Here is a 144,179-nt window from a genome sequence, read left to right as displayed (position 1 = left end):
GAGTGCACTGAATCTAATGTTAACCAAAGACACACTGGGAGTTTGATGTTCAAGGGGGTACCTCTGGCTACATAAAAAAAGACAGTACAGTTCTGTCTTGTATTTCAGATATTTGTTTTATTTTAATTTAAAAATGATGCATTGCATACTCATAATGAACAGAGTAGAACAGCCTTCCCAACCTGGTGCTCTCCAGATGTTTTGAACTTCAGTTCCCATTAATCCCAGCCAGTCAATGGTCAAGAATGCTGGGAGTTGTAGTCCAAAACATCTGGAGGGCAACTAGAGTTTTGGAGAGGCTGTAGTAATACCTGAAGTGACGTAGCAAAATGTTACAAAATACATAAATAACACAACAATATGAACTCATCATAAAAAAAAATTCTCACAACATTTTATTAAATATCCAGCCAGCAGCTATTTACAAATAACAACAATCTAAAAACAAAATTAGCCAACACCAGCATCAGTCAAAAGATATTAAAATAAAATTATCAGCTGAAGTTATAAACAACCAACCTAGCAACAGCAAGACTAAACACTCTGCAAGATAGCAGTTTAATCGCCCAGAACCACCCTGCTAAATAAATGTTAAAGATGGCATTAATGCCAGTATAACATTGATATAAAATAGTCAAGATCCTATGCACCCCAGGCACCAAATCTGACAACAAAATGACACCATTTTTAGGCTGTGATCTTATGCACACTTTCTTGGGAGTAAGCCCATTGTTAATGACATAATGCAGCAACACTTACAGCCATTCCCTCAGTGATTAAAGCAACACTACCTTCACCAACCAATCACAGCTTTGCATGCTGATATCTCCCCCACTCAGTGCACCAAAGGAAGCAGTCAGGATATGAATCATAGAATCATAGAATAGCAGAGTTGGAAGGGGTCTAAAAGTCCATCGAGTCCAACCCCCTGCTCAATGCAGGAATCCACCCTAAAGCATCCCTGACAGATGCTTGTCCAGCCGCCTCTTGAATGCTTCTAGTGTGGGAGAGCCCACAACCTCCCTAGGTAACTGATTCCATTGTCGTACTGCTCTAACAGTCAGGAAGTTTTTCCTGATGTCCAGCTGGAATCTGGCTTCCTTTAACTTGAGCCCGTTATTCCGTGTCCTGCACTCTGGGAGGATCGAGAAGAGATCCTGGCCCTCCTCTGTGTGACAACCTTTTAAGTATTTGAAGAGTGCTATCATGTCTCCCCTCAATCTTCTCTTCTCCAGGCTAAACATGCCCAGTTCTTTCAGTCTCTCTTCATAGGGCTTTGTTTCCAGACCCCTGATCATCCTGGTCGCCCTCCTCTGAACACGCTCCAGCTTGTCTGCGTCCTTGAATTGTGGAGCCCAGAACTGGACGCAATACTCTAGATGAGGCCTAACCAGGGCCGAATAGAGAGGAACCAGTACCTCACGTGATTTGGAAGCTATACTTCTATTAATACAGACCAAAATAGCATTTGCCTTTCTTGCAGCCATATCGCACTGTTGGCTCATATTCAGCTTGTGATCTAAAATCATTCCAAGATCCTTCTCGTTTGTAGTATTGCTGAGCCAAGTATCCCCCATCTTGTAACTGTGCCTTTGGTTTCTATATCCTAAATGTAGAACCTGGCATTTATCCCTATTAAATTTCATTCTGTTGTTTTCAGCCCAGCACTCCAGCCTATCAAGATCACTTTGAAGTTTGTTTCTGTCTTCCAGGGTATTAGCTATCCCACCCAATTTTGTGTCATCTGCAAATTTGATAAGCATTCCCTGCACCTCCTCGTCCAAATCATTAATAAAAATGTTGAAGAGCACTGGGCCCAGGACTGAGCCCTGCAGCACCCCACTCGTTGCCTCTCCTCAGTTTGAGAAGGTTCCATTGATAAGTACTCTTTGAGTCCGATTCTGTAGCCAACTGTGAATCTACCTAATAGTTGTTCCATCTAGACCACTTTTAGCTAGTTTGTTAATCAGAATATCATGGGGCACTTTGTCGAAAGCTTTGCTGAAGTCAAGATATATGACGTCCACAGCATTCCCACAGTCCACAAGGGACGTTATTATTTATTTATTTATTTATTTATTTAGAATATTTATATACCGCTACCCATTGAAAAATTTCAGAGCGGTGTGCAAGATAAAATGAAAATAAAAACAGAATAACACAGTTAAAACAAAATTTAAAAGAAGCAAAAACAGAAATCCAAGGCTGCATGTTAAAGAAAGGCTTCTTGGAATAAAGATGTTTTCAGGAGGCACTGAAAGGAGTGCAAGGTTGGAGCCTGCCTGACCTCCAGAGGCAGGGAATTCCACAGGAGGGGTGCCACCACGCTGAAGGCTCTTCCCCTGGTGGATTCCAATCGGAGGATGGATCTATGTGGAACCACCAGTAGCAGGCAGGTTGGTAAGGGAGAAGGCGCTCTTTCAGGTATCCTGGTCCCAAGTTGTTTAGGGATTTGTACACAAGTACAAGAACCTTAAACCTGGCCTGGTAGCGAATAGGAAGCCAGTGTAGTTCCCTCAGCAGAGGAGTTACATGCTGGAAAGGAGCAGCTCCAGACAACAGCCGAGCTGCAGCATTCTGCACTAGCTCCAGCTTCCGGAGCAGCCTCAAGGGCAGCCCCACATAGAGCGCGTTGCAGAGATCAAATTAGTCTGACAGGATTTGTTCTTAACAAATCCATGTTGGCTTCTAGTAATCACTGCATTGATTTCAAGGTGTTTACAGATTGACTTCTTTATAATCTGCTCCAGAATTTTCCCAGGGATGGATGTCAGACTGACTTGTCTGTAGTTCCCAGGTTCCTCCTTTTTGCCCTCTTTGAAGATAGGGACAACGTTAGCCCTCCTCCAGTCGTCTGGCACCTCACCTGTCTTCCATGATTTTGCAAAGATAATAGACAAAGGTTCTGAGAGTTCTTCCGCTAGCTCCTTCATTACTCTAGGATGCAGTTCATCGGGCCCTGGAGATTTGAACTCATTTAAGGAAATTAGGTGTTCTTTGACCATTTGTTTATCAATCTGAAACTGCAATCCTGCCTCCTCAACTTCTGCTTCACTTTTGCCAGGGGTGTCGTAGACCTACTTTTGGGAGAAGACTGAGGCAAAGTAGGAATTGAGCACTTCAGCCTTTTCTTTGCTGTCTGTTATCAATTTGCCATCCTCATTAAGCAGTTGAGCCACCATTTCTTTCCTCTGTCTTTTACTACTCACGTATCTGAAGAAAGCCTTTTTATTGCTTTTAGCATCCCTCGCTAATCTCAGCTCATTCACAGCTTTAGCCTTCCTGACGCCATTTCGGCACTTCTGTGCCACCTGTCTGTACTCTTCTTTTGTAGCCTGGCCTTCCTTCCACTTCCTATATGTATCCTTTTTTGTTTTCAGGTCATCTCTAAGCTTTTTGTGGAGCCACATTGGTTTCCCCTGTTGTCTTCTATCTTTTCTCCTTATTGGAATTGTTTGTAACTGTGCCTTTAAAATTTCCTTTTTTAAATACTCCCACCCATCCTGTACTCCTTTTCTCATTAGGCTCACTTGCCACAGGACCTTACTTATCATAGTTCTGAGTTTATTAAAATCAGCTTTCCTAAAATCGAGAGTATGTGTACGGCTACGCTCAACTTTTGTCTCCTTCATAATCAAGAATTCAAGTATGACGTGGTCACTTTCCCCCAGAGTTCCCGTAACTGCCACTTTATCCACTAAGTCATCCCTATTGGTCAATATCAAGTCAAGGATTGATGATCCTCTAGTTTTTTCCTCCACTTTCTGTAGGAGAAAGTTATCACCCATACATGTCAGGAATTTGATAACCAACTTTAGCATTTTTTAAAAAAATTGAAAGGCAGGATATACATATTTTAAATACATCATAAATAAAATGAAATGCCTGGCATACAAAATACTACTGAGTGCAGCCATCCTCAAAATGGTCCTCTCCATTTGTTTTGGACTTCAACTCCCATCAGCCCTAGCCAGCATGGTCAAGGGTCAGGAATGCTTGGAGTTGTCATCCAAAACATCTGGAGGGCACCAGATTGGGGAAGACTGATCTAGCAGATAAAAAACCACCACAGTGTCCAACTCAGTGCACACCCCCATGGCATAGCCTCCAGTAGGAGTCCAAAAGAAGCTGCAATCTTTGGGGGATTTTCACTGACCTCACTGGGAATATTTTAAGTTGTACCAGATCTTTTGCCAGAGTAACATCACGATGTCACTGGAACCAACCTGTGAACGAGCACCGGATTCTGACTGTGTCACACTTGTCTCTTGCCACACTCCCAATGGGTCTCATATTTGGGACTTTCACCAGTGGAGTTTATCAGGGGTTGGTTTATGATGATGTTCCTGTGTTGTTATGCCAGTGTAGGTCCCTGACTGTTGTATCATAGAGATCCACCAGCACAAGGGGCTTAAATAAAGAAAAAAACATTAATTAATTAATTAATTAATTAATTAATTGTGCAACATTTTGATACCACCCCATTTCCAAAAAAGCTACCAAAGTGGTGCACAACAATTTCAAACAAAACTTTTAAACAGTAAAAATCAGAACATTAAAAACTAGGGCTGTGAACAGACCCCCCTGATGCGCTCTGGATCCCAATCCGCAACTTCCGGATCGCGTCTGCTCCATCCCATGTTGATCTGCCTATGCTCCGCTCCGATCTGCTGCGGGGCTCCAGATCCGGATCGGAGCACTGTGTTCCCCACCCCATAGACTTGCATTGAAAATCAAATGCCTATAACTGTTTTACTTTTAACGTTAGAAACCTCAAAATTGGCACCATGAGAGCTTATACATGTATCCACGTTCATGCCCAGTTTGAAGCAAATCCAAGCATCTGGAGGCAGGTAAGGCCCCCCGCCTCCCTCAACACTTACCTGCCCCCGTTGCAGTCCAGCGGCGGCTGAGACTGAGACTGCGACAGAGGCAGGTAAGCCCCCCTCCACCTTGGCCCCTTACCTGGCTCTGCCGCTGTCGCCGCATGGACTGCGGCGGTGCCAGGTAAACACCTCTCCCACCACACTTACCTTTTTTCAGAGCTCCGGATCAAGGCGAAGAATCCACTTTGTCTTAATCCGCAGCTCCCCTGATCCGATCCGTCTCTGCCTTTGTCGAAGGCGAATCAGGCCGCTCTGCTATCGGTTCTAAGAACCAAAGCAAAGCGGAGCACAGCCCTATTAAAAACCGTAAAACATTAGAACATTAAAGGTGAAATCCTATGAATGTTTAGAGAGAAAAGTCCCACAATGCCCAGCATTGGACTTTTGGCTGGGGAATGCTGGGGATTTTATGTCTTTTTTCCTGTTTAAACATGCATAGGATTGTGCCTTAAAACAACTACACAATTTAAAAGGCTAAATTAAAAAGATGTGCCTTCCCACCCTTTCTAAAAGCCAAGAGAGTAGGGACCAATTGTAGTTCTTGAGGGAGCACATTCCACAATTTGGGAGTGACATGGGTGAAAGCCCCTTCATATGTGCCTGAGAAACGGGCTTCTGGGTAATGGTGTCCTCAAAAGTGCCTCTCTTGCAGATCTTAATACGGTCAAACTACATATTGCATTAATTATGTAGCATGTAGCTGAGCCCTCTCTTTCTTTACTCCAGAGTAAGTGATTGTGGCCCCATTTAAGTTCAGGACTACTACACCCAAGAAGGAGGAGATTAAATCTCTCCGCACCTCACCGCTCCCTGAGCTGTTTATTTCTTAAAATCCTCACTGTGCATGGGTTAAAAAAAGAAAAAAACCTAAATTAAAGCAATACAGAGAGTAAAAAGGTTGCGCAGCATTTGAAAGTTGAGAGGCAATTAGGGGCATGTCTAAACACCCTACTTACCTCATGGTGGCTGCGCAGTGGCGCTGCGTCAGTTATACGATGCAGCCACCAATTTGCAGCCATCACAGGGCGTTTTCCCAAAGCTGTGCACTAAAAAAGTCACAGACTTATCATGAATTTCCCATTTGTTGAGAGGTCACCACCATTCTTCCGTGTGTTGGTGATGACCTTGCTTCGAGTTCATGGCCACTGATTGGTCAACAGAAGCGCAGGGAGTCAGGGCAAGAGGCAGGGGGTGGGCTTGGCAAGCTGAATGGCTGCTGGAAAGCCTGTCCTGCCATGGGGATTTCCCACCCCACAGCTGCAATACTGCAGGTTTTCGCCAGGAAGGAGTGACAAAGCAGCACCGTGAAGACACCCCGTAGTTCACCTGAAGTATGGGTACAGAGTTAAGTCCAACATCCCAATCAACATTCGAATAAATGATATCAGATACATCTGTCTGACATAATGAGAAGTCAGGGGGAGATCAAACTCACAAGTTTTAAAAATGTGGCAATCCTGTTTAGAGGTCCCTTTGCACTTACCTTTAACCTCCCTCCAGTGAAGGCGAACTGGGAATGAAGTTCAGGAAGGCCCCTGAGAACAGAATAAAGCCTGGCACTACAATCTGTGTTAAATGACTGAAAGGTGGTTTTAGCATCTCACTGGTTAACTTGAATTATGTTGGGAAAGCTTAGAGGAAATGGTACTCATGGTGATATAAAAAGGGTCACAGAGACAAGCTTCTCACCATGAAAAGTTATTGCTCACAGCAATGTACAGATATGCAGTCATGATTGCTAGGTCATGGCCAGAACTAGCTCCAGCCTTGTAAGCCTTCTGATGAGGTTGTTGAGGCCCTTTGGGCAAGGCGCCCTTAATGGGCTCCTTCCCTCAGTGAGTCTACCTTTTCACTACCATTGTTATTGCTCCTCATCCTCTTTCTTATCGTTGCTACCACTTGCTTGCTTGCTTGACAAACAGAGGGCCAGTAGACAGTGGCATCTACTGATCTTCCTTCTCACCACCACCTTTTTTGAGCCAGAGAGAGAAACAGGTGAACAAGTAGGTTACAGTGGTGTCAGTGGGCCCCTGTCGGGGTGTAGGCCCTCAGCATGTGCCTGACCATGATTACTCTTGACACTGGCTCTGCTTCTGGTTGTCTCCTACCTCCGTAGGCACTCACAGGTTTATGTGGAGGTGGCATCAGCAGGCAGCAACTGTGTTCTGAATCAACACCAGGTGGCTATGAGCTGCTATTTATATTGATATAACAATTCCCAGAGTGATGCTACAGGAGTGCACTTGTCATTCCCTACTCATAGTTGTTAATGGGTTCTTTAGACAACAACCTTTTAATGTTTACATACTTTTAATGTTTACCATTTTTAACTGTTGTAAACCGCCCAGAGAGCTTCGGCTGTGGGGCGATATATAAATGTAACAAATAAATAAAATAATAAATAAACCTGACAACCCACCCCCCCACCCCCCGCCAGTTTCATTATCAGTTAGTTTTTTTAGAGTAGGGGAAATGCAGCATTTAATTGTGAAAGTTAAAAAAATAGCATTTTTCACTTGTGTATTTGTGCAGGCTGAGGTCAGGCCTCATTGTGGCCATGGGGAACTATAAATGCTTATTATTATAGATACTGCATAAGGTATTGATTCATGTATTACAAGATGTTTAGGTTGCTCTAAAAGTAAAGTTGCTATAATATTCCCTTTCTGCTGTAAAGATGTGGAAATACAGCACCATAAGTTGTCCAAACAAAACAGTCAGCTTCTGATGGAATTGGGGGAGTGGGGAAATGACACAAATCAAAGTGAGCTAATAAAATCAGAGAAAATTGTGAAGAAAAGTATTAGACTATTTTAGGCTTTCCATCATACACAAACCTTTAGTGTGATGGGGATGGACCAGAATAACTACTTAGAATAACTAGCCCTAAAAAACTTGGGACCAGGATACGTGAGAGAGCACCTTCTCCCTTACACCTGCCCAGTCACTGAGGTCAATAGAGGACATGCTCCTAGTGGCTCCACATGGACCTATGGCCGGACTGGAGTCCACAAGAAGAAGAGCCTTTAGTGTGGTGGCCCCCTTTCTTTGGAATTCCCTGCCCTAGAGGCATCAACACTGTACTGGTTCTGGCTCCTCCTGAAAACAGCACTTTTCCAGAAAGCATTCCTTAACTGACCAGCCACTGTTCAATTTTGATATACTGTTTTAATCTTATCTTTTTACTGTTTATTTCTTATGTTCACCATTCCGAAATCTATTTCAGATATGGAACAGTATAAAAATATTGTAAATAATAAATAAACTAGTTGATATGTATAAAGACCATCAAGATTAAAGAAAAAAAGACTGCACACACATATACAAAAGACATGTTAACTTACTGTCTGAGGAAAAATGGATGTCAGAATGTTTAAAAAAGAAAACGAAAAACCTGAAATTCATCAGAAACTGCCTTTTCTAATGAAATAGACATTTTCCATTTAGGAAAGAAAAGGGGGGGGGGACATCTGCCAGTTCTAAACATCAGGGCCTCAACCCAGTACAGAACATTCTGAATACCGAGAGCCACTGTGTTAGATTTTCGCCCAAGACTATGTCAAGCACCAAGATACTAAAGGTCATATTTTAGTTAGCTGAATCATGGGACTGGAAGTTGGATTCCTTGTTGCACCGAGATAAATGTCCCACAAACCAGCACAACAGTAAGGAGAAACACCTTGGAATTTCCATGGCTGATTTAAGTCATCGGTTGCAAGGCATTTGTTTCTAATGCAGAATGAGGTTCTACTACTTATTTCCCTTAAGAAACTGAGTTGTTTTGATGTTTTATTTGTTTTTGTGATTTCACATTTCAGGGGAAAATTGCCAACATATTTTGGCTAATTGGACCAATATTAGAGATGGTCTGGATGGAGTTTTCAGTAGTAAGTCAGTGTCACTTTTTGTTTCTTACAAGTGGAATTCTTCAGAGCCAGCCCTGCCATTAGGCAGAATGAGGCAGCTACCTCAGGTGTCTGATGCTAGGTGTAACAAGCAACAATGAGGTGATGGAGGACAGAGCTGTATGTGCCACATGGTCCATCCACCCCCCTAAGCTAGCCTGGTGCCTTCAGATGTGGCGCAGAACACTGTCCTATTGCTAGTCTAGTTGGCTAGTATGTGGAATGGGTGGTGCCATTTTGTTCTTTTACCTCAGGCAGCAAAATGGAGTTCTAGTAACAACAATATTCAATTTTTCAAACAACAACCATAAACAGACAGGGGTACAGGTAGTCAAAAATATCAGAGCCAGCATCAAAAACCTATATAAACTAATGCCTAAACAAAATCATCTTAATGAGATAGAGAAAACCCGCTCAGGGAAGGCTAGCCTATATCTTTAAATACTATGAGGCACTGAGTTAAGACATGGCCATGGACTCTCTCACTTCGGTCTTCCACTGGTTCCTTGCCCCATCCCCCTTGCCAGTTTTGGTGCCAAAGTAGGATCTGGTTGAACAACTTGAAGCCCATTTGCAAGTGTTAATATATCTCACAATGTTAGAAAAGCCAGCATGAAGCAGCACAGCCCATCTCCATCTCCTGTTTTCTTTTGGCAGTGGGGACGGAGGCATCTTGCTCTTTTTAATTCATAAATAAAATGTTTCTAACTACTGGGAGCTTAAACGATGTAACCTTTGTCAAAAATATATATTCAGCAGCGGCATGATCAAGCCTCTTTTATAAAGCATGCAGGGGTTCTTGCTACCTATAAAAAGACAAATTAATTGGAGTGGAGAAAAAAGAGATTGGCGGGTGGGGGGGAGAGAAATTGGCACAATTACAACTGGTTTATTATTGGAGGGTTAAGCTACTCTGAAAAGAGGCATTGTCACTGCAAGTTGCGCCAGTACTAGAAACCCAGATTTGGGGACTGTGAAATCCTGTTTGCACAGCTTCCGCCAAAAGTGCTTTATTAGCAAGTTGCAAAGTCTCTTCAGCTGGAATTTCTGCTGCAAAATGGCATCCAGGCCAAGCTCACAAATCATTAGCCCCACAATCTTGTTTATCCTGTTAGGGATTGGAGTTTGGCCTGTTACAAAATCAGGAGCGACAAGGTTGAATGGTTCCGAGCAAAATAATAAATAAATAAGCTGCTGCTTTGAAGAGTGGAGGGATGCTCACTTTATGCTGACACGATCAAGGCTGAGCATGAGAACAAGCCTTTGGGAAAGGGGAAAATACCAGCAGGCAGCCAGGGCAAGCAGCCAATGCCACAGCCATTCTTGTTCACCTCCTTTGCTGCAGAGGAATTCCAACACTAATTTTTTGAAAAGGGTCAACCAGACACTCACTGTACACTCGCTCGCTATATGAATCACTTTCCAAATGTAGTACAGTGAAAAATATGCCCACTAATAAAAGGACTGCTACCTAAGCAATTCCAGTGTTCTTATTAACTCAGCTGGGTGAGAACAGATTGGTTTCAATGTACATGCCTTTCCTCCAAGGAACTTGGGGTTATTGTACCTTTACAATGATCCTGTGAGGTGCTTTAGGGTGTGAAAAAGTGATTTGCCCAAGGACATGACTGGCATTTCCTTATTTGAACCAGGAGTTCTTATACAGGGTTTAAACAAATTCCTGGAGGAAAAGGCTATCAATGGCTACTAGTGCTGATAGATATGTACTACATGGGTGGGAGGGTGCTGTTGCACCCATGTCCTGCTTGTGGGTCCCTGGTCGACAGCTGGTTGGCCACTGTATGAACAGAATGCTAGACTAGATGAATCCTTGGTCTGATCCAGTATGGCTCTTCTTATGTTCTTAATCCACACCCCAGTGAGGACCAGAGGACCAAGCATCCGTCCATACTGGCTTGGCATCTCATCCGTTCTCACCTGGATTGGCCATCCTCCTATTGATGAAAGGGAAAGACCACAGCCTGTTTGTGCTGGCATGGCTTCATGTCTGTTTTTCTTCATATTGGTGATGGTTGCGAGATCAATCTTCGCCATAGGTGTTATCAAATGGATGCCTTTCACTTCCAGTTCAAAATGTGAAACTCTAATGCATGATCAACAGAATGTAGTAAAGTAGGATGCTGAAGTAAGGCATGCTGTATCTTCTATAACTTGTGGCCCTCCAGATGTTTTGGCCTACAACTCCAATCAGCCCTAGCTGGAGGGCTACAAGTTACCCACTAGAGAATAAGGGTCATTTTGTTGGTTTAAGGGACAACTAGCAATTCTAACCAAGAAGCCAGTGTGGTATAGGAGACAGCATGATGGGCTTTGGCTCATGGGATGTGTGTTCTTCAAATGCCTATGATGTGTGTTCTTCAGATGCCCGTTTGTCCACTAAATTCACCTTGAGCTAGTACCCTATTTCTTTGATTCTAAGATGCACTTTTCCCCCCATATAAACATCTCTAAAAATGGGGTGCGTCTTAGAATCGCAGGTGTGTCTTAGGTGTGTTTTTTTCTTTCTGTTGGTAGTACTGAAATTAGTGTGCGTCTTACAATCGATGGTGTCTTACAATCTAAGAAATATGGTAACTCTTTCTGTTTATTCCTACAAATGTGAGAGAAATAATCCCCTGTTCACAGATCTTAAGCAAGGGATCCTTGTAGTATACTATCCAAAACAGTAAAGAGAACAGATTTATTCTCTCCAAAAGTTTTCAGAGAGCAAATTCCAATTTTAAGAAGAGCTTGGCTTGGGGTAGAGCAGTTCTAAAGTTATAAAAATTGTGATGGCTTGCCTGGGCTCCAGTCGCTTATGGCACCCCATAGATAACAGGTTGTACACATTCAAAATAGTGCATAGGCTGAAAAGTGTTCACATAGCCATTTGACGAAAACTCGTGAGCAACAAATGTATTAATGCAAAGTAATTCAGAAAAAATGGAAGAAAGGCTAAAACCATCTCATGCTAATAATATTACAGGGGGTAGGTGTTTATTTGTTTTCTCTCACACACACACATACACACAGAGGAGAGAGAGAGAACAAGCAAATACCAGTTTTAGGACTGTGCCTCTTTAATGTGTGCTAACTTTGCAAGATCCATGGTATCACCAAGGAGACGCTAAATAGCTTGATTGGCTATGAGGAAACGAGCCATTGCAGCACTGTTCATGTCAGGGCTTTTTAAATGGAAAATTTGGAACTGCACAGTGGTATGAGGTTGTAATTCACATTTATAGCACTTCAACACACCCATGCATTTTCCTTATGTGTGTGCACATGCTTTGTTGCTTAGAGTCAAATTCCATGACATTTAGAAGCTTACACAGAGTGGGAGAAAACCTTCAGAAGTGGGAATTTGACAGCACTAATGCAGAAGGGTGTTATATTCAAGCTTCACATGTTATAGTCACTCAATCCAGACAAGACTGAGATGCTGCTGGTGGGTGGTTCATCTGATCGGATGGGGGGTGTTCAAACGGTTCTGGATGGGGTTGCATTCCCCCTGAAGGAGCAGGTTCGTAGCTTGGGGGTTCTCCTAGAACCATCTTTGTCACTTGAGGCTCAGGTGGCATGGAGTGCTTTCTACCAACTTCGGTTGGTGGCCCAGCTACGCCCATATCTGGACAGGGATAACCTAGCTTCAGTTGTCCATACTTTGGTAACTTCCAAATTAGATTACTGCAAAGCCCTCTACATGGGGCAGCCTTTGAAGACGGTCCGATAGCTGGAGCTTGTGCAAAATGCGGCAGCCAGATTGATAGCTGGAACAGGGAGGTTTGAGCATATAACACTGATTCTGGCCCGCTTGCACTAGCTGCCTATATGTTTCCGAGCCCAATTCAAGGTGCTGGTCTTAACCTATAAAGCCCTACATGGCTTGGGACCACAATACCTGATGGAACGCCTCTCCCGACATGAACCTACCCGTACACTGCGCTCAACATCTAAGGTCCTCCTCCGAGTGCCTACTCCGAGGGAAGCTCGGAGGATGGCAACAAGGGAGAGGGCCTTCTCAGTGGTTGCCCCCCGACTGTGGAATGATCTTCCCGATGAAGCTCACCTGGCGCCAACGTTGTTATTTTTTCGGCGCCAGGTCAAGACCTTTCTCTTCTCCCAGGCATTTTAACAGCATTTAACAACATTAAGTTTGTTTTTAATGGACCCCAGAATTGTTGTTTTTAAATGGATACTGTTGTTTTTATACTGTTTTTATGTTTTTTAAATTTTTGTATACTTTTAATGTTTACTATTTTTAATTGTTGTAAACCGCCCAGAGAGCTTCGGCTGTGGGGCGGTATATAAATGTAAATAAATAAATAAATAAATATTGTGGACCAGACAGGCTGCTGAGTTGTGACAATGCTTTAAGAAACAAACGTTTCATGTAGCCCCAGTAAGATCCCTGTTAAGAATGTCATATTGGATATTTCTGACATCACCACCCTTATCACAACACTGACAACTTCAAATAACTTGTCAGGAAAGGCTTCTCCATATACTAGAATTGCTTCCTTTATCTTTGATACATCGGCGAACTCCCTGTGGAGAGTAGGGGTGGAATGTTTTTGTCAGAGGACAGGGAGAGAAATGGGTATGCTTGATCAGGATCTGGATTTCTCAAGGAATTGAACTACTCATCTTACTTTTCACATTGTTATCAGTCACTTTTCACACCAGCTAACATAATAAAGGCTTGAACTGCACAAATGGTGCTGTTGCTTTGTTGTTTGGAACTGCATGTTTTTTCCTGCTCATTTTGTATGGTAAAGTTTTGAACTACACAAATGGTATTTTTATGGTTTCTTAAATTTTGTTGTTTGGAACTGCACATTTCCCCCACAATTGCTGCTCATTTTGTGTCTGGTGACACATTAAAAACAATCCCCAGTCATGTATAAGCCATTACGCACCCTCTGTAGTTGGTAATCAGTGCCAATCCATATATCAGATGTGGAAAACTTACAGCTTTCCAGATGTTTTGACATAATAAAATAATAATAATAATAATAATAATAATAATAATAATAATAATAATAATGCTATTTCTAACCCGCCTCTCCATCCTGATCAAGGCGGGGAACAACAACTATAAAATACATAAAATATTAATCAAAACACAGTATACATTGTTAAAACTTCCTAAAAACATACCAAAAGCATCCTAAAATTCCACTGGAATTTCCACCTACAATTTCTATCAGTCATAGCCAGCATAGCCAATAGTGAGGGATGATGGGAGCTGAAGGCCAAAACATCTAGAGGGCCACAGGTTGCTCATCTGTGCCATGTAGATTTACAGTTACCAATGAATCATTTAAGACCAGTTTGATCTGCAGCAGGTGGTCCTGTTTAGCTCCATCCTGTGAAAATATTCACCTGCTGCAGATCATAGCCTGGGATGAAGGCTCAAGAGCAATCCAAACTATTTTTTTCTGGCCACTTCCCAACCTTATATATGGTCTCCCATAACTTGTTTCAGTGGTTTTTGTCCATAACCCCCTCCTTTCACAAAAGTGTGCATAGATGTTTCTAACACTAATTAAGTTCAGGCTCTGGGTTCAGAAAGTTGAGACTGTTCCCTTGATTGATGTGAAGCACAATGAGCACTTGTTTAGCTCCATGCCATAAGGAGCTTTACCTCATGACTTCTGCATGTCGAGCTTCTGTTACTGGGAGAGGAGTAGGCCAGTTGGCAATCCAAATGCTAAGCCTCCATTTCTCCATATCCAGGATTACCATGGTGACTCTGAGTGACCAGATACAAAAGAGGGCAAGGCTCCTGCAGCATTAACTGTTTTTGATGAAAAGGGCATTTCCCCAGGTGCTGTATACATACAAATGACACCTGCTGAAATTCTTTTTTCTATACAACTGTTAGATACAGGAGCCCTGTCCTCCTTTCCATATGGTCACCCTATACATGTGAGTGCTGTGTGTGTTTGTGTGCATATTGCACACATGCGTGCCCCTTGAGGCTGAAAGGTTCTGCATCCCTGATCTATGTTTTGCTTCCACAAAATTCTGGGTCCAGGCTAATTTCTGGAGCCCACTTTTCCAAGCATATTACTCCCATTTTCTTCCATCTGCACTGGTCTCTAGTTCATTTCAGGGTGCAATTCTACGTGCTGGTTCTTATATATTAACTCCTAAATAATTAGTGACCAGGACCATATGATTCTGCCTCCTCACTGTTCAACAGCAGAGACTGCTCTGCATTCCGCCCTCTGAGGTACAGATGCTTGAGTAATTCTATTTTTCTGAATTTTGATACAAACTCACCTGATTCACAATGCACAGACTAAAGTGCTGATCAGAACATAATTATCCTTTGAATTTTGCACTTCTCTGGATTTTGAAATACAGTTCTCAACTCAGAAAGCTAACAAAATGTGTTTACAACTGCACATTTTAAGATGAAATGCGTTTAGATAAAATGTGTTTAGAAATGACATTCCAAAAGCTGGAAAGATTTCAAGTTAGCAGGAGAAGATCTGATTTCATTAGCTCCCATTGATGAAACACCATCTGATTTTCCTAGAATATTTGCAAGCCATTTGCAAGACACAGGATGGTCTCCCAACATCTGTAACATTATTATCCTAGACTGCAGTAGTATTTTTTATTATATTGTTATCAGCTCCAAATTTCCGCTTGGGAAAAGAAAACAGAAATAATTTGTTATCAATAAAATGTAAACTAAACATACTCATTATAGTACATAAGAATGGGCCTGCATGTAAAACAAAACATAGCACAAGGATCAGTACTTTATGGAAGGGAAATGAGAACAAACATGTATCAGTATTCCACAATTTGGCCATCAAAGCATATACATTAATTAAAAGCATATACATTAATTAAATATGTACATAGTTTAATCCTTGACAGGCTGATTTATATTTCCTTGCCTGAAAGTCCCACTGATTTCAGTGGGGTTTACTCCCAAGTAAGACTGCATTAGTTTGCAATGATAAACCACAAATAGCTAGTTTTTCTCTGTGTGTGCGTGCAACTGTTAGTTTTTTCCAGACCTTTTAATTATCCTGTGCCAACCTTTGTGGTATCAGAGTTCGATACTGAAGACTAGGGCTTTCTCTGTGACATAGGCCAGCTATTTGACTGCAAAAGCATTGATTTATTTGGGTGTTTTGTAAATGGCTTGAAACTATGATATGATTCTGTCTTAAAGCAAAAAATCTAGCTTCTCCATTTCATCGTCAGAGAGAGAGAGAGCAAAAGATTCCTGCAGAGATTATTGTATTTGTGAGAGATTTTTTCCCCTCCTTCTTTGGCACATGAACAGTCCATGTGAGCCTAAGTACTTTCCATGTGACTTGCTCATTCCCATGCTTGCATTGTAGCAGGGCATTTAAAGCAATAGGCAAGGTCAATGCCTGTTTGTTCATACTATTGTGAGAACAAACATTACAGAAAAGATCAGAATTCAAAAAGAGAAGATTCTATGCCCTCATCCACCCACCAACCCAGGTATGTTCTCCCAAACACATTGGCATCACGAAGGACTTGTATCATCTTCTCCCTAACGCCATCAGGTTGGGATTCCAGAATGGGAATTCCAAGGAACATGTTAACTGAGTCAGAAAGTATTTCTCCTCCTCTGGCTTTCTTGCACAAAGGCAGATTCCAGTACCACAGCCTGTGCTGCTGCTGTCAAAGCAGCCTACTGTCCCTGCAGAATGAAAATCAAATTGCGAGTTCTTCTGCGGTTCCAAATGTTTGCCAGCAGCAACTCGTCTTGCACCCAGTTCTCTGCATCTCCACCAGCTCTTTAATGCTAGCACATTATTCGCACATCACCTTGCAAATAAGCTAACATAGGTTGATTGTTCACTTGCTAACACGACAGCAAGTCAGGCTTTCCATTGTTTGTTCCACCCCTTCCCTCTCCGTCCTCCAGCATGTATCTCAGGTGCCCTTGTGGTGGACTCCTCATTTCCTCTGTCCCTCCCTTGGATTTTGCCACTCTGGCCAGCCATCTCTGTAGCTATTCCCAACAATCCACAATGAAGTCGCCCTGCTGGGTTCGGACAACACAACAAGACACCATGGGCATTAACCTTAAAACAAACCATGAGTTCTCAGGGTGGCTTGTTCATGAAAAATAAGCGACCCTGAAGAAACTGTCGGGTTGGCACAACTCAACAACACGAGAGAGCAAAGAGTAGTGTTATTATTCTGGCAGGTATGTGCTGCTTTTCTGCTACTCAGTGGCCCCCAGAGCAGCTTACAGACAATTCAATATTTTTTAATCAATTTAAAACAATAAAACAAAAACAAAAAGAACAAGTGCAACTACATACTTCAAAAGCCTAAGTTTCAAATATCACAACACTCTAAATCAGTGGTTCCCAAAGTGGGCGGTACTGCCCCTTGGGGGCGGTGGGAATGCATAGGGGGCGTTAAGAGGCAAAGAGGTGGCGGGGGTCGCTCGAGGTGGTCTTCTCTGTACCAGGAGTTTTGGTTACAGAAGGAAATTTCTGATGGCTATCCTGCACTATGGAGAGTGGTTCAGAAGCACCTGGTTGCATTTCCAACACCATATTTGGTGGAATGTGGTTTTAGTGTGGTCTGCCTACTTCTCTCCAAGCAAAGAAATCGACTCCAGATTACTAAACGTGGTGATTTAAGATTCACGTTAAGTAACTTTAAACCAGACATTGGGAAACTGCTATCACTTCATCAAGCCCCTCCATCACATTAAGAATCAGAATAGTGAGGTACTCTACCCTAGTTACTAAATGTCATATCTAATATTCTTGCTAAATGACTATCAGACTTTGAAAAGATGGTATCACTGGATCAAGTTCATCAATTATGTGTAATTGAATAAACTAAAAAATGTAATTGGATTTTGAATATTCAATTAATTGTTACTGTTTTGAATTTTATTGTTATTATCCTCCTAAGTGGGTTGTGGAAAACTGCTATTCTGGATAATGATTTTTATAGTGTATGGTAGGGGGCACTGGGCATGAGTTTGTGGAACCAAGGGGGTGGTGCCTGAAAAAGTTTGGGAACCACTGTTCTAAATGAAAAAAGAAAAAAAGTAATTCAGCTGTGGCAGGCAATTCAAATTTATCTCTATGTGGAAAAAGAAAATTTGGGATATAGCAATAAACAAAAAGCTCACACAGAATTTAAGGACTGGCAAAAATACATAAACTATATGAAAAAAGAATCGAACAGAATAACTTTGGCAAAAGCTTATAGAAATTTGTGGGATTCATGAAAAGATTATATATAAATAAAAGAAATAGAAATAATTAATATACTGCCCTGGAATAGAAAAAGAAAATGAAAGATGGAAGTTTTTTTTTTAAAAAAAATTGACCAACCTTGGGGAGGGAATGGGGAGGGACTCTGAATTAGTATTAATGTGTTTAGTTTTTGCTTTCACTGTATGTTTTTGCTTTCACTATGTTTTTTTGAAAACTCGTCATCAATACCCAATAATTAATCCAGGGTAAAATTCTGTCTGTCCAGATCTGCTACAAAAACATAAAACATTTTCTTTCCAATTTTTAAATTTGTATTTCCCATAAAGTCAATTTAGCATGGGGAAATGGGTCAATCTGAAATGGTGTGACATGCCTCACATCTCTAAGCACTGAAATTGTGGGAGGAGCTCTGTCCACCTTAATATGCCAAGAACCTAATTCCATCCATTTGGAAAGAGGCTCCAGACAGAAAGATTCCAAACTGACCAAGGTGGAAAATCAAATCTAAGTGGAAAAGACCAAAGTTTGGTACAGGTCAGCAGGTAAACCCAATTTGCAAAACAAAACATTGAAACTTTGAAAATATTTGCCAGGTATAAGTAAGGGGATTCTGCATATGACATAAACAATTTGAGGCATAGTATTCATCTTGAGTGTATTAACCTTACCCCATAGACTTAACTTTAAGGATGCCCATCTATCTATATTTTGTGAAATACCATTAATCAACTTATTTAGATTTAATCATTTGAGATATGTTTCTAGGAATAGTTATTCCCAAATAAGTAATGGAATCAGGGCACTGACAAAAGAATCCAAAGATAAAACAAAAAATATAAATTAAAAACTCAATAAATAACATTTCAGAACATCTATCAGAAAACAACCAGATGCTATAAAGCTTAAACACTGAATCATTAAACAAGAGAATATGCATTCTATGTGATAAATTGGCCAGTTGTTTAAATTCACTGCATTCTATAAGAATAAAGTGTTTGTGCCTTTATTAAATAATCTCCTATGTTAACATGGGAAAATTGCCTAGCATTCATAGCATGATATGAGCCCTGTTCAGGCATGTATGCTAAGATGCAAGTAGGGCCACAGTTCATGTATGTTGTGCCTGCCTTCTGTGTTCAAGGGCACAGCAGCCCTGCCTTCTCAGTTCTGATCTTGCCACATGGATCAAGTGGAACACAAGTAGAACTTTCCATGTGATCAAGGAACCTGCTTTATTAAGATAACTGGTCACATGGAGCACTCTACTCACATTCAAGCAGATAGGTGTAGAACTCCTGTTCAGACTATGCCGCTGAATCCTGCAAGCATTGGAACTGGAGGGGGAGGGGGCAGCATACACGGCCCCGTGCCCCTCCACATGCATTGGCATATAGAAACAGCCCATATCTGAATTTCGGCAGTAGGGGAACTTTTATCCACGTTCTTGAGAAAGGGATACTGGAGAAGGCTTTAATATAAATCAAAGCTTAGCCCCAGAACCTGTTCAGCTGCAAAACACGTGAAGCATTAATTTAAAAAGAGTGTTCTTAAGCCATGTGCAGTGTTTATTTCTTCACCACTGCCAACCCCCATATATCCAGGAAATGTGCTGTGCTTCCAAAGGGCTATACCACTTCAGAGTATGTTTGTGAGGGGGAACAACAGGTCTGAATGATTCACCACCTAAAAAACCATTCTGGACGTACAAAATGAGCATGTTAGAGAGCATGACTGAACATAGCCTTCTCCATAAGATTCCACCTTTCTATATGCAGGGAGGAGTTTTGGGGGGTGGGTGGGGAGGATGGATTCAATATGCAACCCCATGTCTGTGGCCTAAAATGTTTCAGTTCAGGAAAAGCATTAGATTCTGCTCAATGTTTTAGGCTATTGGGACTGAAATAGTAACACACAGTTTCCCTCTTTATAATATGATGTGTGTGTGTATGTGTATAAGCATGCACTACTCAAATGTTCTTCACCAAAGACTACTCCTGTGACACAAAGACAGCAATCAGACACCATAGCAACAACTGCCTGGCTTAAGTAGGCAAAAGTTTGGATTGCTTTGTCAGCCTGAAAAGAAAACAGACAGAATCACTAAACTGCAATCCTAATCTTACATACTACAGAGTAAGTGCCATTTAGCTCGAGGGCATTTACATCTGAGTAAACAAGCTTAGGACCACATTACAGATTTTCAACCTGGATTGCAGTCTTGACACTGAAACAAAACAAGCCAATTAAATTATCTTGATTCATTCAACTCTTGCTACATGGCAACTTTGGAATCAAAGGTTAGAGGAACTATCAGGACATGCTGGTTCACTTTTATTGTACTGAAATCCAGTATGATAACACTTATTTCCTGAAACGAGACGGGTGAGGGATTTCATTTGTTGTCACGGAGATAGGGTGTTTGGTTGCTAGGATCACTATTTGGCTAAAGGTAAAAGTTGGATCACATGAACCACGGATAGGATTGTGGGTTCTTTTTTTAAACTGGAAGATACATTTCTTACGAACAGTTTAAGCGAAGATTCAATGATGAATTCAATCACAGTACATGCTCCATCATTTAACCCATCTTGACATATTTGCCGTGGGTTCTCCAGCCACGATCTGGGCCTTTGATGGAGCTCCTACATGACCCATTCACCTTGAGCAACCTGTAGTCTTGGTGGGGAAATAAAACCTGACACATATTTAATGGCCCTGACAATCATTCATCAGGACAAAAATTAGGGCAATCCTACATGCTTATGAAGCAAAGACAGGGCTACCAAGCACATGTTGAAATTTGTAATGCTATTATAAGAGGAAGAAAATGAAGGGTGTAGCCGTGCAAAGAGTTTATTAATATGAAGGTCAGATAGAGCCTATGTATCAATTTCCAGCAGCCTTGCTTGGGAACTCTCCACCACACTGGCTCTTGCTGGGGGAAGCTGAAGTTATTTTACAAGCAAAGAGCAGAACGAATGGCAACGGAATGGCACAGTTTTTGAGGCAAACTAATGATTAAACCGTAATTAGCACAGGGCAGTGGTGGCCTGTTCAAACCCCAGTTCTGCAGGTGGACAAGGTCAGAGAGCAAAAGCAGCAACATAGCCTTTATGTGTAACCCTTTAAGCTACTAACGGTCAGGAGGCATTCATGCACTGAATATGCAAGTGACAGTGTCTACCTCTCATTATGCTGCCGCACATCGCTATGGTGTTGTGTCAAGCCAAACAAGCAGATCCTATCCCAAGTTATAATGTCACACTGAGAGAAATTAGGCGGAGGAGGGGAAAGCAGTAGGGACACAGCAAGAATGCAGTGGGGTATTTGGAAGTTAATTCACACATGCCTCACTTGGTGATTGTAACATTACAGATTGACAAGATGTTATCATGGAGGTAGGTTAACCCATCACAGGTTTAACAACGGTATTTAATTTAATTTAGCATCACCTCACAGACAGGTTCAGGAGAAACAAAGGGAAGTACTACTTTGCATCACACCGCATCACAACTAATGCATAATTTACTGCCTAAAGATGGGTGACGACCACTGGATTAGATTGTTTTTGACACTGAAGACAAATTCATGGCTGATGGCCATTTAAAAACTGATTAGCCATGATAGATAAATGGAACCTCCAGGTTCAGAGGCCAAATGCCTCTGAGCATCAGTTTCTGGGGTGAAGGGGATGTTGTGTTCCTGCCCTGGTTGTGAGCTTCTTGGAGGCTTTTGGCTGGCCACTGTTCGAAATAGCATGCTGGGCAGTGGGACCCTGGGTCTAATCCAGCAGAAGCCCTTCTTATCTTCTTAATACTTTTCAATGGATACAGTTCACATATTTGGCTGCTAGCCATCTAGTGATCTCTGATCAAATGATGAGAAATCAAGAGATGCTCATGCATGTGTGAACCGTCCCATTGGTAAATTCTACCCTTGATACAATTGTCTAAATGCATACATTTACTAGGGGAGTGATTCAGAGGAAGTGGCTTGTATCCTTGCATTTTACTGCCCATGTCCTGAAGCAATGGGTGGGCCAGCAAAGGAATACATGGAGCTCTATGAAATACGTACATAAAAAAGAGCGTGCATAGCATATTACAAGGTATACATCGTAATAATAAAGCAAATGCAGCAAAACAGAACACATCCAGAGAGGAAGGGCTACAAAACTGCATTTCTTCTTACAGCAGAAGCAGCCATAATGCTGATCATAGGATGTCATCAAAACTACAAACCCCATATCCTGTTCTGTCTTCACTCCCTGTAATGAGTCATGGCATCATAAAATCATACATTTCCTCAATCTCAATTTAAAATATAGGGTGCATTGGGTAAGGGGGTACTGGCCACATTTTCTTTATTAAACATTACAGAGAGAGAAGGGGGAATAAAATGCTGGTTTTGCCAGAAACCCCATGTTCAGTGCCACACCTAGCTCTGCCCTTAAAACTATTAACTAAGTCCTCTAATCAGTATTTGCCAGGACATAACAATTGAAATAGTTCTTCCAATTTCTGTGAGGTATGCTTGAAAAGACAGCCATCCAACCCCTGCATCTTCTAGTTGCCTTCCACAAAGCTGAGACTGCTTCTGAGAATTTAGGACATATGAACTAATAACATGAGAGTGCTGAACATATCATATGCAGCCAATGTTAAGGCCATAAAACTATGGAAGCAAATTCCATTCACTTCAATGAGACTTGAGGCCCATTCACACTACTACTATACATCAAGTTTTCTCCTCTCCCCCAGCCCCACACTACTACTGAGTTTGTAGCAACCTTTTGCATGCCATTGTACAGTTCTGTTTATAAAGCTTGGTGGTTTAGAGGAATAAATCAGATTGTCCTCCATGCTTGTGATAAAATTGTTCAGACCACTGGATTGCCAAGACAACAGTTTCCCAACCCACTTCCAAAATCAGCTGACCTCGCACAGTGGCCATGTGAGTTTGCTCTTGCTGTCACACAAATATATTACCAAAGATTAAGGTGAAGGAACATAACCTCTGATTTTCCCTTTCCTCTCTCGTTTCTCAAGCAATCCACCGGTTGGAGGAAACTGTACCATCACCCTGCTTTGAGGCAGGGTCACGGCCTCTAAAAATAAACTGTTTTTATTGATTAACTCTGCTGTACCAGCAGCAGTGAGTCAGCGATAAGAAATGGAACCTAAACAAACTTTCACAGCAATTATGACTGCTAGATTATCCCTGCATTGAATGGAAAATCAGAGATCCTTTGTTCCTGCACACAAATTATTAGTAGATAAACACAGAGCATAAACTTACACATTCAAACATAAATCCCAAACCATCATTTTTCTCCAAGCAAACTAGAATAGTGTGTGTGTTTCTTTTCCCAGCACAGTATTTTTAATCCATTCTCCCATTAATTGTTGATTATTTTCTGACGCAAATTGATCGTACATAAACTTTTCAGAGGATTTTATTGTAATATCCTGTCATTTATTTTGAGGGTCACATAAATGTATATGAAATTATAGAATGCAATTAATTTGTTACCAGGGCAGAAGGCTTCAAAGTCTGTTACTAGTCTTACCCTAAAGAAACACCAGCTATATTTTCAGCGGATCCAACCATATTCGTCACCTTGATATCCATGGAATTACAGAATGGAAATAGTTTGGGCTTTTGTTCCTCTTATTTCCAGGTTTCGCATAGGCTGGTAACAAAGTCCAATTAAATTCCTGAGCCAATAAAAGGTACCCAGTTCTCATTTTCATCAAAGATAATTTCTTTGATGAAATTATCAAAGAAATAATTTCTGTTGTAGCAATAATTTCTTAGTAGCATCTTATCTTAAACGTAATACCTGGGTGAAAAACAGATATGTTCACAAACATTCTTGTGTTACTGTACGAAATCCAATTATAATAAGAGTAGATAGATACCTATAATTATGCCAACCTCATGATGTCTTTTGCTCCCATATCTCAAATAACTAGCAATAAAACTGTAATCAGCATATATAAACAACCCATGAATGTTGATCTCTGTTATTATGACCTCTCTCTTCAAGAGCAATCCCATCTCTCCTCATAAGGGAAGGTAATTGCTATATCAAGTTAGCAATCATGCACTGGGTTGCATATGTCATTAAGGAGTCCCTCCCTATTCCAATTGTCCTGTAAGACTAGCCGAAAATTTCCTAGGCGGAGAAACAAGATTGCAAAGAGTGATGAGGATGGTTGTTCCAATATTTGATTAAGGGAAAATTCTAAGTCTAGTAAGAGTGCCACAAAATAGAAGTTCACTTGTCGGTGACTTGTAAGAGTGCCACATTTTTGCTTTCAAAAAATATGCAATGTGACTTGAGTAGGAAATAGTTTTAATAACAGGCTTAACAGCAAAGTGCATCTTAGCATGTACAGAGTGCCTTTCCTTCCTAAAAGAATTCTTTTTTAAAAAAAACACAAGCAATATAAGACGGAATACCTTTGAAGGAAGGGTTGTAGCTCAATAACAGAGCCTGTTTGCATGCAGAAGGCCCCAGGTTCCTTCCCCAGCATCTCCAAATAGAGATGGAAAAGATCCCTGTCTTAAACCCTGGCGAGCCGCTGCCATCTGTGTACACTAGACAGTATTGAGCTAGATGGATGAATGGTTCTCTTGGCTTGGTAAGGCTGTTTCCTATGTTCCTATGATGATTGCCCATCCTAAAGGATGCTGTGTGGTTTTGTTTTTTATAAGTCACATCTTATGGAAAGGCAAAAGATAGTGACTGCCTGCAGTGGAGGCTGGTAGCTCTGATTTCAGTGCAGCTGTGAATCCACTCTAGGTTTTAGTCTGAACCAGCCAGGACTCCAAAGGAGCTATCCAAGGCGCTGAACCTATTTTGGGGTGGGGGCACCTTGGACAGCTGCTTTAGAGTTCTGGCTGGTTCAGAGTAAAACCTGGAGTGGATTCACAGCCCCACTGAAAACAGAGCCAACAGCCTCCATTGAGGTTCACCAATGTTATTCCCCAGCAGCAAGTCAGTCATGGGAATATTAGCCACCAGCCACAGCATCTTTTGACCTTACAAAGTTGCTATGACTTTTTGCCAACAGCCAAATGCTGTGCATAGTAGCAAATGCAAAGAAGTGCCTTGAGACTGGGCTCTCATGTGGGTACCATGCAGACAGATGGGCATGAGAGTCAGTCCCAGGAGTGGTAAAAACAAACCTGTGTCATTTTCTCCTAGAACGTAAATATTATTGGGAATTTACTTCTATTAGATTGATTCATTCCTTCACAATGAGCAGTACTATCATTACCATACAAAATGCAAAAAAGAGAGTGTTTTCATTGTTCACTAAGAATGGTAAGATAATTAAGGCAGTCGCTACATTTTGCCTTCCTATAAAATGAACAAATCCACAGATTATGTATTAATCATTCTTAATATTGCTTTTATTCAATCAATTTTATCCTGGACTTGTGACTTCTAGTGTTTTAATGCTTATGATTTCAATTTATATGAGGATGCAGAGATCTAGCTTATCTTATTTCATGTGGTGCTGCATTGTCGTTTGGGCAGAAATGATGGTGGAGGGACAAGTTTCACAGAAGCAAAGTGAAAACATGTAATAACTTACTTTACTGAGCACATTAGCTGGTTCTTCATAGGGAGCAATCAACAAACACAGCAGTTGTCTATTCCAGCTCTCAAATTTCCTTAGCAGTCTACTTGTATTATGGTGTGAACCTCTTCTCACATCAGGCTAGCCATCTTACTATTGGAGGCAGCCATGTGCATTATTTCAGGCCTGTTGGACCATTAGCATTGCCATGGTTACAAGTCAGGAGCAGTATTGCACTAATACACATTTGCCATTATAATATCAGAACTACGCTGGTACCATTCCAGAAATTCAGAAGATGGCATTGAGCAGGGGGTTGGACTTGATGGCCTTATAGGCCCCTTCCAACTCTACTATTCTATGATTCTACTGCAGTACTCCTACACATTTAGTCCACTGGCTACTGCCTGCTTCTCTTTTTAGCCACCATTCTTTTCAGCATGGAACATGCCCGTTTCTTTCGGCCAGTTCCATGCTGGGGTCCTCATGTTTGGAGATTCATGCTGGGCCTTAACACAGTAACATGCTCTATTGGAGAAACTACATTGTTTGAATGGCTCAAAGGTGGTCTTCTTCCTCTGCATGTTGTTTCCCAGCATGCTTTGCACAGCTACCTCTTCTATGTTATAATGTGCAACATCGGGATATTACTCCTACACCAAAGGTAGCAGATTTGGTCAACGAGTTTCAGCTACCAAAGAGGCCAAATATGCAGCAGCCTTAGCAGCTAACTCAGCATCTAATCAAGTGACTCAAAGAGCCACTGCCACGCCACTTCTGCCTTGGGGGCTGCTGTTCAGTCTGAGCAACATGTTTCCTATGGGAGGGTTTAGTCAGATTGAATGCCGGATATCTCTCCCGCCGCCCTGCCCCGCCCCCCCTGCTCCCCATGTGCCTCTTGAACCTGTCTGTTTGCCTGCTCAAGGTTGCACTGCTTGCCTCTGAGGGTGGCCATGTGATCTCTTTTACAGAGGATAGTCCTCTGCCTCAGAATTCTCCAACCTGGTGCCCTCCAGATGTTTTGGACTAAAAATCCCAGCATTCCTGACCATTAGTCATGCTGGTTGGGGCTGATGGGTGTTGGGCTCTAAGACTTCTAGAGGGCGCCAAGTTGGTGAAGGCTGCTCTATTGGAAGGTCTGACTGGTCCAAGTCCAGTATAAAGAAGAAAATGCTGGGTCTTGAAGTTGCTCACTAACAGCAGGTTGAACAGGCAGGCACACAGGTCACCTGGTTACAGTCTTCCACATTATGAGATGTATTCCCCCCCCCATTTAACTTAAAATAATGTATTCTAAATTTGCATATATATACACATTAGCATATGCAAATTTTATAGAAATTGGTATCTTCTTTTTTAGTGGTTTACAACTCTAGCTGTTTCTATGATTCCTTTTTTCCAAGCCCCACCTGGTTGATGCCTTTTGACCTTGCTCCCACTTAGACATATGTCACCGCTTCCTATATAGGCAGATAACTGTGCAAAGTATGATAGCATGCCTCTCCCTCTCCTCACCCAATACATTTATAGTGCTTCAAATAGATGTGAAATCGCCCCCCCCCATCACATTCTCTGCTTTTGCAGCTGAAACATGATGGAGGGAGGGCATGTCAGATACTACACAGCTGTCGCTCTGCATAGTGAGGGAGCACAATACAAAGGATTAAAGCTCTTTAGTGAACTGGCAGTAGGCCCCTTCTTGAACAAGTTCTAGATATGTCATGAGCACAGTGTGTCAAAAAACAAACAAACCCTAGAATAGCACATCATATATATATATATATATATATATATATATATATATATATATATAAAAATAATATAAAAATGAAACATATTAAGGAACATGGCCGATAAGGCTGTGGCTTAAATGGACTGCATTCAGTACATTATTAAGTTATAGTGTTTATGGGTGTTACAGGTATAGGTATATGGCTACCAAATATAACTTATAAATCTGAATAGATCTTCCCCCCCCCCACCCCTCTCCCCGGACACACACACTGAGCTGTCAAACCTGAAGCAGGAATCTCCTAATTCTCCCTCTGGTTTTCTCCAGTTTGTTCTGGCCACTTCCATCTTCCCTGATATTCCTGACAATCAACCAGGAGACAAGATGATAGATCACTTTGCAACCATGATCAGGTCCTATTGGCATGTAGCATTGCTGTACCACTGCCACATGTGCTGAATATGTGAAGTGAAAGCATATGCATGGACAGATGTCAATAGGACCACCATGAAAAATAATAATCTGGCAGCACCTTTATGGACTCCATCCTGGTTGTTTACATTCAGTGGAAGTTTTGATTTCTGTCTGTGCATCACATTCACCTTATGTCAAACAAAACAATCATGGCAGTAGTAACATGGCAGTGGACAACAGGGGATCCACGAGTGGGCAGCACCAAAACTGCACCTCCACTTTCAGAACAAAGTCCAGTACTTTGAACTACAAGTCCCATCATCTCTGACCACTGCTGGCTGGGGCTGATGGGAGTTGTGGCTCAAATAATCTGGGGGTGGTATAGGTTGCCTACTCTGCTCTTCAGCTCTGTATATAGAATGTTCTGATTGGGGCCTTACTTTAAATCTCTCTTTTTTCCTGAATAAAGTTCTCATGTGTTCCCCAGGAAAAAGGACCCTGCAAATCTATTTTCAGTCCATAAGCCAGAGGGGTTTTGCCACTGGCCATCATTTCCTAGGGCTTTAACAACAAAAGCTAGTGGTGGTGCAAGGGCTGCTTATTTTTTTTCCTTTATTCTATCCAACTCTTATATTTTCTGGCATATTAATAGAAAATGAAATAGTTCCCAGCCCCCCACACCACCACATTTTACATACATACTCTACTTTGTTCTGAAAATAAAAACAATGTACAATAGTATTTTAGAAAGGTTTGCTTTGTGAAAGCCAATTCCCTCAAATATTTACTGTGGCTGCAACAGATTCCATCAATTACATTTACAGTGAATAGATGGGTACCCGCTATTTGATGTACTAGGTAAAGTGTCCATAATGGTGGGATCCATTCCAGCTTGCTGTTAATTGAGTAAACTGGAAGCATCTCTTAATAGATTGAAATAGGAACAGTCAGCAAAATTGCCTGGCACTTTCTTTGAAAACGGTAGCCTGATTACACAATAAGACAGCCTTGCCCTTCTCAAGGGCCTTTTATTCATAGGCGTCACAACCCTATTAAGGCTAACAATGAATAGGACTTGCTTGTTCCATGGCCCTGATCCATAGATCCTCCCAGAGAAATGGACTATGTGAGTATAGCTGAACCTGAGGGTGTTTCTGTTTTGATCATCTGGGAAGAGAGTTTTGCTGACCACAGAGCCTGAAGTGTCATCTGAACAGGCCCAGTGTGTGATCATAGATTGTGTTTATGGTTCTTCTTAGCCCTGATTCTGTTCCATCATCCTTCTCTCCAAAAAGAGGTGATTTGGCACTTTGACAGCTGACCACAAAAGCTGAATCTTTACCAGATAAGCCCAATTCCCCTTCAACACTTGCTTCCCAAAAGGTGAAATGTCAAATTAAGATCTCTTCCAAAATAAAAAAATTGCACAGCTGAACTTGTGACCTTCAAAGGCCCTTTTCATTGCATGTCTAGCTGAAACCTCAAGATTTTATTTTGGAAGGGGACCACAAGCCTCCATCAGACTAAGCCTTGAAAGGTGTTGCAATTTAGGTCCAGCTGGAAAAACTGAGGAAGCTGAGAAAATTGTTTTGCTTCAGTCTTAAAGGGAGAGTTAGTAATAGAACCACAGTTTTGCTGACCACAGAGCCTGAAGTGTCATCTGAACAGGCCCAATGTGTTATCACAGATTGTGTATATGGCTCTTCTTAGCCCTGAGAGTGTTCCTAGTTTTGGAAATCCTACATATACTCTGAATTGGGGTGGGCAGAAGGTAGATAGATATTTACTTATGTATTTCTCGCTGATTTGCAGTAGATCTGCAAGGGTTTCCTAGGCCATAGCTAGACCTAAGGTTTATCCCTGGATTGTCCAGGGGTCAAACCTGTTCATCTAGGTGACACACAGGGGATCCAGTGCTCAGGCAGGAGCAAACCCTGGATGATCCCAGGATAAACCTTAGGTCTAGCTGTGGCCATAGTAACAAAAAAACCCTCCTCCATCCCCAGATGAGACATCTGAAACTGAGGACACTTGTAGGGAAAACAATGAGTTCCTTTTTATTCAAAAGGACTGTGCGTTCAGTTTTGATACTAAAATAAATCCTTGAACTCAGGCATGTGCTCAGAAGACCCTGTTCCATGATTCTATGTGTATGTTGGGCCTGAACCACACTTTTGCATCTGATTTCAGCTGGTGCTTCTTGCAATACAAGAAGTCTAAAAAACCAAAGTAGATTTCAGAAGACTGATGTCTGCTCACCCGATTTAAATAACTCTTTAAAATTGCCCTGGCCAAGACAAGTTACTTCTCTCTCATGGACTGCTCCACTACTATATTCCAGTTTACTCATGGTATTGCTCCTTTTTTCATGATAGAGGAGAGAACATGAAAATGAGTGGATGCAGTTACCTTCTCTTCTTACTAAGACTGTACCAAATTACAAAGGCCATTTCTCAATCATTTCACCCACCTTGAAATTGGCTGTTTTGTTTTGGCTATAATTTGGGTCTGAGACAAAATTCTTTTGTTGGCAGAAGAGAATCTAAGTGGGAGCCATTTTGTTTTCCCCATTTTGGGGTCCTTTGAATTTTGGGAAATTCAAAATATCTGCCAACATAAAAACAACTGCCTCCTTTGTATCCTGTTCTTGCCATCCCTGCTATGAAATTCAGCTCCCTACCTTTCTAGGAACAATTCTGTAAATCAAGGACTAGGAAGATCAGACTTTGAAGAACTAACAGAGAGCACAGTCAGAAAAACGTTGCTTCAGTAATGACTAGGTTCCAGCTGAGCAGCTTTATAGGGAATACTGACACCCTACCCCTTCCTGGTTTGTCACTGATCCAGAGAATGTATCCTTCTCATGAGTAGGGCTCAAGGAAATATGATGTGCTCCCAGACAGGCATTGTATCTCTGGCTCTGGGCTTTTATCTGGACCCACTGCCACCTCTGTTCCTGACCCTTTTGTTACTGGTCCTGAAGCAAGGGAATGGGACTAATCTGGGTGTTTAGGTTCCTACAATGCCACCGCCTCCACAAGTGGGGTATTGCTCTGGGCGGTGGTCTTGAAAAGGCTATTGGCATCCTTCAACGATCTTCCTCCTCTTCCATTGTCTCCTCAGGTTCCAGGGCTGTCTTGCCAGGAAGATGGTGGAACACTAACACTTTACCACTAACTGCTATTATGGTGGACAGCAGCTGAATGCCTACAGAAAAACACACATGATTACAGAATGGGGAGATCATTTCTCCAGTTCCTCGTTTTATTTAAGGATACAGTATTAAATAGCTCTCCAAAGAAAGGGCAGTAATTGAAGAAAACTCATTAAAAATACAGTTATAGTGTTCTGTTCCATGAAACCCCATTTTTAAGCTTGAAATAATAGGAACTTTTTAACATTCAGATGTAACTATCTATGTTTGTTTCACCAAACAGAAAAAATAAAATAAATAAATGCTTCAACCGAGAGCAGTCGCAATGGATTAAAGGGCACCCCATTTTGGTTTTGGGTGGGGGAGGGGGTGGAATCAGAGGCTGAGGGCACAATCCTATGCATGTTCCTCATACTGGCTGGGGAATGCTGGGACCTCTTTTTCTCTAAACATACATAGGATTCTACCTAATAGTGCAATCCTATGCATTTCTAATCCGAGGTTAAGCCTCATTGAATTCAATGGGACTTATTCGAAGGGATTCATTCATTGAAGATGAATGGGATTCATTCATTTCATTCAATGAAATTATTTGGAGAAACAAAGTTGGGGAGGGGCCATTTCATGAAACCCCTTCTCCTCACATACTGAGTCAGCCCTAGTTTTTACCGTTATAGCAGATGTATATGCACAACGCTGCCTTCGTGCCTCAATAGCATACAGCAATGGAATCACAATTGCAGAATTGTTGTGCTAAAAAATATCAAAGTGCTAGTAGAGAGATTCAACCTCTTTGTCACTGATAATTCTAATCAGGTATATTTTTCTTGATATTCACATAAACCGTTACATAATCAGGCTGGGCCCAATCAAATGTCAGGCCAGCTTCAATATAATAGTTTGGAATTGGGGCATTCACAGCTGCTTAATAGGAAGTATAGGTGTGGAGGGGTGTCAGTAGGGGAGGAATAGGACAAGTTGGTAGGTGTTTATTGTCACAGTTTTGAAAGCACTTGCAATTACAGTCCCATTTAAAAGCATTTGATAAATCGACACATTGCACATTGCTCCAGGTGGATTTATTAAATGAGTTTACTGTACGGATGGATGTTTTCTTTGCAATAATTTAAAATTCTTCACTTTGGGGGGTTGGGGGTGGGGGGGAAAGAATGGCTGCCAAAGGAACAAAACCGTGCCTACAATAAATGGACTCTCAAATGGAGTATGCATTTGTTTACCCACCCTTGTCTTTACATCACACCAGGCTGCTAGAGCGACTGCAGATTTTCCAACCATCTTACTGGGCTATTTGCATTTAAATAGTTTTCTCTGTCATTATGTAAATGCCTCTTAGTACAAAGTGTCCATTTTTCACCAGGAGCGTCACACTCAGATTTCCCTACCCCACAACACCACCTAGAGTTATTAGGTCTCCTGTATTTTCTAGGACATACCATTATGTAGGCTTTGGAGCCATTGTCCTGCTTGATCCCGGCAAGGGAACATGATGTATCACACTACGAGAGAAATTAGGGACAAAGATGCTGCTGCCACTAAATCTATAGACAATGAAATATTTGTTACATTGATAAAATAATGGATGCCACGTGAATTGTTTTTGTTTTTGTCAGATTGGTGGCTCTGTTTGGCAGTCATAGTTTCCTCATCTTAATCATTAGTTGTACCACCTGCCCTACCCCACCCTTGAGTCTTATGAATTAATAATTATTAATATGTTATGTAAATTTTATGGACCTTTTTTAATATTGTGGATCTAGCAACATTGAAAGCAACCCAATGGGCTGGATATAGAACTGTGTAAAGTTCCCTATAAATCTCCTAAAATTCATTTCAAGGATTGTTTTAAAAGTAATCAAAAAGATCCTGTCCCCTGATTCTATGCACAAATGTCATATGTGTGTTCCTTTCAGAAGGGATTTCTCATTTTAGAGTCTTGACTTACAAATACTTTTTTTAGTTTGGTAGCAAATCAGTGTTGGGGAGGGAGGGGGAAGTGTGTGTAGGGGCCTTCACACAAACCCTTTCACACATTCATTAAATGCATAGGAGGGTTTTAGGGGCTATGCAGGCTAGTCCAACAACATTCAGCAGGAGAGGTGGTGCACAGTTCCAGTGTTGGACAGCGCTAGCTCGTGCAGCCCCACAAACCCCTCCACAAGTTCATTGAATACATAAAGGGCTTTGTGTGAAGATTCTTAGCATGTGTGTGTGTGTGTGAGAGAGAAATAGAGACAAAATATAGAGGGCCAGGAGGACACTGGTCCTGTGACATCTACTACTAGCCCAGGACCTGTATTATCACCTTCACTCCTATGTATACATACTTATTTCTGGGTAAAAATTCTTAGTGTCAAACTGAACATAACTGCAGAAATATATGTTTGAATGTCTTTGTGAACATTCTCCAATTTCTAATGCGTAGTTGTAATGTTACTATTATTTTCAGTTACCCTGTACTGGTGGTACATTATTCTATAGTTATTATCACTCCCCCCATCATTTATAAGAACTGCAAATTTCTGCTTTTTCCCATCCTGCTGTAGTTACTGCTTAAAAGTGTATATGGGCTGACTAATTTAAAACCTATTTTTAAAGTTTCCTATTTTTTGTGATGACTAAGAAGTAAGCAGACCTAGCAAATTGCACCAACACTTCTTGTCTGTGGTCTCAAAGAATCCTGAGGCCAATCTATATGGAAATGCATTCAGAAGCATTTCTGTTTTTATCTGGATTTTCATGAAATCAGCAAGTCAAGTATATACTACCTAAAAAAACCACTTTCACAGGTCAAACTGCACTTTAAAACATTCTACTTCAGGGTTGGGATGGGTGGAGTCTCTCCAATTGAATGGAATGCCATCAATCATGTAGATGTTGCTTAGTGAATGAGAGAATCTTGTTGCTCACCCCTGTTCATGCTCTCCTGCTCAGGGAAGTTTACTAAAAGCACTGAATTAAGTTCCTGTAGTTTACCCCACACCTCTTGCCTCTCATTCACTATTGGGATATTATGAAAGGTTAAAAGAATGCTACTGCGGTATTGTGAATGCTTGAAACAGCACCACTGCGATATTATGAATGGGGAAAAGATGCTTGATATGTTTTTTTGTGAACCGCCCAGAGAGCTTCGGCTATTGGGCGGTATAAAAATGTAAATAATAATAATAATAATAATAATAATAATAATAATAATAATAATAATATGAATGGGAGAGCAAGCTACTGCGCTATTGTGGATGCTTGAAACAGTGCTACTACACTATTGTGAATGGGAAAACGAGGCTAGATATTGTGAATGGGAGAACAGATTACTGAGCTATTGTGAATGTTTGTGATTAAAAGTAGTGCCAAGTGGGAATGAAAACATGTATCCAAAAGTGCCCTATTTAGAATGGGGCAAAAGAGGAAATGGGGGAAATGGGATGGCCCCACCCCTTGACGCAGGACTCAGAAACACTCCTAGGCACACCCAGGATTTAATGCGAGGAGATTGGGCACATTGCAGCGGAACCATTTGGGGGGGCTCGTTTAAGGAAAAACAACACACTAAAATGACTCTGCGATAATGCACATTTGGCAATAGCTTCATCTGTCAGGAACAACCCTGATGTACTCTCCCTCCGCATTAAATTGGTTGTGTAGATTGGGCTCCTACATGCATGTTTAGTGAGACAGTTCCATCTAGGACTGGACCACATTTCTTGCTCAACTTCTGGGTCAGCTCTTTCAGCCTTATTTTGAAGGCTGAAAATGAATAAGATATAATCATGGGAACATGTGACTATGGTGTTTCTACAGCAAAAGGCTGGTGAGGATTATCAGATGATCTAAAGCTTGAACCAGGGACCTTACAGTCCAATGCTGCTGGATTGTAGCATAAAAGAAAATCCAAGAGTCTGTGTGTGACTGAGTACTCAGAGCCTTCTTCAGGCACAGATGGATGTTTGTGCATTATTGTCCCATGAGATTGGCAGATTCTATGGCACCCCTGGATTAGCTCCAAAGTGTAAATGCCAGGAGCCTGGCCTTTTGTCCTTACCTGTTCAATAGAACAGTAGCTTTCCAAGGCTACACCCCAGAGTTCCAGCAATTGATTGCCCTGATTCTGGGGCATTCATTCCAGACCTAGTTCTGGGTGTGGCTCCCCTTGGCCTGGACCTGACACATTCAGGTAGCGCCCAAAAAGTCTGACTTTATGCATGCACATCCTTTTGGCCCACAAGAACTATTTTTGGTGTTGTTTTTTCTAGAATGTTGAGGTGTACCATACAGATGGCTAGACACAAATTGGTGGCTTGGAGCTGAGTCAATTGTCTACTGTGCACTGTGAACAATACACTGACATATATACAAATCTACATGCAATTTAGCAGAAAGCCGTGTTTATTACACAAAGCTGGCCAGCAACACTGAAAAGGTTCAATTAGTGCTACCATTTTACATGTGAGGAACACTGAAGCTGGGAGATAAGCATTTAGCTCAAGGCCAGCCATGTCAGAATTCTTTTCCTTTCAAACTCACTTGTTCTCATTAAAGGCATTGAGAGTCAGAAACCTTGGAGAACTGCACTAATTCACCCAGCAATCTACCAGTGGATCCTGTTCCACCTTCTGCCCACCTCTGCTTTATGGACTATAAACATTGACTTACACAGGATAGCAATTTAAGCTCAATGTAATGCTAGACAACAAAGGGAGGGCCAAACCTCTTACTATTCTAAAAAGGAGATGAGTGCTGATAGATCACTTCCTTTGCTGCACCATGCTCGTGCTAGTACAGGATCCCAACTGTATCACACAGCCCATAGTTAAACCCTTGAGCTTTTCTACATGAGGCTGTTAATCTGCTGTTAATCCACTGACTCTGCTTTTAGTTTTGGTGCAGAATTGAGATCCAAGCACTTCACCAGGAGCATTTCCTTTCCTGCTTTTCTGCTACATAACCTCTAGGTGGCACTGTGGCATAGTGGAATAGTGCCAATACACAAAGGGAAATTGTGCTTCCTTTTGCTTTCACAATTAAATGCCACATTTTCCCTGCTCTAAAGACACTCACCTGATTAGACAGGCAGAAGTGAAACTGGAGAATCCTGATGTTTTATCTAAAGAACCCATAAACAACCATGAGTAGGGAAAAACAAGTGCATGATCCATGGCTCTTATAGACAAGGCCCTTGTGCTAACCTTGAGAATTAGATGTTGTGTCCTATGAGCTGCTATATGAAGACTGGAATGTTAGAAAATTTCCCATCCTTTCTTTCCTACTTGCACCCCTAAAAACCTCTCTGGGTGGTGAAGGGGGAGCTTCTGAACAAACGTGGGTAGGGTGCAGGGTGGTTGCTTGGGGAGTCACGCCAAATTGGTCTTGGATCCTGATAAGTTAACTTAAGGATGTTCACACGAAGAAAGTTTCCCATCCCGCCACCCTCGCTCCAGCAGCCAAGGCACTCCCCATCCCACACCATTCAGGAACACCTCCCCACACACTCTGCTGAGAGGCTTTTAGGGGGTAGGAGGCAGGGGGCAGGAAGGGACAGAAAACTTCCCTTCCACAAAGTTCCTTAATTTAACCTGTCATAGGATCGAAGTCAGAATTTATTTCTGTACGAGAAAAAATCCTGAACCTGTTCCTGAAAACCAATGAACACACATTTTTTTATGCAGCAGCAGGACCAGCAGCCGTCTTGTGCTTGAGCAGACTGAATATTTGTATTGTTTCAACCACAAAAAAATGTCCCTGGGTTTGAATCCTTAATGCTTTCTGTTTGCTGTCTGTTATATTCCAGGTTTAATCGAATGAACACATTCAGTTCCTTTCATAAATAAGAAACCCACTTGATTAATTTTTGTCTTTGTCCAGATGAAAACTAATGAAGCCAGAAGACATACAAGGACTATAATCTTCCCTCTCGTGGAGAAGAAAAAAGCGGGGGATGGGAAGAAACACAGTGGAAATCTGGCAGGCAGCAGAGGTAAGCTCTGTGTGTGCATGACTCATGGCTGCCTGCTGATGAGCCTGATTCAGAACAAGGCTGCAAGAACAATAATACTCCACTATACCAACTAACTTTCAAGCCAAGCTGCAGTTACGCACACATCAGAGGAATCATGGGGTATCATGGCTTTCAAGGCTCTCTGTTCTGGTAGGCTTAAACCTAAGATAGCTGAGAACAGGCAAGGCAGGGGAGAGTACTTAGAAACTGCATATCCAGAGGAAACCAAGGGTTGTGTGGAACTTCCCATCCTCAAAGGTCGATCCAGCATGGAGAAACCACTGGAGGCAGCATTCCTCCTATCAGCTTCCTGGGGACTGTCTATGTGGCAGCAGGTTGCTGCCACAATAAGGAAAATCCCACATTTTTGCTGCATTGGGGTGGGGGCAGCTAATCCCGACGCACAGTGAAAGCGCAGGGTTTCTGGCAGCTGGGCCCATCCTCTGCTGGGGCAGACAAAGGCCAATCAGGGATCTCCTTCCACTTGGCCACGCCTCTGCATTGACGATGGAGCGAGCTTAGACAGTGGAAGGGCTGTGTTCACCTCGCTCCATCATGACAAGATGGGGTAACTCCCCGACTTTTAAAATGCATAGCTTCTCTTGATGCAGCACCATTGCGAAGCCACTTTGGTGTTTCCAGAATGTATAGACAGCCCCTTGCTGTTTTTGCTTCTGCTGAAGGAACTAGATGGGGCGGGCAGGCAGGTGGCAACTTGGTAGGCCTAAGGCTTAAGTCTTGCAGCCCAGTCTTACGTGGGTTGACTCAGATGTTCAGACTTTGAAATAAAAGTTTCTGGTATGGATTGGAGGCAGAGCCCATAATAATCTGGGGTGGGAGGGTGCTGTTCCACTAATGCATACTTGTGGACTTCCCACAGACAGCTAGTTGTCCACTGTGTGAACAGAATACTGGCCCCTTGGTCTGATCGAGCATGGCTCTTTTATGTTCTTAACCTGGTGCCTTCTAGATGTTTTGGAGTAAAACTCAGTTCTTGACCATTAGCCATGCTGGCTAGGGCTGATGGGAGTTGAAGTCCAAAATATCTGAAGGACACGAGGTTGCGTGGTCAGAGTTCAGTGGCTTGGGGTGGTCCAGGAGTAGATCCTGGCATATTTATATTTACGTATTTATTTATTATACTTATATACCGCCCCATAGCCAAAACTCTCTGGCCAGTTTACAACAGTTAAAATGGTAAACATTAAAAAGTATACAAAATTTAAAAAACCATCAGAAACATAAAAACAGCAGTATTCATTTAAAAACAACAATTCTGGGGTCCATTAAAAACAAACTTAACATTGTTAAAATGTTGTTAAAATGCCTGGGAGAAGAGAAAAGACTTGACCTGGCGCCGAAAAGATAACAATGTTGGCGCCAGGTGAGCCTCATCAGGGAGATCATATAAGCTATTAGCTTTAAGGCACTGGTTTTCAATGAGTGAGCTGGCGCCACAAGTGGATAACTGGTGAATCTGACCTAAGGGGAGTCGTAGAGGTAGCACCATCACAATATTTGCTTAAAAAGAGAGAGGACTACATACAGAAAGATAGGTTGGAGCAAGAGAAGGATAGAAAGTATGTCTACATTAGAAATCTATACTCTATACTTTCTATATTCTTTTAACTTTCATGGGTTCCCTCAAATCCTAGAAATTGTAATTTGGTGCAAGTACTAAGACCACCTACTACTACTACTACTACTCTTCTTCTTCTTCTTCTTCTTCTTCTTCTTCTTCTTCTTCTTCTTCTTCTTCTTCATCTCTATCTTTTCCCACATCTGCAGTATGTCTGTGTGTGTGTGCACGCAGACACACCCACCCACACACGGATAACTACAATTCCCAGGGTTCCTTAGGGCATAGGAATGAGTGCAAAAAACCGGGCATGTCCACAGTGTAAGTATGCCTTGAGAAAAAGAGAGAAGGGAAGACATAAGTTAAAAACAAACAAACATAAAAGTGGGTTCCACATTTCAGATTAAAGGTGGGTTTCTAGACCTGAAAAGTCTGAAGACTACTGATCCAAGATGTATAACTTGGGTGGGGGGAAGCCATCAACTGATGTGGGGAGGAACGGCCTTGCCTCTTCTGGCAAATGGTCCAAAAGCAAAAAAGTTTGGCCAGGGTTGTTTTTTCCTGGTTGATTATTTATTATTTATTTATTTATTTATTACATTTCTATTCTGCCCAGTAGCTAAAGCTGTCTCAGTGGTTCACAACAGTCTTAGAGTATCATCACACAGGGGAAAATTGTGTTTGCTTCCTGTCACTTCTCTGCTCATGTGTTTGTCCCTCATTACTTCCCCTTTTGAAAGAGGAAGTAAACAAAATGCGCATGGCCCATTCAGAGGGCCGTTTTCCCCGCTGCTTCTCCTGCACACAGCAGGAAACAGCGGCAACTTCCATCTTTAAAAATAAGTCGGACTTACTGGGGTGTTTTCTTGTGGAGCAAAGAAGGCTAGAAGGGGCAGGAGGCGCCCAGGAGGCAGACGACAATGTGAGAGGGACCTGTGAAAATCCATGAGTGCCCAGTAATGAGTATGCAATAAAACACTTGTCTAATGGAGCTCTTAGTTGTCTTTAGAAGTCCTAGTTCAACTGTAAATGTAGGTAAATGTAGATAGGATTGTGGCCTTTGGCACATTCCAGCCTTCAAAAAGTGCCAGCTCCACAGGCTGATTGGTGCTTTGAGCACGTGGAGAAATAATCAGATGATAGCTTCAGCACAGATTGAATTATTCAAAACTTGCCATATGCCGGTAATCCACAGTACACAGTGAAAAAAAGTAGTTGCATAAATCATCCCTTTGTTTGAAATTTCCAAGCTAGATAGAAATGTACACACCGCCTCCCTCTTCTTTACCTAGGCTGCACAGACAACTGTGTGTGTTTTTGTTTTCAACTGAGTGAAGACAGCTTGAAAGAGGGATCCCTGTTCATGGTGCATTATGTACACTCAGTCCACTCTTGCCTCTTGTATACAAGTTTTGCAAGGTGTTTCTTTTCTTTTTCATTGTTTAAAAAGTCTGAAAGGCCTGCTTGACAGGAGGCAACAGTGAAACAGAAGAAATACTATATATAAACCTTCAGAAATGAGACCTCTTTCAAACCAACTCTTTTAAAAACAAGACCCATCTCCAGTCTAGTTATAAAGTGCTGGACCTGGTTTCTCCTTGTGTATTGATTGTTCTAATTCTGGAGAATACAATCCATACACATGCACATGCATACACACAGAGAAAGAGTGTGTGAGAGAGCTCATAGTTTATTTTTTAAAAATATATTTAATAAAATGTATATATAACGTTTCTAAATATAAAGATGTGTACAAATGTAAAGATATGTATTACATTTTGAAGCTAAGGGTCCCCATAATTATCTAACATGGGCATTCCAGATGCAGTTGCACTTTTTATCTATCAAAAATGACTGATGGGTACAATGCGAAACAACTATACTTGAAGCATACAACACTTCTGAAGTGAATATGAAAAGATTGGAATTGAATCCAAAATATATATTTGTGTTGTATTCCGTATGTATGTCTTTGAGTATCTAGGGTCCAAAATCAAAACAATTGAAGGAATTGGAGGAGAAGGTCTGGATGATGGACATTGAGAATAAAACTGCCAGTATCATACTGCCTTTATACAAATCTATGAAGAGATTTGGGAGATTCAGGGCAGATAAAAGGAAGTACTTCTTCACACTACACATAGTTAAACTATGGAATTCACGACCGCAAGCTGTGGTGATGGCCACCAATTTGTACTTCTTCACACAGTGCATAGTTGAACTCTGGAACTCACTACTACAAGATGTGGTGAAGGCCACCAATTTGGATGGCTTTAAAAGGGGGTTGGATAAAGTCCTGGAGGAGAAGGCTATCAATGGCTAGTAGTCGTGATGGCTAAGTATAACCTCCAGTATAAGAGGCAGTAACCCCATATACACCAGTTGCTGGGGAACATGGATGGGAGGGTGCTGTTGCACCATTTGTGGTTCCCTGGTTGACAGCTGATTGGTCACTGTGAACAGAATGCTGGACTAGATGGACCCTTGGTCTGATCCAGCAGGGCTCTTCATATGTTCTTATGACATACAGATATTAATTTTAAAAAGTAAGTCTTCAGGTCCATGTGAAATAACTACTGGGAATGTCTTTATCTATTATTGTTATGAAGATTACTGTATAGAGCAGGGTCCCCCAACCTGGTACCCTCTGATCATATTTAGGGAGCAATCCTATGCCCCCTAGACGGCATTTGGGGGTGGGTAGGATTTTTCAGATTCCTGGAACTGAGGTTGGAGACAGTGCTCCAGCGTTGGAGCCAGGAATCCATGCTTCCTGTTGCTCTGAAGCGCCCCAGCTAGACAGGTGAAAAATGCAGAGTGGGAGGAGCACAGAGGCTTAAGAGCATTGGCATAGAATTGTGCCCTTAAATACAGTATTAAAAACAATTTTAGCAACATTAACAATACAAAGCAATACAAGGAACAGGAAGAAAAAGGCAGAGAAAGCCTTGGCGAATTAGTGCATTTTCAGGAGGCATTTGAAAAATACCACATTTCCTGCCTCTGATATACCAATCTCTACTATAACAACTATCTCACCAAGTACAGATTGTATCAAGTTCCAAACCAAAGAAACCTCCTCTATGTCCCCAACTGCAGTCTCACCTTTGGTTACAGCACAGTCTTGAAAAAGAGAGGCCAAAAGTCTCCTTCCCCTCTCCTCAGTTGAGTCCAATAGTCTAATCCCATGCATGTCTTCACCTAAATCCTGTTACTCTTTTGGTATAACAATAACTTTTTCTGATAGCAGAATGGGCACAGTAAGGGCACTGACTACAAAAGCAGAGACGGAGCATGCTCTTTCACACTACAGCATTTTCCCTTAATAAAAACAGCCAGAGGGCAGATTTACACTACAGCCCTTTTCATGTGCAAAGCATTGCTGTGCCAGTATTTTTTTCAAAATGCACTCATTGCTCTGGGGCCAAGGCTAATGAATACAGTGCAGTGTCTCCTGTGGTTATAACATGACTGAGTAGGGCTGCGTGAATCAGCAAAACCCAAGCTCATGGAGTAGTTCACATTCCAGCTCTAAGCTTGTTCTGATTCAAGTCTGTATCAAATTGTGAGTTTTCGTTATTGTTGTTCACACAAAAATTCATGCACATTTCAGTGCGCCACAAATAGTTCATTTTTTTCTCTCCCATTGATTGAAATGTGTTTCTGTGCATATTTCAAAAGTATGCATTTCTTCATTTGTATTTTTCCTTTGGTCGGCAAATTGCTTGCAAGATTTCGACTGGAAATTGTGTTCTAATCTGTGTACAAGTCGAAGGTGCAAACTGAGTAAATTCTGATCTAAAACTAACTGAAACAAATTTCCCGTGCATCCTTATGATTGAGTGGCACACACAAATGCTTAGTGTTCTCACTGCAAGAGAAGCAATAGGAATTCAAAAGATCGTGTGTGTTCTATCTTTTGTGTTCATAGCATGAGTGCATGACAGAAGCTTCAATATAGTGCTGCAATTGTAGGGGAAGTGGAAGGCCATGCTGCTATTTCAGTCCCCCCCCCCTTTCTCTCTCACGTGCTGACTACATGCACACCTTTGATGGTGCTCAACAATGGAAGCTTAAAAATAAATTGCATGGCAGTTCACAGCTCCATATGTGCACCACCAACATTAGCTACAAAAAATAAATAAATCACAGAGGAGCAGGAGAAAGATGGGAATAAGGTGGAGTGCATGTGTCTGCCCCACTTCACATATAAAATGGGGTGGGGGGAATGAGGGTTATTTTAACAGTAAAAAGAGTGCATGTTCCAGGGGGCTGAACCTTCCCACCTCTTGCACCTTACATCCCTTCAACCAGTTTTCCCAGGCACTATCCTCTGTTTCTGGCATTAGTATTGGAAGAGGAAAAGTGCTTGGAGCAATGGACTGTGGGGAGGTGAGCATTAAGACCTTTCTCCTGCCTGCTCATTTTACTGCACATTTGGCACTGTCAAATCTAGTTTAGGCCCCTTCAGTGCAAGGTGTTGTCTGAAGGAGCAGATGGGAAGCCCCTGCAGGGATTCAAGGAGGAGAGTTACATAGTTTGATTTGAGGAATGGGAGAGATGAAAAAAATCTTCAGTTTTGGGGAGGGGGGGGAAAGGAAGAAAAATTTGCTCAGAGATTACATGAGGGCAATTTTATGAAGTATGTATTTTACACAAGAATCCTTTTGCTAGCAAATAAAACCTTATGAAAGCAGATCGCTGATGGTTTCCCCCCTCACCTGACTCTTTGTTCTGGTACAGCTTTAAATTATGAGCCACGGCCTTCTCATCCGATCCAGATTTTCATCTCAATCCAAACACCGTCAACCAGACTCATTTCTAATAACAATAAAGGGGCCTAGTTTTGTTTTGTTTTGTTGGTTATTTTAAATAAAAAGGAGCTCTGCCTCCAGTACTATTCAAACAGCAGCTCTCAACCCCTTGCCAAATATGCTCTGATAACAAAGAATAAAAGAGAGGCGAGGTTAGGAGGGGATATCTCTGCACAAAGGCCAGAAGCAATGCAGGGCTGCATCCATATTGGAGGTGGGAACAGGACAGGGTTCTCTCGGAAAGTACAGCTGCTTGAATGGAATATCCCATTCTTTGCTGGCTGGGCAATCCCAACCCGCCACAACCCAGGGAATGTGCCAAGCCTACTGAAGTGAGTTGACAACACACCGTGCAGGTTTTTTCACACCAGCAGTTGTAATACAAAAGCGAAGCATCTTCACTATGGACCATTGCTTCCACTGGCATGGTTCAGACAAAGGTGGGCCTAAGATCACAAGGCAAAACTGGTGAGTGGTATGTGGAGCCTAGGAGAAGGCAATATTATCCTGACAGTGCCGTAGTGCTTGTTTATGTGTTATTTTATTATATGTTGTATATTTAACCTGCTTTTCAGCCAAAAAAATGTCTCCCCAAGCAGCTCACAGCAATTAAAAGTCGATATACAATGCTTCTGGCATCAATGAATATATGGAATAGACTATCTAAAAGGGGGGGTGGGCAGTAAGAAGTTCAGGACCTACTGGGATACATCTGAGGCTGATATGCAAGGGTTTCTGATTCCTAATTCTTTAACAATAGAAGCAGCAAAAATATTCTCTCCCCCTGCCCACCCTGAGGCTCCCCAAATTTTGCTGCTGAAATGAAGAACATAGCCCGTTGTGACCAGGAGTGGATTTTCGTGTGGAAGGACTAAACTCTGTTCAGCTCTGATCCCCGAACAAATTCATGGGCTCAGAATCCTGTAATTCAAAATGTATGTCTTTTGTGCTAGGCTCTTGGGATTCTCATAAAAAACAAAGTAGATCCCGCAAACTGATCCCTAGTCTAAAAACAGGTAATACAGAAGAGAAGAGAACACATGGAGGGAAAAGGTGGAGCATGGAGACCAGTTTGACAAGGCCAGAACGAAGTAGTGAGTTATAAATGCACATTCATATTGAGCTGGATCCAGGCTGATCTTCCTTTGCTGGAATTCACACAGCTGTCCTTGGTCCTGTGACTGATGTGAAGGGCAACTGAAAGTATTGGAGAAATTAATCTCCCTTCAACTACTAATTCTCTGGCTGAAGGCTGGGGCAACACTACTATTTGCTGCAGTGATGTTCCTGGGAGGGAGGAGGAGGTGTGAGACCTGAATTTCCTTCCCTTCATCCCTACAGTCACAGAGTAAAGTTGTTCTGGTCACACAAGTTCAATTTGCAAGCCTATCACAGGCCTTTGAGTATACAATATATGTCATAGTTTCTGAACTATCCCAATCAGGTTTGGAATTGGGCTCCGTGGGTGGGGGGGAATTGAACTATTTCTAAAAACTCAGATCCTATTGCAACAGGAACCAATCCCCTCCCCCTCTACCCCACATCCTCTGATGATCCCCTAAATTTCTCTTCCCTCACACTCTCTCTCTTGCCTTTGTTTCTGTTCTGATAGCAACCCTAGGGGGGTAGAGGAAAGGAGGGAGATCTCTCTCTCTTCCTCCCTCCCCTATCTAATGTCTGCCAGGCAATGTGCTAAATGCACACAACACGGGGAAATGCCCTTCTCCGTGAGCCCCTGCCAAAGGAAGTGAGGCAGGTGGCTACTAGGAGGAGGGCTTTCTCCGCTGTGGTACCCCGGCTGTGGAATGAGCTCCCCAGAGAGGTCCGCCTGGTGCCTACACTGTACTCCTTTCGTCGCCAGCTGAATACCTTTTTATTCTCTCAGTATCTTAACACTTAATTTTAACTAAATTTAAATTTTACTGTTCTAATTCTGTATTTTAATCTTATATCAATTTCTGCTGCATGGTTTTATCCTGGTTGTGCTTTTTATACTGTATTTTGTATTTATGTTTTTAGACTGTTGCTTGTTTTATTATGGTTTTAATTTTTGTGAACCGCCCAGAGAGCTTCGTCTATTGGGCGGTATAAAAATGTAATAAATAAATAAATAAATAAATAAAATATTGTCACGTTAGAAATGCTAGAGAAACTATGGCCATAGCTAGACGGAGCGATATCCCAGGGTGATCCTCGGGATCATCCCAGTGCATCCACATGACGCACAGGGGATCATCCTTCCCTTGCCCCTGGATCTTGCCCTACACTTTGAGCCCGTTTTTTCCGCAGTCTCTGGATGATCCCGAGACCACGGAATGTGTGGGCAGGTGTCACAGTTTGTCCCAGCTCCTAGCTGTTACTTGCAAGGAGCCAGGACCTGCGCACAGAGCGCAGACCTCCTCAGGAGCTCTTTGCCCATCTGGGGGGAAGGGGATTTGTAAAAAAGCACAAAACTTACCTTTTCTGCACGAGCGCTTGTGCGCTCCTCTCCCTTAAGAAAAAACAAAACAAAATGATGACCACGATGTCCTCCTCCTCTGAGGTTGTTGTGCGCCGCGTGTAAACAGAGGGGGTAATCTCGCAATAAAAATATTGCAAGATCTTCACCCCTCCATAGATCTAGCTGAGGCCTTTGTTTTCTGAACACTTCATATGCCAGGCATTGAAGTGGGGAACGTAATATAAGAAGAGCCTTGCTGAATTAGAGCAAAGACCCATTGCCCAGGATTTGGTTCACACAGTGGCCCACAAGAAGTCCCAAGCAGGACAAGAGTGCAACAGCACCCTCCCACTCACGTTCCCAGCAATTGTTATACAGAGGCACATTGCCTTTGATACTGGAGGTAATATATAGCCATCATGACTTTAATAATGGTATCCTCCATGAATCTGATTAATCCCTTTTTAAAGTTATCCAAGTTGGTGGCCATCACTACAACTTGTGGTAGCAAATTCCATAGTTCAACTATGCTTGGTGTGAAGAAGGTCTTCCTTTTTATCTGTCCTGTGAGACCTGCATTTCCTAGGCACCAGAGCGGCAACAGGTCCAAAGGATTGGAGGACATGTATGTGGGTGGGAGGAGGAAGGGAAACAGGCTTTCTCCAGCTGATATGGATTTGAGGCTCATCAGATGAGGGGAAATCACATTTCCGTACCGTTGCTTTGTCTCCTGCTTCTGTTCTACAGTAGGGATGAACAGCTTCCTCTTTCTTCACACAGGGTGGAAAGAGGAAGGAAGTAACGACCCCGTGGCCCATTCAGGGGTTGTATTTATCATGCTGCTTCTCCTGCACACAGCAGGAAATGGTGGCAGGTATCGTGATAGTAAAAAAAAGGGAAATTTGGGTCTAATTTTTTGACGGAAGAAGGAGCAGGAGATACGCGGGAGGTGGACGTCGCTGTTAAAAGTACCCGCAAACATCCATGAGTGGCCAGTAACGAGCATGCTATAAAATGCTCATTTGATGACACTTCCAGAAAAGTTCTTTTGGACCCATAATGCTAGCCTCATTTTTGAAGTGAGCATTCAGAGCTGCCCAAATTCTTACTTCCAAGCCAGGAAATATGGATTTCAGGTGCAACGCTAATTTAAATAAACAATTATACAATATTCTGAATAATTAAATATTCTATGGCGTGCTGGAATAATGGATGTTCTGCAAACCTTCCTCTGCCCACAAGGACTATATATGTTTGTTATCTCTCTAAAGCTAGTCAGCTTAGGTAAACTAAGTACAACTCTGAGACAAAGATGGTCTTCTCACTGAAATGAGATGTTTGTCAAGCAAGTTGGATACTTTGTAAGGGGAGACCAAATGGCACACTTTACATGGAAGTAACACATTACATTGAAAGTAATACACTTCCTCGTATTATAGCCATAGATGTCTATTATTATAGTAGAGTGGGTTAAATCCAATACTATACTAGTGGAGGTTTTCTAGTGCAACGGACTTCCTCCTTTTCCTACAGCCTTCTGCAAAATCTAAAAAACTGTTCTGGAGCAGGTTTTGAGGATTGCGCCTTCCCAGTGCTACTGATGGAATGACAGGCTTGATCCAGCCCAAGTGAACCCTGTATCATGCACATGAAACTGGGGTATGTGTCCTGCATACATGTTCTTTCTAGGGTGGCGATCAAGGTAGCAAAGGAGAGTGGGTAGAGTTACTTTAAGGATCAGGAGTTAATTGTAACTTTCATATTGTAGTATTTGTGTTACCCATGTTCTTGTTTAAGATACTTGTATTAGGTTCTATGTGTGGAGTTATAGATGGGGGTTGGATGATGACAGGGAGAAAAGAAGCCATGGGACTTCTTTTCCATTCCCTGAGTATATGAGCTTCATCCCACGTACCTGTTTCCCTCGAATTATCCCCTACAGCGCTAAGCTGGCGTTGTTGTTGCTAAATCACACCCTGGGCAGCAGTGCTCCTAAGTTAATTTGCAAAGGGTTTAAGGGGGAAAATGTAAAAAAATCATTAAAAAATCAACGGATGACCCAATCCGATTCAAATTTGGTATGCTTAAAGCTCTCCTTAATATCTATTACTGTGCCAGTTTTGATGTCTTTAGCTTTAAAGCTTACGCAGATGTAAGCATTTGTTTAAATCCTGCTCCTGCGCCCCAGTGGCCGCTTGGAAAACAACAAATGATTCACTCAAAAACTACTAGCAAAATAGCTCGATTCTTTTCCCTTTATAGCACAATTAAAGCAGGATGCATGGGAGTACTTCACAGTCAAAGCAGATTATAAACTGGAAAACTTCAGAGTACTTCACAATAAAAGCAGATTATAAACTGGAAAACTTTGGAATCCTTTGCACGCAATTCACAGTGATTGCACAGTATAACGCTGGTGTGATAAAGCACTTTCACTCACATGGCCTTTCCCTAATTATCCATAATGCAGGCGCAGATTAGCATGTTATCTGTACCCAGTGAGGTGTGCAGCGGAGATGGCTTTTAAACCACCCCACACCCCATGGCTTTTTGTAGGGGTTGTAGGTTGGATCACACCCTTAATTGGATGAATGTTGCATATCCATAAATACTAGAAAGAAGACAATGAAGTGTAATGGCACTTGAAAAAAAATAGGCATCTTCAGGCAGATGTGAGGAGGATGCAGCTTGGTAACCCTGTGTGTGAAAACTCAAATGTTATTACTTTGCTTGTGATATATATAAAAATAACACCAAGCAATATACTTATTACAGGAGAAAGAAGATTACATTCTAAGCATATGATCAATTAATAGGGCCCTGCTTTGCTTGGTGCCTCATAATATTTTCAAGCCTGCCAGAATTGTCTGGTGGTAAATAATGCAGCTGCAGTATTTAAACACACACACACACACACACACACACACACACACACACACACACACACACACACTCCAAATAGTACTAAAGGTTAAACAGGGCAAATGCCAACAACAGCCTGTCAGACAGAATGGAGGAAAAATCTGAGAAAGGTAAACTACCCTATTGATCTGTCTGTCTGGGTACTGTTCCTCTTTCATCTTTTTTTTAATTTAAGGCCACACTTTTAGAAACATCCTAAAACACTCAGATGGTCTCATTTTTTATAGGTCTGGCAAAATGGTCTTGTGCAGATGCTGCTTTCTGACAACACACACACAATATATGTACGAAGAGAGAGAGAGAGAAGAGCAATAGATTTCCAATAGATGGGGTAGATACTTCCTGCACCGCAACCTGTTTATTTGCAATCTCAATTGCCAGAATAACTCTTGTGGATCAGATGAATTAGTTTAAAGATTGAATGTAGTTGTCAAAGGGAAATTGCTTGAAGCTTCCACTTCTAACAGCCTAATGACGTGCCTGCCAAAATTTTGAAAAATCAAAACAGGGAGATGGATTTGGGTTTGTACTGCTGACCTTGAATTCCCCACCCCATTCTCATTGCATGACCCATTCTGAAAGCAACGCCAAGAAAAGCAGGGTGCCTATATAAATATTTACATTCCTTCACATTGTATTCCGAAATGTGTGTTAAAAGCAAAACCATTGTGTTGCTTCATCCCGACATGCTTTAAGGCAGCATAGTAGACTTAAGCCTTTTGTTTTGTTTGCGTATTCTGAGCTCCACAGCTTCTGTGGTTCCTGCAAGACCGAGATCTGAGCTACCTAGCAACTCAGATGAAGTGGTGTGCTTTTTCTTTTTTTGAAGCTCAGTGCAATCCTATTAAGGTGGCCACTGATGCATCTATAAAGCAGAGAATATGCATTAACTGAAAAAGAGGACAAAAGAGTGTACAGTTATACATAAAATCTACTCATGCTGATTTGTATGTGTAGATGCAAATTAAGAAAGAATTACAATAATTTAAATAAAAATGCAATAATTTTACCATAGTGGAGAAGACTGAGATTTTCTACTCGAGGCTGTTAATCAGCTGTTAATCTGCTGCATCTACTTACAATTTTGAGATCCGAGCACTACACAAGAGGTGTTTCCTTTCCAACTTTCCCACTACATAACCTCTAGGTGGCATTGTGGTATAGTGGAAAAGTGCAAATACCCAAGAGCAAATTGCTCCTTTCGTTTTCACAATTAAATACCACATTTCCCCTGCTCTAAAAAAAACTCACAAAAAGTACTGGTTAGACAGAGAGGTGAAACTGGTGGGTCACAATATCATCTAAAGAACCTGTAAACAACCATGAGTAGGGAATAACGAGCCCATGACAAATCCTTCATGTAGAAAAGCCCTGTGACTAGGTGACCAGTGTGCTATCCAGATGCTAACTGTGGCCATAGCTAGACCTAAGGTTTATCCCTGGATCATCCAGGGGTCAAACCTGTTCATCTAGGTGACACACAGGGGATCCAGTGCTCAGGCAGGGGTGAACCCTGGATGATCCCAGGATAAACCTTAAGTCTAGCTGTGGCCTGTGTGTGGGCAACTTCAAGGCCCCTGCTTGCTCTCTCTTCTTATGGTTCTTTGACTTTAAACTAGACCTGGACTACACAAATAGAGGACATTCTCTGTAAACCTGGCCACCCTAAATCCTATGCATGCTTACATAGTCTCACTATGTTCAGTGAGACTTATTCCCTAGTAAATTGTTGTGTTTAGGACTGCAGCCTTCATTTGCCTTTTGATTAAACCAGAGTTCTGGCTTAAACTCATTCTGTAATGTTTTTATGATCCAAAGTGGAGCTTGCTACATCAAAGCAAACTGTTGGCAAAGTGCATTGCTGCACTACTCAGGTCCTTTGCAACCTAATTATCAAAGTGCTTTACAAACAAAATGTCTGTTTTGCTTTAATGTGAGAAGGTCGGCTCTAGACAGCCATAATGGCCAATAATATTGTTTAGGAAGTAGAGATGCTGCCAAACTTTTTAATCCTCAGACTCGGATTACATATTCTGGCAGCTCCTAATATTTGCCCCAAATGCAAGGCAAGTGGTACAATTCCAGCCTGGAACCTAAACTAGGAAAGAGCTCAATTCCCCACTCCCATTCTTCCAGGCTGCCTGGTCTCTTTTCCCCTTCCTCTTAGTGCCCACCCAGTACTGTTATGACAGCAAGCCAGGTATGCTGGGAAATGTAGTTTTCTTGGACAGATTTGGAGTGCAGCAGGGTATTAATTAACTCAAATGACTCAGGAAAAGCCATCACCTTTGAAGATGAAATAGTTCTGTTTATTCCAAACCAATTTGATGTGAACAGGGAGATCAAACACTGTAATTAGAAAACTTCCGAGGAGATGAAACAGACCAGGAGAATATCAGAAAAGTTGGAGAGTAGAGTTCAAGATAATAATTGAAACTCCTTTATGCCCTGCCTGGAATCCTATGCTCTAATCAGCTGGGTGGCAAGCAGACACTTTGCAGGTACAACTTTTTTCTATCAGGAAAGAAAGGTGGCAAATCTAGACAATACAAAGGAGAGCACCATGTTGTATGTTTCAAAGCCTAAAAATAATCATAGGGAAATATCAAGGGATTTACAAATGATTATTAAGAAATTTAGGGCAACAAGTGGCATGCCACATAGTTACATTCTAGTCCACAGGGTACAATGCCCCATTGTAAGAATAGTACAATGTTCTGCGCTTTCCTTACAATGGGGTGTTGTACAACTTCCAGTGAATACTCAGAATTGTGTGGTTGGTTATCACATGGAGTTACAAACATTCATACATTTTATTTAAATCCGGAGGGCTTTAGCTTGACTGTTTCATAGACAAACATATAAGAATGTATGGACTGGGGATAGTAGCTATCTCCAAGGTCTGGAGCAAAACCCTTTGTCATCCCTGCAATTTGGGGTAATTTTAACTGAAAATGGTAGAGGCTGTGTGAAGCAAATAGTCCAGTGAGCTATCTATGACTCTTCTCTATGTGGGATCTATAAGATATCATTTAATATCAGACTAAAACAAAGCGTCAATTAAAACCCAGAAGACAGCCAAAATAGAAATACTTTCTAACACCATTTTATGGGAACAATAGGGAACACTCCCATTACATTGTGTTTATGGGGATGCATATCCTGCACTCGCTCTCTGCAGTGAATAGCAACTAACACTGACAGCAGCACTACTGAGACATGAAGTATTATGTTTCCTGTATGCGCAGGATAACTATAGCAACCCTTGTTTCAAATATCCCCTTCTCAGTTGCTCTGTTGTTGGACAGTGGCGCATCAGAGTGTGCAAGCCTCTCCCGTTTCTTTGATAGTCCTCCCAGCAGTCAAGGCCACAAGAGACAGAAAGAGCCACAATTCTAATAACCTTACATTGGTTTGGATAACCGGGGTGGGGGTAGGGGGTAGGTCATGTTGCCAAAGTCACATTCATTTCATGTTACGAGTCAGCCCTTTCTGTTGACACAATGGTTAAGCAGCTAGGAGATTAACTGTTTGCTCTGTCCCAAGGAGATGATCTCATCGGAGGTAGATCTTGCTATTGTTCCACTGAGGGATTGACTTCTTTCCAACAGGGAGCTTCAATGCGGCATGTGTGGCAGAGATAGGCAGTACAAAGCAGGCCCCTGGCAGTTCAAACAGAGCTGGGAATGCTCAAGGTTTTTCAGGCACCACACTGTATGTTTTGGCCAGTGGCCAGATGCATGGAGAGTGTGGAGATCCGCTGGAGAGAAGGAAGAGGGGCAGAGTAAAACCATATGCCTGCAAAAACATCCAGAGTGAAATGTGATGATGGTGATTGTGGACGCTTGGATAGGCAGGCCAGATAAGATAAACGGCAAATCTCCTTTTAGTTAAATGACCAAGGCCTGCACCAAGAGCCTATACTTTTTTTTTGCCATACATGAATCTCATGGGAGAAGCTGTAGTGGATGGTTTGCATGCAGAAAGTCCCAGGTTCAATCCCCATCACCTCCAAGGTAGGGATGGAAAGACTCCTGCCTGAACTGCTAGAGAGCCGCTGCCAGTCAGTGTCGACAATACTGCATTAGATGGACCAGTGTCTGAGTTAGGATAAGGAAGCTTCCTTTGATCCTGTGTACTTTACTCAAGCCAGCTCTGAGAAAGGGCGCAGAGCAGCTGGATTCCAAAGCCTTTACAAACAAGCTGTCTGCAGAAGTGGCTGGAACACTGCTGTTCCCAGTGGCTTGGTGCTCTCCTGACTCCTTCCCACCACTGCTGTATTCAGTTGTACGGCAGCCTAGCTGGCGTATTTCATCCACCTGGACTACCAATTGTGGTGGGCTGGGAGAAAGTGATGGGATGAGCATATCTTGGAAACTAAGTCCCCACCCCCACCCCCGAACATGTGGGACCCACTTGCTTGCTTATCAACTCCCAAAGGTAACAACACACTGGACATGTTCTTGTTAATGTTCCCTATCTGAAATGCCTTCACTGCCTGTCCTACTTAGTTGTGCTCCGCTCTGCACACAGCCACAGCACTGAGAAACAAGATGCATTGCAGACAGTGAAAAACCCCTGGCTTGTCTTTCCTTCTCTAAAACTCCTCACGCGCACAGCCGTTACCGAGCAACAGAGGATGTGGCACAGGGTGAGGTGAGAGGAAGAGTCAGTTACTTCATTTATACGTGTGTGTGTGTGTGTGTGTGTGTGTGTGTGTGTGTGTGTGTGTGTGTTTAAAAGATTCTGGTGCCAGCAGGTGGAGCAGGAAAGAGCAATTGAGATACTATCTGATGCCCAGTGTTCCTTAAAGGCATCTTTGGCAGAGCAGGCTGAGGAAAACACATAATGGGGCGCATTCTCTCCTTGATGCTCTGTGTAATGACTGATACTTTGGTGCACTGATCCCTGGCCCCTTTCAGACAGAAGCCCTTTAGTTCAAGGTATTCAAGAGAACACTGTAACTGTTTCATCTGCCATATCTGTGCCAACTAGTATCAAAATCACCCTACTCCCTTTGAGTGAAAATGAGTTTTTTGGGGATTTCACTGTGCTTTTCCTTAGTTGTTGTTGTTAGAGGACAACCATTTAACAATGAGAAACCTTCTGTTTAAGAAAGGCCAGAGAATTTGTACTAATGTACATATATTCTGTCTTCTTTCTTTGTTACTTTCTTTTCTATTTACTTAAAAAAAATACTAATGCAGACAATTGAACATGTGATAGATCTTGTCATAACATTTTGAATCTCCTTGTTATTGTCCAGAGAGTTCTTTTAACATATGTTCCTATTTTTATAACACATATTTCAACCTGTCATATTTTGCAGGTATTTTTGCTTTGAAGTATGGTTATCTTCTGCCTGTTCAAGAACATGTGTTAGTAATATAGTGTCTGAGCATTTACAGATTAATTAAATGTTTTCAGCAAAAGTTCATGTCTGTTGTTTAGCTAATTTAAATGGCTTCATTCCAGAAGTGAAGTTCTTTTCTGATTTTTTTAAATTATTGTTTTTGCTGTGTCAACAACAGTCTCATGGGTGTTTACTCATCAAAATGTCCAAATGCACCAGCAGATGAATTAGCTGAATGAAGTATTTGAACAGCCTGAGCCAAAGTACAAATTCTGATTTGATGGATCCTATCTCATGGCCAAGTCCTGTGATATCATGCTTTGAGTTACTAGGACACAAAGCAAAGAAAAGTAGTGAGGCAAGAAAGAGCAAAGAAAAAAGTCAGAACTCAGAGATTAGTCAGAATCCAAAAACAGGAGTGTAGTTTGCAAATCTGTTTGTTCTAGTTCTACCAAGAATGACTGGATAATATTTTGCTGAAACAAGGGGCTGATCTGCATATGCATGGATGTCACTGAACATCTCATCAACAGTGCCTCTCAGCTGATACTTTGAGGTGATGTGAGGTGATACAAAATCTGTACTTGTAATGTTCATTTGATCTCTGATGATCATTTCCCAAATGAGCCATCATGTGATGTTGCAGTCGTGAACTCAGTCTTAATGATGTGTGGAGGAATCAAGAATAATAATGGTATCATAGAAATGCAGATATATAATGGACTTCAAATGCCTTAAGGATCACTAAAAGAGGCACGTCTGGGCTAACATCACCTAAAATATTCAACTAGTTACCTTATTGCAGAAATAGAGCAGTTGTTCTGGCTCAATTTCATCTTTGCAAGTTCTCCATGCTAGTTCTCAGCAGTGATCCTACTTTCTTTCTTTTTGCAGTTCTTGAAAATCAGTTCCATTCTTGGCTGTGATTCAATAGGCAGGATGTTGGGTTGAAGCTGGTAGGCCTGAGTTTTCAGCCATGAACTCATTAGATAAGTGTTAGGCTCTTATTCTTAGTTTCCAATCAATATATGGGAATATTAATTACCTACCTTATATATTTGGTGGACTTTTTTAATACATACAGCTGCATCATTTTACATGTTACTTACTTTACCGAGGGCCAAACTCCCAGGGGCCATTCCAGTGGAGGGTGAGGCTGAAGGCAAAGGGGTAGGGCCAAAATGCCACACTTCCCACTTCCAGTAACAGCCCCTAAAAGAGGTATTTCAGCATTAGAATGGAAAAAAGAAACCATGTAAAAGCCAGGAAACAGCTAGGGTGACCATATGAAAAGGGGGACAGGGTTCCTGCATCTTTAACAGTTGCATAGAAAAGGGAATTTCAGCAGGTGTCATTTGTATACATGGAGAACCTGGTGAAATTCTCTCTTCATCACAGCAGTTAAAGTGGCGGAGCTATGCTAGAGTGGCCAGATTTAAATGAGAGCAGGGCACCTGCAGCTTTAACTGTTGTGATGAAGAGGAAATTTCACCAGGTTCTTCATATATACAAATGACACCTGCTGAATTTCCCTTTTCAATACAACTGTTAAAGATACAGGAGCCCTGTCCTCCTTTTCATATGGTCACCCTTGGTTTCGGAAACCACAAAATGATTGGTGGTTAGGGAAAGGTGTGTGGCCAGGGCAATGGGGTGTGGCCATCTGTGGAGCCCGGAGGGCTGGGTTTTTTTGAGTATTGTGAACTAACTGTGAGTACTGGCAAGTTCTTGAAAAAGCTCCTTGGCGTGGGAGGGGTACCTTCATTAAGGTGCTTCTGAAGTGAGTAGTAAACCTGGCTGCATTACGAAGCAGTTCCCTTAGGGTTAGATGGTAGAACAAGGCCCCCATCTTCGTACAAGTTGCATAGAAATTTATTGTAGGTCAAATAAATGTTATAAACATTATCCATGGACCTGAACAATGCCGGGCATATCAGCTAGTAGTATATATTAGTGGTATATATAAGAGTCATGCATATTAATCACCACAACAAATGATTTATTTTAAAAGCTTCCTATATAATCATAACTAGCCTTCCTCCCACTTCCTAATGTAAACCTCTACTGTCGAATATTCATAAAGGTGTTCTCCTGAATGGACTTGTGCAGAGGTAGACTGGGTTTTAAGGTTAGATGGTGGCTTTAGTAAGGATGATTTCTCATGTTCAGTTTCAATTATAGCCATCAGATGACAGGACTAAATGCAGCTGGTAACTAGATGCAGTGACACAAGGAAAGGATTCCTGATGATTCATCACAATATAGCAGTTTCACCCACATTCAAATGATAACTACAGTCGTTGTATGACTAATGCAACTAGGGTGACCATATGAAAAGGAGGACAGGGCTCCTGTATCTTTAACAGAAATGTAGAGAAGGGAATTTCAGCAGGTGTCAATTGAAGAGGGTGAAATTTCCTCTTCATCACAACAGTTAAAGCTGCAGAAGCCCTGCCCTCTTTTGTATCTGGCCACTCTACTATAGCTAGTGTAGCTTTAACTGTTCTGATGATTAGGGAATTTCACCCACTTCAATTGACACCTGCTGAAATTCCCTTTCTTACATTACTGTTAAAGATACAGGAGCCCTGTCCTCCTTTTCATATGGTCACCCTAAATGCAACATACAGTCTTAGCAAGGTTTGATATGTGGTTGGATTGGTTTCAGTTTTCAGATGCTCAGGTGACTACCATAATATGAGTTCTAGTTTTTCCACCACCCTTCCTTCATAAAGTCCAAATGCCTATGTCATGTTCTATTTCCTGTATGAGCCGTCAACTTCAGAACTAAACCCTTGAAACATGTGGGGGCCAGCACCATTCAGATCAGCTATTCTGCTTCCCTAAAGGACCACGAGTTTCAGCAATGGGAGCTTCTGTTGCTTGCTTCAGCATGGAGAGCCGAGGTGTGCTCTTCTTGACACTGTGTGGTGCAGGAGGCAAGTATAGGAGTCATAAAATTAAATTGTCATTAAATTACAAACAGACTGCATGTGCAATGAGCTAAAGCCAGAGCCTGAAGATCTGCAGGCCAGATCCCATAGGAAACTAAATACGTCTCAGTATAATTAGCGATTACTGCTTTTTGAATCTTTAATAGATTATGTGGCCATACATGATTTATGCAGCACGGAGAAGGCTTTGTATGCGGCTGTGATGTGACGTCGGTGTCTCTTTATGTGCCTCCATCACAAAAGGCAGGAGCTTAATGAGGAGGTTATTCGTATCCTGGCTGTGCTAGCAAGTCTGCCGTTTTAGGTGTATACATAGCTGCATCCTCATTAATATGCCTTTCAAATGGAACACAAAGCCCTTCAAGTTGGAAGAAGGTCTCCTAGACAAGCAAACCCAAGAAAAGGCACAATATGGGGATCATGAATGAAGGCTGGGAATGATTGCTTCAATGATGGAAGAAGGTCAAGCGGGAGGGAATATTGAAAAATAGAGAGGGGAAAGGAGAAAAAGGTAAAGAATCTGAGCCAATCAACTGGTAGATCAGATGCTGCCAGCAGTAGAGCCTCATTTTTACCTATAAGCTGCCAGTGATTAACCACTGCAGTAGATTCTCAAGTCCTGTTGTCATGTTCCAGCCTATATGTTCATTGAAGGGGTGAGGTGTAGCTGCTGCTCCCATCTGCTAGGGCCCACAGGCCTCACCCTCAGCATCCACTCATTGAGCAGAAAGTGAGCTGGGCCCCTAGTTAGGTTTAACTGATCTCACCTGTGGCCACAGATATGGAAGCTAATGACCACTATCCCACTTCTGTAGATGAGTGTGGGAACAGGGCTACCAGCTTGCTAGCACTTGAGAAATAGAGTGCACATAACTGCACAAATAGGTGGCAATTCTCTCCCCCGCAGAGCCATGTACCACAGACTTCCACTTCCCAGGCCCTGTCACTGCTCCCTTAAGACCAGTTTCTCCATGTTATTTCTCCGACAATCACTAGCTAACTTCCCATACTCCTGCTCCCCTCTCCCCACTACAGTGTTTACTAATGTCTGAAGAGCACATGCCACACCCTGGGCTGATTCACACAGGTCTTTTGACATGGGAGGTCATCATGAAAATGTTGGCCTGAATACTAACGAACCTAAGAATTGCCTTGTGGAATTAGCCAGCCATCTACTTCAGCATCAGCCAAACAACTCAAAGTTCAAAAGATGACAGCATCCACCAACCTCTGTTGTTTATCCACAGGTATATTGTCTCTGTTTATCCCCAAGTATACTGTCTCTTTACATGGAGGCTCCATTTAGCTACCATAGTGGCTAATAGCTGTTGAGAGATATAAGTGGTCCTAATTTATAGCATGTGATCCAGCCACAGGTATCAGTTGCTAAAGCCCATTTCACATTAACAAACTGGCTACTTGTAACACAACTACACAGAGGATGCTCCAAAGCACAGAGATTTGCAGGGGTATAATGGAAAATACCAGATGTCCAAAGCTAGCCACTTTGCACAAACGGTTGGAGGAGTAGCCTCAAGCAGTCATGAATGCTTGAAATGTGCCAGTTTGTGTGAAAGGAGCCCAAGGAATCAAGAGCAGCTACCAGAGCATTGTTCACAATATGGACTGGCCACTTTGTAACTTGGCATTTACCTTCTCCGTAAAATAGGGTGACCATATGAAAAGGAGGACAGGGCTCCTGTATCTTTAACAGTTGCATAGAAAAGGGAATTTTAGCAGCTGTCATTTGTATATATGGAGAACCTGGTGAAATTCCCTCTTCATCACAACAGTTAAAGTGCAGGAGCTATACTAGAGTGACCAGATTTAAAAGAGGGCAGGGCACCTGCAGCTTTAACTGTTGTGATGAAGAGGAAATTTCACCAGGTGCTACATGCGTACAAATGACACCTGCTGAAATTTCCTTTTCAATACAACTGCTGAAGATACAGGAGCCCTGCCCTCCTTTTCATATGGTCACCCTAATTAAAATGCAGACTGTGAGGAAGAACAGATGAGAATAACCAGGGGGAGGAATGGGCACTGACAGTAGCCTGAAGAACTAATCTGAATAGTAGTAGTGCAAAAGATCGTTGCTCCAAAGCGGGTCTTGCTGCATTCGACGTGATGTTGTTATGCACACTGGGTTGGTAAAGCAACCCTGGGAGTGACTCATGTAAGCAAGCCAGAAGCTTTAATTACAAATACCAAATGCTCAGCCTGCCCTTTGCATAGAGGGTGTTTGTTTTAATGTCAGCTGATTGTTGACAGCGCCAGCTTCCCTGGAGCTGGCTCTTCCTCCGCCTCCCACTCTCACATACAGTCACGCACCCTCCAGTGGATCAGCGGTGCAGTGCAGCATTTGTTCCATGAGCTGATTTATTAGCCTCGCCTGATTTGGAAAAGCAAGGACAAGAGGAGGAAGCAGGGGCAGTCTCTCTCGGCTGAAACTGGATTACCTGGGCTGAGTGAAAGCTTTGTATATCCTAAACAATACCAGTGCCCCACTCTGATTTTTCTGTTTTTAATAATAATAATAATAATAATAATAATAATAATAATAATAATGTAATATATTTATTTCTCACCCGCCTCTCCCTTTGGATTGAGGTGGGGAACAACATTAGTGTAGGAATCAACACATCTTTAAAATACTTGATTTTACATTAATCTGGGTAGGCCTGTTTTGTGCCATCTGGGCTGGTGGTACAAATCCAGACCCTGCATCGCCTGCGAAAGTCTGCCCAAGAGACAGAAATTAGATATGCTCCTTAAGCCTTCTTTGTTGCAAACATTCTAATTGCTCGATGCAACTTGGACAAATTGTTCCTCCTCTCACTGGCATTGGTTATTTCTCAGTTGGACTACTGCAACCTTCTTCTCACAGGCCTTCCTTCTTCTCACATCGGTTTGTTGGTTTCTGTTCACCACTCTGCTGCTAAGATCATCTTCTTGGCTCGCCGCTCTGACCATGTTATTCCACTTCTGAAATCTCTCCATTGGCTTCCAATTCACTTCAGAATCCAATATAAACTTCTCTTGTTGACCTTCAAAGCTTTTCACGGTCTAGCTCCGCCCTATCTCTCCTCTCTCATCTCACACTATTGCCCCACTCGTGCTCTTCGCTCCTCTGATGCTATGTTTCTCAGCTGCCCAAGGGTCTCTACTTCCCTTGCTCGGCTTCGTCCATTTTCTTCCGCTGCCCTTTACACCTGGAACGCTCTTCCAGAACATTTGCAAACTACAAGTTCAATCGTAGCTTTTAAAGCTCAGCTAAAAACTTTTCTTTTTTCTAAATCTTTTAAAACTTGATTTTGATCTGACTTTTATACTGTTAGTTTTACTCTACCCTGTGCCTGTTTGGTGCATTCTCTTCCCCTTCTTATTGTTTTATTATGATTTTATTAAAATGTAAGCCTATGCGGCAGGGTTTTGCTATTTTATTGTTTTACTCTGTACAGCACCATGTACATTGATGGTGCTATATAAATAAATAAATAAATAATGGATAATCTATCTCAGCCTTCCCCGACCTGGTGCCCTCCAGATATGTTACACTACAACTCCCATTATTCCAAGCCCCAATCTCCATTTTAATACCACTTCCTGCTAATTGCAGTAAAAACAATGCCTAAGCAATGCTAAAAGGCTCTAGTGTGGAATCGCAATTGACTTTGAGCCAGTGATCACAGAACAATTTGAAACTTTGTGCCTAGCGCAAAGGAAGTCTAACGGTGCTTCTAGAGGAGGCATTTATCATGCCACCAGCCTGCCTCGTTCGCAGAATTTTATGGGGAGATCAGAGGACATTGTCTTCCTATTGTAACCCTTTCATATTCTCCAACCAGATCTTCTGTCTTTTTTCTTAGTGCAGAGAATCTGTTAAGGAAGAAAAAGATAGAATAGCTGCACAGTGCCTTCCAATTAGTACCGATTAGTCACGCTAGAAGCCTCCATCTGGAAGCACCCGTATGCAAGAATAGATTTTTTTCAAGTATATACCCAGTATCTATCTGTTACCACTGAGAACCTCTCTAGAACTCCTCTTCCTGAGATGTTAGCTTTCCAGAGTCGAGGGTGGTGTTTTGCTTTGCTTTTTACATGGAGGATTTCTACACAAGGCGCTTATTGTGCACTCATGATTCCTCACTCACATTAGTTTGTGGGTGCTTTACATGACATCGTCATCCTCCAGGCCTCACCCATACTTTGCAACCATTAAAGTGGATTCCACCCCCCCTAACAAGGAAGTCTGATATTTCTGTGAATGGCGTCATAAACCCTGGTGTATTGGAGCAATTCTGCTATACTACAGTACCACCTAGTGGTTGTGTAATGAAACATATAGAAAGGCAGAGAAAGAAAAACCTCAGAAGAAAACACATGTAAAGGAACCAATTTTAATCCCACAAAGACTGAAAGCAGAAGCCACGATAAAGTGGCGGGTTAAAAGCCTTAAGTAGAAAAGCCCATGGAGGGAGCGTTCAATAACCCCCACCTCCATTTGGAAGTAGTATATCCCCAACAATTCCACCCCAAGTGGTGGTGGTGGTTTTTTTCCTAAATGTATAATTAGCTCTTAGCTGCAACCAACCAGGCACACACAGCAAGGATTGGGGATTTCTAGGTATAAGGCCTGGACTTTTAAGGCAGATTTAACCTCAGAACTCCACCCCCTCTCTCTCGGTAATTAAGCACCACAGGCAGCCAAGGGTGAATCTCACTGGCACATAATGGGTTCTTGATTAAGGAACGTACAATAATTGTAAAATTAGAATTGCTCATTGAAACTGTTTTCCCACGCTCTGGAATTCACTGGTCTTAACAGATTCATAGTTGTCCAATTTGAGGGCATAAAGATGCCACCAGCTTGTTTATTTGTCGAATTCATAGAGTGCTTTTCTTTTAAATAAATTTGGTTTACTGAGGATTAAAAGTCACCAACATAAAATCATTAAAACACAATTAAAATGGCATGCTAAATTGCATTGTATAAAATTGAAATCTTAATTCAAATTGTCTTGCTAAAAGGAAAATGCAGTCAGTGTTACCCATGGAATCGTAATATAAATAAGAGCCATGTTGGATCAGACCAAGACTCTATCTAGTCCAGTATTCTGTTCACAGAGTGGCCAACCAGCTGCCTATGGGAAGCCCACATGCCGGTACAACAGCAGCATCCCGTATGTAATCCCATACTGGTACACAGAGGCATTCTGCCTCTGACTTTGGAGATAATATCATTCTAATCATACATATATACTGGAGGTAAAACATTCTAATCATGTCTAGTAGGAATTCATAGCCTTCTCTGTATCCTACAAGACACTCTAGGCAGGGAGTTCCAAAAGAACAATGAGATGGGAAAGCCCTGCTCGTAATCCTCAGAAGTAGAAACACTTTTGTTGTGGTAATCCAGAGCCAGGCCACTCCAGCAGATTTCGGTGGTCAGCTGTACCCACATTGGGAAAGGAGCTCCCTCAAGTAGCCTGGACCTGGGCTTTTTAGTGTTTAAAAAGTCTCATCCAGCCCTTGGTTTTGCATCTGGAAGCTTACTGATAGCCGTTGTAGCTTCCATGGGATTTGCGTTATGTGACCCATGTGTCTCAACCTGACCAGTATTTGGCCTCTGCATTCTGAACCCTTCAAATGCTTTGTTTTGTTTTTAAAATGCAGTCTCGTGTAAAGTGAATTACTGCAGACAAGCCTGGAGGTTATGAGTGCCTGGGTGTGAAATCCTGGCTCTCCAGATAGGGCCTGCCTTCAGCTAAGGTGAAGTTGGTCAAATACATTTCTGGCCAACCCTACTGTTACCTGGACAACCAAGAGCAAACCAGGGTTCAGAAGTCTGACTGGGCTTCAAACCAGTGATCATGGACACATGCCACCAGTATGGTTTGCTTGATCTTCCTCCGTCTGCGTTTTACTGACCTGTTCCATTGTTCCATATGCTATTTTTTTAATTAATGACACTTTTTGGTTCCAGTATGGTTCAATATTTAGACACTACAAAAGAATGACTAAGCACTGTTTTTATGTGCTTACTGAATAGATGCCCTTTGCACAAGCATGGGCAGCTGACATCAGCAAGAATGCCTATTCATGCAGTAATAATGTGCTTTCACAGTGCTGAATGAAGCACACCCTACCTCCACTGCTGCCTCCCACCTCAAGTGGGGATTCCCATGTCCTCTAGCTCACTCCACAGCAGTGGCTGGTGGTTCTGACTATCAAACTACTTCACCAGCCACTGCTGCTCACACTACAAGCTAAGTGTCTATATCTTGCTACAGTGTTTATTTTACTAAATTGAGTTTGTATTTATATGTGGTATAAATATTTGCTTCTATGAGCTTTTTTACTTGAGGCATTTATTGTACGGTCATCATTCCTTACTCATGGTTGTTTATGGGTTCTTTAGAGCACATTGTGACCCTCCAGTTTTGCTTCTGTTTTTTTTTTAAATAGCACTGCCCCAGTTTATTTTAGAGTAGAAATAATGCTCCTTTATTTTTGAAAGTATTATTTCTAGCCGCGAAAGAAAATGTATTTTCCTACTTCTGTTAACTGTGTTATTCCTCTGTAGCACAGCCCACCTAGAGGTTATGTAGTGGAAAAGCTGGAAAGATAAATCTCTTTGTGTAGAGGCTGGATCTCAATTCTGCTATGAAACTGAAAGTAGATTTGGCATACAGCCTACTGTAGAAAAGTTCTATCTTATAATCATATACTATATCCAGGATCAGGTGAGTTAGACCTGAGTTACACAATTAGAAGAAACACATGGAGCAGCTCTTGCTGAATTCTACCAGGGGTTGGAGGATTTGTAGCTCAGTGGTAGAGCACATCCTTTGCATGTAGAACATCCCAGATTAAATCTCTGGCTTCTCCAGGTAGGGGTGCTAGGAAAGAATCCCAACTGAAACCCAGTGTTGACAGTACTGGGCTAGATGGACCAATCGTATGAAACACCTTTCTATGTTTCTATGTTCAGCTTCAGACAGAAGGTGGATGACTGCATATTTGAATGCTCCCCAATTGAAAAACAAAACAAAAACCCTCCTGCACACAGGAAACTAGTTCATAGGAGAGAAATATGTTAGTTATATACATGCAGAAAGAAATTGAAGGGAGGAGCATTCAAACATGTTGATTTGCAGTGTATTTATAGCAATATAGGGAGTATAGCACTATTATACTCTTTCATTTAAGTGGTATTTCACTATTATTTAAATGCTTTCAAAAAATAGCCTGAAAAATGTTTTAGTGCTACTGCAAAGATTTTTTTAAACAACAACAACACACATACACAATAAAAATGGCATCCACTGCAAAGAATATAGTGAATGTGTGCTGAACTGTGATAGGTTCAGCTAAACAACAAGTCACTACAGATATCAAAACCACACCTCTTCAAGAAGATGGAAGATGAGCACTAAGGGTACTGGTATTGGCAGAACATAGAGGGATATACACACAGAAAAAGCACCATATCCCCATAGAGTATGAAAAGTTGATTGCAATTATGCTTGTAGATTACTTACAGCAGAAGAACAATGATTTATTAGCAATAGGAGCCGTCCATCTGGAAGCACTCATAGCCTGGTGCAGGGGCAGAAAATTCTCAGTCAGAGCCTTAGTCCTACCCCAAAAAAACTACATTTCCAGGTTTGGCCAGACAGAAAGAATGATGATCTCACATGTAGATATGCCCTAACCCTCATGTATAAAAATACTCTTATTAACCCCATGCATATCTATTGTCCCTATGCAGAAATTTGGGTTCACCAAATTTGAGCACCATCAGTGATGAAGGGAAGTTGCTCCCTTCATCATTGACCTTGGGGAGGATGAAATTGTCTGAAACAGAATAAGGGAAATCCATCTTATCGTTTTACCCAAGTTATGCCTGGCTTTTGACGGAAAATACACAAAACAAAATTTTGGGCAGTGTAACAAAGACTGTATTGGTTAATCCTGATCATGTTGTATGCTGAAGGTTCTGTTTATTAGTTCTCACTGTTGTTCAGTCTCACAGTAGTACTTGGTTTTTTTCTTAACGATGCATGTCCCAGCATTATGTGATTTATATGAGAATCTCAGCCAGGGCCCAACTCAAGGCATTTTTGCTCCTAAGGCAGAAAATCCAAATGACATCCCCATCCCCCGAGGTGTGCACCTGGTCCTTTCCAAAACTAACGATGCACAAAGATCCATATGTTGTTGTTGCTGTGACAAAGTGTGTTGTTAAAGTCATTTGTTTATGCTGCATTCCCTCTCCATCATCTTAAACCACAAAATCGGTTTTGTTAGAATCGCTCTTTTATAGGAACGTGCAAGGGCTTAACATGCAAGTGTCATCCTATTTTCTCCAAAGTAAGTCCTACTGAGTTCAATAGAACTTATTCCCTAGAAATTATCTGTGTGCAATGCTATGATTGCAGCCTTAGTTCTTGTGGTTTCAAAATCACGTAGTACAGTTGTCAGTTTTGAAGGCTTAAAAACTGCAATCCAAAATAACTCCAGTGAAACTGAGTGGTTTAGAGTCAAATGTCTTGCCTCTTTAAAATAACCTCTTAATTCCCAGGTGCCAACTAGTGATTTTCAAATATTGAGAAATGACAAAACTGCTAGTGTTTGTGCAAGTCTCACTTTATATACCTCTCATCCTGACCCCCTTCGTGGTGACTTTTTTGTCATGATGATAATGAGGATGAATAATTCTTCTACTTCTTGGTCATTCAAGGGCTAACTCCAGAGGAGATGTGATAGGCTTTTTCTGTTTCTATCCTGGTTGAGTCTGGAAAATGACAGCTTTTTCAGGATAGCAATAATCCAGTGTGGTGTAGTGGCTGAAGTGTCGGACTGGGAGTCGGGAGATCCAGGTTCTAGTTCCCACTCGGCCATGGAAACCCACTGAGTGACTTTGGGCCAGTCACAGACTCCCAGCCCAACCCACCTCACAGGGTTGTTGTTGTGAGGATAAAATGGAGAGGAGGAGGATTATGTACGCCGCCTTGGGTTCCTTGGAGGAAAAAAGGCGGGATATAAATGCAATAATACATACATACATACAATAATCTCCACATTTTGTCTATGTCCAATATTTTATATGTTAGCAATAATTGCACAGGTGTTTCCTGTAGGGTTTGATTCAGGTTAACAATAATACACTGTATACATAGTTCTTCAAAGACTTACATAAATAAAAGAGAAGCCCCTGCCTCAAGGAGGTTTCAGTGTGCACTTGTGTTTGTATTAATACATGCCTGCATTTTCAGGTTGGACCATGCATCCAACTGGGGGGAAAGGAAGCAAATTAGGGCAACAGGACTATAAACATGATGCTGATTTCACTACTCTCTTTCAAATGTTCTCCATGATTTTGACCTCCGTTATTATGCCCTTGCATTGTCACACCTTAGCTGGGTATTTAGTCTTCTGAAGGCAGAAAGGATAGCTTATCAGTCAGCATAGCCGGATAGAATGCCAGAGAGTTGACTTTATCATTATTTTATGTTTGGAATAGACACTAAATGCATATTTTGAAACTAATAATAATAATGGCAGTACACAATTATTCCCCTTTCTGATAACACTCGAGTTGGGAATTATGCTGTCCTCTTCAGAAAAGAAGGGAGATCTGATAACTAAAGTCCTAAATGAATTAGAGCTGTAGGTGGCCCAAAAGCATGGTATTGTTTAACAGAAGGGAAGCCAGCCGCTTTGCCAGCGGATGCCCATGAGCAGAGAACACTGGAGCACAAAATTAACACACTGGCTCATCAGGAAATGTTAATGTGGCTGAAGATGTGGGAATTGCTTCATATGGGCAAACAAGCTGTGCAAAGCGGATAAGCAGAAGAGGAACTTGGTTGGAAGGCTGAGCAGGGTTCCCCCCACCCCCCAGATCTCCCCTCCTCCCACCCTTCAGTCTGATGGATAATGCTGGAAAGCATGAGAAGAAAATAAAAGTGTCTGAACCTGGCACTAAAAAGCAGAGAACAAAAAACAACCCTATGCAAAACAGTCTGCCGAGCCAGATTCTTAAAGGGAAGCTACTGCCATGGCTGTGGAGTTCCTGACAGATTTTGTACAGATACAGGCACTAAAGCAATCACAATGAAGCCTAGTTCACATGCAACAATTTGTGTGTGGGGGCAGTGGTGGGGGAAGCCCATGCAACATGTATAGAGTAGTGGGGACAATCTGGAAACCTCCTCACTGTGTTCAATCCTGGTATATCTTTACTTTTCCAGGGTAAAGCATACCATTTGGCATGTTTACCACAGAAACTGTCTGTGCAAGATGCTGCTTGGCTCCCCTCCCACCAATCCCTGGAATGGTTTGTACTTCTTTCAAAAAGTTTCCTTTGTTTTAATGAACCAGGTGATGAATGGACACATTTATGGTTGTTTGTGCTTAAATATACAGGGTTGGATCCAGATGGAGTCACATGAAAATGGACTGGTGGAAGTGGTCTTCTCTGCCCCCACCTCCTCACAGCAGTCCCTCTTGCCACCCTGAAAATGCTACACACCTGATGAATGGGATGAGTTGTGGTCTGGGGGCCTTGCTAGACTTAAGTGAGAATCCGGGGGAGAGGAGGGGAGATCTCACGTTATGAATAACGCGAGATCTCACCCTTATTCAGATGCCAGATGCGACGAGCTCTGGAGGAGAGCTGTCGCGGCCGCCATTTTTAAATTATTTTTAAAGCGGCAGGAGGCAGGAAAGGTAAGTAGGGTATTTCTTAAAAAAAATCTCCTTCCCCCCCATCTGCAATCTCCCCCCCAGCCCCGTTCTCCTTCCCCCACCCACCCCCTTCCCATGATGTCCAATCCCCCGCCCGCCCCCTCGGCCTCGTTCTCCTTCCTCCCCGCCCGCGATGTCTGATCTCCGCCTGCCCCCCCCGGCCCCGTTCTCCTTCCCCTGCCTGCGATGTCCGATCCCCTGCCCGATGTCCCCCCTGCCCGCAATTCCCCCCCAATGTCCCCTGGGCCGTGATTCCCCCCCCCCGATCTCCCCGGCCTTCATTTCCCGCCCCTCCCCCTCCCCATGTCCCCACCGTAGCTCTGATGGCTGCAGCATTCCTGTGGAGCGCTGCAGCCCATCCGCCGCTTTTCCCGGCTACTCGGGAGTAAATCCAGTAGCCGGGAAAAGCGGCAGACCTGGCTACACGCCCACGGTCCTGGCCTCAGCCCGACCTGAGGCCGGGACTGCAGGAAGAACCACGCTACAAGCGGTTCCCGTTAGTGCAGTGCCAGGGTGGCTCGAGGGCTGGCTGAGGCTGGGATCCCCTGTGCATCATCTGGACACACAGGGACGAGCACGGGCCTCGCACCGCACTAACCCCTGGTCTAGCAAGGCCCTGGGTGAGGGGAGGGAGCATAAAAATCAGGCAGAGCCCCCATCTGTGAGCCGAGCTATTCCATCACCTGAAGGCAGATCCTGGATTCCACACACATTTTTTAAGCAAAGAGCCCTCCTAAAGAAGGTGCATGGGGCAGGTGTATGTGTATTGCTAAGTCAGTATTGTATTCCCTGATTTGCACATCTATCGTTTCACTTGCAAAGCCAGGCTCACTCTGTAGCAGGTGTGGACACGCTGTGAGCTCTTTTTCTATTGAACCTGCCTTCAACCTTCAAGTATAATATAACAATTCTGAAAGCATTTCATTCTGTCCACTGGTATCCCTTTAATGTGCAACTGTCTTTTTGGAGCATGTAGTAACTTTCTTCTACTGCTGAGTTACAACACACTCTATCACTTATCACTTTTCTAAGTTCTCGTTTTCACCTGTCCACTTGTCAGCAAAAATGTGTGAATGCTTATAAGTGTAGCAGCTACAGTGAAGTTCACTCCTAGGGGAAAACTTTAATTAAAAATTTTGAGAAAAAATTGTTTGAGATGGGGAGAAAGCTTTGAATCTCCATATTCCCTGTAACCGCTCCCACACTCCTCTTCCTCATTTTCCATTTTAAAGGGCTTCATGAGCATTAACACAACAAATTCTTAAAAACTAAACTAAACAAATACATCTTGAGAACAATTGTGCATGTATATGTCACAGGAAGGATGTCTGATGTCACTAATAGGTACCCATGATGTCATCTGTAATGATACAAGCAGTATAGTGACAACCACACATTTCATCCCTAGAAGTGCTGATAGTTTTCTCTCTCTGACTTGATTTTCATGATCATTGTAGCATGGTGGGTTGTGGTGTGTGCTGGCAGCCATTTTGAATATTGCCATGGTTTGCCATGTTGTCCAAACAGGATGGTAGGGGTTCATGGAATAGTAGAGTTGTAAGGGGCCTATAAGGCCATCAAGTCCAACTCCCAGCTCAATGCCCTCAGATCTGCAGGGTTGGGGCCCCCTCCAGAATAGATTGGGGAGCACAGTGGATGCAGTGGGGTGGAGAGGAAAGGGAAGTCCTGTTATGCGAAGAGAAATCTGCTCGCATGACATTGAATGCAATCCTCTGTTTTTGTATTTCTCATATGGGCAATTCAAATGTGACATTTGCATTTGCTAGAATGTCCATCCAACTTAAACGTTATATTCTGTATCAATATAAACACACACGGGCCTCAGCTAGACCTACCGGTCTAGGGCGACGGAGGGGGTGAAGAACTTGCGGTATTTTTATCATGAGATCTCCCCCTCTGTTTACAAGTGGCTGCGATGACCTCAGAGGGAGAGGACGTCACAACCGCCATTTTGTGTGTGTGTTTTTAAAGAGGAAGGAGAGCATGAGCACTCATCCGCAAAAGGTAAGTTTTTTTTTAAAAAAAAAATCCTGCTCTCCCACCCCCAATGGGCGCAGAGCTCCTGAGGAGTAACTGCGAGGAGCCGGGACAAACCGCGACGCCCGCCCACATGGTCCACAGTCTCGGGATCAGCCAGAGACCGTGGAAAAAGCGGGCCTAAGGTGTAGGGCCATATCCTGAGGCAAGGGGGGGGCATCCCTCCCTGATCCTGGGATCCCCTGTGCGTCATGTGAACGCACAAGGACGATCCCGAGGATTACCCCGGGATAAAGCTCCATCTAGCTATGGCCACAGAGTTTCTGTGCCTCTTTGTCATAGGAGCTACCTCCTACCTGCGAACCCGCACATCATAGTAGGATGCCTTTCAAGCTAGAATATTCAGAGCATTTTGTCCACATCTGTGCATTAGGCTGGCAGTCCTACGGAAATCAGTAAGGCCAATTTGACAGATTAAAGTATTCTAGCTTAAATGATCTGGGGATCAAGCTGCCAACCTTTCCCCTAGATTTGGAAAGCAAGTTCAGTCAGTGACACAAGTTATAGTTGATTGGACCAGGAAAACAGGTTGTAATTCAAAACATGGGTTGTTGGTGGGGGAAACAACCCTCAAATAACCCATGGGCACTGTGGAGGGTTATGTGTGCGTACATGCAGGTGTAGAACAGGTTTCATCAACTACCAGAATTTGCCACTTGATTTCACTAGTAAAAACTGTACGCGACCTAACTAAAGGTAAGCACTCTTAAATCATATTGATTCAAGTGGAAGAGTTGTGCACATGCTTAACCCTCTCACACCGCAATGAGTGGGACCTAAAATGGCTTAACTTTGGATGGTACCCTCTGTGTGTGTGTGTTTCTCAGGGTTTTTTTAAAAAATGAGGAAAAAAACTTCTGTTTCTCCAGTGACCAAAGGATTATAGGAACAGATACCTTGAAGGGCACCCTGAACCATGAAAATTGCCATTGGGTGGGGGAAAGGCTGTGGCAGTCCTGCCAGGCAGTGCTGAACTCTGAGACTTTATGGAAGGCCTGAGCATGAGCAGAGCACCCCAGGGGCTCACGTGGCATGGGCAAGTGACTTCCTGAGGTACAGAATAGGGAATGTGTGTGAGAGGGCCCTTTATCCCCCATTTTTAATAAAGATTGTAATAGCATTTTATCCAGTATTGGTGTCTGCCTCTTTATTGTCACCACAAAACATTATTTCTTTATCTATCATATTTTTACCCTGCTCCTCAGCCCAGAAAGGCTCCCGGAGCGGCTTACAATCAATCAGCAAAGAAGACCGTCATTATGCTGCTAAACAGAATTTGATTCTTCAGGTAAAATCAAAATGGAGTGAGGCTTTTACAAGAGACAGCTGAGGAACCCAGCATGGCCTAAACTGTTTGCCATGCACTGCTGTAAACTAACAGGGAAGGATATGTAACGTGCGAAGATATCATCCTCTTCCCAAGCTAACATCCCAAAATGTTAGTCCTTCAAAAATGAATAATTAAGTATTTAAATAAATATGCACTCATTATACCAACTCGTCTCCCTCCATAATAGCCACTTTAAAACCTAAATGTAATCTTCTAATGAACTAATTTCCACTACAAACACTGGCTTCTCTTTTATCTGTTAGCTTCTCCAGAACATCAGCCACGTGCTCCTTTTCCCAAGGCACTGCTCCCTCCTTTCAGACTCCCCTCCTAACCATGTGTGCTTCCTAACAGATTACTGGGGGCCTAGTTGACTGAAACACGGACCCTGATCTAACACAGTACATGCAAAGATATCTGAGGAAGAAGCATCTCCTGCTGGTGTTAACCCTATTGCTGCTGATGCTGCATTTTGGAAAGGCTGTTTGTAAAGCTAGCCACATCTCATAATTATTATTGCATTTAGCCACTGCAGGACTGAAAGGTTTGTATTTGCTGAAAATAGATCAAGACTGCTACCTTATACTGAGTCAGATCATTGGCTCATCTAGGGCTTGTCTTTACGCCCTGTATATCCTACCGTGGCTGCGCAGTGGTGCTGTGTCATTTAAATGACGCAGCAACCAACTCACAGCCACATCAGACTTTACTACCACCATCACCCCGAAACTGCTCTTTTTTGCAGTGTTGTTTTACCGTGATTTTTTCAATTGCGCCGAAGTATCCCAGGCACCTAGCAAGTGGCAACGCATCCTTGAAGTCACAGCATGCTTCTGCTCTCTGTTCAAAATGGGGCAAAGATTTTAGGAATATCCGTGCCACCCCCACACTGCCACCCCTGCTAAATCTGACTCTTTCCCCCACCACCAAAAAGATGAGACTCCAGCTGAAAACAGCTTATTGCTCTTATTGCTGCTGTTTTGCAGCAGCGATGCTGCGAGGTTTGGGGAAAATGGGGAGGCAAAACGTCATCGTATAGACATGGGCAAAATATACACTATTGCTTTAAAATGGTTTATAACAGTAGTGACAACTGTTGGGGCCCAGGACACGCTCCATATGCAGTTTTCAAAATGTTTTCAAACTGTTATATCCTGCTTTGTGTAGATCTGGTCATGGTCCTAGCCTATATAATACTCTTGCTGGCAGCTCCCCAAGGATTATCCGGAATTATTTCTAACTGGAAAGGCTGGTATTGTACCTGGGACCTTTGACATGCAGAGCACATGATCTATCACTGAGCTATGGCACCATGGATGCAGTCTTGACTTTGATGCATGGACAGAAGTGTTTGCCTCTGGAGGTCTTGCTCTTTGCTCTTCTACAAGGAGGAGGATTGCCCCTCATGGGAAATAGGGGATTCCCCACATGAGCAATGGGGAATTCCCGTATGTTTTGCTAAGCGTTCTCCTTCGTAGAAGGAATGGGAAGTCCCTCCCTATGTGGGACTCTATTGTGCAGTAAACATAAGCTTTGACATTACCAACTGTTCTGAAATATTGCAGTATATTGACACCAGCAGCCCTCTGCTGGAATTCTTCAAGTTTGCCAAAAACAAAATTCCAACTTTGACAGTTTTCTGAAAGGTATGGAAACCCTGTCCTTCTTTGCATCTGGTTATTCTAGAACAGTAGTGGAGTGGAAGAGAAACTTGCACGAGCGCAACTCTAGGACATTTTTAGAGCAGGAGCTATATGACATTACCTGTGGGAGCACCAGAGTAACTGAAGGCTCCTTCTTGCCTTGACAAGTGCATGGAGCAATAACGGGCTTTCAAGTTGTAATATTGTTTGTGGCATATTAGCATACAGGAAGTCAGACAATGGACCTTTTCAGACAGCACACTAATCCATGATTAGGCCATTAAGCCTTTTGTAGCAACTGGTTAGTGAGTGTAATTAAACTCTGGTTATGTACCCACCATGGTTAGGAATGGTTCACACGACACGCTAAGCCATAATGTTTAGCTTAAAATTTAACCACTCTGAGCAGGGGCATTAAGGAAAATGATAAGAAGAGGCTGGATGCTTCTTTCCTTTGATGGAGTTCCTGCTTCACTTTAGCAGTTTAGGAGATAATGCTTCTTTAGAAGGTTGTTTGCATAGCTAATTAAAAGCTAAAGGCTGCATTCCAGTTGCCTGATGATCTTTTCTTGAAGCTCAATGTGTTTTACAAGTTGAAGCTAAGCAGCTAGAAGTAAGCATCGCTGAAGTCAATGGAGATTACATTTAGGTAACTGCATAGGACTGCAGTCATGCTGATCCTAATGAAGTGGATATTATGCTATGTACTGCTGCTCTTTGGAGGTGGGGTGTACACACACACTATCATAATGTGCTCTGCACCACTGCAAGTCTAGCACCAAAGCAAGCAAAGAGCTCTGTAAACCTACTGCTAGGAGCCACACTACTTCTAGGTTGCCATAGCAACCTGCTTGACTGGCCAGAACCCAGAAGTAGGGCAGCTACTAAAGGCGGAAGTAACAGTTCCGGCTTCTTACAGCCTTGATGGGCATGTGCAATTTTATCATTTATAAGTATATTTTTGCAGTCAGTGAATTGTGCAAATAAATATGTGTTTATTTGTTTCTTGTGAACTGTTCTCCCATTTTCTTAAAAATCCCAGACTGTGTTCCTTTTGTGTAGAGATAGCATTTTCCAAGCATTGAAAGCACAATATTTTTAACCTAAAATGGTGCTTCAGTCCTTTTTCCTTATGTAAGCCACATGTCTATACTGAGAATTATAGATTAGAGCAGGGATGCAGAGAAAGTAGATCTCCAGGTGTTTTGGAATTCCATGTCCTAGCATTCCTGACCATTGGCTATGCTGGTAGAAGCTTCTGGGAGTTGAAGTCCCCAAATCTAAAGATCTACCTTCTGCTCACCTCTGGATTTTAGAGGACATTTCTGCACATGATCAATAGAGAATGAAATGTGGCTCACCCCCACTCCCATGTGAGTACAGAGAGGGGTGAGGAGTAAAAAAGGAAAGCAGACTTGCCCCTGCTTTAGTGCAGTTATGAGTGGTGGCTAAAGGTGAGCCTAGCTAATTCCTTTCTGTAAGGTCCAGAACCCCTAAGAACAGGTTGGTAATTAGACTGTCTCAGCATCAAAAGGTAATACGTTGAAGGTTTGAAATACTATAAGAATTTGTTCTGGCTATGTTCTTTTTGTGTTATAAAGGACTTGAAACTTCCCTTTCTGTATGAGAATGACTGGCAGTGGCAGCCATTTTCTCAAGAAGATTATTCCAGAAAGGCAGGGAATAAAGCAAAGATCCAATCTTGTCTTCGTAAACCAGCAAGATAAAGCTGCAGAGACAGTTCCAAAAGAAAGATTGACTTAAGTGGACAGTACTTAACACTCGGTTTTGGAGTTATTTTGACATCAAGGACAATATGTGATGGTACTTAAACTGGAAGCAATGGGCAGTATCCAACGGTGCTGCTTCACTTAAGCCATTGACATAGAGCTGGCAAATAAGTTACCTCTAGCCCAATGCCAAGAGTATAGCACAACAGAAACCTGTTGCTCCAACATATACTATTGGTGTAGCACTAGAGGTTGCTAACATTAGTGCAGCATCAATGGCATAAGCAGAGTTGTACTGTTCCAAGGTCTGGGGGTAGGTGGGGGCATGTTTGTTTATTTTTCAGCATTACAAATTCATGACCCCACATGCAGCTTATATGTCAGAGAGACATCATCTCTTGGATGTGAAAGCTTCTCATATCACGTGATTTGGATTTGGGGGGGGGGCATTTTTTATTTAAATTCATTTTTCAGCATCACTATTCTGCCTTTCCATAAACGTATACTAGCAAATACAGTAAAATAAAAGGCAATACATCCAAAATTAACCATTTATAAAAATCACAAACAGCAGCAGTCAGAACTCATGTTTAAAAGGCAGCACCTAGAAATGCCCCCAATGAAAGAGGGGAAAAAAAGTCTTACAATGCAATCCTGACCCCCAGAAGTACTGGCTGGAGGTGGTTTGGATGAGGTAAAAGCACCCTTCCCCCAGGTGAATGAAGCTCTGCTGGGATGGGAGGGGCAGTGGGCATGAGTTACACTCGTGGAAAGTTTATTCATGGGAAGTAATCTGGCCCCTTGCCTATGCCATTCCCAGGCTGGCTTAAGGGGGTTTGGATCCAGCAGGAGGGGAAACAAATAAAATGAAATAAATCACCAGAGAGAAAGAAAAGGTATGTCTGATTCCCAGCTAGTGTGAATTGGCAGAGCTTTGGAAATGATGGATGAGCTGTCATTTCACCCCCACTCACTTCGGAGTGCTCTACCCACTGAAAGGTGAACAACAATGGGGGCCAGGCAGCTTGGATGGTGCCAAACGGCTGTTTGGAATCTGAGGGTGGAAAGTCATGTTTGAATCAGCCCTTAGGATGGGTTCATGCATTATGACATAGAACCAGGACGACAAAAATAAGGAAAATTATAACAGGCCTACACATAAATCACTTCCTCCGTATTCTTCTTCACATTAATATGTTTCCACTATTAACGTTATGGATTAATGAACCCTTTATGCCAAATTTCCAGGATGAATGTGCATTGATTTGGTTATTAAAAAGAGAGCAGCAATTTCCATTATTAAGAACAGTAGCTTAATCGAACACTCAGTTTGGCTGCCACATCTTCCCAGATTTGGGCAGAGGTGGGTAACTGTGGGAGAAGTCAGAGGGCCGCTTTGGCCTCTGGACTCCCCCCCCCCCACGCACACACACACTTGCAGGCCTCAGATGGGTGATCCAAAAATATTGGCGTGCGCGAGCACACACACATACTATTTATCTATCTATCTATATTGGAAATGGCATCTGTAGTTCCTAAAGAGCACTGAAAGGATCAAATTTAGCATACTTGAAAGTTAAATTTGACCTTTTTGCACTCTGTAGCATTACAGACACCATTTTCACACACACACACACACACACACACACACACACACACACATATTCTAGGTAGCCCCTGCCTTCAAGGGGGGGCAGTGTGGACTACATGTGGCCCAGCCCTGACTTAGAGGGAGGTAATGGCGGGTGCACATGTGCATATGTAATTTCACTTAAACCATGCCAGTTTAAAATGGAATATTGAGAAAGACTTGTTATACATGTGACCTTTGCCCACTTCCAAGTAGTGTGAAGTTTCAGGGGTTCCAGCATTTACTAAGGGTTCCATTTCCTCAGAAGGAGGTCACTGGAGACATGGCATTTCTGTGATGTAAGGTTTATTTATACAGGCTGAGGATAAGGTGAGGGTCCACAGCATTAACACTGCAATAGATTTCTGCTCCCCATCAGATACCTAGGATACCTAAGGCACTCATAGTGCCTTATGATTTCCTGCAGGGTGCAAAGTCAGCTTTCTGCCTCCTTTGCAGATCCAGTTTCAGCACAGACTAACTTCCTACTACACACAGAGATCTCACTCACCCCCTCCCCTTGTCTACTTGAGGGAAGAAAATCGAGTCTTCTCCACCCAACACCTATTCCTTCTTGGGCCATCCTAACTTCCACTGAAACTAACACATCATCAGAATGTTATCTGCTATGGACTGTCTTTGTCAGGTCTTAAGAAGTATTGCCTTACAGCACCCACTGATAGCTTTACATATAGAAATCTAAGAGTCATGAATTATAGAGTTGAAAGGGATCCTGACTCTCTTCACAATCAGAGGCACTGGGTGGTGCTGGACCTTTGCAAGGTCATTCAGACTAGTCCCAAACCCATAAGAGAGTTGTTTTGAATGGAAGAGAGAATAAAGTGGACAAAGACTCACCAGATGCCCATTTCCAGTCAATGGGAGTTATGACATCATAGGAGTGGAAAGTTACACCTGATAGAAGCTATACATTTAAGGCTACAATCCTAAACATGCAGTCTTGGAAGAAGGTCCCATTTATTTCAAGGAGATTAATGGGACTTCTGGGATGACCAGATGCAAAGAAGGAGATAGTTCCTACGCCTTTAATAGTTGTGCAGAAGATGGAATTTTGATAAGTGCAGCATGTCGTAGAGGAGTTAGAGAAGTTGCACCTGCTAAAATTCTCTCTAAAAAGCAAAACTCACTGTTCATATTTCTCTCTCACTCCCATTCTCATTCTTTTTGCCTTTGTTCATCCTGCTTACCGCTGAATGTTTGGCCATATTTCTAAATGCTCATGTCAATTCCAGGTCAAGACTATGCCCAAAACATATACACTTATATGTTTCAGAACATCAATGAATCTGCAAACAAGGATAATGTAAACAATGCAGACAAAAGTGAAATCCCAACAGTTTAACATGGTCAGCTTCATTGAAAAGTTGTACAGGTAAGTAAGAATGGATAATCTTTTAACTTCCTCAGGGTTGCACAGAGTATAAAATTGCCTGGGACTATAGGGAATGATGGCTCTTGATTGCACCATATGGCCTCTTGCTGGCCCCTGCAATATTCCTATTCTCTTTGTTCATCTGTAATATATTAACATAATATCCCTTCAACACACCATAAAATGGAGAGACACACGCAGCAGAATGTAATTTTATGGCCAGATCCTGCTCTTAGGAGCGATGACGACCAAACTAGCTAATCAAATCAGCACAAATTTGCAAATACCATCTCAGCAGCTGTGACTGTAAATATCGGCGGCAGAATGTGAATAATCCTGTCCGCAGGATGACTTGAGTAATGGGTTCCCAATGGGCGTTCCAGCCATCGGTTTGCTGCCTGGCAACCCAAGGGGGCCTCTGATTATGATGAGCCTGAAAACAGCAGATGCCGTTATCATGATGTAGCAGCTATAGCAGGCTTCCCAGAAAAATAAACTTAGTAGACAAATGGAAGGGGAGAGGGAATGTATTGTGTTCTGCCTTTGTGTCCTTTGGTGGGCAGGCCAACGTTTGAGGAGTCTACATCTCTATCACATTCCCTTTAGGATTTTCAGAGCAGCTGCAGCAGACCACAGTTTGGTGTTAGCTTTTGAAAGAAGGGGGGTGGGTGGGAGATGTAAAAGTTGTAAGCAAGGTAGATGTTCCCAGAGTTTTATTCTGTGTTATGCCAGCATAACGTGTAGTGTAAATAAACATGTAGTGTTTCCAGCAGCCCAGAGTTAATGGACATATTAAGCGTCCAATTCCAGGTCATGTGATGTCATTGAATGGTTAGAGCCTGCTAGAAGTAGATGTGACTGGCAGGTGTTGCTTAGAGAGATTCAGCCTACTGAACTCAAAAGCATGTGCAAATATAACTCCTCTCCCATCAGCTTGCCTGCTTTGTGCTCGTTTCGGCCTCAGAAAAAGACCTTTTTTATTCTCCCAGGCATTTTAGTTTTTCAGTTTGTTTTGTATCTGGTACTGTATTTAAAAATTTTGCACAGCTACTAGCTTCTTTTTGGTTATCATTTTTAACTGCATATTGTCGTTTCAAACTTTTATAATATATTTTTTCATCTGTATTTTATTTTATTGTATGCTTTTAATTGTTGTGAACTGCCCAGAGAACTTTGGCAATATAAAAAAGTAATAAAATAAATAAACTCTCTTCCCCTCCCACTTCAAACCCTTTGACTACTATAATTGTTCTGGTTTAGGCGGATAAAATGAAATATGTGAATTCCTGCATGCACCTGATGAAAAAATCTTAGCATGGAAATCATAGGTACCAGATTGGGTACCATCTGGTCCATCTATGCTACTCCCATGCCTCACTGGACAACATCCAGAAACAGTGAACCTATGGAATGTATTCTCCAGTCCTTCCCATGGATCCCCAGGTTCTGACAGTGTCGCCATTTTAAAACTAGCCTGAGTGAAGGGATTAGCAAGCTTGATTCAGTTTTGCCACAAAACTGGGCAATAAAATAGTCTTAAAGTTTTCACATACTTATAGCTGTAAATGAGCAGTGACCTTTTCTCCTCTCTGGAAGGGAAGCCTAACCCATCATTAATCAGAGTTTTATTGTCTGATTATGTGTACTCAAAACCGAGCACCACTTAGTTCAATGAGACCTACTTCAAATTAAAGTCCCAATCCTGTACATGTTTAGACAGAAAAAAGTCCTAATTTTTTTAGCATTCTCCAGCCAACTATGTACTGCAGCCTTATTCAGAGCATCATCAGACGAGTGTTTTATTGCACACTCATTACTGCCCACTTACGGATGTTCACAGGTCCTTTTGATGACATCCGCCTTCCATGCAACTCCTGCTCCTTTTGGCCTTCTTTCCGTCACAAAATAGAACCAGATAAATCCGTTTTATAAAAAAACAAATTGAAATGTGCCACCATTTCCTACTGTGTGCAGGAAAAGTGGCATGATAAAAATGGCACTGAAAGGGTCACATGGTCATTGTTTACTTCCTCTTTCTTCCCCTGTGTGAAGAAAAAGGAAGTATTGTAGGACAAACGGGAGAAGCGACGGTAAGGAAACACGATTTTCCCCCCTCTGATGACTGTGAGGTCCAACGCTTTGAAACTCCTTTATTTCTCCTCTAAATCAAAGGATCCCAACCCCGGGGTGGTTCCTCAGAACGCTGCACTCTGACTCTGTGACTCACCACCCTTGTCTGGCCTTAAGCAGCCCAGCCCCCTATCCTCTCACCTTCCCTTCCGCTGCCACCATTCACCAGGGCCAGCTCTACAACAGGTAGGATAACACTTTGAAAATGTTTTGAAAACAGTATGTGGAATGTGTCCTGGGCCTGAACAGTTGTCAAAACTGTTATAAACTGTTATAAAGCTGTAGTGTAGATCCTGCCCTGTACCCCACCTTAGGTACCTCACAAACCACACCAGGGTAAAACAAAAGATTTATTGGAGTTGTAAAAGCATAATGGTTTCCTCAGGCACAAAGTATAATGGGTTCACTACTGTTTCTTTAAATGGTTTCAAAACAGTTTCAAAAATGCCTCCGTTTCAACCCTGCCTACTCTACTCTCTAGGCCACATTATCACTCCCTCTCTCTCTACTCCCCCAAAACAACAATCCACATAGATCTTACCCCATCCTAGACCCTTCCTATCGCTGACAGACCTCAAACCTAATTTTGTCTCACACAGCATTTCTCACACACTCATTCATCTAACTCCTCCCACACACTTGCCAGCAGCCAATCCAGTCCTTTGACACACTAGCCAATCAGCACTCACCTCACATCCTGGTCACTCACTTCCCCTCCCTCTAGCATTTAACACTTACCATCCTGGTTACAGCATAAACACAGTGACTCAGTAAGCACATCTTTAAACAAAAAACATTCTTAAAAACATTACACATACTTACATCTAGAACAGGCATAAAACAGCAAAACATCACAATGAAGCTCTCAGATCACTTTAAATTCTTTGGCTTCACTCTGGTTGCTAATGGGCTTTATCTTCTATAAATTTATCTAAGCCAGGGATGGTCAATAAGTGGTCCAAATTCAGATTTGGGCTTCCATTTCACATCTGGTTGGCTGCTGCTCTCCATTTCAGGTTTTCTTAGCACTGGGATGTAAAGCAGAGCAAGGATATGGACATGACACCTCTTGGACTACTGTACAGCAAGGAAGGAAATGAAGAAGTGAGCTGCCTTGAAGTGTGCAAATATAGGGTGACCAAATGAAAAGGAGGACAGGGCTCCTGTATCTTCCTATCTTTCCTCTCTCATCTCACACTATTGCCCCGCTCGTGCTCTTCGCTCCTCTAATGCCATGTTTCTCACCTGCCCAAGGGTCTCTACTTCCCTTGCTTGGCTTCGTCCATTTTCTTCCGCTGCCCCTTACACCTGGAACGCTCTTCCAGAACATTTGGGAACTACAAGTTCAATCACAGCTTTTAAAGCTCAGCTAAAAACTTTTCTTTTTTTTAAAGCTTTTCAAACTTGATTTTGATCTGACTTTTCACTGTTAGTTTTACTCTACCCTATGCCTGTTTGGTGCATTCTCTTCCCCTTCTTAGTGTTTTATTATGATTTTATCAGAATGTAAGCCTATGCGGCAGGGTTTTGCTATTTTACTGTTTTACTCTGTACAGCACCATGTACATTGATAGTGCTATATAAATAAATAAATAAATAAATAATAATATCTTTAACAGTTGCATAGAAAATGGAATTTCAGCAGGTGTCATTTGTATATATGGATAACCTGGTGAAATCCCCTCTCCATCACAACAGTTAAAGTGCAGGAGCTATATTAGAGTGACTAGATTTAAAAGAGGGCAGGGCACCTGCAGCTTTAACTGTTGTGATGAAGAGGAAATTTCGCCAGGTTCTCCATATACACAAAAGACACCTGCTGAAATTCCCTTTTCAATACAACTGTTAAAGATACAGGAGCCCTGTCCTCTTTTTCATATGGTCACCCTAGCAAATAACAGTGCAATATTATGGGCCATTGACTTGGAACCCAGCCCAAAGTGCAGAGGCGCCTCTTTCAATTCTTGTTAATGTGTGGAGAGGGACTCCAGATGGCATTTGAGAAAACCGTGTGACATTGAACTCGGGGAATGCTGATTATTCTGGCTGTGATCTCTTGGATTTGCAAACTTTTTTTTTTGAACATTAATACTTTTATTAAATTTCCACATAAACAAAACACATAAGGAAAGGTAAAACAACAATACAAACTATACAAACTACATCACAACATAAGCAACTACTAAAATAGTCACAAATACATACAGCTATATTCCATTTAAAGTGATCTTCATGTCAGACGGCAAGTATCATATTTCTAGGTGGAATCCGCACGTCGTTCCGAGATCGCTTCTAAGCGACCCCAGTGTGGTGTGAAAGCGATCGTGTAACTGGCCTTTGGAAGAGCCGACGAAGAGATGTCCTTCCCGCCGCCACCCACAGACCTCCTCGCCGGCTGGGACAGAGAGGTCGGGAGAAGAAGGCGAGGTGGAGAGCTTCTTCCTCTCTCAACCCCGCCTTCTTCAGCCGAGCTCTCCTCGCCGGTCGGTTTACCAGATCTGGATGTGCAAACTTGGCTGATTTGTTTACAACAGGTTCCAAACTGTACATTCAGTGTTATAACTGTTAAAATCTTCCAGGAACTGAATTGTCCACCTCAAGTAAGCCTCCTGAAATTCAGTTATATCATTATTCTTCATCTTGTGGTAATGAATTCCCTAAATATATTATTAAGCACGGGATTCTGCCTATCAGTTGTTCACTTCATTGGGTACATTTTTGATCTTGGCCTTATTTGAGGCTGAATATGTTGCTTTCATTTTCTCCCCACAGCAACTCACTTCTATGGCTATTTTGAGGACTATGTTCACAAGAAATCATTGTAGGTCCTTTGATTAGCTTATAATTCATTTGTTCAACAATGTCCAGTGAGAAATCCTGTGTCTGCTCCCAGAGGTGAAACATTAAACAAGTAAATATAATCAAGGTAAAACTTAAACCCTTCTACAAAGGGTCATGGGAAAAATTGATGTCATCAAGGAAGTTCTAGTAACCCTCTGACATGGGAAGCTGACAAATACATAATAAATGACCTCCAGAAATATATTGCATACACCAAATACTAGCAGCACTCCCCTTTCTCCCAGGAAATCATGCTAACATAGGGGAGGGATCTCCAACATTCCCAGAGACTGAAGCCAAAGGGTGGGAGAAGAAATGTTTCAATGTCACATGTGATAAACTGGACATTTCGTATTTGCTGGGCAAGTGACTGAGATTAGGGCTGTTTCTACACCTGCCTTTTCCTCCAGGATCATCCCTGGATCGTTTCTATGCATCCAGAGGCCACACGGGATCCTGGGAGCAGGCAGGGACGACCCCTCCATTTTCCTGGGATAACCCTTAGGTATGGAAAGGGCCCAGGTGTAAAATGAAAAATTGAGAGACAGGTGGCAAAACTATTGGTTGTGCATTCATCTCTGTATTGCTTCTCACACAAAACATGAATGACATTCAGTTATCAGTAAGCCTACCTTTTGGATTAGATGTTGGCATGAGCCATGAATCTTCCACTGAGAGCTGGAGAGAAGGCAGTCTTCAGACTCAACATCAGCCTCAAAAATCAAACTGAGATTTTGATCCAAACATCTGCAAATAGTATAAAGAAATCACTAACTGAGATCAGATGTTGGCATGAGCCATAAATTTGGCAGAAGGAGAGGGGATGGAGCATAACGCTTCAAACTGATCACTCTTGATCCAAACCTCTACTAATGATAACTTCAAGAAATGATTGGATCAAAAGTACTAGACCAGAAGTTAACCTTTTCTGTACTGCTGCCTAATGTCTTTGAATTAATTCAATGGAGAGAAGGCTTTCTGCAGAGAAGGACATAACACTACTGGTGGATGATACTGTCACAATTTCTACTACAATTGAGAATGGAGGAATCTGTCAATTTCAGTTTCTCTCCATTTCTCATTTTTCCAATATTAAATTCAGTTCATCTCAAACTTTGAGAATTTCTCCAGTCTTAAGTTGGGTTAGATACAAACTTTGGGAATTTTTTTTTATAAGTTTGCATGAAAATTCTTAATTTTATTATTTATTTATTTATTTATTTATTTATTTATTTATTTATTTGATTTGTACCCTGCCTTTGTATCAAGAAAAATGACAACTCAAGGTAGCTCAAATAAAACAATAGTAAAACAAATGCAGATTCTCGGTAGTGGTGAATACTTTTTGGACTACCCAGCCTCCCTCATGGGAGGCAGAAAGTGTGGCATCTTTCAGATGCCTCCTGGACTGTAATTAAATTAATCCTGCTGTTCCATCTTATTGTTCCTTTTGCTGTAACTGGAATTGTTTTTAACGTTGTATTTTTAATATTGTATTTTAAATGTGATTTTAATATGTATATGTGAACCTCTTCAGGATTTCATTAAATTTAGTGTTATAGAAATATCTATATAAATAAAAATGTAAATGTTTGTTCGAAACAGACGTTATATCTCCGAAAGTTCTTCACCGATTGCTTTGAAATTTTGACACAACGTTGCATTCGAATACGCGAGCGTTGTTATGTAACTATGTTCTATATGGGGTCAAAGGTTTGTCTTAAAATCGAAGAAATAGGCCTCCTCAAAACCAGTCCTGCTGATCATTGTGACATCGCCAACCAGTAGGCCAATCCACTGCCTCTGCCTCCTCTCTTATTTGCATGTTCTCTACTATTTGCTCTTATAGGTCATTGTGACATCGCCAACCAGTAGGCCAATCCACTGCCTCTGCCTCCTCTCCTATTTGCATGTTCTCTCACAATTGGCTGAGTGAATATAGATGTCACACCTGTGACAGTTACACGTTCTGAAGAAAGGTAACTGCCAGGAGTTTCCACTAACCTCCTCACCGTAAAAACATCCTTTTTTAAAAACCAAACAATCTGCTTTACTTCATCCAAATAATGCCTCGCAGAAGATCACACTTAGGTCGTCGTACTCGCAGAGTGGAAGCACTGCGACGAGAAATTGCAAATCAGACTGAGGAAGAACGGGCATCAGCAAATGAGAAAAAAAGAAAAAGAATGCCTCAAATACGTGCCAAGGAACCAGCCAAGCAACGTTCAGCCAGACTTGAGGATGCACGGTTGCGAGCACGGCAATCGCGTTCTACAGCTTCAGATCTGCTTTGTTCTCAACAGAATGAACGCGACAGGCTGAGAGTGGCTGAAAGACGTCAACGAGAAAAAGCACATCAGCATCAAACACGACTCCGTGGTAAACAATCACACCATTACAATCGCCTTGCATTCCGGTACAACCCAGCTGATGATTATAGTTTGAGGCGGCATGTTCTCATCGGCACTATGACTGAAGTCTGTCCTTATTGCAAGGCTCTTAAATTTAATGGAGAAACAAAAGGAATGTGTTGTGCTGCTGGAAAAATTAAACTGCCTCAACTTGGAGAACTACCAGAGCCATTACAAACTTTGCTTGCCGGATATACCGCAGAATCAAAGCATTTCCTATCTAACATCAGGAAATACAACTCATGCTTCCAAATGACGTCGTTCGGCACAGAAATCATCACAGCTCCATTTATGCCAACTTTCAAAGTCAAAGGACAAATTTATCATAAAGCCGGCTCCTTCCTTCCGTTTCAAGATAGTCAACATAAATTCCTACAAATGTATTTCATTGGTGATGGCAATGATGAATTGAATGCATGCTGCGGAATTTATACCGGCATAAAAAGGTCCATCGTTTCAAAACTGCAACAGCTACTTCACGAAAAAAACCATTTAGTACATTTGTTCAAAACAGCAATTGACATGATGCCATCTGATACACACAGGATTGTTATTCATGCTGACAAAACGCCTGCTGGAGAACATGTGCGAAGATTCAATGCTCCAACTATAGACGAAGTGGCAATTGTTATAGTCGGAGATCAATCTTGACAGGACCTTTCAAAGGTGAAGATGTCCTCATTCCTCGCATTCCTATGATTCCAACAGATATGTCATTTCAATTTAAGAGATTGCAATTCCCAATTCGATTGGCGTTTGCAATCACCATCAACAAAGCTCAGGGCCAATCTTTAGATCTAGACACAGATTGCTTCTCACATGGACAATTATATGTTGTGTGTTCTAGAGTCGGCAAACCAGACAGTCTCTATATCTACACAGACAATGGAACAACTAAAAATATTGTATATCCACAAGCATTGTGAAATTAAACATATTAGAAACATCCGCTTTGTCTTTTCTTTCTTTTCAATTTAACCAGACTGAAATAAAAATGTAAATGTTCGTTCAAAACAGACATTATATCTCCGAAAGTTCTTCACCAATTGCTTTGAAATTTTGACACAACGTTGCATTCGAATACGCGAGCGTTGTTATGTAACTATGTTCTATATGGGGTCAAAAGTTTGTCTTAAAATCGAAGAAATAAGCCTCCTCAAAACCAGTCCTGCTCATCATTGTGACATCGCCAACCAGTAGGCCAATCCATTGCCTCTGCCTCCTCTCCTATTTGCATGTTCTCTCCTATTTGCTCTTATAGGTCATTGTGACATCGCCAACCAGTAGGCCAATCCACTGCCTCTGCCTCCTCTCCTATTTGCATGTTCTCTCACAATTGGCTGAGTGAATATAGATGTCACACCTGTGACAGTTACACGTTCTGAAGAAAGGTAACTGCCAGGAGTTTCCACTAACCTCACTGTAAAAACATCCTTTTTTAAAAACCAAACAGTAGGCCAATCTACTGCCTCTGCCTCTTCTCCTATTTGCATGTTCTCTCCTATTTGCTCTTATAGGTCATTTTGACATCGCCAACCAGTAGGCCAATCCACTGCCTCTGCATTCTCTCCTATTTGCATGTTCTCTCCTATTTGCTCTTATAGGTCATTGTGACATCGCCAACCAGTAGGCCAATCCACTGCCTCTGCCTCCTCTCCTATTTGCATGTTCTCTCACAATTGGCTGAGTGAATATAGATGTCACACCTGTGACAGTTACACGTTCTGAAGAAAGGTAACTGCCAGGAGTTTCCACTAACCTCCTCACCATAAAAACATCCTTTTTTAAAAACCAAACAGTAGGCCAATCTACTGCCTCTGCCTCCTCTCCTATTTGCATGTTCTCTCCTATTTGCTCTTATAGGTCATTGTGACATCGCCAACCAGTAGGCCAATCCACTGCCTCTGCCTCCTCTCCTATTTGCATGTTCTCTCACAATTGGCTGAGTGAATATAGATGTCACACCTGTGACAGTTACACGTTCTGAAGAAAGGTAACTGCCAGGAGTTTCCACTAACCTCCTCACCATAAAAACATCCTTTTTTAAAAACCAAACAGTAGGCCAATCTACTGCCTCTGCCTCCTCTCCTATTTGCATGTTCTCTCCTATTTGCTCTTATAGGTCATTGTGACATCGCCAACCAGTAGGCCAATCCACTGCCTCTGCCTTCTCTCCTATTTGCATGTTCTCTCCTATTTGCTCTTATAGGTCATTGTGACATCGCCAACCAGTAGGCCAATCGACTGCCTCTGCCTCCTCTCCTATTTGCATGTTCTCTCACAATTGGCTGAGTGAATATAGATGTCACACCTGTGACAGTTACACGTTCTGAAGAAAGGTAACTGCCAGGAGTTTCCACTAACCTCCTCACCCTAAAAACATCCTTTTTTAAAAACCAAACAGTAGGCCAATCCACTGCCTCTGCCTCCTCTCCTATTTGCATGTTCTCTCCTATTTGCTCTTATAGTTCATAGAAGCAACAATCTTGACAGGACCTTTCAAAGGTGAAGATGTCCTCATTCCTCGCATTCCTATGATTCCAACAGATATGCCATTTCAATTTAAGAGATTGCAATTCCCAATTCGATTGGCATTTGCAATCACCATCAACAAAGCTCAGGGCCAATCTTTAGAATTGTGCGGTTTAGATCTAGACACAGATTGCTTCTCACATGGACAATTATATGTTGCGTGTTCTAGAGTCGGCAAACCAGACAATCTCTATATCTACACAGACAATGGAACAACTAAAAATATTGTATATCCACAAGCATCGTGAAATTAAACATATTAGAAGCATCCACTTTGTCTTTTCTTTCTTTTCAATTTAACCAGACTGAGCCACAGCAACGCGTGGCAGGGTACAGCTAGTCACAAATAAAGAAATACAGTGCTAGTCCTTACTCAAAAGGACAGGAGGGTATCTTGACAGTTAAATCCTGGACAAAGGCTGCTCCCTGGGAACCACTTTCAGTGCTGCTTTCCTGCAACGGATAGCCTCAGCTTCTCCAGGCACTGTGGGGGCCAAGCAAGGAAGCTACTATTCATCCATAAATGGAAAATGCTGCTATGGTCAGGAAGGAAGCAGCCCCTTTTAGGATTGAGGCTAAAGTATAGAGGGCTCTGGGCCTTTGGTGAATTAACCCATTGTCAGTGGAAATCATTTATGAAGCAGTACAAGAATCAGATAAAAAGTCACATGACTTATACTCTTGAACCTCTCCTCCCCAGAGAGTGAGGCTATGGGGGCAAGCTCTACACAACTAAATATGAGGAGAAGCAATATGTGAAGCTAAACATTTCCGATAATGGGGAGCTAAACTCAGTGACATCCATCTTCCAAGCATGTGACTCCAAGTATTGTGCCATGTATATAGTAAAAAAAACAACCAATGTCATTTGATTTCAAGCAATGAGATTTCAAGGAACTTTTTGCATCAGTGCTTCAGATGTAGCCTCCAAAGTACATAAAGCCATAAGCCCAGGAATGTGTGCTGGGATTGGACCAAAAGTCAAATCCCTGCTCAACCATGGGGTGGGGAATGTGTACCTTTCCAGATGCTGTTGGACTGCAAATCCCATCAGCCTTAGGCAGCATAGCCAATGGTGAGGGATGTTGGGAGTTGCAGTCTAACACACCAAAGTGCAGGACACAGAATAATGGGCTCAAGTTACAGGAAGCCAGATTCCGGCTGGACATCAGGAAAAACTTCCTGACTGTTAGAGCAGTATGGCAATGGAACCAATGACCTAGGGATATAATGGGCTCTCCCACACTAGAGGCATTGAAGAGGCAGCTCGACAGCCATCTGTCAGGTATTTTTTGAGGTGGATTCCTGAATTCAGCAGGGGGTTGGACTTGATGGCCTTATAGTCCCTTTCCAACTCTACTATGATTCTATCTGGAGAGCAACACCTTCCCCACCCCTGCTCTAAGGCACCAGGGATTCTGTCAGCCAGATCCTAGCACCTTACCCTTTCCACAACCACACTCCAGAAGAGGGAGTGAATGGTCTGCTATCTGCTGTGCTTGGGTACTATTCAGTGCAACTGGCCAGAAGGAGGCACTGAAGCTTGCTAAGTCAGTTGTCGCCAAGTGATGCAAAGTGTGGTTTCACCTTGTTGTATAAGTCCTAAGACTCTGGCCTTGCTTTTCCATCTGAGCAACTCGTCTTTAAGAAGAAGATCAAGTTACTGCCCTGCTTCACTTCTCTGACCTCACAGAGTTGTTATAAATATGGATAAATAAGTTAAACAGCTTTCCTCAACCTGGTGCCCTCCAGAAGTGTTGGTCTACAACTCCCAGCATCCCCAGCCAGGACCCCCAGATTGTGGAGGCCAAGTTAGAATGATAAAATATTCTGTATGCTGAAGAACGTTGTTGAAATGATTAACAACAACACTTTCTGGAGACTTACCTGTTTAAATGGAAAAAGGCTCCAGCTCACTAGTCTTTAAAGCAAATTCTACCTTTCCCAAAATATTATTAATTAATTAAAGTATTTTTATGCTGCCCTTCTGTCAAAACAAAACACCAAGGCAGTGTACAGCATACCAAAATAACAACAACATTAGCAATAAAATAGCAATAAAAACCCTCAATAAAACATTAAAAAGAACAATAAAAATCCCGGTTCTGATATACCGTCTATCTACAGACACATAGATGGTATATCATAGATAGTATATTACACATTCATATGTAAACATCTTTGCATATTCCTACATATACTCTACCCTCATGACATGTGCATACTAGCACAGACATACCCATATTCTTCAACAATTATTTCAGAATTCCTCAGTAATGGCCCTCTGAGGACTACAGAAACATGACCTGAACCATTACTGCAGAATACATTAGTGGCTTTATGGCTGTATATGAATCTGCACATGTAATGTCTGTCACCATTCACAAAGAAATATGACCTTTTATTACACTCTGCTGCTCAGCACACAAAACACCCTCTCTTCATTGGCAATGCACACAGCCTACTCCATCCAGTTACAGAAACTTACACAGGCTGTATTCAGACTGCTTACTTAATGAGAGGGTCCTTCCCCAAGACCTAAGGACAGATGCCTTAGTCTGGAATAGATTTCAAATGTCAACAGTTCTGAAACTCCCTTTGTGAAAGTCTTCAGCCCTATATATAGCAGCCCAGAGTTTTCTGGTCAACTTTATAGGGAATCTTGATTATTGTTTTCATTGGCATAAAACCAAAAGGAGAGAGGACATGCCATGTCTATCCAGGAAGCTACAGCCTCTGACTGAAAAACACAGATGGAATTTTCTGACTGGGTCCTAATGTGAGTGCCGGAGAGGTCAGTATCCCCTTGTCCTAAAAGTGACTTGTTTACCATGATGAAATGGTGATGTCAGTCAAATGTCAGACAAATGCTAATGAATGGGAACAGCTCACGTCAGGCTGACTATACACTTCACTCCTGAATCTGAAGCATGGTGGCACATAAATGACTAAGCAACTCCAATAAGGATTCAATAGTCCAATGTCACCTCACTTGGATTAAACAGTCCTCTTGGATTGGTGTCAAGGCAGTAAAAAGCACACCGGTTTTTCCTTTTCCTCCAGAGTTTCTTCAGCATGGAAGATGAAGCAACAACATTAATACTTTGCCTAATGAGTTGGATCTGAGTGAGGCAGTGAGTAGTTTTCAAACATACATAACCTCTTTTTTCCCACCTAAATACCCTGTACGCACCAGTAGTAAAGAAATATCTAGGGTTGCCAGGTTACAATCAATAAACCCCATAGTTACCCTTTACCATACTGATGCAGTGGAAGAGGTTGCTGCCTCTGTAACTTCCACCTTATGGTTGTGGCCCATAGTGAATAGGGAAGATGGGTAGGGGTTGCAGCAGCAAACTACCCATTTCACTGAGTTGGTACTATTAACAACAAAAATAAGCTCTCTGGGTTGCCACTACCACCACTACCACCACCACCTCCTCCTCCTCCTTCATCTACTCCAAATGCATAGTAGTAAGATTATTACACCAAATAATTATGTTGCCTGTCACTATCTGAAAAACTTTGAATTTTGAACACTCTTTCTTAGACATGCAGAAGATACACTTAGCTGTGTATGTGGTATTTCCTTTCTTCTAGAGCAGGGGTGCAAAAAGTGCAGCCCACAGGCTGCAGGAAGCCTTTCTCCTCCACAAACCAAGTCTGGTGGCCCCTAGAAAAATAAAGGAAAAATGCTCCAGGAACAGGTTCTACGGTTCCTGACACAGAAGTCTTGTTCCTAGAGCATCCTAGGAAGCAGTGCTCGAAGGCTCCTGTTTCCCTGGATGCTCTAGAAATGAGGTTTCTATGGTAGGAAACATAAAACCTGTTCCTAGCACATTTTTCCTTCTTTTTTCTCTCTGTGTGGGTTGTTATTTTTTCTAAAGCGTTCCAGGTAATAGAGTGTGGGATGTCAGGATCCTTCAGGAAGAGAGTGGATTAGAGGAGGAGGAAGAAGAAGAGTTAGGAGCCTGGATGACTGGTATGAGTTGGATTTGAGTAGTGTGAGTGTCGACCAGGCAGCAACAAAACAAGACACAAGTGCAACAGCACCCTCCCACCCATGTTCCCCAGCAACTGGTGTACCTACCTAGGAATATTGCCTCTGATGCTGGGGGTAGAAAAGAGCCATCAGGACTAGTAGCCTTTGATAAACTTCTCTTACAGGAATTTGTCCAATCCCCTTTTAAAGCCATCCAAATTGGTGGCCATTTGGCCATCAGTATTGTCATTCAGTGTAGACTATACCGAGCTAGTTGGACCAGTGGTTTGACATCATATAAGACAATTTCCTGTGAATCCACCACCCATGTCCATACACAAGCATGCAAATGCCATGCTAATTATTCACAAACAAAATAAGCAGGTTAGCAACTTTCTATCTTATCTTTGTAAACAAGAACCCCATGCTGATCAAAGCACCCTAACTTTATCATTGGAAAGGGAAATATAGGCAGATGTGTCTAGTGTTCCGAGCACAGTAGAGTTTTAATTTAAACCATAATTAAACCTTATGGGTGGATTTATTTACATTCCAAGCCTATGCTGGTTCTGTGACAGTTTAACTCCTATGACTTTCCCCAAGCCATGTTTAGTGAGGATGTTAACAATCCTCCTTTAGAGATCACTACCCTCCCACAAAGAACTACAGGTCCCATAATCCTCACTAGTAAGGAAATAACTGTTAAGCCAAGTTGTCAGAGCTGGTCTAAGGCAAAAGACCCCATTCCATAAATAGAAGTCAACCAGACTGGCAGCTGAATCTTACTTCAACACTGGTGATGAGACAGCATCCTGCCCTGTGTGTGGAACATAGGAAACTGCCTAATACTGTGTCAGACCATTGGTCCATCTAATCCAGGATTGTCAACACTGACTGGCAGTAATGGCTCTCCATGGTTTCAGGCAGGAATTTTTCCTAGCCCTTCCTGGAGATGCCAGGGATCGAACCTGAGACCTTCTGCATGCAAAGCAGGTGCTCTATCACTCAGCCATGGCTCTTACCCTGCAGCAGGCTAGATTTGGGGGTGCATGATACACTGTTTGGCACACAGCTCTAGACTCTAACAGCAAACCAGCATTTCCCACCCCTCAGTATCCACCACCCGAAGCAGCTGCCTCACACTGTCTAAGGGCAGGGCTGGCCCTGCAAGTTGTCTGTAGGGTAGAGATGCATTTTGTGAGTCCTACCACAAAACCAATGATAAACAGATACCATATTTGTGTAATTTATATCTTGTTTTCTAAATAGTATTCAAAAGTGTTGCTCTGCATATTGGGGAAGGAGGGCCATAAATGCAATAGGAATAGATGTACAAATAGTTCAGTTAGAAGTAGGGTGGCCATGTGTCCTACTTTACAGTTGGGAGTCCTCTATTTGAAGGTGTCCTCTGTTTGAAGAGCTGTCCACTCTCTGCCCAGTTTCAAGATAAAAAAAAAATCATAAAAGGGAGACATGGGACCTTGAAGTCAGCACCTGGACAGCAGATTGAGCAGACACAGGGGTCTTCCCCACTATAAGTAGAATGTATTGTATTTCTATTTAAATAACAGCAATTATTTATATCTAACCATATAATTTAGCTTATGCAAATTTTATGCAAATTCCCCCTTTTGTTCTCTCTTTCTCTCTCTCTCTCTCTCTTTGGTGATACATTTCCTCTTTTCTGTTGATCCATAAGTGACCATCCAAGTTAGAAGCCTAATTAAAACATCAGTCAATCTTGTCTATACTATAAGACACTGTGGCTCAACTAACCTTTTCTATATTGTACACCCCCCACCCCACACAATCAGCCTCCACTTTATATGTGACTTGGACAGACCCAGGTTTAAACAGGCCTGCCACAGTCATGAATAGTTTGAGCCATGGTGTCTGTGCAATAATTGAGCCTGCCAGACTATTTTCCGTTTTATTCCCCCAGAGAATACGCAGCTGAACCATTTTTCTTCCTGATTTGCATCTCCAAACAGGACCAAAAAATAATGATGCTGTTAACTTGAGCAAACCGATAGTGTTGCCCATGTAAAGGGACTTGTTTCTATCATAGTCGTCACCCAGTTGTGAAATCAATACGTTTTTGGATGCTGCATTCATAATGGAAGCTGCACTGCTGATGACAAAAGGTGGGGGGAGCATAGTTACAGCAGCCAGGACTCCTGGACGTGTGCAAAAATCATTTCATGGATTCAGAGGAGCAGAACAGAGCATGTAACAAAGGCAAAGCAGGAAACAAGTATGTGTGCGTGTGTGTTTTCTTTGGCAAAAAGGTCCAGTTCCCAGTGAGGTGATAAAATTGTGCCTGGATTGTATCCCAGGTGCAGGTTCACATGATAGAATATACAAAAAAAATGCCCTCCACATAGAAAGTGAAGGCTGTAATCTTATATCCACTTACTTGCAAGTAAGCTCCAACATGTACAATGGAAGTTGTGTTTAAATGGAACATATGATTACCTAGATGTCTAGGATTGCACTGCAAATGCAGCCCACTCCCTGACAACTAGTTTTCAATGTACAGGGGTAAAGGATGAAACGAGATGATATGGCAGGAGATCTGGACTTGGATCTCCTGCAGTTAAAAGCAGCAGCAGAGCAATCAAATCAGATCTGGGCCACACAACATGGTGGGGGTAACTTTCCCTTCTATTGAGATACTCTCCCAATCTAAATAGTCCCTTTGAAACTGTTCTTTTTCTATTGGGGGAAAATGTAGAGGCACTTTGGACCAAACTAGATGAGACAGCAAGAGATAGAAGATCAAATCTGTTAGGTTCCGGGCCCTTCTAGGTTTGGGCAATCACTATCAATTTCCTGGCATCTTTTTTTTAACTGAAATGCAGCCATTGCAGTGGGGGATGTCTACAACCAGAGGCAGGTGGGAGAGGGTGCTTAACATTTCCCTTTTGGTCCATTTTCTACTTGATATCATATCATGGTATCATGTCCTACCCAAAGCTGCTTTACTTTGTGGGACTACATCTTTCTCCCGGCAGGTGCTAAAGCAGATGGGAAGCCCAATATTGATCAGAAAAAATGGCCTAAGAAGAAAAGGGTGTAGCATTTCAGTTTGTTTAAATAAAAAAAAAAGGAGTTGAGCTTCTTTAAACAAGTGATTGATAGCATGCTCATTACTGGCCACTCACGGATGTTCATGGGTCACTTTGATGCCGCCGTTAGCCTCTTGCATGTCTTCTGGTCCTTTTCTCAGTTTTAGTGCCACAAAATAAACTTCAGAAAACCTGACTCTTTTGAGATATGTCAGGTTTGTTAGGATTTCCTGCTGTGTGCAGGGGTGGTTGCGCTATAAAATGCCCCCCAGAGGATGCTGTCCCATTGAAATGTATAGGCCACGTGATTGCTGCTCTCTTCTCCATGTAATTCTGCTGGTTTCAAACGTGAAAGAGAACCAGGAAGAGAACCATGGTTAAGGAAACACAATTCCCCCTCTCCACCACCATCTGAAAGTCCTAGAGTTTCCTCTAGCTTGGCCCTGGGAACTAGGGCAGGATCTACACTATTGTTTTAAAACGGTTTATAACAGCAGAGTCAACTGTTGGGGCCCAGGACACACTCCACATACTGTTTTCAAACTGTTTTCAAAGTGTCGTATCCTGCTTGGTGTAGATCTGGCCTTGGAAAGCCTAGCTTGTCAATTTAGGAATGATCCTGACTTTGGATGCAAGAGGGCCCAAGTTCCAATCCCAGACAACCGCTGTCTGGGAAGAGAGCCTAGCTGGACATTTAGATTTCAGGGGAGGGGTGTAACTCAGTAGTTAGGTGGACCAATAATCTGACTCCGTGTAAGGCACCTACCACTGTTCCTAAGTACAGAAGAGAGGGGCATACCAGAAAGGAGAGGATGAATGGTTCTCAGGGAGAGAACTACAGAAGCATTATAAGTCCTCATAAAACAGGATAAAATGGGATGTGTATCACAGATGTAGGCTCTCAAGCCAAAGGCTCGATTAAGACCTGAAGACAGCTGCACATACTAATTTGTCAAAGAATTTCAGTAATGGGAGGATTTAACATTGAAATATTTCTTTCTACAACCTCTGTAGGTAGGATTTTCACAAACTGGGGAGGCCTGGATTTAAAATCTCTAAGCAGCCATGCATTTTGACAGATGCATGTGTTCATGCGCAGGGATGGCTTAGATCATTTTCCAGGAAAGCTTGCATCAGCTGCCTATTCCAGCTATACCATCTCTTCCGTCACTGCCCTGCTCCTGCCTTGAATGCACCTGATCACAAGACGCCCTTGTTTCTGTGCTGTGCATTCAAATTCAGTGCTCCCCCTCCCCGCTGCCGCCACTGCCGCCTCCCCTGCTTGCTTCAGCAGTTTTTGGCAAAGTTCAATGGCATTCTCTGGCTTTGAAACATAATTGCCTGACTGCAGCAATGACTCCAGCTTGTGGAAGCAGGGTAGGGGGAATGGGTGGAGACTGGAAACGCAGCTTAGATGAATACATTGGAGGCAATCATTTTTTTTGCAGGGATGGGAACTATCTATTTTTAGCACTGAGCAAGAACTAAAATGGGAAATTAAGAAACAAACAATAGAGATCAGACAGCATTAAAACACATCCATACGCAGGCTCGCAGCCAGCTGAATGCTTCAGAGATCATTTACTCATTCTTAATTCTATAAATAATTGAGATTTATATGCTGACAGCCAAACATTTGATACTGAAGCTCGTGTGTGTGTGTGTGTGTGTTTGTGTGTGTGTGTGTGTGTGTGTGTGTGCTTGGAACAATTTAATTTCCTGTTGATGCTCTGTGATTGGTATTCGTCTTGGAGGCAAGTGCGCGAAACTCAATGGAGACGCCCCAGAGCTACAGGGAAACGGATTCTGTGTGGTGGTTTTTCCAAAGCAAATGCATTATATGAAGCAAATAGATATCTAGCTATATGATTGGCCTGTCAGATGTGTCTGTTTGTCAGATTGCCTCTGTGCTCAAGTTTGCCAGCCATAATAACCCAATTTCCGAGAAAATCAAACTGTACGCTGCTTTCTGCTTTGTGTATATTACTGCTGTCAACAGCAGCCACTGTGGATAGAGAAGAAACAGCACTCCTAACTCCAGAGGGGATTCCTGTCTATAGTTTCAGGAGGCAACAGGATGTCTGGGAGGGAAGGGTGATTCAATATTTGCCCAAATTTTCACAAACTTGTTTAGTTCCACTCAACTAAGCAACCAGGATGTTAACTACTGGATTAAGAATAGCATCTTGTGGAAGATGTTTTTAGGCAAGCCTGAAAAAAACTTTGCATGACCCCATATACTCATGGGGTCCCCAGGGCACGGACTGAGGGCCTATGATGTAGCCCCCTTGCTGAAGCTAAGCAGCTCTGGGGTTGGAGACCAACTGGGAACTCCATGGATGCTGCCTCACTTGTGTTCCATGGAGGAAGAAAGGTGTGATATAAGGGCACTACATTTAAATAACATCGTACATTTATATCCACTCTTTAACCATGACTTTGTAGAGGTGCCATTTCCCTGCCTCCTTTTTTAATCCAATAGGTTTTATAATAAAACTACAATATTAAGAACAGGACATGAAAAAACAAAGTTGACAGTCAATATTACAAATTTTGCATTATGTGTTAATTTTTTGGTTGGATTCAGAGGGCAGTATCTGAGAAGGGAAATTTTCAATTCAAAATCATGTGGTTGCACGTAAAAGTGCATGGTATGATAGTGGGGAAACTGCAAGGATGAAAGCCCCAGTGGGGAAGAAGATGCGAGGGAGACTGGAGCAGGCAGGGACCATCAGAGCCTGCTTCAGTTGGAACCCCCCCCCAACAGGGCTAACATCTTCACCTTGTGGGGAAGAAGGAGCTGTTGGTTTGCCCCTCCATTGGGAGATGAGAGGACGGAGCAGGGCCTTCCCACCAGCCTAAACAGTCTCCTTAATTTCTTTTTATTTTATTTATTTATTTATTTATTTATTACATTTTTATACTGCCCAATAGCCGAAGCTCTCTGGGCTGTTCACAAAAATTAAAACCATCATAGAACAACCAACAAGTTAAAAACACAAATACAAAATACAATATAAAAAGCACAACCAGGATAAAACCACGCAGCAAAATTGATATAAGGTTAAAATACAGAGTTAAAACAGTATAATTTAAATTTAAGTTAAAATTAAGTGTTAAAATACTGAGTGAATAAAAAGGTCTTCAGCTGGCGACGAAAGGAGTACAGTGTAGGCGCCAGGCGGACCTCTCTGGGGAGCTCATTCCACAGCCGGGGTGCCACAGCGGAGAAAGCCCTCCTCCTAGTAGCCACCTGCCTCACTTCCTTTGGCAGGGGCTCACGGAGAAGGGCCCCTGTAGATGATCTTAAGGTCCGGGTAGGTACATATGGGAGGAGGCGTTCCTTCAAATAACCTGGCCCCAAACCGTTTAGGGCTTTAAATGTCAATACCAGCACTTTGAATCAGGCCCGGACCTGGACTGGCAGCCAATGAAGTTGTAAAAGGACTCGCGTAATGTGGTCTCGTCGGCCAGTCCCTGTTAGTAAACGGGCTGCCCTGTTTTGTACCAGCTGAAGCTTCCGGACCGTTTTCAAAGGCAGCCCCACATATAACGCATTGCAGTAATCCAAACGAGAGGTTATCAGAGCATGGATAACTGTAGCTAGGCTATCTCTGTCCAGATAAGGGCGCAGTTGGTATATCAGCCTAAGCTGATAAAAGGTGCTCTTTGCCACTGAGTTCACCTGTGCCTCAAGTGACAGTTCTGGATCGAAGAGCACCCCCAAACTATGGACCCGATCCTTTAGGGAGAGTGCAACCCCGTCCAGGACAGGGCAAACATCACCTCACTGGACAAATGAACCACCCGCTAACAGTACCTCCGTCTTGTCTGGATTGAGTCTCAGTTTGTTAGCCCTCATCCAGTCCATTACTGTGCCCAGGCACTGGTTCAGAACAGTCACTGCCTCACCTGGGTTTGATGAAAAGGAAAGGTAGAGCTGGGTATCATCCGCATATTGATGACACCTCAGTCCACATCTCCAGATAACCTCCCCCAGCGGCTTCATGTATATGTTAAACAGCATAGGGGATAAAATAGAGCCCTGCGGAACCCCATGGCTTAGGAGCCACGGCACAGAGCAATAATCCCCCAGCACCACCTTCTGGAATCGGCCATCCAAGTAGGAGCGGAACCACTGCAATGCAGTACCTCCAACTCCCAGCTCAGACAACCTATCCAGAAGGATACCATGGTTGATGGTATCGAAGGCCGCTGAGAGGTCTAGGAGAACCAACAGGGTCGCACTCCCCCTGTCTCTCTCCCAACAGAGGTCATCCCACAGGGCGACCAAGGCAGTTTCCATTCCAAAACCAGGCCTGAAACCCGATTGAAATGGATCTAGATAATCCGTTTCATTCAAGAGTGCCTGGAGTTGTCCTGCAACCACCTGCTCAAGCACCTTGCCCAGGAAGGGGATGTTAGCCACCGGGCTGTAGTTGTTAACATCCTCCAGGTCCAGGTTAGGCTTCTTCAGGAGTGGTCTAATTACCGCCTCTTTTAAAGAGGCCGGCACCACTCCCTCTCTCAAGGAGGCATTTACAACCTCCTGGACCCAGCCGGCGATCCCCTCCTTATTTGATGTAATGAGCCACGAGGGGCAAGGGTCAAGCACACAGGTGGTCGACCGGACTTGGCCAAGCACCTTGTCCACATCCTCGGGCCTCAATAACTGAAACTCATCCAATAAAACTGAGCCGGACGGCGCTCTGAACGCCTCTACTAGTGGTGCTGCATTAAGTGTGGTGTCCAATTCATGACAAATCTGAGCGACAAACTGACCGTGCAAACTCGTCACAGCGTGCTACCGAGGGTTCCACCATCTCTCACCCTGGCCCAGAGTGTAACAGGCCACAAACCACTCGGAAAAGCTCCACCGGACGACACTGAGAAGACACAATGCTGGTGGAAAAGAACTGCCTCTTTGCTACCCTCACCGCCACAGAGTAGGCTCGATAGTGAGCTCTAACCTGTGTTCGATCAGACCCAGCACGAGTTTTCCTCCACCTGCGTTCTAGCCGTTTCCCCTCTTGCTTCATTGCCCTCAGCTCAGGTGTATACCAAGGAGCTGACCGGGCTCTGCTCAGAGGGAGAGGACGCTTGGGCGCGATCGTGTCAACCGCCCGAGTCATCTCTGCATTCCACTGAGCGACCTGGGCTTCGACAGGAGCACCGGCCATATCAGCAGGAAAATCCCCCAGAGCCCTCTGGAATCCATCGGAGTCCATTAGCCTCCAGGGGCGGACCATTTTAATAGGCCCTCCGCCCTTGCAGAGGGGAAAGGCCGCCGAGAGTCTAAACCTCAGTAGGAAGTGATCTGACCATGACAAGGGGGTAGATGTTAGTTCCCCCAGTTCCAGATCACCATCCTCCTGCCCAGTCGAGAAAACCAGATCAAGCGTGTGTCCCTTTGCATGTGTTGGGCCGATGACATGTTGAGACAGCCCCATGGTTGTCATGGCAGCCATGAAGTCCTGAGCCGCTCCGGATACAGCAGCCTCAGCATGGAAGTTGAGATCCCCCAGAACCACCATCCTGGAGGTCCTCAACACCAGGTCCGAGACAACCTCTGGCAGCTCAGGCAGGGAGACTGTTGGGCAGCGGGGTGGACGGTACACCAGCAGAATCCCTAATCTGTCTCGAGTACCCAACACACAGTACAAACACTCCAGACCAGCACTCGACTGAACAGGAAGCCTAGAGAGGGAGATTGTATTCCTTTTTTTTTTTTTTAATTTTTTTTAATTTTTACTATATAAACATACATAAAACATTACAATAATAATAATAATAACAAAAAGAAAAACATCAAACAACTGCTACATACATATTGAATAAATGTTGAGTACATATATGTTGAATAACTATTACCTATACCTTATCATACTACAACATCCTCATTCTTAACATAAAAGTGCACCCCCCACCTCGGGATCATTCCTGAGTCCAAAATCTAATCGTTTCTTCTGCTGGCGGTTTCCCACTTCCCTTAGTAAACACAAATATTAGGAACTGTGAGATTGTATTCCTATAGACCACGGCAACCCCCTCCCCGGCCCTCAAGTCTGTGCTGGTGCTGCACTGAGGACCCAGGAGGGCAGAGCTGGGTGAGAGCAACCCCCCCAGTTCACCCACCCAGGTGTCAGTGATGCATACCAGGTCAGCCCCCTCATCCACAATCAAATCATGGATGAGGGAGATTTTATTCTGGACTGACCTGACATTCAGCAGCAGCACCACCAGACCCGAGAGCAAGCTGATATGGCTGCCAGGAACTATCTGGTTGGGGTAGGAACCAGAAGAGGGAATAGCAGTAAGGAATCTATCCCTCTTTTCTATTTTCTCCCTCTTCCCTCCCCATCCACTTTTCCTTGTGTGTCATGTCTTTTTTTAGAATGTAAGCCTGAGGGTAGGGACTGTCTTCTTTATTGATACATTGTAAGCCGCTCCGAGAGCCTTTTGGCTGAGGTGCTGGATAAAAATACTCTAAATAAATAAATAAATAAATAAATAAATAAATAAATAAATAAATAAGACAGTGGGATTTTTCCTATTTTTGGAGAAGAAGCCCTTGCTTCTTTGTTCCAGTCTCACTGTCTATCATCCTAAATAACTGTATCTGAGTAGTTTAGATTCAAGCAAGTTGTGGGCATAGGCCAGAATTTTTGAATCCTGAAGGCAAAAGCCAGACATATTCTTAAACAACAACAAAAAGTATTCAAGAACAAAAGATATAAATTCAAGCATAGTAGAAAATAATTAAAATGAATAATGCCTTCTCACTAATGTATTTTCCTGGATTAGCAGCTAGAGTGGTGCCTAACAGATAGAGCAAGATATTTAGAATTACAAGCTCCCATTTTATCCAACACATGGCTTCTTTTCTCTCTGATAAAGCCAGGCTTTTTGGATGTTACAACATATTCGTAAGAAGTCAAGGTACATCTAAGCATATCAGAAAATTATTGCCTACAAAGACGGTAAAAGATCCACATCTTTATTGAAAAAAAGAAATACTTCTATTTTAGGGTATCTGGAACAGAAGTGTGTGAATTTATGAGCACCATCCAGGTGTGAAATAGATGCATAGATTCTTTATATGCAACCCTAGGCTGAGGGCCAAAACAGACCTTACTTAAAATCCATATCTAGCAACTATAAAATTTCCCATTTTTACTCTCGAGTAGGTGGAGGGAGCCTTGATTCAGATTTAGGACCCTTGTGGGAAGGGTAGGGGACTTCAGTCCTCCCCTACCAGCTATGGCGCAATACTTTGGGTTCCCTGCACCTACTCAAGAGTAAAAATGAAGGCTGGGGAAAGGACGTAACTGCTAGCTAAGGATTTAAACTCATCTCTATTTTGGTTCACTGTAAATTGGAAGCTTGCCACGTACTCCTTGTATAAATGATTTAGGCCTGCTTTATTGACCTCATTCTGACCCTACAACTTTGATCCTAAATAGTCCATTTACCAGGCCAGTTCACTAGAACCCAAACAGACTTGTCATTGCACGAACGGCTGTCTTTGGGGATGGTTGAGGCAGACCTGAAACCTCCACAAAGGAAAAAGGGCAGGAATTACGTTGCTGCTTCATTCAAATGCAAAATTTATTGCCACTGAAAATGGTGGGGCTGCAACAGAAGAACTAGCACGAACTGCAGTTGGTTCTGCTAAACACCTGGCTCCATTTCTACACATAGGGAATGATCTGGATTTCAGGTGGAGAGCTTGTCGAATTTGACTCAGTTCAACCACAGACCTTTGACAAATAGCTGCATGCAAAGCATCATGCCAGAAACACAAAAGGTTATGCTGCCAGGCCTTATGCAAGGGGTGGTGGTGGAGATACAGTGTGTGTGTGTGTGTGTGTTGTCTATTCCATTAGCTTTTAATGAAACAAAGGAGCTATCCACTGATATCCCATTTTCGAGGGCAAAGAGATAAACTTCATTCAAATCAATCCAGGTTGCCAAGGGATACGTTAGAAAGACTTTACATTGCCCAGCCAGTCTCTCTCCCACAACACGTGCATGCATGCACGCACACCAACCAAGTAGATTACACTGGTGCATATGCAGTCTCTGCTTAGGACACCTGAAGGTTTGCACATATGGCCTTTCCACTAAGAAAGTGGTATCTGCTGCTGGCATGTAAATCAAAGAACTTGCATCTCATTACCAAGGCTGAGGAGGCACCAGTCTGAGCTGGAGTGAACTGGCTATGCTTCCTATGACACTATAAGGTGGTAACAGTTTCGTAGTACCAGTGGCGATGCGAGTTCCCTTTGGCTCGCTGTCTTTTGAAGATGTCGCTGCAATAAAAGCTTGGAGGACCTATATTTTCTTACAGCTGGAGTGGCTTGAAGTGGCAGGGATTCCAAAGCCATTGCATTCTGAGGCTGCACTGCAGCTCAGGGTCCAGTTCCCTATCACAAGGAGGATAAAATGGACTGGAAACATCCATGGCGTCATGTTTGAACTAGTTTGTTTTGAAAACCTTCCACTGACGTAGGTCTCCCAACCTCTTGTGCTAACTTGTTCCACTGCCCAGCCACTCTCTAAATCAAAAAGGGCTTTATAATTCAGATGTTTGGTTAGCCAGGCACTTGTACTAAAGGGAGTGCTACACACAGGATTACAAGGACATTGGGCAAAATCTACTTCTTTAATGGCTATGCCTATCCCACCCCTTCCCTGGGGCATGGGATCTGTAGCAAGTACAGTCAATAATAAAGCAAAGCACACAGAGTAAAAACAAAACATCCAAGACCCAATTCAAATTAGTTCCTGACTGCTTAACCCTGGCTGTTGAATGCCAGCCCAAAGGAGAAAGTTTTACAGTTCTTCTGAAAAGTATTCAAGTTCAGCTGGAGCACACAGAGCACATTCAGACAACTAAGTTTCAAAAGTCTTCCTTTCTGCAAGTAATCTTATTGCAATTTTTGCCACCGCTTTAGCATGTATGGTGAAACATTGATCTTGGCCTCTCTTATGACAATATTTTATACATTTGGAACCTTACTTCACATCCCTTAGGTCTTTCCTATTTTGAATTAAATAGGCTTGGTTTATTCAGTCTTTCCTCATAGACAATCTTTTCTGCTTTCCTGTATATATATTCTCTTTGAAGTATACAAAGCACCTTTTCTATTATTTAATCTGTTCTAAGAACTTAAGAAGAGCCCTGCTGGATCAGGCCAAGGGTCTATCTAGTCCAGCACTCTGTTCACACAGTGGCCAACCAGCCATTGGCCAGGGACCAACAAGGCAGGACATGGTGCAACAGCACCCTCCCATCCATGTTCCCCAGCAACTGGTGCACACAGGCTTACTGCCTCGAATACTGGAGATAGCACACAACCGTCAGGCCTTTGCCTCCAGGAATTTATCCAACCCCCTTTTAAAGCCATCCAAATTGCTGCAGAGTAAAATATTACATTAGCTCCACTTGGGCATCTTAGGAATACTTTGAAACCTCCAGAAGTAAATCCCATTGAGTTCAATGGGATGTACTTAATTGTTAGGTTTACTTAAAACTTGGGATGTACAGATTTTGTTCAATCTATTCCATCTCTTTTTCATGGATTTCAGCATCTGTCATTCAGTGAATCAAATTGCTTTTACCAGAATTTCATTGTAGTTGTGCTAATTCACATTAGGACCAATTCACATCAGTGCAAGTGTGCATTAATGCTAATGTGAACTTGTACAAATCCCCCAAGTGAAAAATCAGTCTGCATGTCTGCAAAATTCTCATAACTTGGAAAAAGCTAGTCCGCTGCAGAATCTTCAAATTGGATTCATAGAAGTCCAAACTAATTTAATCCTTTGCAGATTTCTCCAACATCCCTATGTAGAACTGCAGCTTAATTTACCCAAAATAATCTTATATACTAGTGTAAATCCCATGTTGCCTTGCGGACTAGTATTCTGAGGGTGAAATATACTGTTCCTTGGCTCTCACTATATCAGTCCTCCAGAAGCTGTAGGGAAGTTACTTTCCCTCAATGCAACCGAGGACTTTTAGTCCTCGATTCCACACACTCATCACTGCTGTACAACATTGGGCCCGTTCAGACAACACATTAAGCCATGGTTAGGCCACTAACCCTTTTGCAGCAAATGGTTAGTGAACATGTTTAAACCATGGTCATGTAGCCACCGTAGTTAGGAATGGTTGACACAACATGCTATGTCATGATTCATATGACATGCTAAGCCATAATGTTCAGCTCAAAATGCTTAACCACTGTTGCTTAGCATGTCATCTGAACAGGGTCAATCTCTTCTTCCCCTCAGGCCTCAAGCCCACCTCCTTTCCTCTCCCCCCACATTTAAAAAACCCAGATTTTCCTAGGGCTGCTTGTTTTCCTCTGCTGCTGCCACCTCAGCTGTTTGGCTACTAAAGCTTGAGCTTTGAATTTTTTAAAACTTTCAAAATATGTGCACATCTACACTGCTCAAACTTCAGTTTAAGTCCAAAATGAGCAAACTTGGTCTCGTAGATCTTGAGTAATAAGCTGTACACTAGCATATTCTTATATAAGATAGCAAACCTATACAAATGTACTCTTATTGAGTCCAATGGTACTTAATCCCAGGGAAGTGTATAGAATTGCAGCTTGAGTTTAGCTGGGGCAATGGCCAGGGGATTAAAAAGGTCTTCTGGAGTCCTGGCATGCAGAAGGTGTCCCAGGTAGGTTCAATCCTTGGCACCTCCAGTTAGCAGTTTAGAAGAAAGACCTCTGCTGGAGACCCTGGGGTGCTGCTGCTGCTGCTGCTAGTTAGGGTTGAAAATATTGGGCTACATGGACAAATAGTCTGGCCTAGTATAAGGCAGGTTCTTATGTTCCTGAATATATTCTTCATTTCAAGCAACATGGCTTAATTCTTTGGACAGCCCCCAGATTGTGGGATCCAATCAAGAACCAGTCAAGACATCTGCTTCCTTTTCATTACATGTATTACACTAGGTCAGCAGTTCCAAAAGATGTTCAGGAAAGCCCTGGAGAATTTCCTGGCAAGCTCATCAGAGGAGTTCCCCTGCAACAGACAATTTTATGAGGGTTTTGAGGGTGTGTTCACATGGGGCAATGGTGAGTCCTTACAGGTCTGGCCAGTGTCTTTAATGGATAGACTGTATGTACCTGTGCCAGAATCTACACTACTGCTTTATAAAGGTTTATAACGGTTTTGACAACTCTTCAGGCCCAGGCCACATTACATATACTGTTTTCAAACTGTTTTTAAAGTGTTATATCCTGCTTGGTGTAGATCTGGCCCTAGTCTGAACATGCTCCAGAATCCTCTGCAAAGGCTGCATTCTTCCTGGGGAAGATGTATAGGTTCCCTAACAGACAAGTTGATGCGGAAAGGTTTCTCTGAAGGCCAAAAGACTGAAAACCACTGTAGTCCACAAAACACTTTAAATGACATAAATGTATTAAAATGATTATCAACAACTCACCAAGGGCCAAACATGTGATATGACTGAAAATCAGGGAAAGGGCTGTAGCTCAGTGCAAGAGCACACACTTTGCATGCATGCAGAATGTCTCCCGTTAGGACTGGGAATGTCTCCTGTCAGGAACTCTGGAGAACCAGTGTAGACCATGGGCAGAAGGTAGGTCTCCAGATAAATGTTGGCCTTCAACTCCCAGAAGCCCTTGCCAGCAAGGCCAGTGGTCAGGAATGCTGGGAATTGAAGACCAAATCAACTGGAGATCTACTTTCTGCCCATCTCTGGTGTAGACAATACTGAGCTAGATGGACCAATGATTTGACTTGGACCAATGATTTGACTTGATAGAAGGTTTGTTCCTGTGACTTTTTTTAAAAAAAATAGAACTGCTTCAGGAGGCACCAAATTTGATCAGAGGGCCAGTATTTGGGGAGAAGGTGTTTAACCCCTTTCCCCTATACTGTTTACCTGATCTAACCCAGCCCCCACAAGTTGTTTTAATCTCCATGGAAGAAAAAAGAAATACAGGTACTAGAATCCAGTTACAGCTCAGTGCCCTTCCAGAGCTCCGGCTATTGGGTGGTATAGAAATGTAATAAATAAATAAATAATAAATCACCCTGACATTAATGGGTTGAGGATTCTCAGCAACCTTGCGGGATTTAATTCTTTCTCTTTATGTCATCTTTCCAAGCAAACTATTCGCTCAAAATAAAACACAGAGCTAAGGTTACCACCCATTTATACTGTTCATAGATTGTTTTATAACTTATGTTATGGATGGAGTTTATCATTTTTTAAAAAAAAAAATGGTAAAGGCAGAATTATGTGTCTGAACTAACTTAAATAAATGCTGCCTTCAGTTTCAGAAATATGTTTGTGGAATAAAAATGGTTTCTGGAGAAAACAATGAGCAACAGCGTGAAATGTGCCTTTCTGTTCAGAGTAAGTTGTTTTGAGGAATATAAAGCACGGTGTCATTATTTTGTTTGTCATACCCACAGAAACTGAAATAGCTTTACAGGATAATTCAAATAAACCAGTGTTAGTAGATAGCTATGAATATATACTGCGGATGCAGTCAGTCCCTTGATGCCCTATTCATTTTGGCCAGCTGGCACAGCAAAAGGTTGGACTGCCCTCAGTTTGCTAGGTTAAAGGCCACAACGCTGCTAACCCTATGCACATTTACCTGGGAGTAAGTCCTACTGAGCTCAATGGGACTTACTTCTGAGTAGATCTGCGTACGATTACAGTGTGAGAGAAAGGAATGACATTGAGTGATGTTATGAGACAAAGCAGAGGTGGAGACAATGCAGCAAGGGTGAGGGAGAAAGATGCAAGCTTGAACAGGGACAGAGAGTTGATGAGGCAGAGCAATATAGGGAAGGAATATTTCATAAAATGGATTAAGCTAGAAAAGCAGAACACTTTAGAAAGAAGGGCTCAGGGTAGAAGGAGGGCACTCAAGGACACTGCAGCAGATCCTTCAAATACAGGGTGTCTGCAGTGAACTTTACATTCCTTGCAGCATTTATTAAGCTTTGCGTGGGCGGAAAGGGCTGCTTGGTGAGGTAAATCATGCCTTACAACTCCACAATACTTATGTAGCCACATGACAGTGGTGTCAAGGCCAAGTGCATCATCGTGGGGTCGTCATCAGGGGATTGAGAAGTCTCATCATGGTATAACGCTGCACATAATGGGATAATGGTAGGGAGAGCTTAGTGGCTGAGCGGCTGTTCTGCATGCCAAAGGCCCCAGGTTCAATCCCCAGCATCTCTAGAGAGGGCTGGAAAAACTGCCTGAAACCCTGGGGAGCCACTGCTGCCAGTCAGTGTCGACAATACTGGGCGAGATGGACCAAGGGTCTGGCACAGTCTAAGGCAGCCTCCTACTTTGTAATTCTGCAGCAGGGTTCGATTATGTGATTTTCTCAAGCCTCGGGGCCTCTTGACGTCCTGCCAATTGGGCTACAGAGAGGCACTTCCCTTTGAAGGAAATCTGACTGCTTCCTTTTCATTTCCAAAGTGGTCCCAACAGCCCCAGCATCTGCCTGTCAAAAGCACTAAAGGTCACTTGTTTACTAAGCCTGAGCACTGGCACCACTTTCTTTCTTTTTTAGCAATTAGCCACTGACAATCTTGATATTGTCTCTCTGAATGATGGTATATCGGTGACTGTTTAATTAAGGAGCTGTGTGACTCTGACAGATAATTAATTACCCCCAAAAAAATCACATTGAGGTGTTGCCTTTGAATCACACCAGTACCATGGACGTGTCAAGTTCCAAAGGTCAACAGGCAAAGAGAGAGTCCTTGTGAAAGGCAAATTCCTCAAATGGCTATTAGAAGCTGAGTTTCACTACTGCTAGTTAGAGGAGCAAGGCCAGCCCTGCTGAGGCCAGGCAGAGAAGACATGCTGAAAGGCGATACCTTACCAGGGATAGTGAGATATCCAGGGATGACTAGTTCCCCAATGTTAGTCTAACTTACATCCCACTCATTGGAATGGATCTACTCTAAGTAGGACAGACATTGCATACATCCCATGGCACTTCCGCTCCAGATTGTGTAATTCTGAGCAGGATCTACACTACTGCTTTATAATGGTATTGAAGTGCACTGAAAACTGTTGGAGCCCATGACACATATACCGTTTTCCAACTGCTTTCATAGTGTTATATCCTGCTTGGTGTAGATCTGGCACTGGTGTAAGACAACTGGCTCTTTTAGCAGAATCTAAAAGTTCAAAGTCTCGTTTCAGTTTCTAATGTGATAGATAGGCAAGGCTTTAAGTACCAAAGGCAACAAATGAAAGTGAATTGTGTGATGCTGTGAGGAGCCATCAGAGGTTGCTGTACAAGCCCCCTCCAGGAAACCCATTCCTGGTTTCCTGTTAACAGTAGTCAGCCTCAGTTTCATCTGGTTAAACAGAAGGAAAAGGAATCAGTGCAGGGGCTCTTTAAATGGCTCAAGGACCCTAAGGGGAAAGGAAGAGCTGGGACAGAAGCATAGGGTAAAAGCCTGAGTTCTAGAAGCTCAGGCCTGAGAGAAGAAAGCCAGGGTGAGGGTGGCTGGGGAAAGGATCTGAAAAGAAACAAAGAACAGAAGGTTAGGGTGACCATATGGAAAGGAGGACAGGGCTCCTGTATCTTTTAACAGCTGTATAGAAAAGGGAATTTCAGCAGGTGGCATTTGTATGCAGGCAGCACCTGGTGAAATTCCTTCTTCATCACAAGAGTTAAAGGTGCAGGAACCCTTTCCTCTTTTGACCAGATATATCTACATATAACACCATTATCTAGGCATTCTGCAGCTACTTATCACTCTATATTTATTTATTTATTTATTACATTTTTATACCGCCCAATAGCCGAAGCTCTCTGGGCGGTTCACAAAAATTAAAACCATCATAAAACAACCAACAAGTTAAAAAACACAAATACAAAATACAATATAAAAAGCACAACCAGGATAAAACCACGCAGCAAAATTGATATAAGGTTAAAATACAGAGTTAAAACAGTATAATTTAAGTTAAAATTAAGTGTTAAAATACTGAGTGAATAAAAAGGTCTTCAGCTGGCAATGAAAGGAGTACAGTGTAGGCGCCAGGCGGACCTCTCTGGGGAGCTCATTCCACAACCGGGGTGCCACAGCGGAGAAAGCCCTCCTCCTAGCAGCCACATGCCTCACTTCCTTTGGCAGGGGCTCACGGAGAAGGGCCCCTGTAGATGATCTTAAGGTCTGGGCAGGTACATATGGGAGGAGGCGTTCCTTCAAATAACCTGGCCCCAAACCGTTTAGGGCTTTAAATGTCAATACCAGCACTTTGAATCGGGCCCGGACCTGGACTGGCAGCCAATGAAGTTGTAAAAGGACTGGCGTAATGTGATCTTGCCAGCCAGTCCCTGTTAGTAAACGGGCTGCCCTGTTTTGTACCAGCTGAAGCTTCCGGACCGTTTTCAAAGGCAGCAGTAATCCAAACGAGAGGTTATCAGAGCATGGATAACTGTAGCTAGGCTATCACTGTCCAGATAAGGGCGCAGTTGGTATATCAGCCTAAGCTGATAAAAGGTGCTCTTTGCCACTGAGTTCACCTGTGCCTCAAGTGACAGTTCTGGATCGAAGAGCACCCCCAAACTACGGACCCGATCCTTTAGGGAGAGTGCAACCCCGTCCAGGACAGGGTAAACATCACCTCACCGAACAAATGAACCACCCACTAACAGTACCTCCGTCTTGTCTGGATTGAGTCTCAGTTTGTTAGCCCTCATCCAGTCCATTACCGTGCCCAGGCACTGGTTCAGAACAGCCACTGCCTCACCTGGGTTTGATGAAAAGGAAAGGTAGAGCTGGGTATCATCTGCATATTGATGACACCTCAGTCCACATCTCCGGATAACCTCCCCCAGCGGCTTCATGTATATGTTAAACAGCATAGGGGATAAAATAGAGCCCTGCGGAACCCCATGGCTTAGGAGCCACGGCACAGAGCAATAATCCCCCAGCACCACCTTCTGGAATCGGCCATCCAAGTAGGAGCGGAACTACTGCAACGCAGTACCTCCAACTCCCAGCTCAGACAACCTATCCAGAAGGATACCATGGTTGATGGTATCGAAGGCCGCTGAGAGGTCTAGGAGAACCAACAGGGTCGCACTCCCCCTGTCTCTCTCCCGACAGAGGTCATCCCACAGGGCGACCAAGGCAGTTTCCGTTCCAAAACCAGGCCTGAAACCCGATTGAAATGGATCTAGATAATCCGTTTCATTCAAGAGTGCCTGGAGTATGTCTATAGACATTCACACTAACCATGTAGCTGTTTACCCTCACTTATGGATCTTTTTACTGATGTTGCCAATACTTACCTGTATTACAGTGTAGGCATCCAGTGATCCTGCTGACACTTAGTTTGCTCTGTGGACATTTATCTTGATCCTGCAGATACTTATCCATATAACCCTTTGAGCATCCTTCTTGCTTCTGCAGCTATTTATCTCACTCTGTTAGCTTTCATTTTGGTATTTCAGTCACTTACCAATATTGCTCCAGAGATGTTCCGCATTATCCTGCAGCTACTTACTACAATTCCTAAGATTTGAGTCTGACCCTGCAGCTACTGATTTGAACTGATTTGTGCTGTAACAAGGATTAATAAAGTTTATGGTTGCTGTATTTGCATGGTCATGTGATTTATTTGGGAGGAGGAGAAGAGAAAGGGCATGTCACCTCTGGTGGGGGGAATGCTCAACAAAAAGTTAAGGATATATATACAATGAAACCAAAATGTTTAATATACAAAAATAAAATAAAAATTAACAGTGATATTGCATTAAAAGTGCAATAACATATTGCACAGACCAATGTGTAGCTAAAACCATGTAGAAAGAGGCCAAACACATTTCAACAAAGGGTCTTCATCAGTGGCCAATACGGACTGCTGTGTAAACCTGAAGGTTTACTGGGGATAACTTTACAATTCCCACAATTGTGTGGTGTAGGGTGTCACTCCCATTTAAAAATATGTCGGGCTTCACCCTTTCCAAACCGCCTAGGTCATGGTCTTTAGAAGAATGGCGTTGGTGGAGGAGACAGACCTTGTGACAGATGCAAAACTGTCCAGATGACATTGTGATGATTGCCCTGGAAAAAAACAAGGTTGCTCTTTTAAAGGCTAATCAATGTGATGGGAGATATTTATTTATTTATATTTATTTTAGCATTTTTATCCCTCCCTTTAGCCAAAATGTCTATCAAGGTGGCTTACAAAAATATTTCTTAAGACAGTCCCTGCCCACAGGTTTACAATCTAAAAAACATGACACAAAAAGAAATGGGATTGGGAAGGAGAGGGAGGAAGAAAAGCAAATTCAGGCACTAGATTCTTAGTTGCAAAGATATATATCAACAAGATCGCTTGAAATATATATATCAGCCAGCCCTAAAAAGGAAAGCCATTCAGTTAGGGTCCACAGCATGGACAGAGATTTTTTAAATTCTCCTTCAACCCTACCATGTTATTTTCCTGATTTAAATCCCACCCTGCTAAAGCTGCAAGGCAGAACATACTGGTACCACCTGCATGTTTTCCCTGGGCAGGGCAAAGAACAACTCCGGGGATATTTAACATCTTACCAATCTATTACAGTAAGGTCTGAAGTGAGATTCTTTGTACATTTCTACATGTTGTGTTGAAGGACCAGAAGCTGTTAGGGTTATTCTCTCCCCCTCCTCCTTTCTGGTCATTAATTAATTAGCATTTCAATTCTCGATAGCATTTCTCTGAATGTATCAGCTTCCCAGCTCTAATATCGCTGGAATCCGATGAATTAAAAATCCTGCAGGATTGGATTACATGCAAGTAGGATAAACAGCCCCATTCCATAGCAACGTGTTGAGTCAGGGCCAAAGGGCTGGGTAACGCCAAGGACATCCGCCGAGACCTGCTAAACAAACCCACACAAGGTATTAACAACAAGGGCCGAATCTACATTACTGTAGCTGTAACGTTATAGATAGCTCTGGACGACGTCAGTGATCACATGATGTGTTCCTTATAACGTTATACAGAAAGGTTTTGTACCGTTTTACCTTTCGTTGTAACACTTCTGCATCGTTAGACTTCTTTCAGTGTGCTCCATTGTTATGATGTCTTCTGTGTCGCATTGCGAAACTAATGTCACATGATCCCTTACCGGGCTTCCTGTCTGATGTAACTTCCTCTACGCGCCTTCAGTAACCGTTGTTAGAACTGGTGAATGGAATGTGTTAAATCTTTCTCATTTTTTAAACATTATTTCCGTGGCATTACATGCAACCTAACTTGGGTAAAAACTTTTTAAAAAAAAAAAAATTATTAAAGGATGCACATACGCGCATCCTTATTTTTTTAAAAAAAAAATAAATTAAATTATGCGCATATGCACATCCTTTAATTAAAAAAAATTAAAAAAATTTTTTACCCGAGGTAGGTTGCATGTAATGCCACGGAAATAATGTTTTAAAAAATGAGAAAGATTTAACACATTCCGTTCACCAGGCATCCCTACAATTTCCTCAAGAGACAGACAACTCCGACAATCCACAAACCACTCTCTCTGAAGAACTCGCGCCACAAATATTTGAAATTAAGAGCATGCGCATAAAGGAATGTTAGCTAGAGAGGCATGGAAAATACAAAAACAAGGAAGTGGGGGGTGCAGAGAAAGGACAGTCTGGGAATTGCAAGGATCACAGAAATGAGAAGAAGAAACAACCAGACAACGGGGCAACGAACAGTGTGCTCCGCAACGTTACAAGAAAAGGTAAGTAACGCTACTGAGCAACGGTATACAAGGTAGCGATACAAGTTACGTTACAAAGGCTAAAAAGATCGATATAAACAGAAGTGTAGATCCACACAAGGAGGGAAAACAGATGTGCAATTATAGTATGTATAGGCAGGACCTAAACTACTGCTTTATAGCAGTATCGAAGTGCACTGGTAACTGCTGGGACTCATGACACATTCCATATACCACTTTCATAGTGTTATATCCTGCTTGGTGTAGATCTAGACATGCATACTGCTCTCATGCACTGAAATTAATGAGAATTTAACAAGTGACTAATGATGCCAAAACTACCCCCAATATCCAGTCCTGAATCTGATATCTAAAGCCAACAGCCTTGGGAATCTATGGGGTTGTAGCAAATGTTAGTCTAACTAAAACCCCATTAATTTCAATGGGTCTACTTTAAGTAGGATTAACATTGCATATAACCTTGTAAAGTGTTTATAGTGGTTACAAAACAGAGACTTGCTTTTAGTGTATAAAGACCAAAGCAGCTCAAAATGAAGACATTACGCAGTTGAAACTTTTTCAGGCATACAAACGAGGCCTAGAAATAACTTCACCTGTTAGACATTTTGTCTTCATAATGCAGGCAGCCTTTTTTTCTGTTGAGGGTTATTCCCTTGTGGGTAATTTGTCGTGGGACACATGGCAATGGTGGTCAGGGCCAAAGCCAGTGGTGGGCAGAGCCAGAGTCAAAAGTGAGTGGGTCAGCCCTTCTCTCTGTCCCCCCCCCAATGCAAGTGGTCTGCCAAGGAAAGGACAGTTCTCTCTTGACAGAGGTCCAAACTGATTACATGGAGGCTTTTGAAAATAGGCCGAGGGCCACATAAAATCAGATCAAGGTTGCCCGTCCCTGCATAGTGGATCTAGACATGGTGGCCATGGAGCTGATACCAAAAAGAGTGACCTTGTGTCTCTTTCTTCTTTTCTCGTCTCTGTAACATCTGGGGAGACTCAGTGAGTGATGGGAGGCAAGGTCGGCCCAAGACATTTTTCTGCCTGAGGCAAAGTGCAAGATGTGTTGCCCATTCCACCTACTGATTGGATTGGCAGTTGAGTCTTATTTCGATGCTGGTCATGGCACAGCATCCACCACAGCACTTGAGGGCAACAGGCTAGCTTAGGGGGTTCAGGGCAGGTTGCTTGGAACACACACCTCTATCCTCCGAGGAGACCAGCTAGGGTACTGCCACAGCTGCCTGCTCCACACCACCAGCACCTGCTGCTCAAAGCAACTGCCTCAGTCTGCCTTATGGCAGGGCCGGCCTTGACAAGATGTCCTCACCCTGCAAGGTTTCTCTGCCCTTCATCAGCTGGTACATGTGGGGGTGGGGAAACTCTCAGTATGATATCACATCATGCACCGTGTATCCCTAGAAATTATGGGGGAGATAGGAGAAGAAAACACAGTGCTTCGGAACAGGAGGGGGGAGAGTTGGCAGCACCCGTGCAACAACTAATTCCACCCTCAAATATCTTTCATCTGAATGTATGTGTGACCCAGCAGTTCTTCCCTAAACAAAAATCCATGGCTGGAACATTAGTTCCCTTCTTATTTTTCTATTATGGTAGCTTCCCTCAGATTGCTATCACCTCAGCAGAATAGATGGCTGCTTTGCATTGTTTTGTACCTGGCCATCTGTCAGCTGCTTTTACAGTACACCAACCTAGAATGCAGATGACTTCCCCAGCAGCAGCGCCAAGGCACGGCGGAGCTAAAAAGCCCTGATACCACTATCCGTTCATCTTAAACCACCACATTCTCTTGGCTTTGTGGGCAAACCTGCACTGCTCAGCACAACAGAATACTTAGGAATGCTGAGACAATAAGAATGCATTCGACTTATCTCAGGTGTTATGGCTACACTACATAATCAAAGAAATTGCCATTCTCCCAGGGCTCCAGGTTGCCTAAGGAAAGAGAAGGCTGGATGAAAGGACCTTAACAACCGACTGCACCATGTTTGGCTACTCTGTTTTAGCTAAATATAACCAATGAGCACCATACAAAGCTTAAAAGTAGGGTGACCCTATGGAAAGGAGGACAGGGCTCCTGTATCTTTAACAGCTGTACAGAAAAGGGAATTTCAGCAGGTGTCATTTGTATGCATGCAGCACCTGGTGAAATTCCCTCTTCATCACAGCAGTTAAAGCTGCAGGAGCCCTGTCCTCCTTTTCGTATGGTCACCCTATTAAAAGGCAGCAGCTTTTAGCAGTCTTGAGGAGTGAATATTTTGCAGTCCGAGTACTTAATGATCAAATCTGATTTTGAAGCTCCCAAATTCATGGACAATAGTACACTTATCCAGTTCCATTCAGAAGCATACCAGCAAAAGTCAAAACAAATCCTTTTAAATTCAGGGAACTCCCCCCACACACACCCATTTTCACCATTCCTCCTAGACAAGCTGTTATTTTCTCCTACCCCTATTATTAGGGTTGCTACTATTGGCTCCAGGTTTTGCTGTACATCAGACTTAAAAATCTCCTTCTCCCACCGTGACCGGCAGGACTCGTTTTTCATCAACGTGTATGGAAGGTGTATGGCCAACAGGAACAATGGAGCAACATGGCAGGAAGGAAGAAAAACAGCTGCAATTTCTTTACACTTTTTAAAATCCCTCCTTGGCAGGAGTCCAAGGGCAGCCTCACTTGTAGATATTTAGCAGGTGAAGGCATTTCTTAACACAGAGAGCTTCATCACACCTACCCATTTCCCTCAAATTATCCCATAGCCTATAAAAGCTGTCATTGTTGTTAGCTCCATCACACCAACATTATACATCCACCTCCCCCCTGGTCCGGTGCATGCCCCAGGAGGGCTGGGCTGGGCTGGGCTGGGCTGGGCTGGGCTGGGCTGGGCTGGGCTGGGCTGGGCTGGGCTGGGCTGGGCTGGGCTGGGCTGGGCTGGGCTGGGCTGGGCTGGGCTGGGCTGGGCTGGGCTGGGCTGGGCTGGGCCGGGCCGGGCCGGGCCGGGCCGGGCCGGGCCGGGCCGGGCCGGCCCTGCCCTGCCCTGCCCTGCCCTGCCCTGCCCTGCCCTGCCCTGCCCTGCCCTGCCCTGCCCTGCCCTGCCCTGCCCTGCCCTGCCCTGCGGTGCTTGCTTGGGGGCTGCAGAGGCGGCCGGGTGGCCCTGCTCCTTGTCTTCATGCTCCAGTGCATGCCCTGGGAGGGCTGGGCCTGCTCCAGGCTCCACAGCACTCACTTGGGGATTGCCACAGGAGGCAGGTGGGTGATTCTGTTCTTTGTTATCCTTCCACACCCCCAGTGGCCACTTGGAAAAGAACAAAAGAATTGCATTTTCCACGATCCAAAATACATCGCTATTTTGCTGGGGGGGGGGGGAGCGCAATCAAAGCAGGACACATCGGAGTACTTTGCCATAACAGCAGATTATAAGGTAGAAAATATCAGAGTCCTTTGCATGCAATTTGCAGTGATTGAGCAGTATAACACTGGTGTGATAGAGCTCAGAGTCAAAATGATGGTGAAAGTCTTGTCTGCCCAGGAGCAGAGCCTGTTAAAAAGCTGGCAATCCTAATTTAAACACACAGGTACCATATCTGGGTGGTAGGAAACAGGCAACCATGTTGCATCTTCATGTCAGGAAAAGTTGCTGCTGCTGCTAAATTTGTTTGTCACAAGGCAGTTGTTGGAGGCACAAAGATAGAGCCCAGAAGGAAGTTGCCAAACCTGCTTGAGAAGCATGACATCAGCTGGGAGCAGGGCTGATAACCTTTGAACTGGTCTCTTTAACAACAGTTTGACCTGAGGCAGTGAATCTGTCTGGCCCTACAATTAAGCAGAGCGAGGTGATTACTTCAGGCAGTAGATACTGGCTGAGTTTGGACGACATGCTAATCAACTGGGAGGTGGGGGAGTAGGAACAGAATGGGAAACAACTCATTGTGTGTATGTGTGCTCATGCATGTGCATCTGTTTGCACATGCAGCAATGGTAGCCTCCTGGCTGTTCTTCCTGAACTCCCCAGCTGTTTCCTTCCATTGGGGACAGAGTTGTGTATACTACCCAGTTCTGTGTCCCCTAAACTAGCCTCCTGCCTCACAAGCATGCTACCCCTCACAAGTGTTGAAGTAAGTTTCAACTTCTAGTCCATCCCACCTTCCCTATGTGCGAAGGGGAGAAGAAGCCACGTCCTTTTCCTCAGGCATCAACACATCTTTAGCTGGCCCTGCAATGAATAGATCATCACGTTTATCTCTGTGCCATGAACAGCTTTACCTGATGACTTCTGCTCAACAAACCTCGCTGCACTGCATGGAGGGCCGGCCACAGAACAGGAACTCTCTGTCTCTGCGAGTATTTAACTTTTATTTCTGCCCTTTTTCCCCATACTTATCAAATTACTTCTCTCTCTTTTAAAAACCAGTTCAAAACTTGCTGATGCAGTCTTCTCTCAAAACTGCACCCCATACTTCCCCCCTGACATGTTCAGTTTTCAGTTCTCCCCCTGGCCCCCGCCAATGAATTTTGAAGTGCTATAGTGGGTTGTGCAGAGTGCCACCACGTGTTCCTCCAAAATCATCTGAATTAGCTCTTGATGCCTTCACAAGATCTACTTCTTCAGCCAAGCCTTGCCAAGCCCTCCTCCTCCACTGACTCTCCTACTCGGCTATTCAGTTGTCTAGCTCTTACTTTGTCTAAGTTAGGCCAATAATCACCGTTGTGTGTTTATGTGCCACAATGATCCTTCATTAGATTCTCCAGATCTGGCGTAACCATTACGTAATTTGCCTCCTTTTCTTTCCTTCTTTTTTCTCTGCTCTCCCTGAAGTTTAAAACAAAGCTGATCGATGGTGGTGGGAGGAAAATGCTTGTTAGGAAGTTAGGTGAAATTAGAAATGTGGATGAAAGAAAACTGAAACAAACACACACATATCACTATAACCATAAGGAACTGTTCTGCTTGACAGAGCCCCCATCTTTACAGCCCACGCTTGTGTTCCTTCCCGGCAACTGCATGGGAAGGAATGCAAGTGCGAACTTTCCCGGACTTTAAAAGTAATAAAAAGGGGGGAGAGAGGAACGGGGCCATTCCTTCCCCTTTTTATTTTATTGTCTGTATCTGCGCAGCTGTGCGGATACAGATAATAAAAATAAAAAGGGGGTGAAGGAACGAGGCAGCCAGAGGAGGATACGAGGGGAGAGTGACTCGGGATGAACCACCTCTCCTCCCTCTGGCTGCCTGTTTGCCCCTCCCCCATTTTTAATTTTTATTACCTGTATCTGCACAGCTTCGCAGATACAGACAATAAAATAAAAAGGGGTGAGGAATGGCCCCATTCCTCTCTCCCCGCCATTTTTTATTTTTACTTTTACAGGTGTGGGGTTGCTCATGGTGACCAATCAAGAGGCGCCATGGGCTCCGCTGCCAAAAAAGTTGGGGTAAGTACCCAAAGTTTTTGGAGCTGAGTTTCCAGGGTTTGCCCCCGGAAGGCGGCTGCATCATGTAGATTATATGCTGCTACTGCAAAGCCACCCCAGGGCAAACCCTTCATGTAGACGAGCCCCCAGACAAGGGAGAGGAGGCGAAAGGTGCGCCCAGACAGACAGCTCCTAGCGCTATCACTAAAAAGTCATTGTGTGCAGCTATTCCATCTTTCCCTCCATAGCAGTTTTTGTGTGTGTGTAATGGGGTTGGGGAGAGAGGAGAAATGGTGGGAAAACACAGGAGGGTTATAAATGGAAGACAACGTCATCTGGATGCCTTGTAAAATTCCTTGTTGATGGCAGGGCAATTGCACCATAAAAGCTTCATCCAGAAGCACCCCAAGATAGATATTAGCCTCAAATTAAAAGCCACACTGAGGAAAGCAAGGCAGCATAACCAATAGCTTCTTCTTACAATTCATCTTCCACATTCAGAGCTTGAGGTGTAAATAATTTATGCTCCTAAAAGGTTAAGAACTACAAACCTGCAGGGAACAGAGGAAAATTGGGAGCTATAAATAAGAGGAAATCTGAGAATTAGTTCTGCAGACTCCTGGCCAACTCATAGGGTTGATGGGTCAAGCTGGCCACTGTACTGTGTGCAGCCCTATCCAATGCAAAGTGTGTCCCACAATTCAGTGGCACTTACTCCCAGGTAAGCATGCAAAGGGATTGTGCCTCAAGGCTGCAATTTTACACATGAATTGCATCAAGAGAGTAGAATCCACCAAATGTGGATTTTCGCCTCACAGTACTGCAGTAAGGGGAAAAGCTGCAAGTGATGGAATTGACACTTGCATGCCATTCTTCAAGGTATAGGAGATATTACTTGCAAAGATTATCTAATGTTAAGGCTAATTTGTCCTTCCTTCTTTCCTGAAGCCAGATCTGACACGTTTATCTTTGTTTTAGTCTGCTTGACCTGCCAGTAAGCTTTGGCTTTAATTTAGCAAAGAAAGTAGGCTTTCTAGGTGCTGAGCTGGCTGAATCAAAATGACTCTAGTTTACAAGCATTCATAAGCGAATCCTTTAAAAAGCTGAGTTGCTAACACAAAGCAGTACTATTTGCCAGGATCCAGCTGCTTTGGAAATTAAGATAAACCTTTGCTAAACATTAACTGAGATGAGAGAGCATCTCTACGTTAAGGGGAAATTGCATTGCTTACTTGGGACTTTATGCTTCCTGCTTCTTTGGTGCGATAGTTATGGGTTGCATTACATGGGTGGAGAAGGGTAATCTTGTGGTTTGAATTGAATACTTCCCCTCTAAGCATCCTCTCTTCACTTCTGTTGAGACAGTGCCACCTAGTGGCAGAAGATCCCAGGTCCCCCCCCCCCGGGATATTACCACGTTAAAAGTGGTTCTTTTAATAGCAGGATTTCCATGGGATAGCACAGGAGATGTCCTGGTTGTTGACGCCACCATGTAATGGGCTCACAAACTTCTGAGAGGGGCCAATCACAAGCATACAATACACTGTTCATTTAGAGGAGCCCTAAGGTATTGGAAGCAGAAACTGGGAGAGCTCCAAAGTAGAGTTGCCAACTTTTTCAACTGAACACTGCAGCTTTGCCTTTAAGAGCAGCTTCTTGTACAAGTATCAGCAGGCAACAATGTTTATATCCCTATGCTTATTCATTGCCATTTAGAACATGATGTAAATGAATACAAATATCAATTTACCACTATCACCACCTCCTGCCCCAGGACTCTGGTGCCTTTAGCAACTGTGTGACAAATGGATGACATTTTGCCAGCATGCAGGAGTTCCTGAATTTCTACTTCTCACACAGCTGGGCTCAGGGACTTTGCCAAGAAAAACAAAACCACACATACCCTGATTGTCTTGCCTTTATTTTTTATCACTAGTTAAGTAAGGGGGAGTTCACAGCCATCTTGTGCCCAGCATGCACTTCAGGTAATATATATTGCAACACCAGAAAATTGTTTGAGCGGCAGGACAGTAGCTCTGAAGACTCGTGAAGCCCTTCTTCAGACACTTCCAGTTCATGTCCCAAGGCTGTCATTATATGCACACTCACTTTGCAGTAGGTTGATTAGGTGGAGAAGAGGACAGAGTTCCTGCCCCTTGATCCTTTTTCTTTAGAAGAGAGAAATCCAGCAATGGCCGCTTCCTCCACCCCGAGATCGGGCAATTTGTAAAGGTGCCAAAATTGATAATCTTTGACGGAACTATATGGGCCAGAAGCTCTGAGCATCTGATCACCTGACTTGGACATCAATGCCCTCACTGAAATCAATTACACTTGCTTCTGACTCAACATGGCTATTCGTTTCTTTAAAGCTTTTTTATCCTGCCCTTCAGCCAAAGCAGTTCCCATTTTGGCTTATATGAGACCAGTAACAACATTACCATCCCAGCTCCTAAGCTTACAATCTAAAATACACAACACAAAGGGAAACAAGGATGAGGAGGGAAAAGGAAAACGAGCAGACTGCAATCCTGCTCCTACGGAATTAAAGAGCAAAGCTCCAATTTGTTTTCTTGGAGTGGAAGGGTACCTCTACAGCCAAACCCATTGCACATATATCCAAATTAAGTCCCACTCACTTAAATGGGCCTGACATCCTGGTAAGTGTGCATTGTACACACTGTGGATTTGGATCCATTTAACCTCCCATTCTCAAACCACCAGTACACCCTTTCCCAACTTGGCACCCTCTGGATAGGTTGAACTACAACTCCCAGCACGTCATAGCCAGCCATGCTGGCTGGATCATGCTGGGAGTTGTAGTCCAACCCATCTGTAGGGTGCCAAGTTGGGAAAGTCTACCTTAGTATAGTCGTTGAGTTTCATATGTTGCTGAAAAGGGAAAATCAGGGTCCTTATTGACTGTGCATAGTTCAAATAACACAGCAGGCCTCACCCTACAAACACTGGAGCAAATAAGTGCTTATTCAAGTTTTCTGTTCATGGGGAGAGCTCTTTACTACTCTGCCAGATGGAACAACTCAGATCAGGAAAGCTAAAAACATGCCTAAGCTTTGAGGAAGAATTTTAAATGCCGTGGAAGTGCCTGGTATTGTATATACTGCACAAGGTGTGCGAGAGCATGTCCTACAGCATGAGTAACATTTGAACCAGGGGAGAGGATAGCACTGTTTGTCTCCTTCAGCTCTGGTCGTCCATAAAGGCCAGGCAGGGTCAACTGAAGCTCTACATTCCTTGGAAGTGAGTGATGAGCTGGGTGGAAAGACATTCCTTTGGCTTCTCAAATATAGAGATTTGCCACCTCTATATGGACAGGCTGTCCCCCTCTGTAAATCTCTCCGGGTTCTTAAAAACTCTGCTACTTTCTCTGGCTGCGGAAGAAAAGCAGAGTAGGACTTTGACCCCAGCCTCTCAGAACATGAAACACATGTTACTTTTAGCAGAAAGAGAAATGGATTATTATTATTATTATTATTATTTATTTATTTATTTATTTATTTATATAGCACCATCAGTGTACATGGTGCTGTACAGAGTAAAACAATAAAATAGCAAAACCCTGCCGCATAGGCTTACATTCTAATAAAATCATAATAAAACAATAAGAAGGGGAAGAGAATGCACCAAACATTTGATGGTTTAATTGCAAGGCTTCTCTATATTAAAGCAAAAATCCTATATCCTTATTGGGGCTTCATGTTCTGGAGTCTTTGCGGTATTATGATAAGCACAATACAGCGCTTTCCCCCATTTTCCCCATTTTTTTTGTGGGTAAATATGTTTCATTTATATAGCCGGTAGATGGTGCTGCAATGTTGCTATATTCCAGAAGTACACTCTCTTTGATGGAGGTTTATTTATTTATTTATTTATTTAAGGGTTTTCATGCCGCCATTCAGCCAAAAAAGGCTCTCACGGCGGCTTACAAAAGTATTTCTTGACAGTCCCTGCTCACAGGCTTACAATCTAAAAGACATGACACAAAAGGAAAGGGGATTAGGAGGGAGGAGGAGGAGGGGGAAAAGGAAAGCAAATTCAGGCAATTTGAATTTTATATTTATAAAATATAAAACCAGTTTATATTTATTACTGCATTTTTTGGCCAATTTATAAAATGGGGGGATAAAATTTAACGATGATGGGAGAGACACCAGAGTTTGACAACATCACGAACAGGACCCACGAATTTCTGTGAGTGAACAGCCATGAGCCCACAGTAAATGCCTTGTGTAGAAACTGCCTAAATGGTGTTCACACACCATGGAGAACATGATGTCTGATACATGGGCAAAAGGCTTCTTGTCTGCCATAGTAGTTAACTGGGCACCAATGTTCTGTGGTTGCCAACTTTTTGTTATTCTCTGCCTGTCCGTAGATGTTAGACTTTCCTATGGAAAGCCTCACCTGCTAATTTTTGGATGTCAAGCTGTTCTTAAATGCACAGGAACAAGCCAGGGTGGTGTTTGTATAGCAGCCTTACTGGGCTGAAGTGTGTTGATGGCAGCCACTCACTTCATTTTTTCTTCTAGTAATAATTAATGTAGTCAGTTTAGATCACAGTCCATTAAGGAGTTCTCCTGTACAAGGACCATGGAAGCTATTAGGTTAAATCCAACATTGCAAAAGGACTTCCATTTGTGTGATGGAACTTTTCCCTTATTCCTCCTTTACTAAAGCCCCTGCCCCCAGTCTGCTCAGAGGATCCCCACATGGGGATTTCAGGGAGGGGGCTATAAGGGGGGAGAGGAGTTTGGCCCACTGATGGAAGCCTGTTGACAACAACCCATTGTCAGGATGGGGGTGGGTATGCGTGCATGCATACACACACACACACACACACACGCAATATAGGCACAGGATTCAGCTTCCTGAGAATCTCAGACTTTATTTTAAATAAACCACTCACGTTTCTAGCCCATATGATTGTATGAGGTGCTTGAAAGTTTGTGGGCAGTAACTGCTCAAATATCAGAAGCCAGAAGGTGGCTAAATAAGATTCGCATTGGCTGTGGGCTCCATTGCCCAGCATAGCACCTTGCTGTTCTTCAGGGCTAACAAAACCAGAATAAAGTGTGCAAAAGAATTACAAATGCAGAATAAGTTGTGCAACAATGCATGGTTTGCATCATTTATTGAGGTTGCAGAATTCAGCTTTCTTTACCACAGAGTCTGCATTGGATGGGTGATGAATTTCAAGTGAATATTGTTTGGTAGGCACTATTATAACTTGTAGATGTGGATTTCTTGATCTAAAGCTGAAGGGGTTAAAGACTGGCACAGAGGCATAACTACCAAACACTATACCTCTTAGAATTTTAATCCTCGGAGCGTAATGGAAAAGTAAAATTCCAAAATTCCAAAAGTAAAGCAAAATTCCAGTAGCTTACCAGCTGGATGAGTGCATTCCAAAAATAGGTACAATTTAGTGTGCACCAACAACCTCAGATACAGAAATGGGGGGAAAAAGTGATACATCTGTTAAACAGGTGGAACAGGTTGGAAATAGGAGCAGTTAGAGTCTATGCCTTAGTACAGATATGTAAATTCACCTAACCATACCAAACATGGTTTGTCATGCTATAGTAGCCTTAAGCCAAGGAAAGTAATTGTTGCATCCCATAACTGGGAAACCGAAATCAAAGAATACAGTATGGTTCATAGCATGGCCTGGTCTCATCCACACTGTGACTCCATTCACCTTTGTTAGGAGTTAGCTTCTACAAAATTGCAGTTTCAAGTTCCCATGCAGCAGCACAAGGCAATGCTTGGCTTGCAAACACTGTTCATTTGTCAACAACAAAGAGCTCTCTGGGATGACCTCATTTGCACCCCTCCTTCCCTGGCCTCTATGAGGATGTGGAGGGATGTATTTACAACCAAGGAATACAAACGCCCCATCAATGGTCTCTCCCTCCTTCTTCGACCTTTTCTCTCAAATACAACGAAGAAGTTGCAAGCAGTTTCTTTAAGAGGTTTTCCTTACTGAAGGAATGCCTTTTATCTCATCCATAGTTCTTCTGTAGGATTGCCAGATTTGCTATGGCACATGACTCTCTGCCTTTTAACCTGTAAGGAAGAATTTCAGGAGATTTGGCTTTTCCCATGATATTTGTGTAGCAGTGGGGGAAGGTGCATCTACTAGAGTTCTCCATTACATTAAAAACTCTGGAGCTGTGTGCTATATAGAATCTGCCACCACCACTATAATGCTAAATATCGTTCCCAAACAGTTTTTGTTGGTTTGGGAAGGGAACCATTCCTTTGTTTTTGAAATGATTGTTGGTGCTTTTGAACTTTGCATGTTTTTTCTTTTCAAATTGTTCATTGTTTTGAATAATCAATAAGTCGTCCACAGGTACGGGTAGTATTGGCCTTAAAAAAGAAAATAAATTTGTGGAAAATTTAAGATAAGCTTTCCGGATCTGTTTATAATATTTTTTCCCATTATTTGTTCTTATAAATGCACCCCAATGTGATGGAACAGAAGTAGCACAGCAGGGAAGGCACTGCTTGTTTTCAGTAGAAAAAAATTAATGTGATTGTGAAAGGTAGCAGTTGTTTGTGAATGTGTGTTGGATGGGTGGGGGTGGGGTCATTTAAAAAATGGAGTCAACCTGGAATCACTACATGGTTTTGTATTCCCGAAGAGCTGCTAATGCATACCCAGCTTCATTGTTTAGGGCTACTTCATATCTTATAGCAGCTCTGCAGAAAAACTCCCAAGAATTTCCTCCACGGGGCAGGGCCCATGCTAAGCATAACTTCCCTAGGCCCTGTCCTCCCTCCCCAACAATTTCTTGTAAGTTTTGCAAAACTGAAGGACTGACTGATGGCCTATTGGTTACTTTAACTATTTATTGTTATTCGTTTGGGGTCAGTCTGAATGACCTCTAGGGACCCTTACAACTCAATGGTTTTTTATTTATTTATTTATTTATTACATTTTTATACCGCCCAATAGCCGAAGCTCTCTGGGCGGTTCACAAAAATTAAAACCACAGTAAAACACCCAACAGGTTAAAACACAATTACGAAATACAGTATAAAAAGCGCAACCAGGATAAAACCACACAGCAAAGTTGATATAAGATTAAAATACAGAGTTAAAACAGTAAAATTTAAATTTAAGTTAAAATTAAGTGTTAAAATACTGAGTGAATAAAAAGGTCTTCAGCTGGCAACGAAAGCAGTACAGTGTAGGCGCCAGGCAGACCTCTCTGGGGAGCTCATTCCACAACCGGGGTGCCACAGCGGGGAAAGCCCTCCTCCTAGTAGCCACCTGCCTCACTTCCTTTGGCAGGGGCTCACGGAGAAAGGCCCCTGTAGATGATCTTAAGGTCCGGGTAGGTACATATGGGAGGAGGCGTTCCTTCAGATAACCTGGCCCCAAACCATTTAGGGCTTTAAATGTCAATACCAGCACTTTGAATTGGGCCCGGACCTGGACTGGCAGCCAATGAAGCTGGAAAAGGACTGGCGTGATGTGATCTTGGTTGAGTTCAGACAACACGCTAATTAATGGATGTTTCCCATTCTGTTCCGATTACACACACACCTAGTTGATTAGTGTGTCATCCAAACTCAGCCAGAGTCCGTAAGCAAAAAAGATTGAGTATTGCCCCCCCACACACACACACTGTAATTCCTAAGCGGGTAACCTTTTTGTTCTACAAGGCCTAAGGAGGTAGGAGGACATGAATCTGAGGAAGGCTGAATCTGAGACAAAAGGAGAGATTGGCTTTTGTCTCGCAAAAAGAGTTTTAATGGTATTGACAATGGTTGTGGCCCAGGACACATTCCCTATACCATTTTCAAACCACTTTCAAAGTGTCATATCCTGCTTGGTGTCAATCTGGCCTTAGTTGGATACACTAATCACTATACCACACTGGTTCATTTAGTTCCCTTTGTTTAAACTCCTTATGTTTCTCGCTGCCTGACATGGCAGCATGGCTTTATCATATCCTACCATCATCCTATATACTAATATGAACTCATTCTCCGAGTACAGGTCTTTATGTAGCAAAAATGCCACAGGAGGGAAGTGTCAGCATAAGCTAAAGGAAACCCAGAGGATTTTAGAAGTACCACAACAACAGGAAAAATCACCCTAAGTGGGAGAAACCCCAAACAGACGAACGAGTAGTGAGCATACTCAGTGTGCAGAGAATGCTGGCTGACTGTTGGGAAAAAAAAGTAGGGGATGTGGGTGGAATGGAGTCTCCTGGAAAAGGGCATGGCTGGTTGGAAGCCTGGACCAGAGCATTCTACACTGCACCAAAACGCTACAGGTCCCACTACTGCACACTAGTGGCAAACTCAAGTGCTGAGTTATGATGACTATATAGCCAAACAGGGCTACTGAGAAACAAGAGGGGGAATATCAGCATATTGAGGGGAACCCAAGGCTCGCAGAATTAGAAAAAAGCTGTAGGGGCAGGGGAACTCAGGGGGCAAAGCCACAAAACTAGCCCAATAGGGACTGGACATGTTCAGTGGTCACAGAATGCGGAGTATCTGTTGTAGAGGAATGGAAAACTAGGAATGGAGTATCCAGAAAGAAGATATATCTGGCTGGCCTAAACACTGAATAGACTGCAACGTTTTCTTAATAGATATATAATCCTACATGAGTACATTATCCCTTCTCCCTGGTTTCTAATGTGAGCTCTCTGCAGTGGAGGCTAATAGCTCTGATTTCAGTGGAGCTGTGAATCCATTCTGGACTTCAGTCAGAATGAGCCAGAATTGTAAAAGAGCTATCTAAGGTGCTGAACCTATGATTCACACCTTGTATAGCTCCTTTAGAGTTCTGGCTGAAACCCAGAGCGGATTCACTGCCACAATGGCATCAGAGTCACCAGCCTCCACTGCCAATCACTAACTGCAATGCCCATCAGCCCTTGCCAGCACAGCCAATGGTGAGGGTTGATCCAGCAGTCTAACAACTTCTGGAGAGCCACATGTTCCCCATCCCTGGTTTAGAGTTACTGCACTGCATTTGATGGCAGATTTTCAGCGATCATTTAGCGCAATGTAGTAGACACAGTTTCTGGCGCAACCTTTTATTCATCCAATCTGTGTGAATAAAAGATGAAAATCCTTGCCACTTTTAATGCATGCTTGCAGTAGCATTTTGGTAATCCAGTGTCTTTTATTCAGGTTTAATTAACCTGGAGTGTGCTTGCAATCATGAATACAGATTAGAATTGCCACTCCACATCAGGAGCAGTGAAAACCATCTAGCCATTCAAAACACCCACACACCCCTACTTATCCACTCCGATTGTACGAGCAGAAGTGTGATCCTATGGCTAATTAAAATCTATCTGCATTAAGTGGTATTTGAGAATATCCCGTTTGCAATGTCAGAACTCTGCCTTTGCCGCTGGCATGTAAATGAGCAAATCATCAGAAGACTTACACAGATTTCTCATCTTATACTGAAATTTTGTGGTATGAAACAAAGGCGTGAGCTCACCCTAAGCCGGGAGAGTGTCAGCAAAGGAAGGAGAAGAAGGTGCTTGCTTCACGGTGCCCTCAAAATGACCATAGGGGATGGGACTGCCATTTGACATAGGAGGGTGCCTTATGCTGAGCCTGAACATTGGTCCCTCTAGTTCAGCATTGTTAAGTGGCAGGCTGCAGCTCTCCGGGATTTCAGATGGGAGCCTTTCCTAGCCCTCACTGGAAGATTGTACCCAAGACCTTTTGTGCGGAAAGCGTTCCTCTGCCACTGAACTATGTCCTCTTCCTCGTTGATAGAGGTAACCGGACACCAAGGCTGCTTAGGGCAAGGTGGATCTATTTATTTATTTGTTTATTTATTTATTTATTTTATAAATGGGGGTGCTTTGTGGATGGGGCTGCTCAGTGGGGCTGAGCTCACCGGGTTGAAACCCTGGCGGGGGTTTTGGGTTTTGTTTTTTAGCAATGACGATGACAGAAGACGTCACCTGCCAACCCACTCAGGCTTCCCTGTTCCCTCTGAGCGTAACTGCAATCCTCATAGTAGCTTGATTTTCCCAGCAACAATACACAGCTGTCAGCTACCCTTGTTGCAATGCAAAGTATTTTGGGGTTATGTGGTCTTGAATGGTTACTTATTGAAATTATTTTTAGTGTTTTAAAGTTTGTTTTTAAGATTTATATATTTAAATTTTTGCTCCGTGTTTTATCTTGTGAATTGTTGTGAACCTCCCAGAGGGCTTTGGCTACTGGGGGTACAGAAATGAAACGAAATGAATAAATACATAAGCCCCATTAGGTTTACAGAATTTACACAATTTAGGGGTGTCACAGTATCTATCAGCCACTTGGCAGGTATGGACAGAAGGATGCTGAGTGTATTTGGAACTGTCCAGGGTGTGACAATCAGTGGATAAAGACTGCAGTGCCTGCACAGGAACCATGTGATCCTCAGCTATTCAAGGCGGTAGTGAACACAGTGGTGGGGCTGGAGTGTAGGTTAGCGGTAGAGCACATGGCATGCAGAAGGCCCCAGGTTCAGTCCCCAGCATGTCCCGGAAAAAATCCTGCCTGAAACCCTGGTGCCAGTCAAGTGTCGACAATACCAGGCTAGATGGACCAATCGTCTGGCTCAGTATAGGACAGCTTCCTATGTTCACATGACATGGGACACAGGGCCAGCACACCAGCTGGCTGGCAGGCACCTGGTCTAATGGTGCTGATGCACTAATGCTACTGTTGCTATTTCCTCTCCCTCCCACCCCCATCTATATTGAATAAACACAGGCATTGTTCCAGAACTGCTCCAAGCGACGGCAGATCTGGAAGATTGCCTCACAAATCACTGGTCAAATTCCGGATTTGCTGACCCTCCTCTATGCCCTCATCGCACACACCCTGGTTCCGTAACATAACATCTTTCCTTCCAAAGACCTGCTTTTGTTGTTGTTCTGTTTTTATGTCTCTTTGACTTCTGTGCACTAGAGAAGGAGACTGTGAGATTCGCAAAACAAATAAAGGATGCCAGTAGCCCAACAAGGGCATGTTAAGATTGCAGCTTGTCTTGAAGGCTTCACAGCCTCACCTGTCAGCACATTCATCCTCCCTGCTACAGCACCAGAGGAATGTGTCGATTGAAATGACCAGAGTCCGATAATTGTGTGTGACTGAGTGTGTTTGTGTGGGTGCATGATGGACAGAGCTGCAGACACAACCTCCCTCTTCTGCAACGGTTTCCTATTGACATTCAGCCGGCATTTCGGCCGATCCTCAAGCCACCTACTCCAGATTTCTCAGACTAATCATTGGCAAGGACAAAGCCTTTTGAAAGTCAGCAACTGACTTTTTAATTTCATGGCCAGAGGTTGTCAAGACAGTTTAGGAAAACCTGCCAATTATTTCTCTTGGGCAAGCAATTTTACCAGCAACGTGAAGAGCAGTAGTTCAAAAAAGGTTCCCTCCTCCTCCTCTTCCTCCTCCTTCATAGATAGATCACATATTTAATCAGAACGTTTCCTCCATGCAGTTCCATTGGTAAAGCCTTTTTATTTCCTAGAATCCCAGTAAAAAGAGCAAACCTAATACCCATACTCTAGAGTAAAAGCATAGTTGATGAGCTAGTAGACACCGATCCTGCCCTTGGGAAATGATTACAGGAGGATGATCCCCAATGTGCCTTTTCCTCTCAGCCACACAGGCTAACATTGCCAGGAAAGTCATCACCACTCTTTCCATTGCTGGGAGAATTGTTGCTAAAGTGGGTGGTGGGGGGTTGTAGTGCAACTCCCATTCTTAGAACTGATGTCAGCCTTCTCCATACTTGTGCCTTCCAGATGTTTTGGACTTCAACTCCCATCAGCCCAAGCCAACATGGCCACTGGTCAGGGATGCTGGGAGTTGTAGTCAAAATATCTAGGGGGCACCAAGTTGAGGAAGGCTGACCAATGTAGTATGATCATCCATCTCTGCCATTTTCACTTCCCCACTTCTGAAGCTGTTTCTAGCTGTGCCCATCACACCACTGTCTGAATAAGGAAGGGGGTTGCTGGTTTTGACTGGCACATCAGGTTTTGGCTCAGCCCAGCAGCTTGCACACACACCATCTCTAATTCAGGGTCTTAGGACACAGCTAAAAGTCCAAGAAGGAATACTATGGGAGGAAATCAGTGTGGTGTAGTGGCTAGCATGTTGGACTAGGAGTCGGGAAATCTGGGTTCTAATCCCCACTCGGTATGGAAGCTCACTGAGTGATTTGGGGCCAGTCACAGACTCTCAGCCCAACCTATCTCAAAGGGTTGTTGTCGTGAGGATAAACATGGAGAGGAGGAGAGATGTGCACTGCCTTGGGTTCCTTGAAGGAAAAAAGGTGGGATATAAATGCATTAAATAAATAAATAAATAAATCCCCTACTAGAGGCTTGTAATCTTTCTGTTGTGTGGACAGTGCCTCCTCTGTGCTGAAACTATCATTCCTTCTGTGTGGAGTTCTACAGCAAGGGTGGCCAGATTTCAGCCTCGTGAGATCTTTCTCCTCCCCACTTTTTTTTTTTTAAACTAGACCCTTGAGATCCACCAACCAGAGCCAGACGGAAAATAGTGTCTCAGGTAGGCCAAGAATTAAGGAACAGCACACCTCTGAGCATATGCTCAGTCCAGGATTTGTGATCAGTACCAACCAAGCTCACAATGGCTTTCAAACACAAAATATCCATTCCTGATCCCCACCCCCCACCCCACCCCTGCCACTGCACCGTGGGAACTGGTTTTGCTATTGTTAGCAGCGTTCCCCCAACCTGGTGCCCTCCAGCTGGATTGGACTGCAATTCCCATCATTTCCAGTCTGGTGCTGCAGTCCATCATACATCTGCAGGCCCCCAGGCTGGGGAAGGCTGTGTTAGACCACTGGGAGCCAAAAGCCCTTGCTGATCTACTACAAATCATCCAGACATCTACCAGTAGATCCGAAATGACTAGACTCAAAGGGCCATTTGCCTTCTCCAAAGAAGCAATATGAGGCGTACTCATCCCTTGTCATCTAGACCAAAGCTTGCATTCAGATCAATCTGCCTTTTTCAGTGCATAGGTTTATTATGCCTTTAAACGTGGCTATATTATTTCCCCCCTCATCGCTGCCAGATGGTATTGGGTAGCTTGCGCTGCTTCTCAGGGCAGCTGAATTTTAATCAGGCACGGAGGACAGTGCTTGCATGCAGAATTGTGCCTCTTGCCACCTGCTTCAATCCTCAGAAGAGATGCTTCTCCTGTACTTATATGTATACATTTGAGCTAATGGTTCATATCAGCGCCAAGCACCATGCGCCAAGATATATCTAGGAGCTCCTCCTACAATTATAGCAGGGGAAATGTGCTGGCGTGACAGCAGCAATGGCCATTGGGAAGCTGCAGCTGCGTCCGTGGACAGCCTCTGCGGCAGTATCCACGTGAATGAGCCCCAGGTGGTGTGTACCATGCAGGAAAGGGCTTTGAGAGCCTGAGCTGGCCCAAAATAGAGGTGACATGAGTCAAACCAGCCAACCACGCTTTGCACTTTACCTTCTGTGGCAAGCAGGATGTCTTGTGAACGTCAAGCAGAGCAGTAGCAAAGACAACAAGGCAGCTTCCTGTAGCAAATTAGAGGAATAAAAAGAGAGGTGCTGTACAAATCTGGACCTGCTGCTCTGGCTCTTGATTGGCCTAGCAGAGAATGAGATCCTCATGGGATTTGTGCTCCCATGTTGCTTGCGAGCACCAAGTACACTATTTGGAAACACCTTCATTTGGAAGTACTTCATGGAGTCAAGTAGCAGCCACCAGAACTGGCAGCCCGTCCCTGGGCTCATGCAAGGACAAAACTTGGGAGGGGTGTGTGTGGGGGGAGAACCAAGTACACAACGTTGAGCTCCATGGAAGAAAGGTGGGATATAAATCCAATCAATAAATAAAATGAAAAGAAATGGTGGCCGGAGCTGGCTTCACTCACCATAAAGAGCACATGGCAATGAACTGCAGTTAAGTCCACAAAAAACACTGAGAGGAAGAAGGGGAAGTTGCAATGGAAGAAGGGATGGAGGCTAGGAAGTCAAGACTGGGACCTGACCATGACACTAGGACTGGAACAAATTAAAACGCTTTCCAAATTAAGGACAGGGCCTCTTTCCTACCCCTGCCCAATTCTTCAACAGCCAAGCTGAGGTATGGTTTACATGGGACTATTCCTTAAATGTGTGTGTAGGTTTGGCCTTCCTCACCTCCTGATGAAACTCTGTGGATGCTGCATTTAAAAAAAAAAAGCACAGGAGAAATCTGGCAAGCAAGGGTTGTGGTGTGTATGGTGATATAAATATTGGCAAAACACTCTTTCAGACGGTGAGATAGCTTCAGGAATACTCCCAGGCGGGCGGCTCCTCTAGCGCTACCAATCAAACTATATTGCACAGCTGTTCCATCTTTCTGTTTTAATAGATTTTCTGTGGTAAGAAAAAAAAGACAGAAGAAGCAGTGGGTAAACATGGGAGGGTTACTAATGGAAGATGATTTTGTCTGGACCTCTGGTAAAATTCTGTGAATGAGGCAGGGCAACTTCACAATAAATGCCTTGCCTGGAAGCACCCTCTTTCACATCAGTCCCTGTTCTTCCGCTATCCGGTCTTGACTCATTTCAGAAGGAATTATGGGTTGGTGGTGCCCACGAGGACTGAGAGGTTTCAGGTTAGTACTTTGCCTTGGAACAAAACCTTTGCTTCAATAGATTTTACAGTATGGACATATCGGTTTTGTACATTACAACCGATTAGCTTCTCCACATTAAGCAAAAAACTTGCATCCTTACCAGGACTTACTGCTTTCAGTTTGTTTGCGGGATTACAGTGGGCTCCTTTACACAGCAGACAGGTGGTTTGAATTGAGGAAAGTCCTTCCTAGGCAAGCTCAATATGGTTTTGTGTGTTTCAATTTATAGCCACTAGATAGCGGTGTCATCATAGTGCTACGCCAGCATTTCATACAGCTGATAGATTGGAATAATATCCCCTTTTGTGTTATCTCAGATCTTTTTGAAAGCGAGATAAAGGGAGGGAAGCCCAGGAGACATCCTTCAGGTTGACGATGTTGTGTAAAGGCTTCGCTAACCTCTGCGAGTGTCCAATCACGAGCATTCAATAAATCACTCATGTAGAAAAGCTCTATAGCTAAGGTGTAACATTTCAAGGGTGACTTCATTGGCAAGAAAATACCCCAACCTACCTTCCAATTATAATTTTACTGGGCTGTCAGACAGTGTTGTGTGCTTCGGTGTGAAACTGGGGGTGGGGGTGCTTCCAGATGGAGGAGGGTAACAAAAGGCATTGTGCAGGTATTCCATCCCCCCCCTTCTTTAAGTGATTTCTCCCACAGAAGCAGTGATAAAACACAGGAGGACTACAACTGGAAGATGACATCATCTGGAGCCCCATAAAATTCTGTGAATGAGGCAGTGCAATTGTACAATAAAAGCCTTGTCTGGAAGCTAGCTTTCAGCATGCTGAGAGCAGTGTAGCCTTCTGCTTGTGACCCCTCCTCACCTGGTAGGCTTTTGATCAACTATGTAATTACCAGAACCCCACTGGAAGTATACCTCAGTGTCAGGGGAAGTCAGAGACCAATGGGCTGCTGCTGTGTTGTGCTGCTGGCTGGGTGTTTCCATTTTGCTCACTGTGTTCCTGCGACAGATTTGGAGGATTTGTTCTCATGCAAAGATTAGTTGCCATGCAACAAGTGCACATCCACATGACTCGTGATCGTCTGGGTTTCCCTTGTGAAAATTTGCACATTATTATACATGCAAATTACCCCAAAGACAGCCAGAAACCAATTGGCTGTGTGTTGCGGGCTATATCCCCATTCTGAGTGGCCCTATGTAGTGCTTACATGGTAAGTGGATGTAAGTAGATGCATTTTAAAATATATATATTTTCAACCCATTCTCAAACCTTTTTTTCTTTCTTTCTTTCCCTGTTGAACAACTGCAAAGCCACAGCACCCTCTTGTGTTCTATTTACAGATTACAATTGGTGAGATCTGCATACTTGGCATTAATTGGAGGCCTTCTCCAAGGAGCTCAGAGTGGCATCCATGGGGTTGTCCCTCTGTTTTTATCCTGACGTCAATCCGGTGAGATAGTTTAGGCTGAGTGACAGAGAGGGTCCAAAGACCACCAACTGGCTAAAGTCCCCAGTTCAAGTCCCACACTCTGCAGCATCAGGGCCAGCACCATGAGGCTGGGCTAGATGAAAGTAGGAACTAATGTCTAATTGGTGCAGCAAGTCTTTTTTAAGTATTGGCCCTGCATCATAGGTAATGGAACTAAGTGGAGAGACGCAGGATCTAGTAAGGGAATTGGAAGGGCCGAGACAGGAAGTCTGAGAAGGGCTCTTACTTATGGTAGCTTGCCAAGAGCAAATGGGCTGAGCACACCTACAACTGAAGAAAGACCTTTCCAATAATCTAAGCCCTGCAAGTGCTTTATGCTATTGAAAGTTGAAACAGGGCCTAGTAGGTGGGGGAAGAATTTGGGTTCCGCTGCAAGTAGCAAAGTATCTCGTGCCAGCACCACGCAGTGTCATCACTCAAAGCATCCAAGTATTGATGTGGTGAGTGCATCAGGAATTTATATGGAGTCTTCCAGACCTTGGTGCCTAACATGGAGGGCCTGGGGCAGGTGTCAGGACTGGTGGGTGCTGATGCCAAACCTGGTTAAGTCCCATTATGACTCACAAGGCCCCAGAACTGCAACTGTGTTTGAATGGTAGAGCTTAGCCCTGACAATAATGAACAGACTGCCTGCCCAGAACCTTGCCACCACACATTTGATACTAGGGACAGGGCCTTCAAGACAAGTCTGGGGCAGGGTTAAGCACGAGCACCTCTCCCTGCCCGAATTTTTTAAAAATGGATTTTATTGTTTTATTGTTCTGCACTGAAAGGCGGCCAAGAAATGTTTAACTGATTCATTACTGGATAGGAGCCCATTTTGGACCATTATGCCAACCCTCCAAGAGAACAAGAGACAAGTATTCTTGTCTGTTACACTCCTGTGCAAAAGCACCACAAAGTCTCACTGTATTTCAGCATGTTAAGATCCTTTAAATAAATTAGTTGATAAAGTAAGTGCAAATTACTTGGGGTGCAACCCTAAATAAGCTCTTAACAGCCCACTTCTAGGCATATTTGGGATTTACTCCCAAGTAGATATGACTCGAGCCCTATTTGGATGTAAATTCTATTGAAATCAGTATGACTTAACTTATCCCAAACGTTTCACAGGGGTTGGGTGACCAAATGAAAACGAGAACAGGGCTCCTGAATCTTTAACAGTTGTATAGACAAGGAAATTTCAATTGATGTCATTTGTACGTGTGCAGCACCTGGTGAAATTCCCTCTTCATCACCACAGTTAAAGTTGCAGGAGCTAAATTAGAGTGACCAGATACAAAGGAGGACAGGGCTGACCCTGGCAATCAGAGCTGGTGGGTGAACATGGGCTTACTCCTGAGTGGGTAGGAACGAGCTCTGGAAAGCCGCAATCCTATGTATGTTTAGACAGAAAAATGCCATCACGTTGGCTGAGGAACACTGAGTGCTACAGGGCTTTTTTCTGTCTAAACATGCAGCGCATTGCGCCTTCAGTGTATTTCTGTCGCAGCATTTTTTCCTGGGCGCTGTTCCCTTCTTGTTATAAGCTGCACAACAACTAGCACCGCCTTGTGGTTTTCTCGTCCCATTGCCCTTCCCATTGCTTAGCTAAGATCCCGTGCAGCCTTGATCACGCGTTGAGTGCGAAGATCCTGGCGGGGGGGGGCGGTTGCCTCCAAGTCCCAGAAGGTGTCGCGGTTTCTCCTACCTCCGAACGGAGCCTGCCAGGCCGCTCGTGCCATAAAGCACCCTGGGAAGGAGAGTTTTCTTTGACTGGGCAGCAGAAGCCTCTGTTTCCCAGCATGCAGTGGGAGGGAGTGACGCAAAATGCTCCGCGACCGCACCACCGCCATCAGCTGCCGCACTGTCGTCATTTTTGGGCGCTGCCGCCGCCGCCGCCGCGGTGTCCTCGTCCGGCGGGAGCGGAGACGGCGCTGCGGCGCCCGTGGCCCATCGTGCGGCCCCGGGAGGCGCCCATCGTGGGGATGGCGGAGCCGGGCGGGGCGTCGTCGGGGGCGGGCGGAGCCAGCGGGAGCTCCGCGGGGTCCGGAGTGACCGACCCTGCCTCGCTGCCCCCTGGCGACGCGCAGCTCATTGGGCTGATCGTGGGGCAGCTCAAGAGCCGCGGCCTTTTCGACGCCTTCCGCAGGGACTGCCTGGCCGACGTCGACACTAAGGTACGGCTCTTCCCGGTGCCCATCTTGGGGAAGGCTTCGTCTCCCGCTCCACCTTGCGGGAGGCTTCAGCAGATGCTCCGACAGACCAGCTCGCAGCCTACCCGCATTTCCTTCCCGAATTGCACCTCCTTTTCACCCATGCTAACTGGGGATCATGGGAGCTTTAGGCCAAGAGTGGTGGAAGTTGCAGTCTAGCCCACCTGGAGGGGGAACAGGTTGGGATGGCTGCCCTGCCCTTCCTCTAGATTTGAACATGCCTGTTAGCTTTTGTGGTTCTCCCGAAGCTGGGCAAGGTCCCCAAAGCCCCATGCAAAATAACAACTATTCCATAGTGTTGCTGTATTTACCCCCCAAACACACACTTTCAGAAGAGCTGGGCAGCTCTATCCTGTGCATGTTTACTTGCAGACACAAGTCATAGAATTCAGGGCCCTGCAGGTAATGATGCCTACTTAATCCTGCTCAAATGAGAAGGACCCTCTACTACCCTTAGTGAGTGCTTCCTCCTCTCATTGTTCTGTCTATCTCAGCTCCCCCCCCCCCGCCGTTTTGCCAAAGTCTGAATTGACCCCTTGCAGAAAGCTTCCCTTCATCTCCTACCTTCACTCTGTTTTAGCTTCCTTTCCACCCTCATTGTCTCCCTTTGGGTTCCTTCACCCTCATGATATTAAGCCTCAGGCTGCAGGTCCCCCACCCATAGCCTATTGACATGTAACCCACAACTAAGGAATGTTGCCCTGCCCTCTTCTGCAGAGACTGGCTAGAAGCTTTGGCTATTCATTCCTATCAACTTTATCCCTACAGAGCTTGTAGATCCATCACAGAACTTTCTTCTAGGACTTGAACTGCAGAGCTATTTGATTTGTCCTCCTTAGAAAGTCTGGAGGAGTCTTTCAAGATGCTGAAGAATGGCCTTAGTTTCTTTTAGTGCTAATTGGTGTGTGGGTAACCAGAGGACTAAAGCTGTAATTATCTTGCAAGGGTTACTGTTACTGTTTATATTTGTTCAATGTACGGTTAGTTTTTTTACTTATTAGGAGGGTTAATATCCTGATTTATTAGCACGTCTTCCACTGCAGTTTCCTGGTTCTGATATTGCAGAAATCTGTTTATCAAACTGATGTCTTTGAAGCCAGTCACATGGGAGGAGGGTGCGTGCAGGCATGAGGTCAATTTTCAGTCCAATCAACTATACGTTATTGTACAGCTAACACAGAGAAGGGGCCATAGCTCAGTAGTAGAGCACCTGCTTTGCATGCAGAAGGTCCCAGATTCAGTCCCCGGCATCTCTAGGTAGGGCATGAAAATCTCCTGCCTGAAACTCTGGAGAGCTGCTGCCAGTGAGTATCAATAATACTGGGCTAGAGGGACCCATGTTCTGACTTCGTATAAGGTGGCTTCCTATATTGCATCTGATTGGGCCATTCTCCTTTGGCATTGCCTTATTCCAATAATAATAATAAAAATAATAATAGAACACCATGGTTCCAAAGGGCTCTGACTGGGACTAGATTGTCCTTCCCGAAAACTTTATCCAGGTAAATTTATTAAGTAGGACCAAGGCTACATTAAATCCCTGTTCCGGTTTCCTGTCCACCTCCAGAACTTGCATAGCTCCCTGTTTTTACTTTCAAAGGCCTCGGCGGCTCTGCCCATTGTTATACATCTGTGTGTGAACTTAGCTCCTCCAGCTCCACCATCTGAAAGTCTCCTGTTCCCTCAAAACCCTCTGTCCTTTCTCCTGTGCTGCTTCCTGTGCTTGGAATTGCCGGTATGATGCCACATTGTCTAAGTTTCTTCAATCCCACCTTGAAACTTCCCTTTTCCAGGAAAATTTTGGCTTAGTTGAGCCTCAGCATATGTAACCGAAACCTTGTGTTGCATCCCTGTTTACCCTTGCTTCCAGTTCCCCCTCTTCCTCTGTTTCCTCTATATTGCATTTTAGATTGTGAGCTTCTTGAGATTGAGAATTGTCTTCTATTCTGTAAATTGCTACAGAAGTTGACAGCACTCTAAATTGTAAATACTTTCTCATCTGTGTTTCCAGAATTCCAGTTGTGGCAAATAAAATCAATTTGAATATTTTGCCCAGAGAATCTGGCCAGTAGTCAACATCTTTATTACTTAATATTGATGTCTAGTTTGTACATACTTTTTAAAATATCCTAAGTAACAGAACTATCCCAAAGTTCAATGGAATCTCATAACCAATCATAGTGTGGATGCATGACATTCTTTTCCCTCAATCTTTGTAGTGTAGGATAGTTCCATTGGCCTTTTTTTTTACATCTCCAATCCCTACTATTTGTATTTCCATACTTTTAAAAGTCTTGTTGGAGTATAGTAACATTTCAATAATATCTTATAGATTTCCTTAAACCCCGTATCCAGTGAACAACTAAGGATGCAACCCTATGCATACCTACCTGATCCCATAGAACTCAGTGGAGCTTACTTCTGGGTAGACATGCATGGAATTCCACTCTAAGTCTCTTTCAGAATATAAGTCCATTGAGGGTCTAGAACTGTAGTTTGCCAATCTATCTCCTGCTTTTAATTTCAAACGTATCCCCTTCCATCAAGAACAATAAGGATTCCATAGATTTTTGGCAAGAAAACATAATCAAATATGTCCTAAATTTATTAGACTTCTGTGGGCATTAGTACTTACACATTTTCTTTGGATGTAACATGCAAGTAATGGTAAAAAGGAAAGGGCTGGCTGGGGCATGCTGGGAGTTGTAAAACTTTTTTTTGTCTAAACATGCATAGGATTGCACCCTAAATCTCTTTCTCTGCGTCAGGCTTTGGCAACCCCATCCATTCTTCTTAACCTGAAATAGTCTAATACACTCTTTATTGTTATCACTACAGGTAAAAGAATTCCGCTGCCCTTTTATCTTTCTTCCTACCAGCTGGTAACATTTTGTAGCCTGTACCTCTATTCAGTGTACAAGAATCAGTTGTGTTTGGTCAGAATCACTTGGAAAGCTTACCTTTGCTGAAACTCCTGCCTAAAAAGAATGTGTAGTATATCAAACATATTCTTTAGGCATAAGCTTTTGGTGCAATGTCTGTAAAGCATGTACTCACTTTCTTCCAGTTGCAGTACGCTTGCATCCTTTCCAAGGTACATATCTGAATAAAAATGAAGCAAAGCCTATCCAAAATTGAATGATAGGATGAAAAGTTGCACTTCAAAGAGATGTCATGGGAAGGGTGGGAATTTTTCACAATAAACCCTTCAGGCTTGTATTAATTGAGTCATTTTGTTTAGCCAGCCTACCAGAATTTGAGACAGAAAGTGGACAACTTTGTGTCTACCCACCTGGATAAGCAGGAATGGAACCCGGCAATGAACAAAAACCAGCTGCGCAATGGCCTCAGGCAGAGTGTGATTCAGTAAGTAGAAGCTGCTTTAAGTAAAGTGGCAAGAATGAAGTGTTTTTAACCTTTTGGGGATGAATTAGTAGGTTTGCACAGCAGGCACACTGACATTTTGATGGTGTTAGTGTAGGCAAGATTCCTGAAGGGTTGTGGCACTTCATGGATTCAAATCTTACTTACAATTTGATTACTAATCAACACAGCAGCCGTATTCGCTTGCTCTGTTCCCCCGCGTGATTAGAATCTCAGGTGGGGACGTGCCGTCTGGCCCCACTCATGTGCTCAACCCCATTGCTCGCCACATCTAAGAGAAGGAAGGTCTGCAGCTGGGAGCCTGCTGTACTCATGGAGATTACCCATATGTGTTCTGAACCTCATGGGGGACCTACTTATGTACAGCAGCCTCCCTGCTGTAAGCATTCATAACAACTTATGGAAGGTGGCCAGGTGCAGAGATGTAATGGAGTGAGTGGGGCCAGCTGGTGCATCCTCATCCTTCATCTAGTCATTTGGGGGAATTGAACACCTGTGTAGGGCTTCTGTTTCTTCCAAAATGGGACATGTGGCCACCAGGTGGAGGGCTGCAAGCAAGCCACTTTTGGAGATGGGGGGGGGGGGGTGGAGAGTGTCTTATGACTTTGCAGTATTTGGGAGTTTTTGTTTCTTCCTACCTCCAACGTTCTGTAAAATAGAATGATGAACTTAATGTCGAGGCAGGGGTGGTGTAACTTTGTCCAGCAGAGTGCAGTGGTAGCACAGTTTTCTGTGCTGGCTCCTTGAACTATTGCTGAAGCTAATCCAGTTCACTCAACACAGCATGTGCTCTTTGCAAATGTGTAGAGGTCATTCCCTAATTTGGGGGAAGGCTAGGCTGGCTTAGCTGTACACTCCTGTTATATGAAATTGATTGGGCTTTAAAAGCCTTCAGTTTCTGCAGCTGTCTAATTTTGTATAAACATGGTATTTATTTATTTAATGCATTTTTGAACTGTCCAGTAACCAAAGTTCTGTGGCAGCTGTACAAATTAAAAACATATAACTCAAAAGAAAGTTTAAAAAACCAGAGTAGCACTGTGAAAAGCCATCTGTAGCAGCAGGGTGCATAGTTAAATAATCCAAAAGCCTGGCAAAATAAGAATGTCATGGTTTGCCTATAGGCTGAAAGAGCAAGAGCTAACTGAGCTTCTGGAGGAAGAGTATCCCTGAGTCTCAGTGCCACTGCAGGAAAGGACCTGCCCCAGGCCAGTGTTTCTGAAAGAAAAGGGTCATCAAGCAAATCTTCCAATGGCAGCTGAAAAGGGCAGGCAGGCTCACATGGGAGAAGACAGGCTTCAAATAACTTGGCTGCAAACCATTTAGGATTTTATAGGTAATTGGCAACACCTTAATTTCTGCCCAGAAATGAATTGGTAGCCAGTGCAGCTCACAAATCTGGAGTAATGTGCTCCATGAAGTGGATCCCAGTCAACATCCTGGCTGCTGCATCTTGTACTAGCTGAAGTGTTTCCAAACACCTTTTAGGGGCGGTTCCACGTAGAGCATGTTGCAGTTCTCCAACCTGGAGGAGATCAGGGCATGTGTGACTGTGGCCAGAATAGGTTTTTTCAGGCACAGCGGAGGCACTCCTGGCCACAGCAAGCACCAGAGCATCCAGGAGCAAAGCCAGGTCAAGAACCACCCGCAGACTCTGAAGCAGATGCATCCCCACTCAGACTAGGGCCAAACCCTATTCCCAAATTAGCTTTCCTACTGCTTAGCAACACCCTCTGCTGTGGCTGGGTTAAACCTCAATTTATTTTCCCACATCCAAATCCAGGTTCGGGATTTCCTTAGTCTCTTTGGCAGTCAAGAAAAAGGGGAGGTCGTTGTCATCTTCCTATTGGTGACACCCCCATTGGTTTCATGTAGGTATTAAACCAGCATATGGGATACAGCAGGACCCCAACACTGCCTACTGGGATCTGCTTTCTGGATCGGACTGGACTCATGGCAAAACTCACCTCTTTCCTCTCACGTGACACTAAACCAAGAGCAGCCAGAAAGAATGGGTGGGTCAGGCAACTTCGAGATATGACGAGGAGAATGCTAGGCTATCAATAGTGGTTCAGCAGATCCTTGAACACATTGTGCTCTCTTCCATTTATTCATTTATTTTTACTTATATCAGAGCTGTATACGATTTTTCTTACGTTCAAAATGAGTTACATAACAATAAATTGCATATAAAACAGATAACTGCTAGTAGCGTAATTGAACAAAATGACTCCCACCCAACCCAAATCTACGTCCTACCAGTAAAAGCTACATCCCATGTTCTGCTCATGCTCCCCAACAGCTGGTATTCAGAGCCCGCAGATCTGGACAACACTCCCAACCTATTTCAAACAAACAAGTCACAGGCGACCATGCGCAGAGTATGAGTGACAAATGGAGCTGGGCTTTCACTACAATTGTCCAGAGGCTCTGGGACATCCTCTAACGTGAGGTCAGAAATTGTGTCCTGAGGGCATTCTAGAGGGATTGCAATTCCTCTAGAATGCCCGGCTCCATTTGTCACTCATACTCTGCACGTGGTCGCCTGTGACTTGTTTGTTTGAAATAGGTTGGGAGTGTTGTCCAGATCTGTGGGCTCTGAATGTGCTGGTTTGTTCATCAGCGGCAGTAGGCCTCCGTATACCAGTTGCTGGGGAGCATGAACAAAAGGTTGCCATTGCACTCAAGACCTACTTGTGGGTCTAGTCTCTACTTGCGGGACTAGATGGACCTTTCGTCTGAGCCAGCAGGACTGCTCTTACATTCTTACACATCATAGTTGGGTCTAGTCTCTACTTGGCTATGGCACTGGTTAAGTCTTAAGCATTTCTCTTGTTTGAGAAGCTGATGGCCAGAAGATTACTGTTGAAGCATTCCAGGATGCACTTATAAGCCAACTTCCTGTGACTGAGACATGCTCACATTCATGATTTAAATTCCATCATACTCTGTTTCAAGGTGGGTCTTGCTAATGAGCCATTGGGGCTGATACAGGAGATGGGAACTTCTCTCTGACAGATTGGTAGCCGAATTCAAGTGGGTGTGATGAGGTGGTTGAGCCAAAAGTGGAAGCTGCTTGTGCATTGTGATACATCAGTTTTCGCAAGTGGCTTTACTGTAAGCGGTCAATGGGAGGTAGGCGCTCCACTTGTTATGTGCTTGTGAGCGTCTTTGCTCACTTTCCCACGTTTAATGCACCAACATGGTCTTGATCTTCTTCCTTTTCTCTTCCAAGATGCCTGGCTCAGAAACAAGATGAGGAAGCCACTGGCTGTTGAGTTTTCTCTTGTTTCCCTTTGGGTGTTCAAATGTGCCCACATCAGTGCTGTTCAAAGTGCAAGGTGACCCTTGCCCTGAGAGTGTTTCTTCCGCTGCCTAGAGCCAGCCCACCCGAAAGCAAGATTAAAGCACCGTTTCGCATTGCACGCAGCTGCCCTTTCAGCACGGATGGGGTGCATTGGAAGGGCATCAGAGCAGATCTGACCCCTGAACTTGTGCCGGCTTAGCAATGCCCTTCTGAGCACTCCTTCGGCCCAAGGGTCCAAGAATCCCAATCTTTCTGAAGTGCCCACATAGCTTCCAAGCAACGTTTGCTGTGAGTTTTCTGCCCAGGCAGGCAGGGTCACATTAGGCTTGCAGCTGCTCTCCCGACTGCTGGGCAGCGTCTCTGTGTTTACCTCCCCTGGCCGGTTGCAGACATGACTTAACCCCACCAGACAGCCGATGCCCT

The 144,179-nt window shown here is 43.2% G+C and overlaps 1 protein-coding gene across 2 annotated transcripts in view; it reads left to right on the top strand.

Annotated features, from left to right (window-relative positions):
• Positions 1-136,822: 136,822 nt before the first annotated feature.
• BOD1 (biorientation of chromosomes in cell division 1) overlaps positions 136,823-144,179 on the top strand; it is a 10,520-nt gene continuing 3,163 nt past the window's right edge. For both annotated transcript variants that reach the window (XM_063120615.1, XM_063120616.1), the window contains exons 1-2: positions 136,823-137,029; positions 140,307-140,431. In XM_063120615.1, coding sequence (XP_062976685.1) covers positions 136,838-137,029; positions 140,307-140,431 — 317 coding nt within the window. In that variant the 5' untranslated portion in view covers positions 136,823-136,837. The remainder of the gene's footprint in view (positions 137,030-140,306; positions 140,432-144,179) is intronic.

Source organism: Elgaria multicarinata, chromosome 3 (genome assembly GCF_023053635.1).
Source record: "Elgaria multicarinata webbii isolate HBS135686 ecotype San Diego chromosome 3, rElgMul1.1.pri, whole genome shotgun sequence".
Lineage (NCBI taxonomy): Eukaryota > Metazoa > Chordata > Lepidosauria > Squamata > Anguidae > Elgaria > Elgaria multicarinata.
This window is presented reverse-complemented; position numbering and strand designations above follow the sequence as displayed.